The sequence below is a fragment of the Panicum virgatum genome, chromosome 6N (assembly GCF_016808335.1).
Source record: "Panicum virgatum strain AP13 chromosome 6N, P.virgatum_v5, whole genome shotgun sequence".
Lineage (NCBI taxonomy): Eukaryota > Viridiplantae > Streptophyta > Magnoliopsida > Poales > Poaceae > Panicum > Panicum virgatum.
The window spans coordinates 52,358,011-52,475,560 of record NC_053150.1 but is presented as its reverse complement, the minus strand read 5'-3'; the positions used below and the strand labels follow the sequence as shown (position 1 = coordinate 52,475,560).

General features: G+C 46.5%; 11 protein-coding genes and 2 long non-coding RNA genes across 18 annotated transcripts; 6 read left to right on the top strand and 7 right to left on the bottom strand.

Annotated features, from left to right (window-relative positions):
* Positions 1-1,481: 1,481 nt before the first annotated feature.
* On the bottom strand, positions 1,482-8,834 carry LOC120680199 (probable UDP-N-acetylglucosamine--peptide N-acetylglucosaminyltransferase SPINDLY). Of its 2 annotated transcripts, none has more exons than XM_039961812.1 (19): positions 8,424-8,834; positions 8,140-8,266; positions 7,642-8,035; positions 7,103-7,264; positions 6,828-7,003; positions 6,635-6,710; positions 6,061-6,189; positions 5,854-5,973; positions 5,715-5,783; positions 5,533-5,614; positions 5,234-5,328; positions 4,816-4,880; positions 4,508-4,706; positions 3,614-3,808; positions 3,359-3,453; positions 3,126-3,261; positions 2,838-3,055; positions 2,613-2,740; positions 1,482-2,329 (listed from the first exon to the last, which is right to left on the bottom strand). In XM_039961812.1, the coding sequence occupies exons 3-19, from the start codon at positions 8,008-8,010 to the stop codon at positions 1,908-1,910; spliced, it is 2,736 nt and encodes a 911-aa protein (XP_039817746.1). In that variant the 5' UTR covers positions 8,011-8,035; positions 8,140-8,266; positions 8,424-8,834; the 3' UTR covers positions 1,482-1,907. The 2 variants fall into 2 exon arrangements, with proteins under 2 accessions (XP_039817746.1, XP_039817745.1); XM_039961811.1 differs by having other exon boundaries at positions 1,489-2,329; positions 8,140-8,262; positions 8,424-8,811.
* Positions 8,835-10,034: 1,200 nt separating this feature from the next.
* On the bottom strand, positions 10,035-11,597 carry LOC120680200 (40S ribosomal protein S25-2-like). The gene is made up of 4 exons (XM_039961813.1): positions 11,455-11,597; positions 11,291-11,365; positions 11,043-11,177; positions 10,035-10,403 (listed from the first exon to the last, which is right to left on the bottom strand). The coding sequence occupies exons 1-4, from the start codon at positions 11,455-11,457 to the stop codon at positions 10,290-10,292; spliced, it is 327 nt and encodes a 108-aa protein (XP_039817747.1). The 5' UTR covers positions 11,458-11,597; the 3' UTR covers positions 10,035-10,289.
* Positions 11,598-26,444: 14,847 nt separating this feature from the next.
* Positions 26,445-28,669, bottom strand: LOC120679975. Its single transcript, XR_005677411.1, has 3 exons — positions 28,517-28,669; positions 28,267-28,359; positions 26,445-26,646 (listed from the first exon to the last, which is right to left on the bottom strand). It is a non-coding gene; the product is annotated as an uncharacterized LOC120679975 (long non-coding RNA).
* A 4,062-nt stretch (positions 28,670-32,731) lies between these two features.
* LOC120678442 (multiple myeloma tumor-associated protein 2 homolog) lies at positions 32,732-63,300 on the top strand. 2 transcript variants are annotated; one of them, XM_039959630.1, is made up of 5 exons: positions 32,732-32,932; positions 33,567-33,656; positions 34,409-34,670; positions 34,783-35,120; positions 63,207-63,300. In XM_039959630.1, the coding sequence occupies exons 1-4, from the start codon at positions 32,890-32,892 to the stop codon at positions 35,081-35,083; spliced, it is 696 nt and encodes a 231-aa protein (XP_039815564.1). In that variant the 5' UTR covers positions 32,732-32,889; the 3' UTR covers positions 35,084-35,120; positions 63,207-63,300. The 2 variants fall into 2 exon arrangements, with proteins under 2 accessions (XP_039815564.1, XP_039815563.1); XM_039959629.1 differs by lacking the exon at positions 63,207-63,300 and having other exon boundaries at positions 34,783-35,254.
* LOC120678445 lies at positions 50,583-51,629 on the bottom strand. Of its 2 annotated transcripts, XR_005676554.1 has the most exons (5): positions 51,497-51,629; positions 51,338-51,417; positions 51,133-51,241; positions 50,962-51,061; positions 50,583-50,834 (listed from the first exon to the last, which is right to left on the bottom strand). It is a non-coding gene; the product is annotated as an uncharacterized LOC120678445 (long non-coding RNA). The 2 variants fall into 2 exon arrangements; XR_005676553.1 differs by having other exon boundaries at positions 50,583-51,061.
* A 923-nt stretch (positions 63,301-64,223) lies between the features above and the next one.
* On the top strand, positions 64,224-68,299 carry LOC120678441 (vesicle-associated membrane protein 727-like). Its single transcript, XM_039959628.1, has 6 exons — positions 64,224-64,393; positions 64,545-64,786; positions 64,898-65,099; positions 65,192-65,312; positions 67,693-67,755; positions 67,845-68,299. The coding sequence occupies exons 2-6, from the start codon at positions 64,591-64,593 to the stop codon at positions 67,986-67,988; spliced, it is 726 nt and encodes a 241-aa protein (XP_039815562.1). The 5' UTR covers positions 64,224-64,393; positions 64,545-64,590; the 3' UTR covers positions 67,989-68,299.
* A 3,074-nt stretch (positions 68,300-71,373) lies between these two features.
* LOC120678438 (kinesin-like protein KIN-5C) lies at positions 71,374-77,967 on the top strand. Its single transcript, XM_039959624.1, has 22 exons — positions 71,374-71,536; positions 71,664-71,793; positions 72,266-72,424; positions 72,538-72,887; positions 72,968-73,106; positions 73,212-73,309; positions 73,414-73,570; positions 74,353-74,422; positions 74,501-74,577; positions 74,674-74,808; positions 74,886-74,997; positions 75,087-75,173; positions 75,255-75,430; positions 75,532-75,693; positions 75,779-75,886; positions 75,989-76,147; positions 76,222-76,305; positions 76,405-76,610; positions 76,705-76,806; positions 77,069-77,178; positions 77,274-77,425; positions 77,511-77,967. The coding sequence occupies exons 1-22, from the start codon at positions 71,478-71,480 to the stop codon at positions 77,700-77,702; spliced, it is 3,024 nt and encodes a 1,007-aa protein (XP_039815558.1). The 5' UTR covers positions 71,374-71,477; the 3' UTR covers positions 77,703-77,967.
* On the bottom strand, positions 77,921-78,766 carry LOC120678444. Its single transcript, XM_039959631.1, has one exon. It carries the CDS (start codon positions 78,727-78,729, stop codon positions 78,049-78,051), a length of 681 nt encoding a protein of 226 aa, XP_039815565.1. The 5' UTR covers positions 78,730-78,766; the 3' UTR covers positions 77,921-78,048.
* Positions 78,767-78,927: 161 nt separating this feature from the next.
* Positions 78,928-81,948, bottom strand: LOC120678439. The gene is made up of 12 exons (XM_039959625.1): positions 81,581-81,948; positions 81,440-81,504; positions 81,245-81,323; positions 81,063-81,081; positions 80,847-80,966; positions 80,430-80,499; positions 80,298-80,341; positions 79,982-80,023; positions 79,832-79,891; positions 79,653-79,720; positions 79,341-79,398; positions 78,928-79,248 (listed from the first exon to the last, which is right to left on the bottom strand). The coding sequence occupies exons 1-12, from the start codon at positions 81,880-81,882 to the stop codon at positions 79,147-79,149; spliced, it is 1,029 nt and encodes a 342-aa protein (XP_039815559.1). The 5' UTR covers positions 81,883-81,948; the 3' UTR covers positions 78,928-79,146.
* Positions 81,949-82,396: 448 nt separating this feature from the next.
* On the top strand, positions 82,397-84,844 carry LOC120678440 (calcium-binding protein CBP-like). Of its 2 annotated transcripts, XM_039959626.1 has the most exons (5): positions 82,420-82,949; positions 83,668-83,714; positions 84,132-84,307; positions 84,397-84,415; positions 84,515-84,844. In XM_039959626.1, the coding sequence occupies exons 1-5, from the start codon at positions 82,550-82,552 to the stop codon at positions 84,617-84,619; spliced, it is 747 nt and encodes a 248-aa protein (XP_039815560.1). In that variant the 5' UTR covers positions 82,420-82,549; the 3' UTR covers positions 84,620-84,844. The 2 variants fall into 2 exon arrangements, with proteins under 2 accessions (XP_039815561.1, XP_039815560.1); XM_039959627.1 differs by lacking the exon at positions 84,397-84,415 and having other exon boundaries at positions 82,397-82,949.
* A 2,150-nt stretch (positions 84,845-86,994) lies between these two features.
* LOC120678916 lies at positions 86,995-87,763 on the top strand. Its single transcript, XM_039960362.1, has one exon. It carries the CDS (start codon positions 87,293-87,295, stop codon positions 87,704-87,706), a length of 414 nt encoding a protein of 137 aa, XP_039816296.1. The 5' UTR covers positions 86,995-87,292; the 3' UTR covers positions 87,707-87,763.
* Positions 87,764-88,507: 744 nt separating this feature from the next.
* Positions 88,508-91,232, bottom strand: LOC120678915 (60S ribosomal protein L10a). The gene is made up of 6 exons (XM_039960361.1): positions 91,142-91,232; positions 90,955-90,993; positions 90,038-90,257; positions 89,594-89,759; positions 88,981-89,186; positions 88,508-88,866 (listed from the first exon to the last, which is right to left on the bottom strand). Exons 2-6 carry the CDS (start codon positions 90,957-90,959, stop codon positions 88,813-88,815), a joined length of 651 nt encoding a protein of 216 aa, XP_039816295.1. The 5' UTR covers positions 90,960-90,993; positions 91,142-91,232; the 3' UTR covers positions 88,508-88,812.
* A 3,209-nt stretch (positions 91,233-94,441) lies between these two features.
* Positions 94,442-98,495, top strand: LOC120679052 (probable uridine nucleosidase 1). 2 transcript variants are annotated; one of them, XM_039960538.1, is made up of 9 exons: positions 94,442-94,889; positions 96,164-96,279; positions 96,357-96,416; positions 96,886-97,068; positions 97,165-97,269; positions 97,345-97,441; positions 97,523-97,630; positions 97,753-97,888; positions 98,108-98,495. In XM_039960538.1, the coding sequence occupies exons 1-9, from the start codon at positions 94,826-94,828 to the stop codon at positions 98,214-98,216; spliced, it is 978 nt and encodes a 325-aa protein (XP_039816472.1). In that variant the 5' UTR covers positions 94,442-94,825; the 3' UTR covers positions 98,217-98,495. The 2 variants fall into 2 exon arrangements, with proteins under 2 accessions (XP_039816472.1, XP_039816473.1); XM_039960539.1 differs by lacking the exon at positions 97,753-97,888 and having other exon boundaries at positions 94,455-94,889.
* The last annotated feature ends 19,055 nt before the right edge of the window (positions 98,496-117,550 follow it).

The following is a 117,550-nucleotide window of genomic DNA, read 5'->3' as shown; positions in this document are numbered from 1 at the left end:
CTGGCTTCCCCATTTTCCTCGGCTACTGGACCAATGCAGCGATCTCCGTGCACCCTCTCCTCTCCTCTCCTCTCCGCCGACCGCTGCCCGTCGTCTTCCCCTCCGCCGCCTGCTGCTCCCTCCGACTTCCCACGTGCCGCTCGGACCCTGTCGCCCGAACCCGGCGACCTCTATGCTTGGCTTGCTCGCCGACTACGGCTCAAACTCCCACGGACTAGCAGGCTAACATGGTGCGGTGTGTGAGGCGGCCCGGCACAACCTGTTAACGTAACGTGTTCATGCCAGGGGCCAAGCCACGTTCATTTAACATGGTGCACAGGCACCAGGGTCCAAATCAAATTGCAGTGTTGTTTATTAAAGCTTTGCTTGAAAATTTTGAATCCAATGTAGAAATGATGAAGTCGGGCACCAGGGTCTTCTCTGATCTAGCTTCGCCCCTGGTTCATGCTGAAATAAGTCGTGCCTTAACGGTCTTGTGCTGGGCTTGGTTAGGTGGCCTGATTGGCCTATAGTTCAGGCTCATTAAGTAGAGTGAATTCATGATTTCTTCGTTTTTCCTATCGAATTGGATTGAAATTGGTTCTAGAGTGAATTAGATTTACCATCTAGAGAGAAAATTAGCTAACTGTAAATTTGGTGCTGTGATTGGTAGATAAAATCATAGACATATCCAATAACATCTAAAGATAGCTGGCCACATGTTGATTTAGGCTACAAGATCAAGAAGCCCAAGTTGTGAATGTGATTTGGTACTTTTGTTGTGTATATATGTAAGTTTTATGCACTTGAACTCAAATGCACGTTGTGACATGTTTGTACCAAAATTTTGAAAAAATTATTAAAAAAATTTGGTCATATTTAAAAGTTAAAAAAATCTACTCTCTCCGTCCCAAAATAAATACATTTCTAAGACTGGACACGGAAACCAATGTATGGTGTGAACCAAAATACCCCTTGTCTTTTGCGAGAAGAGTTCGGATATTGTCTTATCTTTTCTATAAGAAGATTCCGGATACTCTTGTCTTTTATGAAAGATTGATCAAAGTAGCAATTTTTATATGACAAATTTCAAACTCTATGTGCAATTATTTTAGGACGGAGGGAGTAGTTCGAATTTGCTTAAGAAAAATCCTTTTAAACCTTACAAAATATTGTCCTATCCTTCTATTCAAAATAGGGGTAAAATCATCTAATTCATATAATAGTAGGGGCAAATCCACAAGGATAAATTAGTCTTTTCATAGCAATTCTAACACTGTTAACTGGCTTTCACAAAATAGGGGCAAACGCTTCCTTTGTTTTCAAAAAGTAGGAATAAATTCGAACAATTCAAAAGTAGGGGTAAAATCACCATTTCATTTTGAAATAGGGAGAAAAACTATAAGATTATGTAGCCCCCACCCCACACTCACACCAAAATGAAAACTAATGGGCAAACAGCATCCCAGATGACAAAGTACAGGAGGCAAGGGGCCCAAGAATTAGAAATAAATAACATGGTGATTGCCTATTGAATTGCCTCGGTTAATCGACTCTAGAAGTTGTTTCACTGTCATATTTCTACTACATATACAACCAGTGCCTTTGTTCTTTTGCTTCTAAAATGTTGCAACTCAAGTTACCATATCATGAACCTACACAGGGAGTAAAGCTCTACAAATCAAACTCTAAGCCTTCTCCCGTTGAATTATCTTACATTTGCTACAAGTCACAGGTTACCGCAGATTCACAACCAACTGGCACATGTGTGCTCTTATGTCCATTACCAGTGTCGATAAATCAGACACGCAGCATTGGCACCCCAGCAGCGAGCTCTCTAAGCACAGATATCACTAACATCAATCGTGCATCCCAAGCTACGGTAGATCAGTATTGGCCCGCATCAGTGGAGCGCACCATCCTCTTGGTCATTGGCTGCAATGGCCATTTGCTTCACATTTCGCAGAAGCAGGTGAACCAGGTGAACTCGCACCATTTGCCATTATTGGGGGCTGCTTATCTTCCTCCACAGCCGCATTTTCTTTCTGTGCTTTCAGATCCGCGAGCTTCTCGGCCGTCTTGTCCGAGTCTTGCTTATTGACAATAGGATGTTCCTGCAACAGCTCTAAGCGCCTAAGAGATGGCACATCCCCATCACAATACCTGTGCCACATGTTCCTGTATGCAGCTTCCAGGCTGCGTGTGAATCTCTCTCCATCACAGAAAGGTGACTTCATCATCAGCTCTCGGAGGCTCATTCTCAGTTCTTGCAAGGCATTTACATCTGATGCCAAATCCAACGCTAAGCTGACATACTCATCTTCTGTTTTGGCAACCAGCCTCCCCAACCCTGCAACGAGGGGAAAAAAATAAAGCAAAATGTCAATCCATAGTTCATAAGGATAATACCCGTGTGACAGTGGAAAGAAAATGGCCTAGCATGATAGCAATAAGATTTTACTAGTAGCCTCTTTGGTTAAAACTATCTATGTTGTATGTTCAGATAAAACATGCTAGATACAGCTAAAACAAAAAGGGAGCCACGGAAAAGTGAACATTTGATGTAGGTCATGCACAATCATGCAGGGAAAGGATAAGCATAATTGATGAGCAAGTAGCGTACAGTTACTTACCAACTTTACTGAGTAGGCTAACACCAACATTATGAGCATGAACTGCACCAGCCATTGTAACACATGGAACCCCCATGTATAAGGATTCACATGTAGTGGTAGTTCCAGCGTAAGGAAATGTATCCAGGCTGTACAAGCAAAGAAAAGAAAATTCAGACACTGTTTAGAGCAACACCAATAATGCTGTTTACAAACTCAGCCTACAATCGTGAAACAACTGCTCACCTGATGTCCATCAAGGAATATGCTTGCATGTGATCATGGTTCAGATGGATGAGTGGCAACAAATCAACTCGCAATGACTCCAAACCCAATTCCTCTAGTGTTGATAAAAATTTCTGCCGTATACTGTCACAGCAGAATGGCTTGCACTTAACCACAAGCCTGGAGTTTGGGACTGCACACAATATTCGGGCCCAAACTTGCAATACCTTCGGTGTAATCTGTGAAAGGAAAAAAATTAATTGAGTGATTCAAAAGAAAGGTAAAAGCTTTCAAGTGTTAATGTGCCACCTTTGCTAGATTGTTAAAACTCCCAAAAGTTATGAAACCATTTGAAATTGCTGGCGTTGGACAAACAGGACCAGCTTCTGGGGAGGGAGTGTAACAAAGAAAGCTTTCTGGAAGCCGCACCAACTCTTCAACATGCCTGAAGACAATTGCTGCCATGAGTTTCTAAATATCTGAGAATAGAAAATTACATTCTGAAATAACTGTAGCTTCAAGAATCTAGATAAGTGTCTTACTTTTGTTTTGTACTAGGTGGATCAGCCAATGAGTCTGTGATTCGGTAGTCAATTGTTGGCAAACCTGTCGTATTAGGGTAGCCAATCCAGGTAACCTGTGAGGACATAGAGGTCAAGGTTAAAACAAATCATGCTCATCACAAAAAGAATGAATGTTGCTCCTGTGAGAACAGTTCTGAAAATAAGGGAGGAAATCCTTTCAAAAAAAAAGAAAAGAAGGGAGGAAACAGATAAGTATCATGTAGCACCAAGTACCTGAATAGGAGCAGGTCGGCATGCCAATGTTCCTAACTTATTATTTGCTGTATGACCAGTAAGCTCCACAAGTATGTCCACTTTATCCTCCCTTACCAAGCTAGCAACCTTCTTTTCATCAATACCATATATATCTCTCCACAATCCACCCTTTTTCAACACCTTATCCTTGAATCTAAGTGTCTTGGCATCTGCCTAAGTATAATCAAAGAAAGAAAAAATGAGTGAAAAGTGATTAAAAACAGAGGCACAGTGTCCTGAAAAAGGACAGGAAGAAACTAAGGAGCTTGCATGCTCCAAACAGACTAGGCAGTGCAGCCCTTAGGTACCAGGAGAACCATAAATAAATGAAACAAATTTCTCAGCAACACAAATAACACCTGAGAGCAAGTAGAATTACAGAATAAAGATCATGCAAGTAGGAAACTAAGATGCCACTAGCATATGGGCACTATACTCCACCAATCAACCTCGCATTGGATGTTATTTTTAAATTTACATAAATATAGAACTAAAAAGGGCGTACCCAGTGCCGTAGGCTTCCCGCACTGTGCGGGGTCTGGGGAAGGGTTGTTTTTAAGCCCCAAGCCTTACTCACACAAATGTGTGGAGGCTGGGGCTCGAACCCGGGACCTTCCGGTTACAGACGGTAGGCTCTACCGCTGCACCAGGCCCGCCCTTCTACATAAATATAGAACTATTGAGCTAATTTTTCTTGCAAGAAAATAAGTTCCTGAAGGTCACTAGATATCTTCTGTTTCACAAAAGGGTCATTTTCTATACTGAATTTGACATAAAGTTCAGTTCCTAATAAAGAAAGCAATCTAATAGATTGATGGCTCAGTGTATACAATCCAGAACATAGCTAAGAGGAAAAGGAATATTTGTCTATACCTTCACAACACCGGAGTAGACAACCACCTTGCAATTTGTGTAGTCATGATGTGTAAGCGGAGCTTCAATGAAGTAGGACACAGAATGAGTAAAGTAATCAGGAGACACATAGCCGATGATCAATGGACGATCAGCAATTTTAGAGTTATCCCAACTAGTATGTTGTGGATACAATTTCATAAAGCGTTTCCCCCACTCCCTGTATAAGAAATAAAATACAGTGACGAATCCTGCTGATTTATAGCTCATGGAAATAAAAGGCCTAACATTGATATATCAAGCCTAATGTAAACAGTGAATAATATGACCTGTGAGCTTCATAAAGCTTGTCATCTGAGCCCTCATCAATATAGTTCATTGCAAGCAAACGGTTCTGTAAGATGAATCAGCATGTAAGTTTATATCACATAAGGGATAAAAGTAAGCTATATGGTCAGCAACTCAGCAATTGGAAAAAATACAACCATATATTTCACTAAAGTTATAAAAAACAAGCCAGATAATTTCTAGAAAAAGCAAAGCTTAAGTAATGAAATTCATTCCAGAATGATAAAGAGGTGATATTATTTGGATGTGCGACATCTGCATATGGTTGTTTACCAAACTGGGCAAATTCATTTAAGACTTACTAGTGATAACTTCTGAAATAATTAAGTTAATTAACTATAACATTGAGCAGACCCAAAACAAATTTCAATGAGCATTATCGAGGCCAGAGAAGAGTACCTGACAAGCATTTCTTGAATCAGGATCAATCTGAAGGCATCTCTCATATGCTTGTATGGCTAAAGTAATACTTCCAGCGTCTCTGTAAAGAACACCTAGGATGACAACAATGATGAAACGTCAGTTAATAACTCAGATGAATAACTGTAGAGTTCTCTTGTATATTGGAGTTGAAAAAAAAGTACAATATCACAAAAAAGGCTACACACCCGTGTCTTACAAGGTGATTCTTGGCTGGAAATCTAAATCAAACATGACACAATTTAATGTTTCACTGGCATTGGTTGGTTGTTCATTACCTAGATTATTATACGCTTCAGCGTAAGTGGGATTTGCAATTATGGCCTTCTCAATCATACTTGCAGCAGCATCCATCTTGCCCTGTATGAATTTACCATACTTCAGTAGGCTAAAAGTGCAAATTGACCAGAAAAGCAAAATAAGAGTTATGCAAGATAAATTTGATAACAGAGGAACCGACCTGAACAGTATAAACAACTCCAAGGTTATTTAGTGACTGAGAGAAATTTGGCTTAATTGACAGTGCCATCTGAAAACATTAAAAATCATATTAGTCCACAAAATAAACTTAACAGAAGAGTAAAATTAATTTCACTTACTTGATAACATTCAACAGCTTTGTCAAGGTTATCCCTATCCTTGTATATTACTCCCAAATTGTTGCATGCTTCCGCACAGCGAGGATTGAAGTGCAGAGCAAGCTCGTAAAAGACAATAGCCTTCACACGACTCAGGAAAATTTAGTGTCAGCAAAAATGCGAATGTTAATGCTAGAACAGAATTAATGAGATTGTCTTATGACTAACCATCTCAAAATTCAACATTTCACCATATGCAACGCCAAGATTATACATGGCATCAGCATAGTGCCAATTATAGAACAGAGCTTTCTTGTAATACGTCACACCTTGAATGATGTCACCTTCAATTTTTACCTGATGATTTCCACATGATTTAAATAATAAGTGAAGATACATGAGAGGTACCAATAATCACAAAGAAATGCCGATTATCATACATAAGAACTTATAAACTAAAATAATTGCAACAATGAAATTAATGCTGCATAGGTGATGTTCCTATCAAAAGTGGTCAAGACCATTTCCACATTGCCAAAATTTAGTCTGCAGAAAATCAAAGATGAGTGGACAAGCACTTGTTAAGAGTTACGTTTGCTTTAAGAAGGAAAACGGATTTGAAAAGAAAGACTTATTTTTTCCAGAAGGCTTGAGAGTGGAGTTACAGTTCAAGTCTGTCAGGTATGATCACTACAAACTTGAGAATTGCACAAAAGAAAGGGAAAAAATGGCAAGCAACAGTACATACAAGAAACAATAAATATTCTGAGCTCGTTGAAATAATAAGGGGAAAGGTCTGCACCTTTGTTCCCAAGTCAGTTAGTGCTATTGCCATATTATTCTTTGCAATCTCAAAGTTGGGGGAAATAGTCAAGCACCTGCAACACAGTAAGATCATGACAGGAGCATTCAAGATGCTATTATCGCTGTAAACTACTTAGTAATAATACTAGAATACTTGATAAATTGATATCATACAAAAAATCAAATTTTACCTCTCGTAGCAGGCAATTGCTGCTTCTAGCTCTCCCCGATTCTTATAGATAACTCCCATGTTGCAATAGGCCTCAGCATACAATGGTCTCTCCAATGCCGCTTTCTCATAACAAGTAAGAGCCGTATCAAATTGCATCATCTCTGAATAAACCACTCCAAGGTTGTAATAAGCAGGCTGCATCATTTAGATGAAGGCATCATCACAATATAGAATTGTCCAAAGGAAAACAATAATAGCAATATAGATAGATGCAGGCTGGTGTGATCATGATACCGCATAGTGGTTGTCTACTTCCAGAGCTTCACAATATTTTTGAATTCCTTCCTCTGTATTTCCCGCTAGCTTCAAGCTAGTTCCAAGATCGGTCAACACAATAGCAAGAAATTCTGAAGCAGGTTTGTAGGAAGGATCTGCTGTCCGAGCTTTTTGATATGCCTATCCAATGAGACATTTAGCAAGTGAATACAAGAGGAAAATGGTTACAGTAACAGCAGCAAATTCAAAACTTTCAGCAACATATTAATGTTAAATAATTCAACTAGGCAAAGATGAAAGAAAAGAACAGAGTCGAGGTACAAAGAAGATAAAATGGCATTACTAGATTTAGAGAAGTGTAAAACTGAAAGTCTATAACTGGTTATTTGCCTTTAAGTCACATAGAATCAGTACGATGTTCCATTCAAAACATCTTGTGTTCAGAACAATAACATATTACAAACAAGGTGTATCTTTTCTGCCACATGTCACAATTCACAAGAACCAGAAAGCCAACAAACAGAAAAGGGAATGAGCATCATGAGCCTTGCAAATACCTCTGCGGCTTCGACCAAGTGACCCTCGTCTTTGTAGATCATCCCGCAATGTGTGAGAGCACACGCATTTTGTGGCTCGATTTTCACAGCCTCTGTGAAGCACTCAATGGCTTGTCTTGGTAGGCTCTGCGCCTGAAGGCAGATCCCTTTCCCTATAAGGGCCTCCACATTGGCGCCCTCCTTCTCAAGCACAGTGTTGTACAACTGGATCGCATCAGCAAACTTATTGCGCGAGCGGAGGATGTTGGCATACCGCAATGCCTCCTTCCCTTCCAACTGCTGCTTTGCTGGAGAAGCACCCCCATTGCGGTCAGGGGCAACGCCGTTGCTCTCCTTCCCTTGAACAGAGTCCATCCCGGGCTGCCCCATGAATTAGAGAGAGTCTCCTTATTACCTGTGAGAAATTGCGATAATCCATCATTCTCTAGGTTTGCCAAGAAACCGAACTGGACGCCACGAGTAGGGGGGAAACGAGACAAAATTGAGGCAGGGACTAACCTGACGTGGGGCATGGATGGTTCAAACTGAACCCCGAGTACTCTTGGAAAAGGAACTGCGCCAAGAAGTCTTATTGTGTGAAGCAATGTCGATCTTGCGCGCCCAAGACGAAGAAAATGAAACCTAACTGAACCATGGAGGAATGGATTGGATTAGCAGTGAAGCATTACCTCGCAGGACAGAAAGACTAGATGAACGAAGAACGAGAAATAAAGATTTGGTCTCGATTGCGGAAACCCAATCATCGAATAAGAAACCCATCCAAGAAAGCTCGGATTACTTACCAACGACCCCCGAAAGTAGGAACCGATCTTCGTCCAGACAGAAAGATTCCAACAGAGATTCCACTAGACCGGGATCAGAGCAGCGCCCTGCCGGAGTCCTTGAGCTGCCTTGCGGCGGCGGCGCCCGCCCGGCGCCCAGCTGCGCTCGGCAGGGAGCCAAGACAAGCTCAGGACCTTCAGAGCCGCCCCGCGCGCCTGGAGCCGGGAGTGGCAGGCCGCGCTTCGCCGCCCTCTCGCGGCGCCAGCATAGAGGGGAGCGGTGATCCCCGCCGCGGCGAGGATTTCGGCGGCGGCGGCGAGGGTTTCGGGGAGCGGAGGTGCCGGTGGGGGTAATGGGGGGAAGCGACGGCTACTGCTGATCCTTTTGTGTTTAGGCCCCTCTCTTTTCCGGGAAATTCTTGGTGCTTTGCCTTTACGCTTTGGCTCGTGCGCTTGCTTTGATTGATTTGGGGGGGCTTTTTGTACTGCGCCCTCACTCTGCGTCGTGCAGCTTTCTTTCCCAGCCATCTTTTCACTGCCACTCCTTCTGGTTTTCCGTTATTTGTTTTTCTTCTGATGACCATACCACTGCATGTTTGGATTATATTCTTTTCTTTTCTTTGGTCTCTCGACCTGTTATCTATCCTGAATTTTTCTATATATATGGTTATCAGATGTGTAGTTGGTTTGCTGTTTGTGGACAAAAGCCGCATTGAATTGGAGGTATTCACTACCGCTTTGAAGTTTGAACTGCTAACTTCAAATTTGTAGCACCCCCTCACCCTACCTAACATGGTCAAATGCCGCTTTGAATTTGCTAGACATACACCAACTTAACCGCTTGCCTTACATCCGCCCTGTTCGTTTGGCTTGTCAGCTAACCAGCCAGCAGTACGGCCAGCAGTACTATTCTTAGCTACCAGTAAGGTTCTCTCATAACAAATAAGCACCGGCCACAGCCAAGCAAACATAGCAATCATCTACAATTGTTTTGCTACCTTCTTTGTTATCACATCCATGCATGCAGTCAGTCATTCTTTTCTCACAAAAATGATGGCTGGCTGATAGAAACTCCAATAGCAACACAGACGTGTTTTCTGAATGAGTTTGACAAATCTCTGGAGGAGTCTGGAGCAAATCTGCCTTATTGGGTAAAATACATCCACAATTCAAAGCCAGAGACAACCACCGGCCCACCATGAGCAGTAATAGGAACCTTTTAGCAAGCAAGATCAGCTAGCAAAAACGTAATTCACAATGCAGCACCTGATCTCAGACAGAAAAGCCTACTCACTCAGTCCCAAAAAAACAAGTCATTTTGGGATTCAAAATTTATCCCAAAAAACAAATCACTTTACCCTATTTTAAAAGTGCATATAAGAATCAATTACTACCAAATATGGGTAACAAATAGGGATAAACATGGTCATTTTACCTTCTTATTGATCTGTCATAAAATTTCTAAAATGACTTGTATTTTGAGACGGAGGGAGTAGCATTTAGACCAACCAGCCAACCAAGCAGAAGGTGTAGCTTAGTAACAATGGTTTAAACGGAAACAAGGTACACATCAACAGCTACCACGTATCACAGGCATAACACAAATCTCCCAAACAGTGTAGGCATCTCAGATCTCAGTGGGAAAGCCTTGGCATTAACAGTAACAAAACACTGAAAAACATGTAGCTATTGATGCAAGGCAACTTATAATAGGTAAACCATAGTACTGAACTAATTCGCAAAATCACTGAAATGTTTCAGCCACATGGAGATACTCATCACAGGTAACATAACATTAGCAAACCCTTGACAAAGATGACAACTGTTCTAAGGCAGAGGAGCTCCTCCTACAGAGGGCAAACAGAGGCATTACAGCTTCCCGAATCCTTAGGTGTTGGTTGCCCTGGTGTAGATCTGCTGGCTTGAGTGCACTGAGACCATTCGGATGAGGCCACGAGCCATCAGGTCCTTGATGGCCCTCCGAGCCAGGGAGCCATTGATCTGCAAGTCGAGGGTAAAATAATTTAAATTATGAAATGGCAAGTTATTGTAAGACATTATCCAATTCAATTGCCTCTGCTGGGAGCGCAGAAGTTCTAGGCACTGTCATGGTCATACTAAATGATAGCAGAAGGACAATAACTACTAAATTGAGTTTATAGACTCATATCGACTGTAGGACACATAGACTATTACATGCAGTGAAAACAGATGCATAAACACTGGTAAATTCACACACAAGTTTGTGCAGCACATTTGATCAAAGTAGCATGTGGGGCACACTTGAGCAGTTGGAAATAGAATACACACTAGATAAAAGGCAGTACTTATGACATGCTCAGGACTATCAAACTAGTGGTTGACGATATGGTTTACGACATTGCAAGTTGACAGTACATCTATAAGAGACAGGGACATTACTGCTATGCAATCGGCCATGGGACGAACCAAGGCATCAACCACTATTTATACAGCAGTTAAGTTATATACACACTAGTCATCAGAGTACCATATACTAGTCAAGTAGTCATTTGGCATCATTTTTTTTTCATATAATCAAGAAATTCCAATTCAACCATGATCGCGGTTATACAAGCAGGTTTGCACACAAACCGTACAGATCTGGAACGTGGGGTTTACCCTGAGACGCTCGGAGAGGACTGAGGGGGTGATCTGCTTGTACTTGGGCACCTCCGAGAGCAGCTTGTCGTAGGTGGCCTGGTCGAGGAGCACCGCGTTGTTCACCTTCTCCTTTTGCTTTCCCTTGCTCCACTTCTGCAAAAACCAACAGACGCGTAGGATGCCATGAGAACCCCCAGAAGAGATGCAACCATCCCTCCCTCCCTGACTATATCGGAGAGAGGAGCGAGTCGGGGAGACAGCGTCACCTTCTTCTTCTGCTTGCCACCGCCGGACTTGGCCGGCTTGGAGGACGGCGGCGGGGCCTTGTCCTTCTTCGGGGCCTGCAACGGGGCACGCGAGCAGATTAGACACAAGGAGCAGACTAGAATCAGCTGCGTCCAGTGGCGCGGGGGAAAGGGAGACAACGCACCATTCTCGGCGGCGGCGGCGGCGGCGCTAGGGTTTTGTGGAGTGAGGTGGGACGGCGTTATATTATATAGCGAGCTCGGTGCCGGGTCGACCGTCCGATCTACTTCGCGGGCTAGAGAGAGGCCCAACTCGGGAGCCCACGACCTGTCCTCACCTCTCTCCGCCCGGAAAGTTTCAGCCCACACCTTACCTTGTTTGTTTGCTAGCCTAGGTCAGCGTCGGTGATGGCCGGCCGCTTCCTTCCTGTTCCCGGGTGTCCAGATCGACGACTAGCCTCCTCGGCGCTTATGCGTCCGCCGGAGTGCCTGTCACCAGCCGTGCTTGGGTATAACACCAGCTTCTGTGGTAGGCGGAAGCGACCAATTTTGCGGATCCAATTTCAACTTGATACTAGAATTGCCTTGTGTAAGCTGTTCAATATTTCTATGACAACTGTAGAAGATCAGGTCTTGGGTACAACCACCCTGCCCATTCACATGTAACTAGCCAAAGGATTCTTGATTCAATTTCTTTTTGCATATACATGGTTAAGAACTTAAGATAGTCTTTGGAACTAAATATCAATAGCAAATCTGTGTTCTAGCTTCTAGTCCTGCCCCTGCCCAACACAGGCTGCAAGGTACTGCACCACATTGCCATTGCCATTGCCATGCACCAGTGCAGCTTCTGAAACAGACAGCCTGGCATTTGTGAATCGTGTTGGAGTGAAACGAACTTTTTCATCATCCACCAACGAAACTATCTCTTCGAAACCCAAAGTGCCAACTAGCAGCGCTGAATGGGAAGCTAAATGGGCTAGTGATAAGGCAGCTATGGAAGCTGATCCTGCAGCTTGGAGTGCCAAAAAGGCCGCGTAAGTCTCTTGATTATGCTTAGATGCTTGTTTTTGTTGTGTGGTAAAACATGCTTGTTTCTTCTGTATGGATATTGTGTTCTGCTTCATGTGTTCCTTACTTCCTTATATTACATGCATTTGGGCTTGTTCTGTCATCAAAATAGCACACCACATCTTCCCATTGGTTGTTAAAATTATATACACCTGCATTGGACGATTGGCATTATTCTTGGCTGTTAAATCTTTAGACTTTTAGTAAGGGGTGCTAGCTTGATTGAATTGAACCTATATGAAAGGCATGAATGTTTGCTGAAAACAAATTTAGTGGCACCTAACAAGAAATTTTGAAATATTACCACAAGAGTGCAGTACACTTGGATTTGGATGCTCATGTTCCATGGAAACCTCTGGACATATATATGCTGCTAGCATATATTATTTTTTATCGAACACACTACTAGCATAAAGTTATTATTTGTTCATTTGCAATCACAAGAAGGAAATTCATAACCTTACATTTTAGACGGACAACCTAGTCACATCATAACATAAGTTGAATCTGGTATGTTTATTCGTTTACTCTTTTTTTTTTGCAACAAGTAAAGCCAGTCTATTATATTCTGAATTGGAAACTGAGTCAAAGAATATGCAACGTAATTTTCGCAGGCTTATTTATTTCATCATTTTTCTTCTTGCTGCTCTGCAGGGAGACTGCTGCATTTGGTAGATGGATGACATTTATTTCAAGTTCTTGGGGTTTGATTCTCGGGAGTATGTGTCTTCACATGGTGATCAAAGTAGGTACGGAGTCCAAAGCGGTTCACATTGTTGCTCAAGCTGCTGCAAGTGTCAATCCAAAAGACCGAAATCTCAAGAATGAATGAAGAAAGGATCGAGCTGCAAGATTCAATGAGTAGAGATCAGTACGAATGAGGCGGGAGGATGTGGTGGATGGAAACCTGGGAGTGGGAGGAACCTGCTACTTAATGCAGATGCAGAGTCCTCAAGCTTCATAGAATTTGCTTTATCTATCAGCTCAGTTGCCGAGTATAATAACTTTACTATATGTATCCTGTAATAGTTAGTGTTAACTCGTTCACCGTTACTATGTGGTTGCTATTCTGGAGGACTATGTGATTCTGGCTTCATCGCAACGGAACCCATGTGTGTGAAAAATGCTGACGTGGCCATGGTTTGTTTTATTCAAGAATCCTTGTGGGCTTCGCCTAATAGATGTTGTTATAATTAATCGGATAAAATATTGAGTCTGCAATTGATGCCACTCAATACCGATATTCTTTTTTCCTCTTAATTTTAATCGCTGGAAGCCTCGGCTGGGCCCATTGACTTCATTAATTAATCCCTGGCATCATTGGCCTGAGCAAAAGCATGAGCTCATATATAAGATATTCTTTTTAAATTATGGGAAAGGTTCGACCTTGTTCACAAATGCATGAAAAAAAGCTATAAAATAAAATAAAAAACTAGAAGACTAACCTTCAAGCTTCTTCTTCGTTCCTACTTCAATCTTGCATTTTATTTCCGCGTACCAATCCATCATATCACTCGCCTACGTCTGTTGCTTGTCCTTTTCACATAGATCTCCGTCTGGCGCAATGGTACGAGGATAAGTCGACATCACCTCCATGAAGGGAATGGCACCAAACGATATCACCAATGCCGACATCAGCGCTACGCCGGACTATGATTTTCCTTGAACGGTTTCCTGTATCACCCGACATTCACAAACCTGCATATAGGATAGCACATCGAGAAAGCCTCCAGCAAGAAATCCTTGCAACAAGTAGCACCAATGCACCATTGTCTGCTGGCATGACGCCAGTTGAGATTTCTCCATGTGCTCTCTGAGCCAGGTCCGCACGCCAGCACAATAAGGTCAGTCACCAATGAAGCCGACGCCCTGCTCGCCACCAACTAAACCCTGGAGCAGCCTCTCAGGGTGGCAATTTTCCCCGCGGGGGCAGATCCCCGTGGGGACCCGACCCGAACGGGGTGGGGATAGGGATCAAATTTCCCTCAGGGGACAACGGGGCGGGGCCCCAAATTCTTAACGGGGCTAAGCGAGGATGATTTTTCCCCTGCGGGTCTTCGATGGAGAAGAAGACCTCCAAGGGCCACTATTTATAGTGGAAAAGGAGCCTAAAGCTCCACTCGGAGGGGACACAATGCCTCACGAGGCAGACAGTGGCCGCCCCCGAGCCGCGCGCCGCGAGGTGACCACTCGGGGCAGGCCCCGAACAACGAGCCCTGATCGGGTCAGGCCACCAGTTGTGGACTGACCGTGCAGGCCTACCTACGGACCTGCGCCAGGGGTCTGAACGGGGAATCGATTGCTTTAGCCTCTAATCGAGTCTCTGACTCGCTCAGAGACTCGGGGGATACACCCACTGGGTGCGCTCGCGCGCACCCATTGGAGGACAACGGGGCAGCGTAATGTCCCGTCCTGGGACGGCTGGCCTTAGCCAGGCACTGCGAGCGCAAAGGCTCGGGGGTTGTACGTTCTACAGCGATTGCGTGCACCCACCCGAGGCGAAGAAAGAATGCGGTGCGTCCCGTCGAGCGCCGAAAGGCATCACCATTTATCATGACAGATTCACCCTCTGAGCGAATCTCTGATTCACTCAGGAAAATCAACGTTAATCAAGGGGTGATCCCTCGCACCAAACGACAAAGACCCCCAGCACGGCCTCACTGTGGATGTGACGGGGTCAGGGGCTACTGACGGGGGGTGAAAGTAATGGATACCCCCTAAACCATCATTAAATAAGGAAGCCTCAAGAGGATTAGGTAAAGCACAGCCTGAGACGAGCCGGCAGGTCCACCAGCAACCGCCTCCGTCTTGCCCGACCCCTGAGGGAACGTCTCCCTCAGGACGAACCCCGCGGGGAGGCTTCCACCTCGCCCGACCCCTACGGGCGGCCTCTGCCTCGACCGACCCCGCGGGAAAATATCGCCCCATCTGACCTCCGGGGAGGGAGAAAGGTAAGAAACACGTGGCAGCCCGACCGCTCCACAGTATGAAGACCATCATTAGTCAATGGGAGGCCCGTGTGGGCCAACATGACAACTCGCCCATGCCTCAGCACGAGCCCGGGAAGTCGCGACAGGACCCCGACGTGACAACACCTCACCAATGGGACGGCATACAACAACTCCCCCCTGAAGTCAGCTCTAAGGATGGGGAGACTGTCCTCGGAGACAAAGGGGAAGGACGGCCATCTCCGCTGATGTCAGCAATAAGCGAAGCGCCCGCTGACACCTGTCCCGGCGATGGGACGACAGCTACAACATGCCAATACTTCTCCCATCCGTCATGATCGCTGAGGGCGGAAAACGGGGAAGGATGACTGCCACAAAAACAGTAGAGGACTAGGGACCGTACTGTGGCAGAACCACCTGAATTATCCCGGCTCAAGTGCGCAGGCCATCACCATAAAGGCAACATCGGCCCAAACGCACTTCAAACGGAACAATTCTTGGTCTGTCGGGTAACGTCCCGATACAACCACCGGTTCTCGGATCGAACAAGCATACCCCGCACGAAGGCGAGTCCAGAGATATTACAACCACAATTTTACAACACAGGCAAAATAATGATTACAAACCAGTTCAAACCATTATTACAAAACCAACTTTAGTAAAACAGTTATACAAGCCTTGATTGTAAAACTTCAGAGTTAAAACAGCGGAAGATAAAACACGACGGCTACAACACGTCGCAAAAGTATACCAGGCTAGCCCAAGCATGGTATCACTCATTAGGGTCATTGCCGGCCGAAGACGTATCCCATTCTACGGACCAGCCAGGAGGCAAAGAGCAAGGATAGGTCAAGCTAGCGACTGGTCCTCAAAACTCATACATGAAAAAGGGTTTCAACAGCAAGGCTGAGTATTCTAATACTCAGCAAGACTTAACCGTCAACGGGTATACGTAGCCCACTTTAGCTAGACTATGCAAGGTTCTGTGAGGCTCTGGTTTTTCTTTTGCTGAAAAGCAATAAAGAGTAGGTCCTTACTTTCAAGTTTTAGCTTTCAAGATTCTAGTTGATTAATCATTCTATGTAAGCAACTACTATCCAATCATGGTAGAACTCTAAGCAAACATCAAGATTGATCATAATATTGTTGCTCTTATTACTCTGTGTGGCAAAGGGATCAAGCAGTCCCAAACTGTGAGAAGCAGACGATTCGAATCGAATTTGTTAACCTGGCCAGGCAGACCTAACACACACGTTTGGAACACCGTCGGGTCGTTCCCAAACAACCGTTTACCTTTCTTTCCGGCTTGTGGATAGGGTCACTCTCCCCGACTACAGGGCTCCAAGGTCCAACCTTGTCCCTCGAAGTCGTAGTGTTGCGCAACATAAAAATAAAACATATCCCTAAGAGAGAGTGAAAGGTATATCCACTCCCCGGTCCAATCGGCTACTAGGTTTGCCGCGTACCATATTTACGGCATGTGGCTAGTACGTTTAAAAACTTAACCACCGCTACCACACACCGCGACCTTAGCAAGTTTATCAACACAGACGGGGTCTCACACAAGGTCATGATATCGAACACAACCCCGTCCGTCGTCCTTATATTGATAACAGAAAGGTAAACAAGCAATTCCTATAGAGCTCGAGAGTGACAGGCAATCACTCGACTTTTACCGATCCTATAAGCTTAGCAATTATTCGAACTCAGGTCTAGTGTTCAGTACATAGGTTCCTAGGATCATGCATCTAGGGTTTCAATTCAAATCCTAAGAACTGTAAATGCATAAGCAAGTAATAACAGTAAATGATAATAATTTGAAATATAGGTTATGTCCGGGGCTTGCCTTCTCGGTAGTCACTAACTATTTCAGCCCTGGGCTCTTCCGAACTTTGGTCCGGGGCTTCAGTTAGTATAGTAGTGTTCGCTTGAGCTTCGAGATCACCTCCTTCGGAATCCGGGATCAGCTCGTACGTCCCGTCCGATAAAGCAGTCGTATCTATATGTAATGCAAGAACAATATTATAAACACGCTCACGATGTAGTGAAGCTAAGCAAACAAAATTAATACACACATGGGCAATCGTTTATAGAGTAGTAACTCAACATTTCTAACTACACAAGGCATCATGATCAACAGCACAAGAAAGCTATACTAACTTCCTAAACAAGTGGGAGTAGTTTCCTATAGCAATTAAATCATGGTTTGCTAATAAATAAACAACTCAGAGCAGAAACAGCAATAAATTTAGAAAAAATACACTAAACATAATATGAACAGAGTAAGCTATCCTGTAAATTTCATGCCAAAACATGTAGCCATTTATTCATAACAATTCAATCATTCAGACCACACCTAGAACAAGATTGAATTACACAGGTTAAGATAGAGCAAAACAGAATCTCAAAATTTAACAGTAGGTCGACTCAGGGATGAGTTAGCTACTGTAAATTCTTCATGATTTTATCTACAAATAATTAATTCTGAGAAAATAAACAAAACAGACATCAGAGTAACAAGATTTATTTTTAGATCCTGTTATATTCATTAAATGGGGCTCAAACTTCATTTACAAGCTAAACTATTCAAAAAGATCACTCAGAAATATTTTCATGATTTATCATCAGAATAAACTATTTATCATAGTTAAAGTCTACCAAACAAGGATTAAATCAAAGAAATAGCTACACATGAGAAATGACTACGAAATTTTTATAGCAATACTAGAGTTACATGAACAAACTACCACAAAAATTTCACTGCAAGACATGGCTTCAATCATCAGTTAAGAAAAAGATAAAACAACTAGTCTTTATTTACCTAGTGACACAAGTCAATTTGTACAGCAAAAACTTGCAACAAACACCCAGCTTATTATGATTCTACTGCATAGATCTTTACACAAGGATTCCAGATCAACTAGATTTGCTAATTTACGAATTTTCTACGAATTTCTATTGAATTTCAAAGTTCACTGCAAAAATAACAAAGAAGCCCTTGCTGCTACTATTCATCTGAGTCACGGGCTATTCAAATAACCCCCCGGGTTTTCGTTTCTTCTCAACCCGAGGTCCCTGGCCGGGTCAGAGGGGGGTGGCGGTGGTTGACCGGCCAAATCCCGGCGAGGGGGTCACCGGCGGCGAGGGGAAAGAGGAGTGGGAGCTTCACCGGGTCAGCGCGGGCGGAGCTGCTCTGGAATGGCGAGTCGACGGCGAGGGTGAGCTTGCCGGCGTTGCGGGTGGAGCGGCGGCGGCGTTCTGGGGCGTGGGAGCGAGGAGAAGGCGGAAGAGCGAGGGGAATGGGTTTCTAGGGTTCTTGTAATGCTCGTGCGCGTGCGAGGAGAAGGCGGCGGGCTCTGTCTTGGCCGGGCCACAGCGACGGCGAGGTGGCGGCCGCACGGGCGGTTCTGGCGGCGTGGCGAAGGGAGAGGGCACCAGCGCAAGGAAAGGAGGGCGGTGGGATGCTCAGGCGCGACGCGTGGAAGCTACCAGGTAGGAGGTGGCCTGGGCTGGCCCTCCACGGCGGGCGGGCGGCGCTGATGGGCGGCGCCGTGAAGCAGAGCAAGCAAGCAGGCAGGAGGAAGGGGAAAATGGGCTGTTTTGCAATTTTCAAAAATTCCAGGGACCAAACTGTAAAACAAGGATAACTTTTAATCTAGGGCTCAAATGAAAAAGTGCCCAACATGAAAGTTGTTCAACTTTTCAAGATCTACAACTTTGATGTTGTGCAAAAATTTATTTGATCAAAGATTCAAGAGCTAGTTTTGAAAACATAGGAGGGATTTTGAATTCCAAGGAATTTTGTCTTTTTCAAGGTAATTTCACTTTAAACTTAGGCTGAATTAAAAAGTTTCCTGCCATGTAATGATTACACTACATTTTGCGAAAACACCCTCCACAAAAGCTATAATTTCACAACCTATTCAAATATAACTAAAGAAAGGACCTTGCATAAAATCATAATTACACATATAACCTTTATATTTACAAAAAGATCTTTTTTCAAGCAATTCAAGCACATGATGCATACAATAGATACACAACTACTGTGCAGACACCTAGGGTGTCACACGTACCCGAGCTGACATGATAAGGGAGAGGGGGTCATATTATATCCGACCCCCTCGGCTGTCTCCTTTCTACTTTTCCACCCTTTTTGTATCCGACCCCCAGTTCTCCCTAGACTATAAAGGGGCGGGGCATACCCCATGCACGGGGGACCGATCGAACGAACACACACGCGCGCGCGCACACACCCAGAGACTTGGGAGCCCTCTCCTTCTCTCGCCCGTTTGTAACCCCTACTGCAAACTTGAGTGCAAAAGCACGAGTGCTCGAACTGGACGTAGGGACATTCTGCCCGAACCAGTATAAATTCTCGTATTGAATCCTTGCATTACCATCCGGAGTAGTGACGCGCACACAAATTTACTAGCCGGTGATATGGAACACCGACTCTTAAGTAGTCTTTGGAACTAAATACCAATAGAAAATATTTCTAACTTCTAGTCCTGCCCATGCATAGCATCAGTACCGGGCACAATTAACCACTCAATTGAAACTTGAGTCAGAAGCTGATGAAGATCCATCAGAGTAAGTGGTGAGCGGGATGTGAGTGAGTAGCAGGAAAAAAACACATTAGAAGCACTACTCCATGTAGATTGTCAAAATAAAGATGACGATAGACGACAATGTTAGGATGCAGTAAACTCAAAAGTTCTCCTCTGGCAACCTAGGTATCGATTACTTGAACCAGTCTCTTCCAACCAACTCATGTCCCAATGGATTGCTTGAACCGCATAAAGATTATTAAGGTCAGAGCAAGAAAGAAGGCAATCTATGAATGTTCTTTAGGCAAGTAGTGCAATAGTAAATTAAAAGATATGCATATGCAGTGACTGGTACCTTTCACGGTCTGGAGATGGGCAGAATATGCACTAATTTTGATCAATGTCCACGCAGCTCCTTCCAACCCTGTGCTAAAAACGCCAATTGTTGTAACCTGTGGAAAATAGCAATGCATACTTATGAGAAGCTTTTAGAAGATTAGGGAGTATTCAAGAACCATAGTTGCCATGCTTCGTAGTGATATGTTGAATGTTAAATATTTTAATAGTTAGATAGGCATGAGGAAAATTCTACAGTTAGATATATTTTGTAAAGAACTGTGTAGAAGATAGAGACATGGCAAAACCATATGAGCTATGGAGTCCTATAAATAGGGGTGCCCTTCTCCTCATTGCTATACCACGACATAAGAGATATAAAGTATGAGGTGGCATGGTAGCCATGTAGTGTAGTCATATCATGTTAGGAGGTGGTATGTTTAGTTGTAGTCACATTTCTTTCTCCTCTAGATTACCAAGAACGAAATTATACTAAAAAGGTCATTGAAAATGCAAAAGTGTAGTGGAAGTTACTAAAGGCCAACGTTAGTTTTGAATTCCTTAAAATGCAAAATTGGAACGTCGCATTGATGCAATGCAAGTTATCACCGGGACCGGAAAAGTGGATGTGGACAAGCAGAGACATGGATGAGCTGTTGGAACAATCAAAAGAATGGAAGGAATTAATTAATTCTTAGGATAGTAGTTGGAAAAATGGCCTACTGAGCTAAAAAAAAGATGCTCTTTGCTCTTTTTTATTTGCTTGTGGAGTATAGTGCTTGTGAAATATGTGTGGCAAATGGTACAGAAAAACATTATATATTTTCTATATATGTTGCATGTGTGAAATCAGTGTTATTTATTAACAAACAATTGTCATCACTTCTAACAAAATTTGAAAAGCTAATGCCAATAAATATGTAGTGCAACTGGGCCTGTTACTGCGCTCAAAGTTTGCTGCACGTGGACCTAAACTATAGCCCATTGCAGCATAAAGATGTCCTCAGCATGCATGAACAGTGGACCCTTTACCGGTTACTGGGTTGTACTATAGGTGCACAGCGGAGATTACCAGTTACCAAGCCCAGTATTGGTTTTGCGCCCGACCGCACGCACCGCTCACAGCGGTCGATGCTGTTGGATGGACCCCACAAGAACTGCCCCTTACCCGTGCCCACTATTTTCTCCTTCCACCATCTAGTTCCCTCGTTCCTTTCCTCTTTTTTGTACATTTTTTTTCTCCGGGCAGATCTACAACCTGCTAGCAAGAGCGGAGGCAGCCATGGAGCGCGGGATCAGTGCCCTGCAACTTGTAGGGAGCGGGATGTCATCTCCAGGTGTTGAGCAAGGGGAGCTCCAATCCATGAGCTTCGCCTCCCTAGGGAAAGATGCCACACTCCAATCTTTTATTTTGATTTTTTTTCTTGCAACTTTTTTGTTCTTTTTAACTTTTTTCCTTTGATTTTTTTCTTTGCTTGATTTTACGTCTTTGAACATTTTTGTTACATAATTATGTTTCATTTGAGTTAAAGACTAGATAGTTTTTTCGAAAGTTTATATTTTTCTATTTTTTCCTAAAAATATTTTTTTAAAAAAATTCATTAAGTTCAAACAAAAATCTGTAATTTTTTCGTGCATGCCGTTCTTAGATGCTATAAAAGTTTCTCTATGTACAATTTTTTAAGAAACCAAATCAGGAATTTAAAAAGATTTTATATCTACTAAAGTTTTATTTATAAAAAGTTTTAGTTTCAGTTTTTTATGAGCAGAGTTTGAAATTTACTTTTATTTTCGCTCCCATCCAAATTTTACACTCAAATCTCCCACATCCCGGAAAAAAATAGTAGGTGCCTGAAAGAAAAGAAATAAGGTGGTTGTCAGTGGGAATTTTGTGGGGGTGGCGGGGGAAAATTCAAATCGCGGCTCACACGTTTTTGGCTTCCGAAAAAAGAATGGGTGGGAATCTACAAATGGAGGCAGGTGATTTGAGCGGAATCGTAGGTTGTCTAAATCGACCGAACAGACGGAAAGTTACGGGCGACCGTAAAGTTGATTGTATGTATGGCCATGCAGCCCGAGCTTGTTAGCCCGGCCCGAGACCTGTTTTTTTGGCCCGACCCAAGCACAGCCCGGCCCGGTAACCTACGGGCTCGAGGTGGCATGGCCCGAGGGAGCAGGCCGTGCCTGGGCCGCACCCCAGGCACGTGGGCCGGCAGGAGCACGGCTCGGTCCCAACGATCGGCCCGGTAGCGGCCAACGGCTCTTCCCGACCCCCGCCGCCAGCCCAGCCCACAAAAACCCCCTCTTCCCCGTATCCCGCACCCTACCGCCGCCTCGGCCTCAGATCCAGCCGCCCGGCACGGTGGCGCCCCCTCCCTCCTCGTCCTCCCGTCGGCCGGTGCCCCCTCCCTCCTCCTCGTCCTCCCGGCGCTCGGTCCTCGTCCTCCCGCACTGCCATGAACGACGCCAGCTGACGCCTCCTCTCCGGATCCCTATCTGCGCAGCCGTGTGGGTGCGTCAGGGGATGGTGGAGGGGCGGCAGGAGTATGAGGAGGCGGAGGCGGAGGAGGTGGAGGGGCACCCGTGCGGCGAGGGGCGGGACCAGTTCGACCACCCCCGACTGCCGAGCTCCGTCGTCCGCTGGTTCACCGTGCTGCAACTCCCTCGCGCCTCTTCCCCGCGTGCGTGCGCCGGCAGTGGCTCCCTCGTGCGCGGGTGACGCGGCCGTCTCCCTCCCCACCTCCTGCTCTCCCCACCTCCCTCCCCGCCTCCTGCTTTCCCTAGGCGGATCCGCCGGCGACTTCGGGAGCTCGGCACGGCGGCACGCCGTGCTTTCGGGCCGGCCCAACGGCCCACGGGTCGTGCCTTGGACCGACGGCCAGGCACGAGCACGCCGGCGGCGCGGCACGGCCGGCACGGCGGTGGCACGATGAGCACCGGCACGACGTCGTGCCGGACCGGGCCGGGCTGGCCTGTTGGCCATCTATGGTTGAATGGCCCATTAGCAAGCGCACCATAGGTGCACGACCGATCTGTTTAGAGCAAAGGAGTGTAAAAAGGCACCGATGAATCTACCTGTCCATTGCGGGTGATTGATGGATAAATTATTTTTATATGTAACTAGTATAATTAGTAGGTATAATAAGAGTCCATTAGGCTAAACCATCCGTCCAGGTCCAACCCATGACCATGAGGCCAATGTTTCTCTTATTTTCTTAACACTCAACACTTAATTTCTCTAGTGACATAGCATCAGCCGAAAGAAGTTTATCCAAATTGAGACTGTTGAGAAATTGTTTAAGATCAACTATGTTACAAAAAAAATCGAATGCTTTGGCTATATGTAGCATTGAGAAGGATATTTTGGATGACATTAATCTTGATACAGTTCTCGAAGATTTTGCATCAAGAAATACCCGAAGACGGTTTTTACAAGAACTGAAGCATTATATTTACTAGGTGATAGTGTGATACCCCGTGCATTGCTGCGGGATTTCTTAAATAAAATTTTAACATGAAATTTGAAAGTATAAAAGTTAAGATGATTGCATAGCAACATTCACAAAAAAAAATCGATGAAAAACATAAACGGCCCTAGTGGACGTTGATGTGGCATTTTATATAATGTGTTCCTATATGATGCGGATAACTTGCATGCTAAGAGAAATAGAGTTAATGACTTTAGTGGGTGTCATCTATATATGCTATATAGATTATATGAATTTTACTTGCATGTTTTTTCAGTATTGGGTAGGAATCAATGAACTAACAGAAGTAACATCAATAGAATATTTGATCACATTATAAAAGAATAGGTGCTCAAAGAAATAGAGTATGTATATGAGTCTTTACGTTAATAGATTAAAGATTAAAAGTATTGCAAAAATAGAGTATGTCTATGACTTTACATTAATAGATTAAAGATTAAAAGTATTGCACATAGTAGAGGTCATATGAATATTTTCTTGTTTATTGAACCTCGTAAAAACCGATAAGCTAAAAGAAGAAACACCAATAGAATATTTGATCACATTATAGAAGAATAGGTGATGAAAAAATAGCGTATGTGTATGATTTTACTTTAGTTAATTAAAAATTAAAAGTATTGCATATTGTAGAGATGACATGAATATTTTTTGTAATTAATAAGGTAGTTGAAAGTTAGTGGGACACTTAGTGGATAATGAGGTGGACACCTTGCATGAAGAGAGAAATAGTTAGTGGGTGCTATCTATATAGGATATATAGATAGATTTGAGGTAATCATAATAGTTATTGTTAGTTTTTTATTACACTATTGTTATGTGTTACAAGCTATACGTATATTGCAGAATAATTTTATTATTCATACCATATACCATAATTTTGACACTAAAGATTTAGCTCAACGGGACTTTATTTTCTTACTCGCCCAGGGACCCTTAAAATTACAGAGCCGGCACTGCTCCCAACCCTATGCTGAAAACACCAATTGGGGCAGATAATAGGCTAGAGTGAATATATTTTTGTCAGGCACAGGAGAAAGGCTAAAAATCTGCAACCATGAGCAGTCATGACACGCAACAGATGCAAATGACAAACATTTGAATATCAACTGTAGACTATCACAGGTACATATCTAGTCAAAAAGGTCATCTAACCGCAGTGGACATGAATCATATCAATAGACGACTATTCTGTTCCATCTACTGATTACTCATAATTTCAATACTCCTAGAACATGTTTTCTCAATACTCCTAGAACACAAGTCGTAATTTCAAAAATCAAACTAGAATCCCTAGACTCCAAATACCTTGTATGTTGGAACTCCAAACGCCTAATCGATGTAGCATCAAGAGACTCGACAATTAAATTATACCTGGAGGGTGATCTTGGTATCCAAAAGTGCTTCCTGCCTGTTGACGAGCGTGTCAAGCTTGTCCGCACCCCTCGCATTCTTCATCTCCGATTCAAGACCTCTCGGGAGTACCCAACTGATCGAGCAACTTCACGCTTGGGAGGATTTGGGGGCAAAATGTATGCGGAGGCATCGTACCTGCAGGTATATATATATGATACGAGGGGAGTTGCCATCCGCCCGTATAGGGATGGAAACGGTAAGGAAACAGGAAAATGGATATCCGAAAATATCCGAGATATCCGAATTCGTATCCGTGCGAATCTGATCCGTTTCCATCCTAAGGGATGGAAATTGGAAGGAAACACAAATATGGTTATCCGAGATATCCGAATCCGTATCCGTGCGAATCCGATCCGTTTTCATCCTTACGCCCATAGATGCAGGAGGTGCGGATGTCGCGGGAGGTGAACTTGACCTCATCCTCGCCGCAAATAGCGCGTAGCTCGGCTTGTCGAAGGAGGAGGGGAGGTCGGAGAACGTGCCCACCTCCCTGCTGCAGGAGGATTCGGTAGCGCGTGGTGAAAGCATCGTGCGTGGCGGTCACATTTATTGGACAGATTTGGGTTGGGGTGTTGTTTCTATTTTGGCTCTTTCGGTAAACTATTTCTATGTTTGGGCCCCTGAGGAAACAACTGTTTCGTTGGGTCTAGCATGATCAGGCTGGTCCCAGATCTGAAAGAATAGCACCGATTAAATTTCGAAATATAATCAGAAAATGTGAGTACCCGTACTAAGTACTCGAACTTAGATGAGTAGGTTCCACCACAAGAAACCTTATCAGCTGAGCTACGCTCTGCTTGATGATGGACATGTTTAGTGGCTATTGTTAGTATAGTCGATCAAGGATGATGAATGACCATATGTGATGGTGGTTCCATGCGAGCGAGGATGGCATGGCACGAGTCACGACTGCTCTTGCCGATGGTCCGACGACAGCCAGATGATGTGATGCCTTTGCTCGGTGCTCTTTGTTCGATGCAACACCAACAATACATGTCTTCCTCTTCTTTTTTCTCATTACATATCCATCACATTACATCACAGGATTTGTCGGGGTTTTGCTCTTGCCACCTTTGGTGTGTTCTCTCCTTAACTCTGCTCAATTTCCTAGATACCACTAAAATCCAGAGCATATACAAATCTGGCCGTTTTCAACAGTTGGATGGTAATCATTTTCTAATTTTGTAGTTGACGATTGAATATCAGACATTTGTGATAGTTCAAGGCATCCACGTAGAACATAAGAACCTTCCACGTACTTGTCACAACAAAGTCCGCGGCAACGCATTTCATCACCAAAATTCGACTAGAAACTGGTTCTCACAAGGCCAGTTTATCACTGAACGGCAAGAAAGCACCACAAGACCAATTTACCGGAAGAAAGCAAACATATATAAAGCACAGTGACATAAGGTTCAGCATCGATACTATATGATCTGGAAACACTGATGCAGTTAACATTTTACATAATCTTATTTTCTTTCAACGATGGACATGTACAAACAAAGCCATCCATCCGAGGCACGCCTTCAAACAGCACCATGCCAATTTTAGTTAGATCCTTCTGTCTTCTGCATAAATCATACAAGCACATAAGTACACAGGCGCAAACTGATGCTATGGGGAATCCATGTTTTCAAGTCGTCCGATTAATCGCGATTAATCGCGATTAATCGCCCAGGTCGGTTCTCCAAGTCCGACCAGCACCACCGACCCGACCAGAGCGACCAGAAACCTGGTCGTCCGATTAGTCGTCCACTAATCGCGATTAGTCGGTCGACCAGGGCATTTCTCGACCAGGGCAGGACTTGCTGCATTGCTGCTGTAGCAGTAGTGCTCTGTTATGGTTTGCTAAATCTCTACTGCAGTACTCCTTGTTTAATATTTATCAAGGCAGCATGAAGGTTTCTCACTTTCTCCTAACAACTTCATTTTTTTGTTTCAGCAGCAGGGATTCAGCAAGAAGAATATGGAGTTTTGGACAAGAAGCTGGAGTTCTGGAGAGCAAATATCAAAAGTAAGTCACCAAGAATTGCTTGTTGTATACTATATTGTATATATATAATTATATATACACTATATAGTATATACTGAACATGTAGACATATGGACGATTAGGGAACGACCAGGCTCGACCAGGTCGACCTGGTCGTCGACTAATCGCGATTAATCGCCTGGTCGGTCCCTAGGCGACCAGGACCGACCAGCCGATTTGAAAACATTGTGGGGAATTAAGCTTAACATCAACAAACTGTCTTTAAATGATGTTAACAAGTCTGACAATTACAAGCAATACCAAACTACAGTTTCTGTAGTAAAACACCGAACATATTGAAGCCTCTGCCAAAGTTATTCACAATCTTGTGAGGGTGGTTCCTGCAGGGTTCTGCGGCCAAACAACCTTAAGAGCGGATGCTTCATGATATTTTCTTTTATCTAAATGCATGGAGGAAAGGAACTAATCCAGTATCTAAAAGGGTATGCGCAACATATAGTGTGGACACTGGACACCAAATAATAATTTGACACTAATACCTAGAGATATCTATGGGGAAAGCAGTGTTTCTCTTATGGGATTTATTGGCCATGGGGAAAGCAGAGGAATGACAACTTTCAAGTGCTATGGACATAGTATACACCTGGTATTCTGTCTTAACTGCAATATGACACGAGTTTGTGTTTGGAATTTATACATAATTAACCTCATGGACCATTCTTTGGCTCGAGTTGGCTCGGCAGTATTATGGTTATGGTACTCAGCAACTCATTCTCCAAATTACTTAAATCCCTGCCTTTAGTAAATCCTACAGATTTGTACCCAAATCCCCTAACCTGAACAGACACTACTGAAACATTGAGTCGAACTAGTGCATAACCCACATGTAATACAAGAGCTGAATAGGTGAACCTTGCTTGCAAAATGTACTCTACTTGTGTAAAACAAGAAGAAAAAACTCGCAAAATGTGCTTCAGAGTTCCCCATGACGGCAGTATCCACGTCCATTTTGTGCTGGATCGATTCGGCGGCTACCTGTTGGGGGAACGGATGATTTTGGCACTACAAGTTTGCACTAAATGAGCCGGAGCATGTACCATCAACTAGCAATGCAGTTTGCGCATAGAGATGAGACGAGAGAGCTCTGTCCGTGTCGCCCAATGCCATACGCATACAGAGAACGATGGTACGGTACCTTGTCGGAGTCGGCGGGCTTGGTCTCGTCGGCGCCGGCCTTCTCCTGCTCGAGCTTCTTCTTGAGCTTCTCCAGCCGCTCCTTCTCCATCTTCTGCTCCCAAGCAGCGCAGCCGTCCGCCGGCCCCAGATCAAACCCAAACATCATCAGTCCTGGTCCATCAGCGCACAGCCTTGGACGCAACGTGACGTTACCACCGAAGGGAAAAATGATCAACGGGGAGGTTGGGGGACGATGGTGACGGACGGACCTGGATGTAGACGCTCTCCTTGGCGCGCTCCTCCTCGCTGAGCACGCGGCCCTTGCCGTCGCTGAGGAGGCGCATAAATTAAGAGCTGAAAGTTAACTATTGGCGCTAAACCAAATGGTGGCCCGTTTACTTTACCGGGCCTCCACTTCTCGGCCCATAAAAGATGTCTGGAGCTTGAGAAGTTTTTTCATTTATATATTTTTTAAAAATTAAAATTTCAAAAATATATGTCTGTTTTCAAATATTTCAAAAATATACCCCGGTCGCCCTCCCATAGGGCGACAGGCCCAAAGTGTAATTTTTTTTCTTCCAATTTGCAACGAAGTCCCTGGAGAAAAAAAAAGGGGAGGGACCTGTCGCCCACCCCTCGAGCGACAGGCCCCTGTCGCCCGTTGGGGGGGCGACAGGCCCCCCTTTTTTTTCAAGGACTTTTATTTTTTCAGGGACCTATTTTGAGCTATTCGAGCGTGTATTCGTCATCATCGTCGGCAAGATCTCGGCCGCTAACTCCTACCGCACGTAACTTGTCCTTCATTAAATCACGGAAAAAAATCGCAAGAACTTCCCTTATTTCACGAGCATTATGGAACCCACAAACATAATAAATTCACATCAATAATATCTATAGAAACAAATGACAAGTAACCTACCACAATCATAAACATCGGATACAAATAAGCGGTCCACAGCTATCTCATTACAAATAAACATCATATACATCTAACCACCCCTAAGGCGTCGGACCCTCTTAGCCCTCTGCTGGGCACTGACATGTCCCTCGGAGTAGGTGAGAACATCCGGAGACCTCACCTGTCGCTCAGGATGCGCAAGGGGCTGCGGTGTCTGCTGCTGAGAGATCCCAAGTGGTGCTCCTCCTAGCTGTGAATACCCCAAGACATCGGGGTCACCTTGCGCGGCAAGCTCTTCTGAACTCAAGCTGTCGAAGTCGTCTAAGGTGAATGTCTCGTTATCTGGTCGAAAGGAGGAAGAAGAAGGTCCGGCGCCCGCATCGGGGTCGAAGTCGTGAAGTGCATTCTGAGGACACTTCTTGTAGTTGTGACTCAATGATCCACATTGGCTGCAACACTTTTGTGCCTTGCTTGCTTCCGACTCGTCCATACCATTCCGAATACGACGTGTCTGACGGCGGCCTTTGCCTTTCTTAGTGGCTGGATCAGGAATAAACATCTTATTCTCATTATCCTGAGTGAAAGGCCCCACAATTCCAATCCCGTATACCTCATGTCCCTATGTGGATACAGCTGCTTCCTTGCTGAAGTACGGTGAAACAAATAGTCCTGGCTGTAACGCAGACTCTGCACATGCCGCAATGAGATGAGAGCATGGCATATGCAATAACTTAGGCTTCATGCAGGAGCAGAATGCTTTGCCATCAACTGTAATCAAACTCTCCTATACCACTCTATCTCTACGGATACCACGACCACTTCTATCCTTACATAGAACCTCAAATCTATGCTCCATTGTACCTGTGGATATGACGCGGTGCAGTTTGGCCTTTTCAATCTTCTCTTGCATATATTGTGTCACTCTTTTGCAAAACTGAATTTGGGGATTGCTGATGTTTATGCTTGCAGCCGTGTAACGCTCTCTGAAATACTTCATGCACACATACATGATGAACTCAACAATTCCCACAAGTGGAAAGGCACGACAAGAACGCATAACCATATTGAAACACTCTGCATGGTTCGTTGTCTGAATACCATACCGTATTCCGTTGGTATCATAAAGAAATGACCATTTCTCCTTAGGTGCACCTCGAATCCAGTGTGAAAATGGCTTCTCAATCGAATCCCTAGCCTCTGCAGCCTGACTCGTGCCTGCTCCTGATGCCCTTACCTTCACTAGCTCTGCAGTCAACTGATCAAGCATCTGCCATAATGCATTGAATTTTCTCTGTTGATTTTGGGTGCACAATCTCTTAAACAGGTTCTTAAGATCCTTGTTCTTCAAGTATTCATAGAAGTTTGCACCCATATGCCTAATGCACCACCTGTTTTGGACATCAGCCCATAATGGAGGCGTTGTCGCAGTTCCACGTTGCAATTTCAGTATTGATTGCAGGATACCTACATGCCTATCACTAATAAGGCACACATCTGGACGTGCAGCAACAATATGATTCTTCACTCGTTCAAGGAACCAATACCAACTGTCTATGTTCTCATTCTCAACAAATGCAAATGCGAGCGGAACAATTTGGTTGTTGCAATCTACACCGATTGCGGTGAGTATCTGACCTTTATACCTTCCAGTCAAAAATGTGCCATCAATGCAGATCACCGGAAGACAAAACTGAAATGCTCTAACAGAAGCACCTATGCAAAAGAAGGCTCGTTGCATAATTCTTTGTCCCCTAGTCACGGCTGGTAAAAGGTATGTGTCATAAAAGCTTCCAGGATTTCTAGCAGCAACCTGGGATAACATACGAGGTAGGTTATCATATGATGTCTCGTATGTGCCGAACCGCATCTCGAACACCCTTTGTTTAGCCCGCCATGCCTTCAAATAACTGATAGTGTACTGGTAAGTCTGCTCAATGTGTCGAACAATCATTTTTGGCTCATAATTTAGGTTGTCCATAATAAACCCATACATTTGCTTTGCAACAAAGTCGCATGATATATTGCGATGCGAGGGAAGAACTTCTGACAGCAAACAAGTGTGCTCTGTGACAATGGAACATTTCTAGTTTGACTTCCATTTTCCCTTGAATGCATGTACTCGCCATGGACATCCAGCATTCACACACTTCACCTCATATTCTTTACTGCCAGACTTTACGACTCTGAATTCTCGTTTCAATGAGATTGCCCATAGTCTCACAGCATCTTTTACGGCTTCAATGTTTGGATATGTTGCACCTTGCACTACCTCATTCCCTCTGTACTCCAACTCCTGATTTCGTACATCTTCTGCGACATGACTGCCAAAACCATGCTCTTTCCACTCTTTTGACAATGAGTACTGCTCGTCATCAGATGAGTCCTCATATTCTTCCATCTCTATTGCGGTTTGGTCTTCTGCCTCCATTTCGTCCAGAATGCAATGTATCCTCTCTCTCCCTCATCAGCAAGGCCCTGTGGTCCCATGTTTTGGTTTTCTGTCTCTTCTGACTCATCTTGCTCAACATAATTGGTCTCTCTTCGAATACTCGGAGTTCCTTGATCTGCACAATGTTGGATTTCATTTTGTGTCTTCTCCCGGATTTGAACAAGAATGGCCAGAGGCCACCCACGCTCTAGAGCTGCTTGCATGTACTTCTGCCAGTCATCAGTGCTGTGTATCATCATTAATTCCCATAATTCACTTTTTACCTCCCAATTAACAAGAGACTGGACAGTGATCACATATGTCAATGGATCAACATGGAACCCACGCTGCAGCCACTTACATATGGAACCAAAACTCCTTTCCAGAGGTTTATCTATGCCGCTAGATGTGCGCTTAAAGGCAGAAAAATCTACTCTATTTGGCCTATACATAACATTGTATTCACCATAAAATACTTGAAACTGCATCTTGCTCGACATATCTGTATATCACATAATACTTATCGAGTTATACTCTTTACTTCACTACCTTATTCAATAATCCGTAAAAACTAAGTATGAAATTCAATTACAACGTATAAGTATTCATAACTACGTGATGACACTCAAATTCTATACTGCATAAATGGTTCTACTAATTTTCTAAACTAATTTACTACTACGTAACTACAAACTAAAGTATCATTGAACTCCTACTTAAATGGTTCTACTATAGCACTAATTAAATCAAATTACTCATATTAAAATACGTAGTACTTAAATATAACAATATTTAAACTAAATGTACTAACCTGCAGATCACAAGTGCTGAATCCGGCAGGGCTTCGCCCGTGGGGGGGGGGGGCGACAGGCCCCCTGCCGCGCCCGTGGGCTGGGCCCAGCGGCGGTCGCCCGTGGGCTGGGCGACAGGCCCCTGTCGCACCCCAACGGGCGAAAGGTTTTTTTATTTTCAGGGACCTTATTGCGAATTTGAAAAAAAAAATTCACTTAAGGCCTGTCGCCCTATGGGGGCGACGGGGTATTTTTAAAATATTTCAAAACGGATATATATTTTTGAAATTTTAATTTTTAAAAAATATATAAATGAAAAAACTTCGGAGCTTGACGGGCTCTGCAGGGGGCTCAAATACGGCAACCCGTGGCCTTACTGGAGGTCTCAGGGTCCGGCCCACGAGTAGCCGTAGCCTAGGCGCCTAGCCGACCTCTCCTCCTCGTCGACTCGTCGTCGCCGTCTCGCCCCGGAAGTCTCCCCCCACCAAATCCCCCCGACCCGAGCCGTCTCGTGGAAGCGCCGAGATGTACCACCCCACCAGAGGCGGCGTCCGCGGCGGCCGAGACCGTAAGCCCCCTTCCTCTACCCTCCCATGTCCCGTCCGCGTCTCGATTCGATCTCGCTCGCTGCGCGGTCAAGGAAAACCGCCGCGCGATTTGCTGCTAGGGTTTCGATGCGCGCGGCCGCTGGGAGATTGCCTTCGCCGCGGATGTTTTAGCCGATCCGTGCGGCTCTAGGCCAGCAATCGTTTAGCTAGCACGTCATGCTTCCACTCGCGTTTCCGTGGCTCCAGGGCGCTGCTTGCCTGCTTGCACGGCCCTCGGAGATGGGATTTCGTTACACTCTGCAAAAAAAAAAACGTTGTTCAGACGAGCTGTTGCTCGTGCGGATTCTGTGGCAACTGCGCGATCTCTATCTAGGCTTAATTATGTATTCATCTCATCAGTTCTGAATGCTACTTGGTTTGCTTCATTGTGCACTGCGTTTGAATTACAAGTTTGTTTTTGTTAATTGTGTAATCTTGCTTGTGCCAGAAATCCTCACATGCTATAGTTGCTTACCTTTTGATCTTTGCTAGAAACTCTTATGCATGCTGTTACCATGTGCTACTGTCTCCATTTTTTGCACTGTAGCTTCATCACTATATGCCATGGAACATAAAGAGGGGTGGTGGTGCTAAGTGTATATTTTACTCCTGCAGAATTCAAATGGGACGATGTGAAGGTTGACAAGCATCGAGAGAATTACCTTGGCCATAGTGTTAATGCCCCTGTTGGTAGATGGCAGAAAGGTAAATATTATCATGCCTTTTATCTACCCTCTCTCCCCCTTTTTACATGCTGCACTTACTTGATCTTCTGGATGCAATATTGAAAATGTTGGTTATCCTATGTTGCTGCTATGTTATAAGGTTTAAAATGTAGTATTAGGTCTCGTTCTGTATTTTCCTGCTCGACTTAGTCCTGGCATGTGGAATGCTTTAACTTGCCAACAGTGCGCTGTTGTGCATTTGTGTTATTAAAGTAAGGGGTGTATTTAATTCTGTTAGATTAGTATTTAATTCTGTTAGATTAAATAAACTATTTATGCTCTGACAGTTTGGGACTGGTACTATTTCTTTTTGGACGAATCAAATCAATCATAGATAAAGGGCATAAACTGAGCTAGCTAGCGTACTTTCCTACTAATGCCTCTAAATTGAACTAATAGATTCATGGTATAATCGGAGTTAAGCATTTACACAATTCAAACATTATATAGGACTGTAGGTCCAGCGAGTGAGGTTTCATAATGCTGTGTCTGTTTCTGTTACCTTTTGCAATGCTTGTACCATAGACTCCTGCTTTGGCTGTGACAAACTTAGTAGCAAAACCTCCGCTTTTATCTGGTAGGACTTGTCAAGTGTCTCCATGGTTGTCACTTTTGTGCTGTAGTATCCTGTAGTGGACGTGCTTATTATCGAGTTCTTAAGGCCTGTGATTTGCTAATTAAGTTGTGTGAGTTCAGCATGTTGATATGATAGATTGTGACTATCTCTTCCAGGAAAGGACCTGTTCTGGTATACTAGGGATAAGAAATCTGACACAGAAGATGCTCTGAAGGAAGAAATCAGGAGAGTGAAGGAAGAAGAGGAACAGGCTATGCGTGAAGCACTTGGCTTAGCTCCTAAGCGCAGCAATCGTCCTCAGGGAAATCGCTTGGATAAGCATGAATATGCTGAGCTGATTAAGAGAGGATCAACTGCGGAGGACTTGGGAGCAGGGCATGCTGAAGCTGCACAAGTGCAGGGTCTAGGCTTATACAAGTAAGCATCCAGTTTTGAGAGTAATCATTCCTCTTGTGAAATGCAGTATCATGTTGAAATAATTGTTGGTGAACATTTTACAAATCTAGCAAACTTGTCACCTTGACTACAGGGCTCCTCGGGACGAGGGAGAATCTAGTTCTTTTAAGCTTGATCCTCCTGAAACTGAAATGCCACCTGAGCAAGGTGACCCTCCACCAGCAGCCAAGCAGGAAGATTCGGAGGACGATAGAAAGGGAAAAAGGCGGTGGGAGCGTGAGGAGAGGAGAGGGGTGAAGGAGCGAAAACGAGAAAAGCATGATGGAAAGGAAAGAAAGCGAGACAAGCACGAGAGGAGGCACGACTCAGAGGACAGATCTAAGCGCCATCGCAAAGACAAGCAGAGGCGGCGGCATGACTCTGATTCTGAGTGATAAATTCTCTGCGCCTGTATGACTGTATCTTACTTTGGTATTTCACACCAAGGATCTGCTTTTGCTTGATGTTGTGTAAAATCAATGGATATGCCTATGCCTTTTGAATTACACTGTCCTTATTCTCTCCACAATTGATCTGTTAAGAGTTGAATGGCCTTTTATACTCCAGTCTAAGGTTTACCGTGTGCATTGCGCTTGGGCCTTCACCTGTCCACTTAACATGCTTCAGCATTCAGGATAGTGATGTTCTTTCCAGGTTAGTTCATCTCCATACCCGGTGCAATTATGAAATCTTAACCTCGTCAAAACATCTACCAACAGATCAATTTTGATCCAACATGGAAGTTCATAATTTGGATGCATGGTTGGTTGGATGGTTGAGCAGACACTGAAACCGTGCCTACTGAATTTGAGTAACGGTTTTCTTGTACTCTACTTTCCAATGGCAGTGAGATCTTTATGTATGACTAAAGATTGGGCGTGTTTTGAAGACATCTGTGTGAATCACGGTCCTTGTACAAGCAGAGGAGGCGGCATGACTCTGATTCTGAGTGATAAATGCTCTGCGCCTGTATGAGTGTATGACTATCTTACTGTGGTATTTCACACCAAGGATCTGCTTTTGCTTGATGTAGTGTAAAATCAATGGATATGCCTATGCCTTTCGAATTATATTGTCGTCGACCCCGTCGTCAGCAACATGCGGTTGACCAAGGTTCTGATGGACAAGGGGCAGCAGTCTCAACATCCTCTACATCAACACCCTCAATGCCATGGGAATCCCGCGGGCCTGCCTGCGGGCCTCCCTCTTCTCCTTCTATGGTATCTTGCCGTGCATGAAGCCTTACCTGCTCAGCAACGTCGACTTGCCGGTCATGTTCGGCAACAGGGATAACTACCACACCGAGACCCTCACCTTCGAGGTGGTGGATTTGAAGGGGGCGTACCATGCCATCTTGGGACGCCCCGCGTACGCCAAGTTCATGACGGTATCGAACTACACCTACCTCAAGCTCAAGCTGCCGGGGCCGAACGGTGTCATCACCGTGAGCGGTTCCTTCGAGCAAGCTTACTTCAGCAGCCGCGAACACTTCGACCTCGCTGCTACTGCCGCGAACTTGGCGGAGCTTGGTCGGCTTCGCGCCACCACCGTCGAGTGCCGCCCCAACCCCGGCAAGCCCAGTCAGGCTCCTACCTTCGTCCCGACCGAAGAAACCAAGCCGGTCGCCATCGACGCCGACGATCCAACCAAGACGGTCCGGGTTGGTTCTCAGCTATCGACCAAATAGGAACTCGCGCTCGTCGACTTCCTCCACGCCAACAAGGACACTTTTGCCTGCAAGGCGTCCGACATGCCGGGCATCCCAAGGGAGGTCGCCGATCACTAGCTCCGCATTTTGCCGAGATCCAAGCCCGTTCAGCAGCGACTACGCCGCTTCGACGACGAGAGGCGTAGGGCCATAGGAGAGGAAATAGCTAAGCTCTTAGCCGCGGGCTTCATAAAAGAGGTGTTCCATTCTGACTGGCTCTCAAATCCAGTCCTTGTTAAAAAAAAGAATGATCAATGGAGGATGTGTGTTGATTACACCAACCTGAACAAGGCGTGCCCCAAATACCCTTTTCTGTTGCCTAGGATAGATCAGATAATCGACTCCACCTCCGGGTACGAAATCTTATCTTTCCTAGATGCTTACTCGGGCTATCACCAGATAGCGATGAAGGAATCCGACCAGCTCGCGATATCCTTCATCACCCCGTTCGGTTCGTACCGTTACGTCACTATGCCGTTTAGGCTTAAGAACGCATGTGCAACATACCAACATTGCATGCAGGCCTGCTTCTCCAACCAGATCAATCCGCCAACCGACCCCGACTGGGCGGAACCGCCACGGGCAACGGTCGTGGTCTACATCGACGACATCGTCGTCAAAACTCCGCGCGCGAACGACCTATTCGCCACCCTAAGTGCCACATTCGCCAACCTCAGAAGGTCTAACATCAAGTTAAATCCCGAAAAGTGCACGTTCGGGGCCCCAAATGGCAAGCTCCTCGGATCCATGGTGTCCGAACGTGACATCGAGGCCAACCACGATAAGATCACGGCCATCACCAATATGGGTCCCATCCGCGGTGTTAAGGGCGTCCAGAGGCTGACCGGGTGTCTAGCAGCCCTCAGTAGGTTCATCGCCTGACTGGGCGAATGAGGACTGCCGCTGTACAAATTCCTCCAGAAATCGGACACCTTTGTCTCGACAGAGGAGGCGCAGATGGCCCTCGATCGGCTAAAGAGCCTCCTGTCCTCTGCCCCGGTGCTCATCGCGCTGGAACCACACGAACCCCTTCTGCTCTACCTGGCCGCCACTAACCACGTGGTTAGCGCCGCCTTGGTGGTAGAAAGGGAAGAGCCGGGACACGCGCTGAAAGTCCAACGCCCCGTGTATTTTGTCAGTGAGGTACTAACCGACACCAAGTCATGCTACCCGCAGACGCAGAAACTTCTCTACGCTGTTGTCATGGTGACCAAAAAGTTGTAACACTACTTCACCGAGCACGAAGTGTCAGTCGTCACTTCGTTCCCACTCGGCGAGGTAGTCCGCAATCGCGACGCCGTGGGACGGATCTCCAAGTGGGCAGTCGAACTAATGGGTTACGACATCAAATTCGTGCCACGCATGACGATAAAGTCTCAGCCCTGGCCGATTTCATTGCCGAGTGGACTGAAGTCCAAGCCTCGACCCTAGATATCGCACACGAGTACTGGACCCTTTACTTCGATGGGTCGGTCATGGGACCCGGCGCGGGAGCCGGGGTGGTCTTAATCTCCCCAGAGGGAGGAAAATTCCGGTACGCGGTTCGCATCCACTTTCCCGCGTCCAACAATGTTGTTGAGTACGAGGCGCTAGTCAGCGGGCTCCGCATAGCGGTTGACCTTGGAGCGACTCGCCTCTACGTTTACGGTGACTCGAAGCTGGTGGTCGACCAGGTCATGAAGGACTCCAATTGTGAGAGCCCCCTCATGGACGCATACTGCAAGGAAGTCCGAAAACTGGAAGGAAAGTTCCGGGGTTTATAGCTTCACCACATCCCGCAAAAGGACAACTCCGATGCAGACACTCTCACGAGAATGGCCGCCGAGCGCAAGTGCCCCCAATGGTGTTTTTGCCAACGATCTGAACACACCATCGGTGCGAGAGAAGCCGTCGACCGCGGACAAGACCCTTGTGGAGAAAACAGAACCCGCGCACTCGGGGCCTGCAATGCCTGGCCGCTGGTCAGCCCGACCCCGACCAAGCAAACAATGCGGACTGGAGAGCCGACCTGCTGGCGTCTCTCCTCCAGGAAGTCCTCCCCGAGGACCGAAACGTAGCTCACCGGATAGCTAAACGAGCCAAAATATTTGTTGTAATCGACGGCGAGCTTTACAAGCGCAGCCCTTCAGAAACCTGCATACTCATGAAGTGTGTCTCTATTGTCCATGGCAAGGAGCTTCTTCTTTATATACACACTAGGATCTACGGACACCATGCAGTGCCATGCTCCTTGGTCAGAAAGGCTTTCCGACAAGACTTTTACTAGCCCACGGCCCTACGCAACACGGAAGAAATTGTTCGCACATGCAAGGGCTGCCAGTCTACGCAAAACAAACCCACCTGCCAGCGCAGGCCCTGCAGACGATCCCCATCACGTGGTCGTTCGCTATGTGGGGCTTGGACATGGTGGGGCCGCTGTGAAAAGCGACAGGAGGGTTCACTCACCTACTTGTCGCGGTTGACAAGTTCACCAAGTGGATAGAGGCCAAGCCGATCGCTACGATTGATTCAAAGGAGGCCGTCAAGTTCTTCCTAGACATCGTTTATCGATTCGGCATGCCAAAAACCATCATCACCGACAACGAAACTAACTTCACGGTCAAATTCTTCCAGGAATTTTCAGAAGGTTACGGGATCCGGATCGATTGGGCCTCGGTCAGACACCCGCGTACGAATGAGCAGGTGGAAGGAGCAAACAACTTAATCCTCCAAGGGCTCAAACCGCAAATTTTTTGACTAGCTCAAAAAGTTTGCGAGCCGTTGGGTAGAAGAGATGCCGGCCGTGCTCTGGAGCTTGCGCACCACACCTAACCGCTCCACAAGATTAGCCCCCTTCTTTCTAACATACGGATCCGAGGCAGTGCTCCCTTCTGACCTGGACTATGGCGCGCCGAGAGTCAAGGCTTTTGACACGACGACGGCAACCACAGCCCAAAGGGATGCCATGGACCTACTAGAAGAAGCTCAGTTAACGACAATAAACCGTTCAGCCCGCTACCAACAAAATTTGTGTAGGTACCACGAGAGAAGGATACGGGAAAGGACGCTGAAAGTCGGGGATCTATTATTGTGCCGTGCTCTGTTGACAAAGGGTAAACACAAGCTCTCGCTGCCATGGGAGGGACCCTACATGGTTGCGGAAGTCGTACGCCAAGGCACCTACAGATTAAAAGACTCTGACGGTAACACTCTGACCAACACCTGGAATATCGAGCAGTTGTGTTGTTTCTTTCCGTAAAAGCACGATGGCCCACTCCAGCGCCCCGACCCAGTCACTTCTAGCTCGGAGCGCTCGGGGACCCGACACCTGTCGTTTTTCTCCCCGCACAGCACAACGGTCCGCTCCAGCGCCCCGACCCCCGATCACTTCCGGCTCGGAGCGCTCGGGGGGCCGACACCTGTCCTTTCTTTTCACAACACACACTTTTCTGGTTTCCAGCACCCCGACCAACTACCCTTGGCTCGGAGCACTCGGAGGTCAGACCACGGTCTTCGACCCATTCGCGTCTTATGATTTCCACCTCTTTAGCCCCTCGACCCGAGATCTATTGGGCCAAGGCGCTCGGGGGCCCCACAGGGATAGACCGCGTAGCACACTCGCGCCGTTCCACTTGTCACACGACACAACTTTTTTTCCTGCTGCCTCCCATCTTCTACCTCGCTCAAATGTTTCTCCCAAACTACCCGATCAATCGAATCCGTGTAACGATATACGGTGAACTAGCGACTGACGCCTCTGGGCCAGCCCCAGGCTACACGTTGCAACCTACGATCAGCACGCTGTTTCAAAAGAGAGGATGCAGAGGGCAGAAACATTCACGAGTAGTTAGAATACGCAAACGGTAGAACCCGTTTGAAAAAACAAAAATTACTTAGCCCACAGTCGCAAGTTGTTTTTCCCCTCTCCCCCATCATGCTTTAAAAGCCTGGGCCGTTAGACTCATGGGCCCCACCGGGGGGGGCGGGGCGAAGCACGAGGAACCGCGACACCACCGTAGCAGGCCGTGGCTCAACAACCGCACGGGTCGCCCAAGGCCCAAAAAGCCGAGTAGCGCGACGCGCCACCTCCGACCCCCGCCTTCACTCGGGGTCGTACACAACAAAAATCGCACTCGGCAGCCCGGGCGATTGCAAGCGCCGGCGGCAAACGGCAGTGCAAGATAAAAAATCCAAATCCAACAAAAAAAATGAAAACAAAAAATGAAATGAAAATGAAATGTCAAACAAAGATAATACTAAGCTAAGAAGGCGCCGCTCACACGGCGAGCGCCCGATTGTTCACCCAAGCCGCACGAACGGCTTGGGACCCATCACTACAACACAGAAATTAAAAGAAAACATAAAAAGGGGCCAGCGGCCAACACCGCGCTCTGCCTCCGCCCTGCCAGGCCGCTACGGACCATCCAGAGCCGAGTCCACGCCGCACTGCATGATGTCCTCGACATCCATCTCCGCCGCGATGACCCTCCCGAACCCGGCGAAGTTCAGCATGGTCGCCCGGTGGGTCGTCGCGCTGGCAGTCACCGGGAACCCGGGCTCGAGCCCTCCCAGGTGGATTCCGGAGCGAAGATGGACTGAAACCAACGCGGCGGCAGCACCGCGACGGACCCCCAGCGTCACCGCCGCACAAATGACGTTGGGGAGGGTGCGGAGTTGGTCGACCTGCAGCGGCACTACCGGCTCCACCACGCGGAAGACGACGAGCGCGCCATCCGCCAAGGCTTCACGCTGGCCCTCTACCTCGTCGAAGCACCGTCGCAGTTCTGCCACCTCATGGCGCACCGCGCCCAGTTCCTCCTCCAGCCCTGCGAACGAGAATCAGGAGTGCAACAACACAGGGGAATAGGAACATGACCAAGATCGGAGCTAACCAATGGAGCGAGCTTGAGCGTCTGCAGAGTCGGCCCTCGCGCGATCGTCTCCTCCTCGCGCGCCACTTCGACGGCCTGCAGGCTCTGCTGCAGGCTCTCGACCTCGACCGAGGCAGCCGAGTACCGACCGTGCGCCTGGTCCACTTGGCGCACCAAATCCACCATGTTCGGATTGGTCGCCGGAGGATTGGACTCCGAGGACATGGCGGACGACGGGGGAGAGACCGTGTGGCAGTACCGCCTAAATTAATCCGGCTCAAGTGCGCTAACCATCACCTTAAAGGCAATCCCGGCTAACACGCACTTCAAATGGAGTAATTCGGCAGTGCTGTCGGGTAAAGTCCCGAAGAATCCACCTGAGCGTCGATCGAACCCAAAGCTTACATGTAACCCACACGAAGGTGAGTCCAGAGAGTACAACATTTCACATATATATTACGTTACAGAGTCTTAACTTAATTATTACAAACCAAGTTCGAAATCTTCGAAAGGTACTTGAAATTCGAATTGAAAGTAGTTCAGAGTTCACTGCAGCGGAAATAAAACGAGTTCTAAACGACGATACATGATGTCATGATGAAGCCCGTACATGACATCACTCGGCACTGCCATCGCTGGCCGGAGTCGTATCCCACTCCACCGACCAACCAGGAGGTAAAACACACGGCCAAGTCAAACTAGCTATCTGATCTTCAAATGTATCACCTGAAACAAAGTGGAGCCACAAGCAAGGCTGAGTATACTAATACTCCGCAAGGCTTACCCGACTAGGATATAACTAACCCTCTAACTAGACATGCAAGGCTTTTGGCTTGAGGGGTTTGTCTTTGCCGAAAAGCAGTAAGTCCTTATTTTCCGATTTTAGCTTTCAAGTTCTATTATGATTAACCATTCTACATTAGCATCTATCCTTAAGCATACATGGTGGAAAGCAATTATTTTTCATCATTCAACCATATTTCTCATCATCATTGTTCCACTTCTTACTCTATGTGGCAAAAGGGTTAAGCAGTCTCAATATCCGTGAGAGACGGACGATTCGAATCGAATTTGTTAACCTGGCCAGGCAGACCTAAACACACGCATGAGGAATGCAATCACCCACGCGACTTTTCCCCTTTTTCCCCGGGCATGAAACAGGCCCACCGTCCTAGGGTGCCCTGCACCCGTGCGTGACCATAGACCAGACAGTGGGGAGTATGTTCCACGGCCTGTTCCATCAGGTACTTAAGCTTACCGATTACCATATTCTCGGCATGTGGTTAGTACGTTCAAACGCTTAACCACCACTACCACACACCGCGGCCTTATCCATTTTGACTAAACAGACGGGGTATCACAAGTACAACAACCCCGCCCGTAAACCTTATATTGCAGTGTGTAGTAAGCATTCAACTCCTATGAGCTCGCGAGTGACAGGAAATCACTCGACTTCTACCGAACCATTAGCATAGCCAACTAGCGACCTACACATACTAGTGTTCAAGCATAGGTACCTAGGATCATGCAACTAAGGTTCCAAACAATTCCTGCAACTTAAATGCACAATAAATAGGAATACAAATAGTTGCATAAATTAAAATAGGTAGGACATGCTCCGGGGCTTGCCTTCCTGAGCGGAGCTAGCCTTGGGCTCTTCTGAACTCGGGTCCAGGTCTTCAGTGGCTTCAGTTAGAATCACTTGAGCTTCACGCTGCTCACTCTCGGACTCTGGCACCAACTCGTACGTACCGTTAGGGAGAGTAGTCGAATCTATATGAAATGCATATGCGTGAGTTATTTTAGTGATACGATTTAATCAATTCTTCACTAAAGAGTTGTAATCCAACACAAACTCAAGATGATTTGCAAAGGATTATGTTACATCATTTTGGACAATCCTTTATAGAGTAATAATCATTATAACTGACTCCACAAAGTAACTAGGGTGGATTGTACCTTTTATCCTTATGCAGCAAAAGAAAGGATTTTTCTCATTTATTACTAGGTTACGCATGTCCTTATCACAAATAATGTTAAATAGAGATTATGGGTTTGAAATTTTTATGCAAGATACACCTCTGAGTAAAATGCCTACTGTGAAATTTTTAGCCTATTTCATGCAGCCCATTAACCATGGAAAATAAAATAACCAGCTACTGCTAGAAGCAAAAATGAATTTTACAGGTCAAACTATGCAAGTACTGGTAATGAAATTTTAACTGAGTGTTGTCTACCTAAAGATGAGCCTGCCATAAATTTTTCACAATTAAACAATCATTGTACAGGGTATGAAAAATAGTACAAATTATTGCTGCATGGATCAAAATTAACTTCCACAGACTGTTATAGCAAGTTCCAGAGCCTCATCTTTTACCAGCATGGTTATAAACTAAATTTCATCCCCTAGAAAAATTATCAGATTTTTCTATGCAAAGAAACTATTTTTCTTGATTTAGTGTAAATATCTATACTATTAATTAGTTGGACTGGTTCCACCTATCTAAAATTTCTCAAATTTTTGTACAGTATCTAAATATCAAGTTAAAGGCACTGTAAAAGTTTGAGCTCAGTAAACCAAGTTAAACAGTATGTACAAACAAACTAATTTAAACAAGGTATAAAGCAAGATTTAAATAAACCGATAGCTAGGCATGTCAAAAGTCTATGAAACTTTTACACAAGGTTATACATCTAACATGTAATCCACTGACCAAAAATGGCTAATAGCTCATGTTTGTAAATTGAGATCTAATATAAAGTACATTTTCTTTGTATTTTAAATGAAATAAAAACTATTGAGCAAATGAAAAGTGCATGTAGCAAAAGTTGTAGATCTATTTGCAAATATTCCAGAACAGTTGAGTTTGCATTTTTATGATTTTTCTACGATTTTTAAACGAATTTACTAGTTTGCTATTTTTCAAAACAAAAAGAAAAAGGAAATGTAATCTTGCATTTAGGCCCCTGGAACTTTGTTTTCTTTTAACCCGTGGTCCCTGGACGGGTCTTGGAACAGAGGAGGGCACGGCGGCGCTTTTCCCGGCGAGGAGGGTCACCGGGGGTGGGGGCCCGTAGGGGAAGAGCAAGAGGACGTCGGCGCGCACCTACTGGCGGTCTCGGGTTGGGCCTGGACGGCCTGTGGTGGCGGCGCCGCGGAAGGGGGCGGCGGTGCTGGTTCTGTGCCACGGCGGCAGCTCACCGGCGGCGTAGGGATGGGGCGTCCGGGCTTGGGGGCTTCGGTGGGGGGTGAGGAAGGGAGCTGTGGGCTCGATTTGGGTTGAGGAGGGGCGGAGGCAGAGCTCCACGTGGAGCGGGCGGCCGGCGGCGGTCTGGACCGCGGCGGCGCCGTTCCAGTGGGTTGGGGCGGTGGTGGAGGGGTCGGGGAGCACCAATGGGAGGTGGGGATCCCGTTCCCGGGCTCCGTTGGGGTGGAGGGAGGCCGGAGATGGGGGCTCCACGATGATGTGGTGCTCGGCGGCGGCAATGGCGTGGGCGGCGGTGTTCCAGGGCGCGGGGAGCGGAGGGCGGGCTCGGTTTGGGGTGGAGCGGAGAGGGGAGGAGCGGGAACGCGGGGTGGCGAGGCAAAATGGGGAGAAGAGGGCTGCAGAGGGGAGCTTGGCGGGGGAGGAGTTAAGGGCGGGCGCACTGGCGTGGGCGGCGGCTTGTCGCGTCGTCGTTGTCGCGGAGTGCTGGCGCTCGAGCATGGCACAGTGAGGGCAGGCGAGCACTCGAGCACGGCGCGGGGTCAACGACGGGGACGGGAGCGGGGTGGCGTGGCTGGGCGACGGGGCAGTAATGGCGCGGCGGCTCTGGTGGCGAGGGTGCCGTGCGGGCGGCAGCGAGCGGCGTCCGGGAGCGTGCGCACTCGAGCGGGGCGGGGGTCAGCGGCGCGGTGAGGCAGTGCGGGGCGGCAGCAGGGCAGCGAGCGCGGCAGCGGCGTAGCGAGCTGCAGCAGCGCAGCGAGGCACGCGCGGCGTGCTCGATTGCCTACGCGCGCGCAGAGCAGAGAGGGGAGGGTCAACGAGAGAGGGAGAGAGAAGAGAGAGAAGGGGAGTGGAGAGAGAAAACAAAAGTCAGCGGTTTGACTTGGTCCAAACTCAAGATTTTCAATTGAAACTTGAAAAATTTTGAACACGAAAGTTGTTCCAAATTAAATTTCCTACAACTTTCCTTTTAGGCAAAAATTCATTTGAGCGATGGTTTGAAAGTTTAAAATTTGAATTCAAGTTTAATGATCCCGCTTGTTTTTCGGGGTTAATTCAAATTTTCATGTTAGAACTTGAAAAACTTTGAACACGAAAGTTGTTTATTTTGTCAAACTCTACAACTTTCATTTTGGGCAAAAGTTCATTTGATCAAAGGTGCGAGAGTTGACTTTTTGGTGTATTTAAATGGAACTCGGCTTTTAAGTAATTAACCGACTAGAGTTAACTGTGTCATTGTATGTTAATTGCTTGTTTTATATAGTGCTAAACACCGGAGGTGTTACAGACCGGCGTGACAGCGGCAGTAGCGGGAGGTCCGACGTCGCCTTGCACCGGGGGCGCATCAGACAACGACGAGGAGCCAGGAACAGTGGCGGCAGCGGACGACCCAGCGCCACCTAGTGCCTCGTGCAGGCCCATCGATGCCACTCTACCTAAAACCCCATGCAGGAACCGTTAAGAAAGCGACGAGTACGGATGTAGGAAAGGAGAAACAAGAAGGCGATGGGAGGTACCTCCGTCGGGGAAACTCAAGACGAAGGCGTGACGGGCCGCGCGGTGGAGCGCTGGACTCCTCGTCACGCGGACGCTTGCCATCGGCCATTGGTGGGACGCTCGAACGGCGACGAAGGCGGTTGGACCCCTCTCCCTTTCCCTTCCTCCTCTTTTTGCTCCCTTGCTCTCCCTTTGCACTCTAGCAGGCAGCGACGGTGAACACAGGTAGGAGCGGCGTTTCGAGAGAGGAAAGTGGGTTCCCGGCTGAAACGATGCTTCGGGGCACGAGCCAGGACACACGGCCCACTCTGCGGTGACCGATGTGACTCTTCATTTTACGGGTGCATCTCCCACCATTTCAATTAAAACCTCTCGTCGTCCGCTCATTTTCTAAATGCATGGAAAATGGCGAACCGTCCCAATGCCTCAAACGAATCCTAACCGCACAATTTGATCCAAGGTTCAAATGCCAGTCCGCTGAGGGCTCCGCGCCACCTTGCGTAAAAGATCCAGGGAAGAAAAACCGAGATGAGCCCCAGCGGCCCAAGACTGACCTGCCCCGGCAGCATACGGTTCAACTCAACCTTTCTTGTCCGATCCGGCCTCTAGCATTCCCACATAATCCCCTCCTGGGCGGAGGCCATCGAGGCCCCCCGAGCCAGCGGATGGCTCGGACATCTGCTGGGATGCGGGCCGTAGAGCAGTAGGATGCCCCCAGCAGTCTGCGTCGAACCCGTCGTCCGCGACGGGGGCGGACTTCACTCGGATTATCCTTAATTGGGCGTACCCGTTAGCGAGCTCACTGAACCCCCCCCATTCTGGGCCAATGAGGTCAATTGGCAAGGGTTCACCTCCTCTGATACCAGTGGTCACGGATGGAGGCCACCATATCACAAAGGCACGACGACAACAACATTGTGGTAAACACACAAACACCATGAAAACGCCCCCGGGCAAAATGGTTCATTTTCTTCTCAAGACATTCGGCCGAAAGCCGTTACAACAAACAAAAACTCGCTGCCTCCACTCAAGAGAGCAGTTGGTACAATGGATAAAATCCAGTTACCCCCACAACGGGAGCAACAAAAGGGGGCTAAGGCCGCTGCTGCCACAAGTGCAGGAGGAGGACATGGCCAAAGAGTGTCGCAGGAGGAGGACGGTAGGGGAAACACGCGACATTGTCGAGGAGGGTCTTCAGTACCAACACAGGCCCGAGATCCCCACCAATGCAGCTTCCTGTTATCCTCCTCAAGGCATGGAAGACGGACTGGGACCTCTTGCCTGAGCCGTTCACCACCTAATCGCCACTAGGAAAACCGACGACAACGGCCGGAGATGCGGAGACCCGTCCTAGACGCAAGACCACTCTGCCAAACCCAGAACGAGGAGCTCCTGCCCGAACCCCACGGCACCGAAGCACAGTGCCAACCGCGCTGCCTTCCAGATGGAGCTGGAAGATGAGGCAGCGGGTTCGCAGCTCCACGCCGGCACCGCGCAATGTGTCCATCCGCAGCTGCGGGAGATCGGCACCAGCAAGTGGGACGGGCAGGGGCAACCCCCGTGATAGGTCTTGTCCACGGCCGTTGACCCACGTGACCAGGGCCAAGGGAGACGCCAATTTAGCCACTAACGAGCCATGGCACGCCCCTGCCCACTCCGCAAGGGAGCAGGCAGAACAGTGGCCTGGCCTGACTAACAGCAGCAAGCAGCCTTCGCACGCCCTGGCTCTAGCCCGCGGTTGGAGGGCGGAACACAGTGAGGCGCTCCCTCCTGAGGAGAATCTCCCGCCGCTCGCAAGCATTCCTCTAGCACCAGAGATACAAAGCAGGCCCGCCCTCATCTGGAGGACGGGCGTGGGGTGTGAGGAAGAGAACTACTAGGAAAATCTCCATGAGCGATTGTGGTGTGGAACTCAGGATCCACGATACCCCTATTTATAGGCAAACGTAGACACAGAGGGCCGCGGGACCCACAATAGACGGGTCAAACATAACACGCTGGAAGTCAGTGAGAATCCACACACCCTCCTTCAATGCCAAAGGATTGGACGGACGAGCCGAGCGCGTCGGGGATCTACCGTCGTACGACCAACCAACAGGAGACGGCTCCCGACGGGGAGGGGGGAGCCGATGCGCCTACGGCCAGGTGACGTGACGCACCGGCAGACATCAAGATTCCGCAAAACCTACCCTCTGGCCAATTATTAAAACCGGCGCGCCTCCGTCACGCCAGGCCTGTGACCCGCTGAAAGCTGAAAGCGCGGGCTGACGGATGGGACGTCCCAACCCGAGCCATCGAACCGAGTCCAATGGCTTCACGATTACAACAAATCACAAAGCCACTCGGGCGGCCTCTGATGGGGGCATGGACCCAGGGTCCCCAGCAGACCCACCTTAATGGCACCAGCCCAGCATCCCATTAGGCGCACTCCAGCAAAGCCCACAAAGGGCACGGGCGGATGCCAACCTCTAGGACCCGGCTCGGCCAGTTACCAATCGTCTGGAGATGGACACATGGAGGCCTCCCGACCACGAACCCACTGAGCCAGCGTCGTACCGCGCGACCCGAGCCGTGCGCACCAAGAACACCGCTTCGTACAATGGGCGTGCCGATCAAGCCAGCCCCCGTTCACCCGTACACACCGCACGCCACACCTGCACGATCAACAGGACCCTCTGACGCAAAAACAGTGCATGCCGTGCAGCCTACTGCCTACCCAGCCTAACGGATGGGGGACGGGAGAAGGCGTCAACGAGCTCCGTCCCGAATGCTGTGATGATGGCTCCCCCTGACGCCATGCCATTACGCCAGGGACTGTGACAAGGCAAGGCCGCCTGACTGTGTCAGGTGCCCCTCAACGGGTGTGCCATCCTCCGGTCAGAAGCCACAAGGGGAAGGACGTGCAGCACCAATGCGGACGGGAGAACCCATACGGACGGACAGGGGAGAAGACGATCGCCGAGCCCCGACTGAGCACCGAAGCCACTCCGACTGACCAAGATGGGACAATAGCTTGACAACCGTCGCCCAAGAAAACCAACCAGACACAGCCTCTCCACTCCCGACCGACCAGGCGAGACCCGCCGACTAACAAAGACAAAGGACCCCCCGGCGGACCAAGATATCACGATAGAAATATGTAAATCAGGGGCCCCACCTTGAACTATAAAAGGGAAAACCCCTCGCGTAAAAGAGAAAAGAGAGAGAGATTAGAGAGAACAGTCCACTGCTAGAAAGCTTGCAAGCTCCCCTCCAACTTTGAGCACCTGGGCTCGAGCAATAGAGCAAGAGAACGACCCCCATACTGGACGTAGGGCATTTTCCAACCTGAACCAGTCTAAATCCTCGAGTTATTGTGTGCTAGACCATTCCGATCCAATGCACGAGACACAAGCAATCGAGTAGTTTGTTTGTCGGCCATATTTCGAGCCGACAGAGTTGTGATCGAAATACTCCTTCTGAGATCCAAGTTGTTTCTCCAACTCAACCTTCAGTTTCTCAAGGTATCTCTCAATTTGAACCTCCCACTGCTAAGTAGAAAACCATTTGCTAATTAGAAAACATTATTGAGATCTTGTACACTTAACTAGTTGTTGCATCCATCGGTATCACAAGTGTGCACACTACTTATTAGCAAGGTTCTAAATAGCCGGCTATAGCCACCGCTATAGACCTGATCATGGGCCACCCGACCTGACCTGCCCAAAAAAAACCCGACCTGACCCGATCAAGTGACGGGTCTGGTACGGGCCAAAAATTTTTACCCGAAACTAAAAAAACCGATAGAGACCGAAAATTACACACAAAAATGCGGGTCAACCCGACCCGACCCGAACTCGACCCGACCCGATCATGTCATGAGTCCGGCACGGGCCAACACTTTTTGACCCGAAACCCAAAGTGACCCGACCCGAACCCGACCCGACCCGATGGATGATCAGGCCTAGCCACCGCTATAGCCTTCTATAGCCTTTTGAAGAGGAGAAAGCTAGGACATCCATCTCTTAACTCTAAAAGAATTAATCCGCTAATAGCGAGCTATATCCCGCTATAGCTGCTAAATTAAGGGTTATTTAGCCAGCTAAATCATATAATTAGTTGTTATTTATTGTTAGTTTAGTATTGAACTTTGTCATTTGCAAAATTTAGTATTTCATCAATGATATTACAAGGTAATGAAGCCAAAGACGTACTTCAGTTCATAAAATTTTCTGGATTTCATGTTTATATGCAAAATTACTCAGAGATTTATGCATGGTGTTCAAGTAGAAATGCATAATTGTGAGAAGCTCCTAGAAGATTAGAGAGTATGCATGAACCATGGTCACCATGCTTCTTGGTGAAATATGGAATACTCTAGAAATTAGATATTTGCATGGTTAGATAAGTATGAAGAAAATTCTAGAGTTAGATATTTGTAAAGAAGTGGGCAGAAGATGGACATATGGATAAACCATATGAGCCATGGTGTCCTATAAATAAGGATACTTCCCTCCCATCTTGTCATATCATGGAATAAGATGTCTCAAGTAGGAGATGACAAGGTTGTCATTTAGTGTAATGGTGTCATGATAGAGTAGCCACATAAAGAGTGCAAGAGTCATGTGTTGTACTAAGTTATGGTGAGTAAAGAGTTGAGTTTTCATATAGAGATGTTGTCTCATATTAGTGTTTAGGTGAAGATCTTCTTGGTGTAGTGTGAGCATAGGGTCCACGGAAGATTCTTGTATAATAAATTTCAAAAAAGTAAGCCAAGAATCTCATACCATATGTACTACCAGTAACACCAAACATCAATTATTACAACCAACCAGAAAGACTCGACGAATACCTGGCGGCTCAGCCTGGTCACAAACTTGTACAGTTCACAGGCCTCCTTCACTTGCTGCTAGATTGAGGATTAGGATCGTGAGGGTTAGGGTTTAGAGGAAGAGGTCAAGAACTCTCATGATTAGGATCACTAGGGTTAGGGTTTAGAGGAAGAGAGCGGAGTGTGTGTGTGGAGACGTTACCTGTGGGTAGATTAGACGAGAGGCGGTTAGTTGATTAGAGGTACCTTTTCAGGTGATCCTAAATTTCCCATGTCTCAGAAACCAAACCAGTCCTTGATATCTGATTCAAAGATTCCAGAGAGTGAATCAGGTAACTTGAATACATATTACAGAACAAGGAAAAACAGGTACCTTTCAGGTGATCCTTAATGTTTACGTATGCAATGATAACACCACTGAACCCTGCAGACACACTTTCTGTTGTTTTGAGAACACTCAGTTGCACCTCCTTCATTTTAGACTGCAACAATGCAATGAAACACACAATATAAGATACTATTTCATATATGCTCCCTCCATCCTCCTGTCGTATACATGAATTGCTTAAAAAACTTACTCGTGGTGACCTTTGAAGGAGTAGTAATTCTGAGCCACAAGCTTTGTGTTCCCCTTAACATTCTTTATTTCAAGCTTGCACTGTCAACACAAAAAAGAAGCAAACCGTTGAAATATCAACTGAAAATCAATAGCCATAGTAAAAACTTTGAAAACACACCTCAAAACTCTTTTTGTTCAATTCATCTTTCACACGAGAGAGTTGTTGATCAAAATAGTCCTTCTGAGATCCAAGTTGTTTCTCCAACTCAACCTTCTGCTTCTCAAGGTATCTCTCAATTTGAACCTCCCACTGCTAAGTAGAAAACCATTTGCTAATTAGAAAACATTATTGAGATCATATACACTTAACTAGTTGTGTATCCATCGGCATCAAAAGTATGCACACTACTTATTAGGAAATAGTTGTGACCAATGTCAAAATAGGCAGATGCTTGGACAATAAATTTAAAAAAATGTAAGCCAAGAATCCCATACCATATGTAGTACCAGTAACACCAAACATCAATTATTACAACCAACCAAAAAGACTCGACTAATACCTGGGGGCTCATCCTGTTGTCCAAGGCCTCATTCAGCCTAGTCACAAGCTTGTCCAGTTCCCGGGCCTCCTTCACTTGCTGCTAGATCGAGGATTAGGATCGTATGGGTTAGGGTATAGAGGAAGAGTTCAAGAACTCTTGTGATTAGGATCGCTAGGGTTAGGGTTTAGAGGAAGAGGGCGGAGTGTGTGTGTGTGTGTGTGTGTGTGTGTGTGTGTGTGTGTGTGTGTGTGTGTGTGTGTGTGTGTGTGTGTGTGTGTGTGTGTGTAAAAGTTACCTGTGGGGGTAACCATCCGCGCCATAGATGCAGGAAGCGCGGAGGTCGTGGGAGACCTTGTCCTCGACGGAGAAAGAACGGATCTCGTCGTTGGACGGGTACAGAAAGCGGGCGGGTGAGATGTTGAAGCGTCCCCACATAAGTAGAGACTAAATGTGATACAAATATCAGTCCCAGGAGGCTGATAACACATTTATTTATCAGATAGTCTAGCCACCGTACAACCTCTATGGAGGAAAATTCTTGATACAAATGATAGCAACTATTAAAAAGGCTACAATAATACTCCAAAGCAAGAATAGATCACGGTCCGGCTCGGGATCATAGTAATGTGCCAGCGAAAGCATCCTGAACAGGGCCAACACCACAGACAGAGTTGGGTGCGGACGCAGCCTCTACTCAACGTCTTCAACCACGAAGTCTGGATCTTCTTCTGAAGCAACAACATATATATCGGGGTGAGTACAAAAGTACTCAATAAGTTCAACCACACCCACAGAGGGGGTATAAACAGAATATATGCACAGGATAAATCAAGGATACGGCTAAGGTTTAATTTGCGGAAAGCTAATTTTTATGCATGGGTTTATTTGAAAGAAAAGGATTTTCTGAGCAATTATTTTGTACCGAGTAGCACGTAGGGTTAATCCACATAGGATCCAAGTTTATAAGTTGCTACCAAACTCCTCATCCGCCGTAGCACACGGCACAGCTGCCGGACACTTTTCCAAAACAACTCACGCCAACACATCCATTCCCAGAAGAAGTACTAGTTATGTGACCAAACCGTAACTCGCCCAGTTCCGTGGGCACGGCTATTCGAATAGGTTTTTAACTCTGCAGAGGTGTGCAACTTTACCCACAAGAACAATCACCTTACTGTCGGTGCAGATCCCAACAAAGCTATTACCCACCTTAGCTAGACCTGACTAGCCAACACGGAATCCACCAAGGGGTCATTGACCTATCACCGAGGTTTAACCGGGGCATAAGTCACCACGATCTTATTCCTTCTCCTTGATCACCAATTGCTCTTAGCTCTCCTGATGGCTATCAGACTAACTAGTGGGGTTTATGCTAAGCCGTTGTCACACACAATGGTCGAGTGGTTCTGCACGATAGTTGAGTTAGGCAAGATGACACATCAACTCGGTACTTAATTGTGACAAGATGGATATCTCTGAACCTTCTTGCTCAACCACAAAGGTATGAGCACATCTTTTTGGCAATTCACACAGAAGTGCAATCCATCTCATCTAAGCGCATCTTTCTTTTAGTTTCCAAAAATTCCACATTCTCCCTTCCCACACACTCACACATTTTCCTTTTGTAAAACAAGTTGTACCATATTTGATGTGTTGTAATTCAAGGTCCTAAGCATTCTAGCAGCGATTAACATCCAAATAGAATAAATTATATTTAGACATTAATCTAGGTGGTCGAGGAATGGTTATAACAAATCAAGGGGTGGCTATCCAACCATGTTTTCAACAGTCAAAGCATATGTAATTTTGTAAAACAGACCAATAGGTTGTGTTTATAAAACTGGATCGAAATATGCATAAAAGGATGAGATTGAACTTGCCGTCCGCAAAGCCTTCCGAGAAGTCCTGATCGTGGCACTGTCCTTCGGGTTCGGGCTTGCGGTACTGGTCGGCAAACTCGTCGGCGGGTTCTTCCTCGATCACTCCGTCGGCTACGGCGACGACAACACAGATGACAATCAAACACAACAAACAAATAAAATAAGCTCACAAGGAAGTGAGAATTGGTGGAATAGATAGTATATGATTTTATAGGAATTTAGAAAGAAGAATCATTTGAATCAGAGTTTGGATGGATGAGATATTATGGTTATAGAATTGAGTGTCTAATTAATTCCGAAAATTGATTGAATAAATGGGAGGAGTTGCACGTGGTGGTTTTGGTGGGTCTTTTTGGGCTGCTCGCCTAGCACTTGGACTGGTAGGCTTGTTTATTTGTGGGTTGGGCTGGCAAAAGGAAACTGAAGAAGGGAGGAGGTCACGGAAAAAGAACAGGGACTTCATCCCCTTCCTCAGCGCCTCCATGGCAGTGGGCGTGAACTCTCTGAGCTCTGCCGGAATGGTGCTCCCGGCCTCCGTCTTCGAAGCCGAGGGCATGGGGAGAGAGAGAGAGAGAGAGAGAGAGAGAGAGAGAGGAGGGCGAGGGCATTCCACTTTGGCGACTTCGGGTTTGGGAAACGGAGGTTGGCTCCGGCGACCGCGGCAGCCATGGCTACGGCATCCTGCAGCTCATGGGGAGCTTGCTGGTGGAAGGGAGAGGGAAAGCCATGGGCTGGGGCTGGTAGAGGAAGGTGTAGGGATGCTCACCGTCAAGCCAATCGAGTTTTGGTGGCCGGGCTATGGAGATCGATGAGTGAGCTGTGCTCTGTACAAAAACAGAGGAGGGGCAAATTGGCGTGGAAAAGAAGACGAGCGGCAGAGCTGCGGCAGAGCTGGGCGGCTCGGCGAGCTTGGGATGGCGATGGAGAGCGGGTTGGGGGCTATTTATAGGCAACGGGGGCGGGGCTGTGCCAACGCTCCCCTGCTCGCCATCAATGGCGACGCTGTGGTCGTGCGGCCACTTGCGGTCGTCGCTGAGCGGCGCGAGCGTCAAGGGCGAGCAAGGGGACACGGCCGCGCAGGGGGTGGGTGGCGCAAGCGGCCGGCGGTGGTGTTGTGCCGGACGACGGGCGGCGCGGCGAGCATCCGGGGTGCTCGTGGAGTGCGTGCCCCGTGTGCTGCGCATGGGCGAACAGGGAGCCGGGCGGAAAAAAAAGAAGGGAGGAGAAGGGAAAAAGAAAAAGGAGAGAAGGAAAGAAAAGGAGAAAAGGGAGGAAAACAAAAAGGGAGGGGGGCGCCGGCGGGATTCGCGGCGACGGTCGCGAGCCGGGCTTGGCGTCGACGAGAAGCCGAGCGCACGCCAAACGAGGAGAATAGGAAAATTAGACGATGATTGGTTTCGGTGTCGCGACGGAGATTTGATTTTTGGTGTTGGAACGGAAATTGAGTTTTGGTGCCAGGACGACGAATCGCCGTAAAAGATTTAAGCTCAGCGATGAAAAGATTTTAAAAAATATTTTTAGCGAGTAATTTATTTGGGTGAATTTTCGGGATGTTACAGACATGGAGGCCGCTGTTGGAGGAGTCGGCTGCCTCCCCTCCCCCGACCCCCCGCTCACGCAAGCTCGAGGAGCTGAAGTAGCGGGAGTCGCGAGCTAGGCCGGCACCGAGCACTTGCAGCCCCCCGCCCGTCACCGACCCGACGGCGCGGAGGTGCGTGGCGAGGCGGCAAGCCATCAGCGTCGCCGTCGCTGCCGCCGAGAGGGCGCGGAGGCGCGCGGAGAGGGAGAACAACTCGTGCTCTCTTGTGGCAAATGGAATCTGCCTCGCTAGAGAAGAGAGCGCAGGAGGAGGTGCGTGAGAAAGGGGGGAGGGGAAGGAGGCACATGGATTTTCCTTACAAATTCGAATAAAACGTTTTTTTTATATTTCACAGATGTTGCTGGTGGAGTACACCCAATACTTACAAAGACACCCTTGGAAGAAAGTAAAATTACATTCACATCCTTACAAGTTCCTCCCAGCATCTATTTGGGTTAATAGGGCCAGTGCCATTATAAATTTCACAAGTTGGAAATATACCATTGGTTTTAACAAAACCGGGCTGAGGCCATTACAAATTCTTTCGGGTTGGAAATATGCCATCTTGTACGCCTGATTGCCTCTTGGGCCCACCTGCAAGCGGGCCTACTTTTGTATTGGCAAACTGCCCCTGCCTACTCAGATTGAACTGCACCACCCGTGAGCGCTCTTCCCCGAACCCTATCCCTTCTCAGTTTCTCGCGTTTTGACCTAGGCTGGAGGAGGCGGCTGCGGCCGGACCTGGTTGAGGCGTACGAGGCGGCGACGGCCGTGCCTGCCGGAGGCGCACGAGGCAGAGGCATCGGTGGTACCTGGAGGCGTGCAAGGCAGCGAAATCGGCGCTACCTGGATGTGCTAGAGGCTACGGCGTCAGCTACTGGCTGGGCATCGGCGTCGAATACTGAGCAATATGAGATGTACTTGTGTCGATTGGAGGAGCTTCGTCGTGCAGGAGAGTGTTCCCTCAGCTCAGATGGTGAAATTGGAGACATGAAGCATAAAATTGAGCAGATGTTCAATGATGCGATGTATTGCTAGGGAGCAGATTCTTGGACTGAAGCATGAAGTACTTGAATTGAAGCATCAGCTAGCTGGAAAGAAGGGGTTCACATTATTTGATGGCTCTATAGTTGTTGTAGTAGGAGCGTGTGTATGTATAATGGTAGGCCTCTGTTTCGCCTGTTTGTGGAAGTAGCATTGTGTATGTGTATCCATATCTCTGTGTGGGAACAAAATGCTATGGTTGCTGGAATGAAATGGCAGTATGCATATCTCTTGTCCAGTGCTGTTTGATATCTTCTCTTTCAATGGAATGTACAATTGACTACAAAAATAAATTGACATTACAAACTGACATGATTTTATCTTGATGCATATATCTTGGTAATGAACTGAAATAAATTGAGTTCCTTAATACAGAAACATGATTGACATAAATCTAGAAGATAACATGAATGGAGGAAACATGTTATATATCAAATAAGCAACTTGTCCACATAGCAATATGACTTGTCCTGATACCAATATGTCATGCCTAGATAGCATGAGCATACATGTCCAGGTAGGAGCAGAATAGCATACATGTCCAGGTAGCATGTCAACATAACCATATTACATGTCCAGGTAGCATAAGTACTAGGAGCAGGTGCATGCTAACAAATTTTACATATCCAGATAACTGCATTACATATGAACTAGCATAAACATTATTCAGCTAGCCATTCAGAGAGCTTTCTAACAACTCGTTTTGGTGGAGCGCTTGCTGCAGCTTGAGCCTTCTTCTTCTGTGGAGTTTTCTTCTTCTTAGGTGTTTTCTTCTTTTTTGGAGTCTTCTTAGTTGGAGTCTTCTTCTTTGTTGGAGTCTTCTTCTTCTTGGTTGGCTGATTTTCACCCTCTGTAGTAGGAGCAACTTGTCTCTTCCTGCATGTGAATAGAAAATTCAGAAATACATCATATATACAATTGATGCATTGAGAGAAATTAAATTAAATTAAGAAGCATAGGATTACCTCTTGGTTGGAGTTTCTTGTACAGATTCTGCATCAGATTCTTCATCTTCTTCACTTGGCGGCTCTGCCTCCTTGCATGTCTTCTCAAAGTGTCCCCAGCCACCACATCTCTTGCACCTCACCCTTTTCTTCCCCCCCCCCCTCCTTCAAGAGCCCCCCTGATCCTTGTAACTTCAGGCCTCCTAGGTCCTCTCTTCTACTTGGGAGGAAACACGGTGAATCCCAGGTCCACAACTGGCCATCGGGTCCGATCTGTCAATGATGGAACTATTCCAGCATAAGCAGCCTTGAATTTGTTCACGGAGTAATAACGGTGAGCAAAATCCTCAATCTTGACACCTCTGTTGGATCTAATCCAGGCCAATGCATGCCATCATGGTTTTCCAGTTAGCTGCCACCTCCAACAAGAGCATGTGTGGTTCTTAAGATCCATAGTGTGTCTCCTTGCAATGTTGTCAGCACACATTAAGGTTACCTCTGCAAAGTCAGCATCTCCTCTAGCAACTTTGACTACTCTCAGGTTCTGGCTAGCGGCATTGAGTTCCTTCATCACATTAGGCAGTATCTCACCTTCTTTAAACTGCCTCCCAACATCTCTTCTTAGGGCCATCTTCTGCATCACCATCACCCTTAATGTATCAAGTAATTCATGGAGAAGTAGTCCCTTACTGCCCTTTATTTGGTTGTTGAGACTCTCAGAAACATTATTTGTGAGGTAGTCACACTTACTTTTTTCACCAAACCCACTTCTGTACCATAACTTTGAGTGATTCTTCTCCAGCCACTCAATTGCTTCTGGAGGTGTGTTGAAAATTTCATGCATGTGGTACCTAAACCCATTTTCAGTGTAGCTCCTAGCATCAGGATACAAATGGTCAGTGAATATGGGTCCACAGTACTTTTTCAGAAAGTTAGCATATAGATGGCGCATGCACTCTCTATGCTCAGCTTCAGGGAACACATCATCCACCGCATTCTCTAGACATTTACATGCATTTGTTGATATCACTAGTCCTTTAGGACTCCCAATTGCTCTTCTCAGCTGCTTCATGAACTACACCCAATTATCCTCATTTTCAATGTCAAAAACAGCAAAGGCAACATAGAAGAGCGAGTTGTGACCGTCAACAGATGTGGTAGAGGCAAGTTGTCCATTGTATTTACCGGTAAGACATGTTGCATCAACTCCTAAGTATGGCCTACAGCCTACCAGAAATCCTTCAGCGACACAGGGTTCCAAGACAATAAAAACTCTTTTGAAACACAATTTCTTGCCAACTTTCTTCAATTCAATCTCTTATCTCCATGAGTGATTTAGGATATTTATTCTCAATCTCCGCTGCCCAATTAAAAATTAGTTGGAATGTTTCCTCATAGTTGCCATGAATTTGGTCAAGTGCCAACCTCATCCCTGACCATGCCTTGGAATACTTCAATTTTATCTCATATTTCTGCTCCAGTTTCTCTTTGGCAGCCTTTGCACCCTTCTCTAGATTCTACTTTATCCAATCTTTAAGCCTCTCTGCAACCCATCCCTGTGTAGCCATCTTGCCTTCCATTAGCTTGGTTGTTGGGCAATTATGCTCAAATGGTAGAACCTTTATCTGCAAAAAACATGAAACAAATTTATGTCATAAATAAAACAACAAATCAAGAAAAACACAAGTACTAATGCCTATTTACCTATATTGTGCGGTTATCATGAAGTCTTGAAGCATGTATACGCCAAGGACACCTTTCATGTGCACAGTGGGCAATGTACCTAGTAGGATTTGTCTTCAAACCAGCTAACTCAAAACCCCTCTTAACAGCATAATGCCTAACAACTTTTCTAAATGCGATATATTTGGAAACATTGCATCCTTGACAATTACAGGGTTCTCTGGATCATGCAATATAGTAAAAACATCTGGATCTGCATCAATTACCTCTGTTTCAGGAGCAACACCTTTAGCAGTAGTAGCTTTTGTAGCCCCAGCAGGTGGTTGTGCATTGGCAGCCTCAGGCTGTGTAGTGCATCAAGCTGAGTTTGTGCAGTCTCAGCAGCTTTAGCAGTCCCAGCAGCATCCGCAGGTTCAAATCGAACATATAGATGCTCATCATTAACACCCAAATACTCTTCTACATGGTCAAATACATTAGGCAATTCTGCATCTGCTTCCTTGGTTTTAGGCTGTTTTGACCCTTGGCCATTAGAGACAGATGCTTCCTTACCTATCTGTGTACCAGGTTCAAGTGGTGCTGTCTGTGCAGGAGATTCAGGTAGTGTCTGTGCAGGACAGCAGGAGGTTCAACTGTTGTCTGAGCAAGAGCCTCACTAGCTGGAGGATCAGGGGGCACAACACACGCATGAGCATCCTAGTTAAACACTCCAACAATGAGAACAATATGATGTTCTTCCTTATACGTGTCAAACACTCCTACAATCTGACTATCGTCTAGAAGATGCGCATCCTCACTCAACCGTTTGTCCATGTACTACACTACCACAACTTGATCAGGCCCCCAACCAATCTCCAACTCTAAGATTTTCATCAGAAATTCCATAGAAAACCTTTCGTGATCCACCACCCATTTCCTAACCATGCCTTTTGTGTATGATTTACAACCATTCGAAGCTACTATTAAAAACCCTGAATCTTAACATCTATCGTGAACCGGACCCTAATCACAAATGACATCAAGTGCAATCCAATCACTCTCAATTCAATCCTAAAGTGTGACAATAACCTTCAATCGACCATATCTACAGAGGAAGAAGAGGGATACTTACGGTTTCGGTGACACCAACGCACCCGTAGCAGGCACCAATGGCGGCGGTTCATCGGACATGCTGCCCCTCCACCACCGCTGCCCTCTCCCCCAGAGTCCAGCGACCTTGCCTGCCCAGCAGTCTTCCCTTCCCGAGTAGGAGCAGCTAGCCATGCAACGGCGTGCCGATGCGGCAGCCTCGAGCCGGAGCAGCTAGCGCCGCCTGGGTCCACACGCGAGAAACAAAGAAGGGATAGGGTTCGGGGAAGAGCGCTCACGGGAGGTGCGGTTCAATCTGAGTAGGCAGGGGTAGTTTCGCCAATATGAAAGTATGCCCGCCTGCAGGTGGGCCCTAAGAGGCAATCAGGCGTACAAGATGGCATATTTCAAACCCGAAAGAATTTGTAATGGCCTCATCCCGATTTTGGTAATACCAGTGGTATATTTCCAACCTGTGAAATTTATAATGACATTGGCCCTATTAACCCAACAAATACCCCTAAAGCACCAAAAAAATTAAGCTACATCCACCCAGAAATGCGCCCCCCGCTGGGATACTCAGAAAATAGTGCAACAAACAATTTGTACTTAGAATCTCAACTCCATAAAAATCAATGGCTCCAAATAATACTCAACCCGATCCAACTATCCATGTTATATGGATCATCTGCTTCAACATGCAGACAGCCCATCGCTCCTCCACCTATTCACGCATCCCCTCTCCCGCACACCCTGTGACGAGCGTTCGAAGCCCAACATCTCCCGCACTCATTTTCTTCCAAAATTCATCTTCCCTGTTCTTTCTCCAGCGACCTCTGGCGTGCCTCTTGCGAACCGGTAAACCCCTGTGCCAGCACTATTCCAGCAGCCGTCACCCGCGGTCGTCTTCGTCCTCCGTGCGTTGCCGTCAACCGCGCTGGGTGCGGCCTCCGGGAGCCGCCGTGACGCGCGCCGGCTTGGGGTTGTGGCCGCCGCTCTTCTCTCTCCCCCTATCGTGTCCACCCCCTCCCCCCTCTCTCCCCCTCTCGCTCCTGCTCCTCTCCACCGCCGCGCCCCTCACCCTCCTCCGCTCCGGCAGCCTCCTTCCCTCCTCCCCCTCCAGATCCGATGAGGGAAAGGGGTGGGGGACACCATGTCCATGCTCGCGACGCCTTCCTCGAGCTCCTACCGACCCTAACCCTAGGCGCCTCCTCCGCACCAGCGTCGTGCTTGCCGGCTGGATCCACGCCGGCGCGACCTTCTCCGACCTCGGTACAGAGTGGATCTAGTCCGGCGCCACCACATCCACCTCATCTACCCCCTAAAGCAACAAACAAATTAAGCTGCATCCACCCAAAAATGCGTCCCGCGCTGATATACTCAAAATGCAGTAAACCAACCATTTTGTACCCAGGATCTCAACTCCGTAAAAATCAATGGCTCAAAATACTACTCAACCTGATCGAACGATCGATGTTATATGGATCATCTGCTTCAACGTGTGGATCAAGGTCGTGGAGGATTACATCAAGGTTGTGCTTTTCGTCGTCACCGTCTCCTAGGCCCGTTTGGTTTATTTGTGCTAGTTCCTAACGCGATGGAATTTTGCATGCATGAAGTACTAAATGAATTTTATTTGCAAAACCATTTCATAGATGGGTGCAACTTTTCAAGATGAATCTAATGAGCCAAGTTCCATCATGATTGGCTGTGACACTACAGTTACCATCCTCTAATCATGCGGTCAACGGTCTCATTAGATTCGTCTCGCGAAGTAGTGTAGGTGTTGTGAAATTAGTTTTATAAAATATATTTATTTAATACATTGAATTAATGGTAAAAAATAACTACAGTAATTTGCGCTACTAAACCAAACATAAAAAATCCCCTCCCCACATGCACCACACAAACCACACACACCAAATCCGAGATATACCCGCAAAGTCTGTTCATCGCGCGCGCGATAAATCCGTGATGCATCACAGAAGCGGCCGTCGGCGCCCCCTATTCGTCTTCTTCCTCGAGCAGGGGGTGGGGGGACGGCTGGCGGCGGGGGTTGCGAGCTAGGAAAAGGGGAGGGTTGGCCAGGGAGGGGTGGTACATGGGCGGAGCGGCCGCTGGCGAGGTCGCCACGGCCGATGTGGTGGAGGGCGGCGGCGGCCTTTAGTTTCCAGGTTGCTGGGGCTCCAATGGCCACCGGACCTAGAGGAGGGGTTCGGGGGTGGCGGCGGTCCGGCGGTGGTGACGGGTTGGCCGGCGGAGGGCGAGGCGGCGCGGGAGCGCCGCCGGCCGGCCAGGGCCGGACCCCCGGTGGGCGGTGCCGGTGGCGGGGGCGAGAAGAAGGCGGCGCGGCGGCGGCTATATGGCGTGACGGCGAGCTCGGTTAGCGTGGTGACGGTGGAGGGCGGCGGCTGAGGCACCGCGAGCGGCACCGGAGCCGAGGGAGGCGGGGGGTGGCGGGGGAGCAGAGGGTGGAGCGCAGCCTTCTGCGATGGAGTCACTGCAAATCGCAGATGCGATGTATAGACACCCCCGATGTACCGCCCCACCAGAGGCAGTGTCCGCGGCGGCCAAGATTGTAAGTTCCCTCCCCCCACCCTTCCTCGTCCCGTCCGTGTCTCGATTCGACCTTGCTCGCTGCACGGAAAAGGAAATCCGCCGCGCGATTTGCTGCTAGGGTTTCGATGTGCGCGGCCCCATTCTTCTAGGCTTATACAAGTAAGCATCCAGTTTTGAGAGTAACCATTCCTCTTGTGAAATGAAGTATCATGTTCAAATAATTATTGGTGAACATTTTACAAATCTAGCAAACTTGTCACCTTGACTACAGGGCTCCTCGCGACGAGGGAGAATCTAGTTCTTTTAAGCTTGATCCTCCTGAAACTGAAATGCCACCTGAGCAAGGTGACCCTCCACCAGCAGCCAAGCAGGAAGATTCGGAGGACGATTGAAAGGGGAAGAGGCGGCGGGAGCGTGAGGAGAGGAGAGGGGAGAAGGAGCGAAAACAAGAAAAGCATGACGGAAAGGAAAGAAAGCGAGACAAGCACGAGAGGAGGCACGACTCAGAGGACAGATCTAAGCGCCACCGCAAAGACAAGCAGAGGAGGCGGCATGACTATGATTATGAGTATGACTATATCTTACTGTGGTATTTCACACCAAGGATCTGCTTTTGCTTGATGTAGTGTAAAATCAATGGATATGCCTATGCCTTTTGAATTACATTGTCCTTATTCTCTCCACAATTGATCTGTTAAGAGTAGAATGGCCTTTTATACTCCAGTCTAAGGTTTGTCATGTGCATTGCGCTTGGGCCTTCACCTGCACACTAAACATGCTTCAGCATTCAGGATAGAGATGTTCTTTCGAGGCTAGTTCATCTCCATACCTGGGGCAAGTATGAAATCGTAACCACGTCAAAACATCTACCAACCGACCCATTTTGATCCAACATGGAAGTTCATAATTTGGATGCATGGTTGGTTGGATGGTTGAGCAGACACTGAAACCGTGCCTACTGAATTTGAGTAACGGTTTTCTTATACTGTAATAGTTCCCAAACAATTTTGCATAGTATCCGTCACATCGAATCTTCAGACACATACATGGAGCATTAAATGCAGTTGAAAAAATAACTAATTACACAGCCTAACTGATTAGTACGAGTTGAATCTTTTAAGCCTAATATCGAAATGTGCTACAGTACCAAAACTTAAATTTTTTCACCGACTAAACACACCCTAAGATCTTTATGTATGACTAAAGATTGGGGGTGTTTTGAAGACATCTGTGTGAATCACGGTCCTTGTAGTAGAAGTAGTACAACAGGGATAGAGAGATATCATAAAACTGAAATGGTTAAATTGAATTTAAATTATAAAAGAAGTGCAAATATCAGTATTTTTCTATCCTTGTCGTATTGACGTAAGTGTATATCATGCACGGTGCCTAGCGTCAAAGAAGGGAATATACATGGAAGCTGCTCTTGGATTTTGAGAACACACGAGTTGAAAATCGCATAAAAGTTAATTTTTTTAGCAAATCGCAGAAAAGTTAATTTAAGAAGTGGTTATAAGCGAGCGAGTGAAACTCGCATTCACGGTCACTGGACCCACCTGCAGTGGGTCAACCTTGTACACAGAGAGGGGCAAATACGTAAATTCGGAAAAGGAGGTTAACTCACGACGAAGGCAGTTGCAAAACTTGGATTATTAATCCCCACCACGGCCCCAACCCACCACCAGGTTTTCCACCGAATCCTTGCCTCTTCTCGGAACTCACCACCGCGGGAAGGAAGGAGGAGGGAGACGAAGCAGAAGCAGAAGCTTCTCGCAGGTTCGCCCACTTCCGCACACCCTTCCCGTCATGTCCCAGATTGACCTCGCCCACAGCCTGAGATCCGATCGAATTGCTTTCTACCTGTTTAATTTAATTCCGCACCCCCGGGTGAATCGCGTGCTGATTCGGTGCCGTCGTCGATTGCTAGGGCGTTCCCGTTCGGCGGCGTCCGTGGCGGGGCGACTCCGGGCGCCATGAGCAGCAGCAAGCAGGCGCTGATTTACAGCTTCGTGGCCAAGGGCTCCGTCGTGCTGGCGGAGCACACCGCCTTCTCCGGTAACTTCAGCACCGTCGCCGTCCAGTGCCTCCAGAAGCTGCCCCCCAACAGCACCAGATCCACCTACTCCTGCGACGGCCACACCTTCAACTTCCTCGTCGACCGCGGCTTCGGTACCGTGCTTTTTTTTTGTCCCTCCTTCAATCGCTGCGCCCTCTGCGCTGTGGTATTGAACCGCGAGTTGACTTAGCCACCATTGCCCGCATGTTGTCTGTTTGATGTAGTGTTCCTAGTGGTCGCGGATGAGGCGGCCGGGAGGAGCGTGCCCTTCGTCTTCCTAGAGAAGGTTAGGGAAGGCTTCATGCAGCGTTATGGGTCCAGCATCGACGAGGAGGGGCAGCACCCGCTCGCTGATGATGCGGACGAGGACGACTTTCTTTTCGAAGACCGCTTCAGCATTGCCTACAACCTTGACCGTGAATTCGGGTACGAAATCATCTTTCCTGCCAAGTCAGACTTTTGAACTCTGCCCCATGGAAGAGGAGTATGTAATTAGTTCTTGTGTTTCGTCGTTGTAGCCCGACGTTGAAGGATCATATGCAGTATTGTGTTAACCACCCAGAGGAAATTAACAAGCTCTCCAAGGTGAAAGCCCACCTGTCGGAGGTCAAAGGGATCATGATGGATAATATTGAGAAGGTATGTGCTTGGCTTCATATTTACAATCTGGAGAGATATCATGTCGCATGCATTTCACTGTTGACAAGCAAATTTTGCACAAATGAAGCTCTGGACTCTGCTTTCCTATACGCCCATACTTTCTTTGTTCTGTTCAGATGACATATTTGGAGATAGTACCATGGTTTGTTTAGCACAATTAACTTCCTTTGTGTTTGAGCAACCAGTCACAATTGTGTGGCGATCACATATACTGATATTACCTACACCTTTGTAGAAAACTAGAAACAATATCCTTTTCAAGTTCCCTGATTGATGAACATGTGGTAGTGTCACTGGGAACAACTTTAACAGGTGTCACTAGGTACAATTTGAACAGGCAATGGCTGAATCTTGTCTTGTCCTTCTATTCGAGACTTGGACGTACCACTATTGTTGTTGACAAATTATTAGTGGTGAGCAGTTCATTGTTCTATCTAGAAATTATTTTTAGAAGGTATGTCCTTGGCTTAATATTCACCATCCAGATGGGTATCATGGGCATGCATTTCACTGCTGAATGGCAAATATTTTGCGCAAATGAAGCTCTGAACACTGCTGTACTATACGCTTATAATTTATGGGTTCTGTTCAAAAGGCATATCAGGAGACAATATCATGTAGTTTTGAGCACAATTCATTTCATTTTGTGTTTGATCAACCAGTCGTTTTATGAAAACCTTCTGAATAGCTAGGGGATCACATATACCTGTAGCTTGGTAGAAACAATGTGTTTTTTTTGAAGTTTTTGTAGGATAGATTTCTGTGTGCTAAATCTGACCTTCCCGTACATAGTAAGTACTAAAGAAGAAGTTCATGAACATTGGGCGGATATACTTGGTACGTTTTATAAACAAGTAATGGAACATCTGGTTGTCACTAGGTACAGTTTGAACAAGTAACGGTAGGATCTTTTTAGACCAGGACATGTCATTGTCGTTGTTGTCGACAAATGATTAGTACTGACCAGTTCATTGTTCTGCAACAACAACAACATAGCCTTTTTTCCCAAGCAAGTTGGGGTAGGCTAGAGATGAAACCCGAAAGAAATAAGTTCAAGGTTCAGGCACATTGATAGCTAGTCTCCAAGTGCTCCTATCCAAAGCTATCTCTTTAGAGATATTCCAATCTTTAAGGTCTCTCTTAACCGACTCATCCCACGTCAGTTTAGGTCTACCTTTACCCCTCTTTACATTATCGACCCGCTCAAGAACCCCATTACACACCAGCGCCTCAGGAGGCCTTCGTTGGACATGTCCAAACCATCTCAGCCGATGCTGGGTAAGTTTCTCCTCAATTGGTGCCACTCCGACCCTATCCCGAATAACTTCGTTCCGGACTCTATCCCTCCATGTGTGCCCGCAAAACCACCGCAACATCCGCATCCCTGCTACACTCAGTTGCTGGACATGTCGCCTTTTTGTAGGCCAACATTCAGCACCGTATAGCATCGCCGGACGAATTGCTGTCCTATAGAATTTGCCTTTTAGCTTTTGTGGCACCCTCTTGTCACAAAGGATGCCAGAAGCTTGCCGCCATTTCAATCAGCCAGCTGAAATTCTATGCCTAACATCTTCATCAATGTCGCCATCCTTTTGTAGCACCGATCCTAAATACCGAAAAGTATCCTTCTGGACCACCACTTGTCCATCTAGACTAACGTCTCCCCCCTCATGCCTAGTCGCGCTGAAATCGCACATCATGTACTCGGTCTTGGTCCTACTAAGTCTGAACCCTTTCGACTCTAACGTGCGTCTCCACAGCTCTAACTTCCTATTAACCCCCGCCCTACTCTCGTCAACTAGCACCACATCATCAGCAAAGAGCATACACCAAGGGATCTCACCTTGTATATCCCTTGTGACCAGTTCATTGTTCTATCTAGAAATTTTTTTTGGAAGGTTTCCTACTTTTCTTTTTGCTCTGTCCTACTTTTATAAGGCGCACACGCATATCAAGATTCATTTTTTTTTTATAATGCAAACTTTATATCATTCAATTCATAACCAAATATACTTTACCATGATTATAAGTTTATAACCATAAGTGATATATATGATAAATGAATGGTCAAAGTGTTATTTGGAAGACCGTGCCATGTTATACTATGCCTTATAAAAGTGGAAGGAGGGAGTATCACATAAGCCTTCAACCTGCCAGTATGGCGAGTTTTTTGGGACATAGCTGTAGACTGTAGGGGTTGAGCAATCCATCTCTAGTGCTCATTGTAATTTGCATTCTGCATGAGATGAAGTACTGCAATTAATATTCACAGCTCCATATATTTAAACTTAACCAGAAGTTCTAACTTTAATGTTGGGCCATATACATGAGTCTCTGACTGTGCTGCACTTCTGAACAGATATTGGACCGTGGTGAGAAGATTGAGCTTTTGGTGGGCAAGACCGAGACCTTACAATCACAGGTATTTACTCAATGTTTGATGCGCGTATTTTGTGCGGAAATATGTGGGGTCGACTTTGACTGAGAACTGTTTTGTTAAACTTGCTACAGGCTGACACCTTCCACAGGCATGGCAGAGAGCTGAGGCGAAAGATGTGGTTTCAGAACCTAAGGTTTAAGCTGATGGTTGGTGGAGGCATTGCGGCTCTGATTCTCATCCTTTGGCTGATGGTCTGCAGGGGATTCAAATGTTAGATCGCTCAGAGTTGTGGCTCGCCCTCTCTTTTTTGAAGTGTTTGTTGCGTTGTTGACCGTTTCACATGCACAGAATGGTCACCGAATGGTGTTTCAGTCATGTTGTGGGTATCGGTATCGTGTAGCAGATGTTAATTCCGTGCGGTCCTTGCCGTGTTTCATATGATAATAGTAGGCAGCTGGAGTACCTGTGATAGATAACTTTGTGGGAGAAGGGGATAATGACGCTATGACCTTTATTATCTGTACATTACAAAATGCAAGCTCTTATTATTGGGAATCGGGACCTTCTTTACTGGTGCCAATAATCACTATAAATGAGTAAGCTCGAAGCTGTGTTTCCCTGCATCGATTCACTTGCGCACCTGCATGGGCTAGTAATGCCTGGACCACAGCGATTGCATGTTCGATTTTGCGAATTACGATGATATCTATTATGAGATACTTGATGAAGTTGATGTCTATAAACCTGGATCGACTGAAATTCCCAGAAGATAATTGAGCGATTGAACAGTTTTCTACCGTGTCCCAGCCCAAAATCGGAAGCTGACACAGTAAAAGAACAACCTTCAACCCTCTTTCAGAACCTTTAAAGTACACTACGAAGTGTAGACTGGAAGGAACTAGTGGACTTTTTTTTTGAAGAGCAGAAACTAGTGGACTAGTCGGACGATTTCCCCTGGAACAAAAAGGATCTCGCGGCGCGCAAGTTGGCCACTTCCAGTTCCAAGTTGGGCCAGAAGTGGGTTTGTCATTTAAATACCTTGTAAAATAACGTGAAATAAAAGCGGGTGTTTGGTATAGTGGTATGATTCTCGCTTTGGGTGCGAGAGGTCGTGAGTTTGATTCTCGCAACACCCCGTGTATTTGAATTTTTGTTCATTTTTTTGAAAGGCTTATTCAATGTTTTCTTGAGACCTACTATGCTTTTACAGAGCCTATGGGGATTGTGTGATTTAACTTTTTATCTACTTGAGCACATGATCAGGTTGGATGAATGTAATATGTAATTGAGATCACATACGCTTCGGTGCCCGTTGATCCAGACCCTTGACCCATTTCAAATCATGGAGCTAGTTGTATTTTTAAGTCATGTGATGTTTCTTTTAAAACTAGCTGCCATCGCACGCGTAACATCACGTGACAGGTGTTATTGGGCTAATTAAAAATCATCTATACAAAGCTACCGTCAGCTCCAAGGAGATCCCAAAGTACTGTTGGCCCCTCCTATTGGTAACGGAACACGCGCAGGATTTCTAAGTAAAAAAACAAAACCACATGTACAAAAGTGTTATATTTACCATGTTTAGTTAATGTCATCTTGAAGAAAATTTAGTGGGCAACCGGGCAATAGACATTTCGGTATCTGATATGTCAATTTAGGTCCTCATAGGCCTGATCATTCATCGGGTCGGGTCGGGTCGGGTTCGGGTCGGATCACTTCGGGTTTCGGGTCAAAAAATATTGGTCTGCGCCCGACCCGTGACATGGTCGGTCGGGTCGGGTTCGGGTTGGGTCGGGTTGGCCCGCATTTTTGTGTGTAATTCTTGGGTTCTATCGGGTTTTTTGAGTTTCGGGTCAAAAATTTCGGCCCGTCACCTGATCAGATTGGGTCGGGTCGGGTTTATCGGGTCGGGTGGCCCATGATCAGGTCTAGGTCCTCAAAACACTCTTGCTTCTTTGGTTCAAAGTCGACCAAAGCCCAGGGCAATAATGTGAAGCTGCAGCTACAAGTGACGAGTCACCAACAGAGAATGGAATCATTTTCTTTGTTTGTTCTCCCTCCCTCTCTGAGGACCAAGAGAGAGCAAAGGCATTTGCACCTGCCCGATAAGTATGGTAAATTGACCCATAAGTTGTGTGTAAACGAGGAGCACCATATATCATCTAACATACTACTAATTTCGACCGAAGAAAAAACGGTTTGAGGATTCAAAATGGACCAACTCAAAAATTCAAAGGCCAAATCGAGCCTTGGGCCTTGGTGACTCCTTTAGGGACGAATTTGCTCAAATTTTAGGCATTTATTTTTGCAGGACAAGGAAAAACATCGGAGTGTTTTATTTCTTCTTATTTTCTTTTAAACCAAAGCAACAAAGCACGGTCAGGGCCAGCCATTCACACCCTGCACCGTTCAAAAAAAACATTCACACACTGCCGCTAGAGCCGAGAGAGAGACGAAGCGCACGTTTTTTTTATTTTTATATTTTTCAAAATCGTTTTTACAGAAATATATTTTCGGTTTCACAATTTACAAGTTTATACCCTTGCCGCCCCCTGCCGGGCGGTAGGAGTCTATATGTAATTAAAATTTGTGTTTTATCGCATGGAGGCCCTATCGCCCGGCAGGGGGCGGCAGACTCCCCCAATATAAAAGCCGAGGTCCCCCCACCTGCATTTGCAGCAAACAACATCCATAGAGGAAAAAATGAGAGACGTGGGGTGAGAGAGGGAGTTGCAACAGCGAAGCCCTGCCGGATTCCGCACTTATGATCTGCAGGTAAGTTACGTATGAATTCATTAATATTGTAAAGCAATTTAATTTAATTAATGCTACAGTATTAAAATTTTAGTTCAGTATTAAAATATAAGTTTATTACAGACTTGTTCCTAAATGAATTATAAATTAAAATAGAATTAAGTTTTGGATAGTGAAATATAGTATTAAACTTATTTCTAAATATTGCAGCATAAGGCAATTGCTGCCTCTAATTTTGGAGGATTTTCATGGACCAAAGAAAAATCTAATATAATACTTGAGATCATGACACATCTTGTAATCAGTAAGAAGTTGGATGTATTAGCGGATGTTACGATAGAGATGGTGTTGTCAAAATTAGTTCAGTTTAAAGATTTCACATTGTTTCGAGGTATTACAATGCAAGATGTAAAGGAACACCTGCGGTTCGGATCCAAAATCCGGCAGGGCTTCGATGTTGCAACTCCCTCCCTCACCCCACGTCTCTACTTTTTCCCTCTATGGATGTTGTTTGCTGCAAATGCAGGTGGGGGACCTTGGCTTTTATATTGGGGGAGGGAGCCTGCCGCCCCCCTGCCGGGTGGTAGGCCCCCTGCCGACCCCCTGCCGGGCGGCCCGACAGGGGGCGGCAGGGCGGACGGGCCCCCTGCCGGGCGGTAGGGGTATAAACATGTAAATTATGAAACCGAGAATATATTTCTGTAAAAAACGATTTTGAAAAATATAAAAATAAAAAACGGGACGAAGCGCCACCACAAACTAGGCCTGTTGGGCCGAGCGAGCCCAGTTCACACGGACCACCTCGAGCGTCGCGACCCCGTTTGGATCCAACGGCTGTGACGGCGGGGCGCGGCCGCATAAATCCCACGCGGCTGCCGCAACGCCCCCAAAATTCGAATTCTCCGTCTCCCCCGCCCCATCCCCCGCTCCTCCCCACCTCGCCGTACAAATTTTGAAATCTCCTCTCCTCCGACTCCGAGCCACCGCCCCCCTTCGCCGCCGCGTTCGCCATGTCGTCGCGGCAGGACAAGGAGAAGGCGGTGAACGTGCAGGTCCTCCTCCGCTGCAGGTACACGCCGTTCCCCTCTCCCTCTCTCTCTCTCTCTCTCTCGGTCCCTCTCTATCGGTGCGCGGGTGAAGCGTCAGGCCGCCCTGCCTCAGATCCGCAGCACTAACCGCACGAGTTCTCGCCGCAGGCCCTTCAGCGACGACGAGCTCAGGAGCAACGCGCCGCAGGTCGTCACCTGCAACGACTACCAGCGGGAGGTCGCTGTCACGCAGACCATCGCCGGCAAGCAGTTCGACCGGGTCTTCACCTTCGACAAGGTCTGATGCTCTCTCCCCCCATTTTCCGTCCCCCATTCCCCGAGATCTGGCAGTTTCAATGGCTGGATTTGTTACCCTCACCCCTTTGTTGGCTTGCACTTGGTTTTCCGGCGGTGATCCTGTGGGTACTGTTGTTTCAGTGTGAGTGATTCAAAATTTGAGTGGCTGTTGCGCTGGTTGAGAGGTCACTAGGGGACATTTTGATATCAAGGGTAACTTAACAATCAAAGCTGTTGCTTGCATCCGAACAAGCTCAGTCTGCAGTGGAATTGCCTAGCCTGTGAATTCGAACAGTTATACTTCACTATAGACATCTGGAGCACTAATGATGTACTCTTATTTAATTCGCCTAGTCTCAGAGGTCAATGCTACAAGCTAGTGCTGGTGCAAACGGCCACAGACTTTATTTTGTTCCAGCTCTGGTTGCCAGGTGCAGCGTTCTAACATGCAGTGCCCTCACTTTGTTTTCCAGGTTTTTGGACCGGCAGCAAAGCAGCAGGACTTGTATGACCAGGCGATTATTCCTATTGTTAATGAGGTCTTGGAGGGGTTCAACTGTACCATATTTGCCTATGGCCAGACAGGCACAGGAAAGACATATACCATGGAAGGCGAGTGCAGGAGAGCAAAGGCAAGTCTACACTGCTGATGCTGTATTTCATAGCTGTATGTTTCTAGGTTGTTGGCTTCTTGTGTTTAGGAGAGCCAAGGCAATAATGACTTCTTGTGTTGGAATGCTTGCAGAGCGGGCCAAAGGGCCAGTTACCTGCTGATGCTGGAGTCATACCTAGGGCAGTGAAGCAGATCTTTGATACCCTGGAGAGGCAGAATACTGAATACAGTGTTAAAGTCACGTTCCTGGAGCTGTACAATGAAGAAATCACAGATCTTCTTGCACCGGAGGAGATATCTAAGGTTGCTCTCGAAGATAGACAGAAGAAAACCTTACCTCTTATGGAGGACGGGAAGGGTGGGGTGCTCGTTAGAGGTCTTGAGGAAGAAATTGTTACAAATGCAAGTGAAATATTTTCTCTGTTGGAAAGGGGGTCTGCAAAGCGCCGCACTGCAGAGACTCTTTTGAATAAACAATCTAGGTTAATCTCACTTGCTGTCTTCTTTTCAACTGTACTGATAAGGCAAACTTAAGTGCTCATCACCACCCCTAACATTTCAGTCGGTCACACTCCCTTTTCTCTATCACTATTCACATAAAAGAGGCAACCCCTGAAGGAGAAGAACTGATAAAATGTGGGAAGTTAAATCTTGTTGACTTGGCTGGTTCTGAGAACATCTCACGTTCTGGAGCTAGGGAGGTACTGTTACTGTATTATATGACTACCCTGAATGCTTCTGTTTCATACCGTCATTTATGAGTATCAATTAGCATTCTAAAGTGCGAAACTCCCTCTTGATTATAGGGCCGTGCAAGGGAGGCCGGTGAAATTAATAAAAGCTTGCTTACTTTGGGGCGTGTGATCACGGCGCTGGTAGAACACCTAGGGCATGTTCCTTACAGGTAAGAAGAATAAGTTAATCATGTTATTTTGTTTAAAGCAGTTGATTATTTTGTCTAAAGTAGTTGATCTTTGTTAGCTTGTCTGAAAATTCTCTTGTCTTCAGGGATAGTAAACTCACAAGATTGCTTCGTGATTCACTCGGAGGAAGAACAAAGACTTGCATTATTGCAACTGTTTCACCCTCCGTGCATTGCCTTGAAGAAACTTTGAGTACATTGGACTATGCACACCGAGCAAAGAGCATCAAGAACAGGCCTGAGGTGATTTGCTCCACTTTCTCAGATTTACTGGTGTTCACTATTTCTGTTATATTTTTGTTTACAATGTAAATCTTTTTATCCTTATATTCTGCTAGAGAAATTTTCAACATGTTCTTCTTGAAGCCATGGCTGATAAGGCAAATGGTAGACCAAACTTGTAGTTGTAGACATAATTAGATGGAAGTTTTGTGTTGTTATACATATAGAATGGACTTTACTATGTGAATTTAAGGATTAGTATTGTCCAGAATAACAGAAACACCTAACTTCAGTTGCACTATTTTATTCGCTTATCCAGCCACCCACTTAGCCCCTCTCTTAGTAGTTATATGCTGTAGCAACTATTTTCGTTTGTATACATGTTATAGGTGATCTTCTCAAGTGAAAATCGTGGCATAGGCTTGTGCTGATGAATATTTGGCATGAACTATAGCTGTTGCAGTCTTGACCAGGCAGGCAATTTGTCTGCTTGCGTAGCTTAAAGAAAATGTGCTCCTCTCTAATATTTGTTCTTGTTCAGTTGTTCCTAACCTGGATCTATCTATTTGTTTCTGCATTATTGCCATCTCATTTGATACTAGCATCGCAAACTGATTTACTGGTGGCGTGTGTTATAAAAGAATGAATTTCTCAACATGGTATCTAATGGAAGTAGTTTAGATATTTGTCAGTTATTTCTGAAGGATCCAAAGCCCGAAAACTCTCTTTTGGACAAGTTCAATGCTGCTGGTTAATACCTGTTGACACCTGGAATTTATTTCTTATATACTTCTATGTTGCAGGTCAATCAGAAAATGATGAAATCAACATTAATTAAAGATCTTTATGGTGAAATTGACCGACTTAAAGCAGGTCAGTAGTGAATGCACAATCATTTCATCTCATTAGGATGGCGAAATGATATCCTCATAAAACTTGTCTACTTCCCAGAGGTATATGCTGCTCGAGAAAAAGTTGGAGTGTACATCCCCAAAGATAGATATCAGCAGGAGGAAAATGAACGAAAGGTAGTGTTCGACTTATCATGATTTTTCAAATATATCTGAAGGCGAAACACCATCCTTGAAATGACTTGGTTCTTTCTAATTTTTTTCCTTATCAAGGCAATGGCTGATCAGATCGAACAAATGAATGTTTCTTTGGAAGCAAACCAGAAGCTAATAAGCGATTTGCAACAGAAGTACGATTCTGAGCTTCAGCATTCTGCTGATTTGAGCAAAAAGCTTGAAATGACAGAGGTGAGCTGTATTTTTCTTACTCTGGTTACTTTGGGGTTACTTAAACTTTATTGCTTATAGCTCTGTACTATGGTTAGAAATGTCTGGACCACACAAGCAACCTACTCTCTACGACAAAAGAAGATCTGAAACAGGCACAATATAATCTTAGGGAGAAGGACTTCATAATTTCAGAGCAGAAAAAAGCAGGTATCATTTTATATCTCATTATCCATTCCAGACATCCATTTAGTTTGAGTTATAGGTTTGAACAGTGATCTAACTCGTTCTTGTGACAGAAAATGCCTTAACACATCAGGCTTGTGTTCTGCGATCAGACCTGGAAAAATCTGGTCGTGATAATGCTTCACTCTATTCGAAAATCGGTAAGCGTTTAGGACCGTCTCTTTACTGTCTTTCTTAACATTTTCATTTGTACTAACATGATGTTGATTATGATGAAATAGCTAGGGAAGACAAGCTAAGTGCCACAAATAGGTCAGTTGTGAATACATTCCAAACTGACCTTGCTTCGAAGTTGGATGTTCTATCCAGTACACTTAATGCATCCATAGACCAACAAAATAAGCACCTAAAGTCTGTGGAACATTTGTGTCAATCATGTGTTGATTCCCATGACAAGGTACATATTATTGGTACATTAATTGGCATGCCTAATTCTTGGCCGAATTACCTCAATGAATCCATATTGTATATTAACTATGTTTCTTTGAACATTTGAAGGCCACTTCTGAGCTGAAAAAGAAAATTTTGGCTTCAAAATCATTATACATGTCCCATATGGAAGCCTTCCAAAATGTTGTACTGCTACATAAAGCAAGTGCAAATGCCACACTCGAGGACATATCATCACTGTCTGCTGCAAGCTGCTGCAGTCTTGACCAGGCAAGTAATTTGGTTGCTTGTTTGGTTTAAACAAAATGTACTGCCCTTGTTCTATCTATTCTCATGGCAATATCCTTGTTCACAGCTAATAGCTTGTGTGGAGGGAGAGGCACATAATATATTTAGTGACATCCAGAACTTGTTGACTACCCACCGAAGTGAGCTTACACACTTCACTCAAGAATTAAGGGAGGTCAGTTATAATCTCTGTTGGTTTCACATTTCACTGCAGATATTTGAACATTTTAACAATGACCACAAGTCTTACTTGGAGTTTGCTCCTGCTGTTTTGTAGAGTTTCCTAATTAGCTTGGATAGAACAAAAGAGATGTCTACCTTTATTATTGGGCTATTTGACAAATATGTTGAGGAAACATCAAAGTTGCATAGCCACTCAAACAACACACATGAAGCACAAATGAAAAGCATTGAAGATTTTCAGATTGCTTATGAGGTGAGACATCTATACTTGTTTTCACTCACTGCCAAAATTCGGTTGGTTTATATCTAATACCATCGTGGTTGCAGGAACAATCAAAATCAGAGGAACAGAAGCTTCTGGCGGACATAAGCAGTTTAGTGTCTAAACACATTACTAGACAAAGAGAGCTGGTGTGTGCATGCTTATGATTTTATTATTGCATTCATTTTGCTAATATCTCGCAGGTCGAGTTTTTGTTATAATAGGAACTTGGTGTTGTTTTCCTTCAGGTTGGTGTTAGGTTGAATTCTCTTGGTGATGCTGCTCGTGGAAACAAGGCATTTTTAGATGAACACACATCAGCCATGGAGTGTGTCACTAAAGACGCCAAAAGGAAGTGGGAGATATTTGCAGAGCAGGCGGAGAATGACTGCAAAACTGGGTCCAGCTCTTCTGCAGCTAAGCATTGTCGAATGGAAACCATGCTACAGGAATGGTATGTCTGAACGGTTACATGGAACTTTTTGTTCTTTCGCTTATATCTAAAAATTGGATTATCAGAACAATCATTTGTACTTTGATGTACCCAGTGCATGCACTGTTGACTCTGCTGTTCAGCAATGGAAGAAGTCACATGCAGCTGTTAACGATCTCAGCAAAAAACACGTCATTGAAGTTGAAGCTCTTGTCAGGCAAGCAGATTATTCCTCTTTACCTTCAGTTCTTAATATGACAAGCCAAGATTCATTTAGCATTTGTTGAGAATCACTACTTTCTTCACGGTTTGCATGTCAACATATAATCTTGGAACATAAGAATGACATTCTCAACAAAATAACTCGTATGGTAGCAGATAAGCAGGCAAGGGGCAGTACAGCAGTAACTGAACATCACCTCTATTTTCAAAACTATTTACTGGCCTTAAATATACTTTTGTTGTTGTTGATTTTTCAGATCGGCAGTTGAGAATAATGGGCAACATGAAGTGGAGATCGCATCGTCTCGGGCTGTGGCTGAAGAACATGCAGCTAATAGCAGCAAGGACATAACCCAGGACATTGACGGTACTATTCTTCTTATCACTCAATCTGATCATCTTACACGGATTTATAGCGTTCCCTATCTGATCTGGAAGTCTTAACACGTTGATATACTTCAGATCTACTGGAAGAGTCGCGAAAATCAAGTTCAAGAGTAATGTCAACGATAGAGGCTCACTTTGCAGAGCTGCAGCAGCTGCAAGAGAACCACTCGAGCCAGGCTGCGGGCGTCAACGAGCATGCGGACAAGGCTTTCCAAAGCAGCTACAAGGTGGGACTGAGATGGGTGGAATCACTCCTTGCAATGAGTTTCTGTTGCATTGACAATTGACATCTCTCAAATGCTGCGGTTGCAGGACTACGAGCCGACTGGTGAAACTCCGGTGAGGTCTGAGCCGAACGTACCAAGCAAAGGCACGATAGAGTCGCTGCGGGCGATGCCCATGGAGACCCTGGTGAACGAGTTCCGCGAGAATCACCCGTACGAATCGAGCAAGGAGCCCAAGCCGTCGCTCATCCCTCGCTCGCCCCTCGCGACACTCAACTGAGACGACGGAAGCCCTGTGTGCAGTGTACTCTAATTTATTGGCCATCAATTTGCCGGTTTTGATGTCCTAGTTGTGCTAGGTTAACTGTGGGGTGTGAGCTGCCTTAGCTTTTCCCCCGGTGCATTTCCTGTTTCCTCATTTCATCATCTGTAGCACTGTGTTCATGTGTTGTGTGATACTGTTGATGTTGATAACAATCAGAAATTCACCCAAATGTCTTTGAATCGCAAGGGAATCTGAATGTTCCATTGCATTGTGCAAATAATTGCTGAAGTTCTTGAGCATTGCACGAATAAGCGGTAGGGTTTTCTACAGATGATTTGGGCAGAGTCTAGGCAAGTAAAATTCAGGCGAGTTGGAGCTGCATCTCCGAGCTGTTCTCCTGCTCCACCACCTCCAGGAAGACGGGGTCGACGGTGATGTGGCTGTCGATGCGGACGGAGAAGGGCCGGGACCAGAGGAGCACGGCCGCCTCGCCGGCGATCTCGACGGTGGCCTCCAGCTCCATGTGGCGGCGCGCGACGTCGGCGATGATGGAGCCCGCGCGGTGCGCGAGCTCGACGCCGTCGAGGCGCGCCGGGAGGTGGAGCAGGCGGCAGGAGGTGGCGGGCTGCCCGCCGGCGTCGAGGCGCGCCGTGCCGAGGTGCGCGCCGCCGTAGAGGATGGACACGGTGGAGGGCCCGTAGCGCACGGGCACGACGTTGGGGTTGGTGGCGTGCACCGTGAGGGTGAGGCCGATGTCCAGCGCCGCCGGCGGACGGAAGTGGAAGGTGGACAGGCTGATGGAGATGAGCTCGAAGCGGGGGTCCCGCGGCCGGCACAGCACCAGCGCCGTGGCGGCGGCAGTCGTCGCCGCGCCGGCGAGCGCCGAGCCCCAGCTCCACCGCCGCCTCGACGGCGGGGACGACGCGCTGCCCATGGCCGCCCCTGGGAGAACTGTGGTGAGGGGTGATCTGGTTCGTAGACCGAATCGGGTTGCCGGCGTCCTGGGTTTCTTCTCCGTAGTGTGTTGGCGAGGCTTGGTCATTGGTGACGGCGACCTGATCCAGACTGGATGGTTCGATTTGCCTCTCTCCGAATCCAAGGGTTGATCAATCACTGACAAAAACAAGCATCCAAATAAAGGAACAGCTCATTTCGCCTCTAGTACATACACGACAACTCTACAAGCAGCAGCAGCAGCAGCAGCAGCACATATACATCACTGTGTTTTTCGAAAGCAACATCACTCGCTATATTTTCCTTTCTTTTATTGACAGGAAGAACATATAATTTCCAATATCACTTCAGAGTTCAAACTCTGCATACATAAAATCGCCTGTGCATCATACATAATTTGAGGCTCACTATTTCTTTCCTAATTCTTTTTCGTAAAGAATAAGATTTAGACGACCTACACAAGATTACATATATATGAGCACTTGAGATATGGCAGGTACTAGCACTATGAGCTTGGGTAAAGGGCATATGTTGCCTTCAGGTAGTTTATGATTTCAGCGCTCTCGAACATCTTGACTCCGGTGTTTGGATCTTCAATGTAAGGCGCCTGCCAAGACAGTAATACAAACATATATCACCCAATAGGCATCCAAATCAAGAATGTTCCGCGTTTGAGGGATCAACTGCAAGGACGCAAACCTGGAAAGTTCCCATTTTCTTGAAAAATTCCTGGCGCTTGGGGCTGCCACGCGCGCAGCTGCAGGAATGATTTTGAGTTACTAACACTCTTGTAGAGAACATATATCAAATGACGAACTATGTAAGGCTAGTAAGATGCAGTTTGTCACCCTTATGTTAGCACATGTGCGAATCATGTATTGAGCAGGATTAACATTTTAGTTACAATACGAGAAGCATGAAGATCCGTTATAGAAACATTTCAGCCTGTTATGATGGCAGCATAATCAACAAATTTTTTATGGACATGTGGTTTTTGAGCATTTTCAGTACCTGTGTAGCAAATGTGGCAACTCCAACTCAACGAGGGTCTCTCGTACTAATCTGCAGAAGGGTGATCCCTGAGAAAATAGATGGTCAGCCATTCAGACTCCAGAACTGGCACTATAGCTGCAATATGTAGCAACGATGACCTGAACACTATGAATAAGCAGGTGTGTTAGGATTCAGACCTCATATGCCCATATCTCTATCGGCTGGGGTGGAACTTTTGAAGCAGTATATGAATTTCCCTGTATAAGCAATAACAGGTCAGCCCTTGGTTCAAGCAAAACATTCAGGGGGCAACATGTAACGAGCCTGGTTATATATTCACAACATACCTTTCCAATACGACCAAGTGTAGCAAGCCCTGCCGTGATTGCCTACAAACAATGAGTAAAAAGCTCTAAAAACTGAACAACTGAATAGCTGATCACTGGTAGGTAATAAACCACTTGAATCGTCGGATTGGGAAAAAAACTGAAGCATATAGAGAGATAAAAAAAATAAATGTGCCATATATTCCTGGAGAATTGGACGTTCAATTAAATCATGTCATTTGTTCTTGGGTAATTGCCTAATTGGAAATATACTTGTGGATCAATGGGTGTACTGAGCTAAAACATATCATATGCTTCTGGACATTCAGTTACTTACTGTCAACAGACCAAGCGACAGCATGATTGGAATGGTTCCATCACCTGAAAAACAAGCACAAGTGAAAGGAGGCTAATGGGAACAACCCTGCAAGGCAAAGGTAAACGGAACGGAAATACGTCCAATACACACCATATGTGTCAGCCAGGTATTTTATGATGTCATCTGATTCATACATGGCGACCCCTGTGTTTGGATCCACCTGCAATATATTATATTTAACTATAAGCACTGAAATGATTTTTCACAACATAACTTTTTTTTTATTCATAGGAAAAATGTCAGAAGAACATCCTGTTTCCCTCAACTGAATGACACACTTCATAGTAGTAGCACACACACTACATCAGTCTGACAAAAACTCATCTTGCTGTTGATTCAAAAGTCTATACACAATGGTAATACTATGAACATATTTATTTATGAAATATAATTCATATACAATATTTCCGTATTTGAAAGATGCAGAAAGGGAGCATAGCAATTGAATATGACCTAAAGTGCTAACACACGACGGATATCACAAGTTATCTAGGATGGCGGGCATACCATGTAAGGAAATTGTTTCTTTCCACCCATTTCAAGGACTTTAGGACGGAATGTTGGGCCTTTTTGAGGACACGGGTAAAACAATACATCTAGGTCCAACACGGACACCATCTCCCTGACCTGGAAATTTTTTCATGGCGAATATAAGTAACAAAATTGTTCATGTACATGAAGAATGACAGGTGCAAGGCGCAGATTGAGACTGGAAATATTCACCTTTCGACAAAACGGACAACTGCAAGTTCAGAAGAATACACCAACAATTGAAGAAAAGCAACGGGTCAATACGGGCACTCAGTCAAAATAAAATGTTATAGCAAAACAATTAGACACAGAGGGGAGGTAGAAGGATATAAACATATTCCTTTGTAAACGGTCAACAGAAAGGAAGGCCGTACCCTTCGAATTCATAAATCTCAATAGGCTTTTCTGGCCGTTTGCACTGTCCTATCTTTGATTCCTCCTTCACCTTCCAAGCTACAAGAAGAAACACGTGTGTGCAGTTGCGCAGCATTTGAATGGCTTCCAAAAACGAAAGGAAAGGAATTGTGTCGTTTCCAAAAACGAAAGGAATTTGAATAAATTGAATTCACCTCCGAATTCGAGAGCGTACTGGTCTGATGGTATCTCTGACGGAGAAACAAGTGACGGCGAGTACCTGCACATTATATAGAATAATTGATGATTGTATGCTGGTTACACATTATATAGAAAAGGTATGGTATGGTGCGCACCCCAGGACGAAGACGCCGGTGCCGAGGCGGAGGGGGATGGCGAGCGAGGCGCCGAGGACGCTGCCCTGCTGCCCCTCCTTGACCGCGAACCTCTTGGGCTCGGGCGCCTCGAACCCCTGCGGCGGCTTGAACTCCGGCGGCGGGTCGGGCGCTGAGGTGGAGGCGGCGGCGGCGGTGTCCGGCTGGGCCCTGACGGCGACGAGGGGGGCGGCCCTGGCGCGCGCGGCGTAACCCGGGACGGCGGCGCGGCGCGGGAGGAGGGGCGGCGCGGGAGGAGCGGCAGCCGGAGCCATGCACTGCATTGGGGCGCGACGGCGACTGGTGGGGAGGCGTGCTGATTTTTTGGTGGCGCCAAGCGGAGCGGACAGCCGAGCAGGAAGCGATTAGTGGAGCGAGCTGCCTAGCTGGAGTGGAGTGGAGTGGAGTGGGTGGGGTCCCTTGGTCCACTCGTTCCCCTGCGACCTACACCGTGGAGATGAGATCGGACGGCATCAGGGGATGCCCGGTCGGCGAATGGCTCGCCGACATGTGGATGTGGTGGGCGGCGACGGCGATGGACGGTTGGCCGGCGGCGGCCGCGCGACCGGGAACGCAATCAGAAAGGGAAAGCCTTCTCCTCTACTTGCTCCACCATCCACAGGAAAGGAGGTGGAGGTTCCTTAGCCAGGTCGCTCACGCACCTCCTAATCCGGTAAGAGAAGAGAAGAAGCTTCTGACTTGGGCTCGTCTCCCTGACGCGTCGCGTGCGTGCATCATCTGATCAACACGCGCAAACAAACTTCCTTTAGTTCCTTTCAAAAGAAAAAAAAAACACGCGCAAACAGACCGTACGCATCTCAAATTCTCAGCAAATAAATACTCTGCTCCTGTTCCATCCCTCTTGTTCTGCATTCGCACCCATCGCCTCACCACCCACCGCTTCACCAACACAAGAAGGAAGCCGCTTCTTCTGGAGTTGCTCCTCCTCCCATGGCCGACTACAACCGCTACGGCCACAGCTACGCCGGCGGGTACAGCAGCCACGCGCCGCCGCCGACGGCGCCGCCCGCGCCCGCGCCCACCACCTCCGCGCCGCCGCCCCCCTCATACGGCTACGGCGGTTACCCGTCAGCCTACCCGCCGCCGCCCCCTCAGACGGCGGGGGGATTCGGTTTCGGCTACGGCTCCGTCCCCGTCGCCTTCCCACCGGGGACGCACCCGGACATCGAGCGTGCCTTCCGCGCCGCCGACCGGGACTGCAGCGGCGCCATCGACGAGCACGAGCTGCAGGGCGCGCTCTCCACCGCCTACCACCGCTTCAGCATCCGCACCGTCCGCCTGCTCATGTTCCTCTTTAACGACCCGGCCTCCTCCTCCCCGTCACGGATGGGTATGTCTATGCTATGACCCCATCCCTCAGTTCTTCTCCATTCCTTTCCTTCCATGCTCCTGATAGGATTAGGAATACCAAAAAAATACTTTTCAGATTGCCACCCATCGTAACAAAAGATGGTGATGTAGTCTGAAAGTGGTTCCTTTTTCTTCTGATTTTGTTAACGGGAACTTTTCATTTTCATTCCAATTAACCAGAGACAGAAGCCAAATATTTGGCTATCAAGCCCATCTTACGAATTGGAATACTTTCAGCAGTCAACCCTGCTAACTCTTTGGCCTCCTCATTACAGTTTATCCTGATTATTTGGTGTTTAGCTGTTTCTAGTGAAATCTACACTAGCTATCTATTATGCCTGGAGTTGCTTTACTCCCATTGCCATCAAGAAATGCTTCAAATTTGTTAGATTTCGATTAGTTCCTTTCGCTGGGCAACTTGAATTTGGATACAAGATTAAGCTTAGTATGCGCTTAAACCTGAAATGGTACAACACTAGCTTCCTGTATTTCTGCTTCTTCAGATGATATGAATGCTCAGGCATGCCAAGAAAAATAAAATAGCACGCCATTGTAGCTTACTTTACTGTTCATTCCTATTTTAGGGGACTTGTTCTTTCTTATTACTATCGTTATGCACCGGCTAGCAACTTAGCATTCACCTATTCTTTTGAAATCGCATATACAAGCACTGATTTCATGCTGCTTTCATCTTGCAGGGCCAGCACAATTTGTATCCCTCTGGAATTGCCTTGGGCAATGGCGGGTGAGTAATTGCAGAATTTTGAACTTCAATTTACAAACACAATGCCCAGCTGCTAGAGGTCTCATTGTGGTGTACTCCACTTTTTTATGCTTACATTGTTTTTAGATCTACATCGCTTAGAATAACAAATGGTTTATACATAAAGTAGCACATATCGTCAACTTGTCTTTCGTTATTGAGGAATCTTATGCATAATCAAACAGAGCTGGCTGGTTATTAAGAAAAGAACAGTCTGAGTGGAGACCATGTTTCTGTAACTCAAACAGCTGGTGCTCCAATCATGTGTGGTGATGAAAGAAGTCAGAAAGCAAAAAATTGTATCAGCATCATGATCTATTTCTACTGCACCATCATCTAGCTGTTTTGATCCAAACCTAGTGGATCTACTTATCATTTTTTTTTCATGCCACCATCTAGGGTATTTTTGATAGATACGATAGGGATCGGAGTGGAAAAATTGACTCCCGTGAGTTGACGGAAGCTCTTCGCAGCCTTGGATATGCCGTTCCACCTTCTGTTATAGAGCTTCTTATAGCGAACTACAACAATGGTGTGCCTCGCAATGGTGCACTAGACTTTGACAACTTTGTGGAGTAAGTAATTGTTGTGAAAAAAATCTTTCTATTACTTATCCTCGTCTGAGCATGTGTGACCTGACCCTTATATCTTTCTGCTTTTGTAGATGTGGTATGATTGTCAAGGTGTGTTAGTTTTCTTTCTTGCATGCTACAGCCTACGGAGTGAAACAAGGATCTCTACTCATAATTTCTGATACATATTTTTTTGATGCTCTCTTTCAGGGTTTAACCGAGAAATTCAAGGAGAAGGATACCCGATACACCGGCTCAGCAACTCTTACATACGATGGATTCTTGTCAATGGTCATCCCATTCATAGTCCCGTAGATTCTTTGGTTCCTTTTGATCCTTAGACCAATCACTGCTGTACATTTGTACTTCTAGTCATCATGGTTCTCCCCTAGTTTGTGCATATGGAAATTTTTGTGACTAGTGAGTGGTTGTCATGTGCCCCCTTTGCCTTGCAAATTGACTTGGTAATGTATCGTATCTTGTTGGTTTTGTACGTTAAGAGGGAGGGTTTCAGTTTCATGGAATTTACATCTTTCAAAAGGAAGATAAGTGCCTCTCTAGACCTACGAAGTGTGTGCCCTTTCAAAAAGACGCACAACGTTATAACGCAGGTTCATCCTGATCATATTCAATCCCGGATGCCAGGAATGTAAATGTTTGGTCCATTGGTAATTATAAAGGGACGGGAGCTTCGGCTCTTGAACTCCAGAAAAGAGGCCGGAATGGACTGAACAGCGTGTGTATCAATGTAAATAAGTCATCCAAAACAGACATGTTTTTTTAATAATTTAATTGGATTCTTCTAACTATAATGAAAATCCCATACGTGCTGTATGTTTGATGTGCGCTTCGGATAAAAGGTGGTTATTTTATCACCAATATCCACGAACCGCTTCTACGATGAATTGAATTCCAGTAACATATGTTACCCTTAATGGCGCCCGAACTATGTTGCTACTTAAACTTTATCTCAATGAATATTTGCAAGAAGGTACAATTCGATTGTAATTTAAATTTCCAATTTGACAGAAGGACCCATTTTCAAAATTCAAGATTTGGGGAATAATTTGCAAGAATAGATTTATTCTAAAAATTCTAATCTGGGAACACTTCTGTATTATAGGAACATTTTTTCCAAATTCTACCTACTAGGAACTTGTCGTGGTGTGCAAACCCACAGCCGGGTGGTGTAATGCACCCGCCTAAACCCAGAGGGTGAGTACTCGGGGGTTAGCTAGGATTAGCCCAATCTCGGTAGTGGAACGCGATGAACACAGCAGGTTTAGAGTGGTTCGGGCCGCCGGAGCGTAATACCCTACGTCCACTGTGTGTTGTATTGCTTGCGCTCTCGAGAGAGTCTGAGAACCTTGGCGTGACTAGTGTTGAGTCCAGCGTGAGTCCGAGCCTGTGTCTGTGTAGCAAGCGCCTCCCTTTTATATCTCAAGAGAGGCGCGTACATGGTCGTTGGGTCCCCGACAGGTGGGCCCATCGATGTAGTATAAAATAACATACAGTTCAGACATTATGGCGTTGCAGGCGAAGGAGATCTCATTCCTGGATGTCCTTGCTCTGCCCGTGGGAATCCTCTGTCCAGCATATCCATGTCCTGTCTTGTCAAAACGGCGCCATGGAGTAGCTTGCGGCATAGGCGGTATGATGAAAGGGTGTCATGCCATCGTATCCATTTAATGCGGCAGACGGGCTCTGCGCGGATGCGGCGCATGCGGCTGCACTGTGTACCTCGGTAATATGCGGTCTACAGTGAGGCCTGACAAAGGCTGCTCCACGTGCCGTGGCGGTAGAGCACGCCTCAACCACCCGCATTGAATGCAGTGGGTGGGCGAGTCTTCCAGCGGAAGACTCGTGCCCGCACCTGCGGGACACGTGGCGCCCCCGGACCCTGCCTCGGCTGTTGGCTCGGAACTTCCCCTTCTCAGGGGCACGTGGCGTCACCGGACCCGTCCCTGAGCGGGAAGCGGGTCCGGAGCCGTTGGCCTGGTGAGGTAAGGGCCTGACCCGTGGGGTCCGGCTGCTCCACCCCTTATGGCGTAATTACGGATGACTACGCGAGTCCTGACTTGCTACAGTAGGAGTGGGTATCCCTACTACAGGGTAGCGACAAAATTATTTGTAATTTTCCATGTGCTCACGAATTAAGAGAATGAGATATTTTATTCAGTACAACACTGTAGCTTGCTTCCTCTGTGTTTGACATTTTGCACGCCAGCATAAGAGTGCCATAAAGTATAATGGGGCCATTGCCCCCTTGATTCTCCTACTGAGTCTTTAACCTCTATGCCCTTACAAAAGTTGTTTTTGACCTACATAACCTTAAAAAATTTACTCGCACCTGTATGCCCTGCCACCAAATTTTTTTTACCTGTGTACCCTTCTTCTTTTTTTGCAATACCTGTGTACCCTTCCGTTCACCTCCATCCAGTTTACACCGTTAAGATGCCCTGACATGTGGGCCCAACCAGAGAAGATGACCAAAATGCCCATGTCCTCTCCCTCACTCTCTCGTCTGTGCCCATCCAGAGCTCCGCTCCCACATGGCCTGGGCCAGCCTCGCCTCCCGCTCCCGCATGTGCCCCGCCCCCGGCGCTGCGGCCGCCATCGGCCCACGCTCGCGCGCCGCAGCCGGCGATGCGCCCGACGCTCGCGGTCCCCGCGGGCGGCCAGATCGTGGCGCTCCCGCAAGATGTCCCGGTAGCGCCGCCGAGGAAGTGCAGCCCGCTCGCTAGTGACAGCGGCCCGCCTCGAGGTCCTCGACCATGGTCTCGGCCGGCTGCATGGGCGGGAGCTCCGCTATCGCACGAGCAAGCGAATTTGGTGGGAGCTCGCGGACGGGAGCTAGGCCGCAGGCGCGCGCGCGTGCGGGTGCTCCGCAGGCAAGCAAGCACGCTGCCTATCCGAGAGCTAAGAACTGGGCAAGGAAGCAAGCTAGCTGCCAAGCAAGAGAGCTCATCGCTCACGGTGAATTGAGCCATGAACGTCACGACATCTCAGCTAGCCACCTACGACCTGGCCAAGGAGGCCATCCTCGCGCGCCGGGGCACAGGCGCCGACGGCCTCGCCACGAACGTCGCCGCCAGCTTCACTGCGGGCCTCGTCGCCGCCACTGCTGCGCGCAGCTGCTTGCCTGTGTGCTGCGCGCTGCCAGCCTGCGTGCTGCCTGCTTGCTCGCTGTTTGCCTGCCGCTGCCTGCCCCCGCCGCTGTGCAGCCGCTGCCTGTCGCTGCCCCTGCAGCCCGGCGCTCGAGTGGCCGCGCCCTGCCCCTACGCCCTACGCGCGGGTGGTTCGGCGGGGCCACGCCTGCGGCCCGGCGCGCGGGTTGCCCGGATCCGGTGCACAGCGGCGTCGGCGGTGGCCAGTGTTCGGCAGCAGGGCGCGGCCACCTGAGCGGCGCTGAGAACGTGCGCGGAGCAGAGCCGGCGGACGTGGCGCCAGTGCTTGCCGTTGGGCGCGAGGCGCCAGTGCTTGCCGTTGGGCGCGAAGACCAGGTCCTGGAAGTCGTACGTGAGGATCTCGGCGGTGCGGAAGTACGGGCGCGTGGCGAAGGCGCCATCATGCTCGCGCATGAGCACCGCCGCGGCGGCCAGGGAGGAGGCGACCAGCGCGGGGACCTGGCCGAGGCGGAGATGCAAGAGGTCGGGCGCGCCGTGCGCCGCGACGAGAGCGCAGAGGGTGCGGTGCGGGAGCCCGCCCACCTGGTGTAGGTTGCTGATTAGAGGTAGGTCCCGAGGCGCTGGAGGCAGGAGCCGCGCGTTCCGGCCAGCGGCGCGGGCCTTGCTAAGGTAGAAGAAGCCAACGAGGAGGAGAGGAAGGAGGAAAAGCAAGGGAGAGAGCTCCATTAATATCTGACGAAGACTCAAGTCTCAAGTGATGAAGCTAAATAGAGTGAGGGAGAGGAGAGGGGCATTTTGGTCATCTTCGCTGATTGGGCCCACATGTCAGGGCATCTTAACGGTGTAAACTGGATGGAGGTAGACGGAAGAGTACACAGATAAAAAAAATTAGTGGCAGGGCATATAAGTGCAAGTAAACTTTTTAGGGGTATAGAGGTTAAAAGCAACTTTTGTAAGGTTATAGAGGTTAAAGACTCTCCTACTAGCTCCGTCCTTTCTCCGGGAAAACAGTTCCATCAAAATCATGATTGCAAATCTACGTGATTGTCTAAACAAAGAAACTAGAGGAATGATGAATGCAGTTCATGACAACGATCTCATTCTCATACCAGTCAGGATGACAATATCATCGAAACTGCGGAGCTGCAAGTGACAAGGAGCAGCGAAAGAACCTTAACACAAGCTGCGACTGCAAAATCCCAAAAGCAATCCTCCACAGGTCCGTTCTGTTCCATTGAAGGAAACACTACATTGAGGACCAAATACTTCAACATTCTCATTGATAGGCACAAAACTGATGGGTACAAATCTAAGTTTCAAGACCAGCCCAGCTGGTGTGGCCTAGTATTTTTATCAACTTCACAAGGATCGCGGCAAGACTTAGAACACCCTGTATGGCTTCCCCATGGTGCTCTTGATGTACAGGCATCTCACCTGGAAAATAAAAATCACATCATGTTATAACCTGGTACTTCCACTTGCGTTCTAAATTATTATCTGGAACAGGAACAGTACTATTACAGACTTAATTAGAAACTCATCACTCACATTCTGCCAGTTTTTCTTCAGAAGGGACACAAGGAAGTTGACGCTCATCTGGATGTTCTGCTGGATCTGCTTCTCCTCCATGGACAGGTTACCCACAGCAACACCCATGCAAAGAACTTTCTTCAACTGGAACTTGACTGTAGCTTTTGTCTCGTTCACTTTGGATTCAAGAGACTCCTGGTGGGTAACCAGTGTAGGGAACTTGCCTGCAGAGACATAATAAGCATGATACAATCAGCAGGTAGTCAAGGTAGACAATACATAGCAATAAAAAAAGAACAAAGCTCAGGATGCACAGCTCAGTTAACAGGGATACTGTGATTAAAGATACTTCTTAGGTCTTGTAAAGAAATACCAATGTAAAGAAGTTAATATTACCACAATGAGATGGCTAGGCTTTGCAACAAATTTGTAACAATTTGATTGATTTCATTCAGTGCAGGCAAGATAACATTTTGAAGAATGAAAAGCTTTCCATGCATATCTCGAATGAATGTTAAACAACAAAATCATGTAAATCCACATTATTTTTATTTAATATGAAACTAGCATTATATCCAACAGCATGGTTTTAGATGAAAGAAATAGTCATGTCAGAAAAGAGGTTACTTGCCTGCCTTGTTGAGACCAGGACCAAGGAGACGGGGAATCTGCTTGATGATGGCCTCTGATGCTAAGAAAGCATGGTACTTCTTGGCAAGCTTCTTGACAAGCTTCTTGTTCTTGTTCATCTTCTTGAGCGCCTCGACATCCATGTAGTCAAGTCCAATCTTCTCAGCCTGCACATGTGTAAAATGGTTAGCACGGCATATTTGCTTTAGACAGAATAATGAAACTGATAATTTATCTAAGGAAATTTTACACAGTCGCAGCAAAGCAATAAAGATTTAAATGCTACGGAATTGAAGACTGCAAGCCCGTGATGGGCTACCATCTCATAATGCATAGCCAAAGTTAAGCAATTCAAAACGCATCTGTTTTCAGCTCAATAAAACTAGTATCATATCCATGCCGAATATGAATAAGTAGATTACTAAGTAAATTAATCATATCTTACCTCCTCAACGTGCTGGGCATCACCAAGCATGCACACCTTCATCTTTGGGCGGGGGATGTGAGGGAGCTTAACAGAGCCGCTGAAACGCTTGTCCTTCTGCGGGTCATAGTTCTTCAGACCAATCTGAAGCTCAACGGTCTCGGTGAACTTCCTATTCTTCTCTTTGGCATCCCCAACAATCTGGGAGATGGCATCCTTGAGAACCTCGGATTGCAACTTACTGCAGCAGATTTGCAGTATGGTCAGTAGCAAGTACACAGAATTTATACTAGAAGAAAGCAAATTTATCCTAGCCCTGGACAGCGAATCTTCTCTAGAATGATCCAACATTCAATTACCCCTTGTAATAAGGAGACTCCAGGGACAGTTGATCATAACAAAAGCGAAGCAACTTAACCAAACGTCACATGTAATTTCATTGTTTGAATTACTACAAGCATTAGGTAATCAGGCATCCCAATTGAACCATTGTCTAGAAGCATCCCTCAAATGGAAGTAAAATTCCAAAAGGCATAAATGACGGAATAGTCAATCATAACACAAGCAAAACCAGCTGAATGCCATGTGGCATGTGGATTCATTACGTGGACGACTAGGAGCCACTGGATCCCTTACTCGCACAGATTGAAAACTAAGCAAAGCAGGTGATACAGGGGGGCTCCACAATTTTTTTTGGGCCACCTCAACCTAAGGTCGACCTCGTAATTTTCAATGAAAGCACGTAAGCAATATCTTAACAAGCTAGCGATGTCCTAAATGACCATTTCATCAGCAGGTAAAAACATCTTGTAAAGCAGCAAACCATAACATGGCAACCGACAAGACAACTAGACGATTACACTAAAGAGTGATTTTTTTATTGCAAGTAATCCATGCATAGCATGAGATGCGACGAGAGGAAAAGAAATCAGCAGTACCTCATGGCTGCAACCGGTGACTCAACTCAACTCAACTCCCTGCAGGAAGAGGAAAAAAAAAAGAGAACACATCGAACGCTGGGTCAGGTCCGGTGAAATGGAGTAGCATGAGAAGATGAGACGGCGCGAATCGAGGCCCGAGCACAGGAGAGGCGGCAGCCTCGTCGGCGGGCGGGAGGACGGGTACCTTGCTTTGCTTCGGGCGGGCGACGGAGCGAGCGAGAAAGAAAAGCGGCGGCGGCCGCGGGAGTTATATGAGCAGCGGTGGGAAGGAAAACCCTAGAGCGAGCGAGCTCCCGATGGACGCCGCGTGGCCAGGCGCCCAACCGTCGGATGCGAGAGCTCGCTATGGGCTGTTTGGGCCGCGGGCGGACGAACATGGGCCATCCTTCTTTGTGGCTTTTGCCAGAAGAAGAAGACGGCCTTCCTGCTTCTGGGCCTACGACTGACTGCAGGCCGGATCCTTGTTGTTAAGCAACAAGAGTCTGCGTCGTGTGATGATCCTTGATGATCATCAAGGACTGATGATTGTTAAGCAACAAGTTTCGGCCTGATGATCCTTGATGCAAATGCGAGATCCATGTGTTCTGACAAAGGATGACCAATCAATGGTCAAGGGTGCCTTATCCAAAAAAAAAAAGGTCAAGGGTGACTAGTTGCGAAGTATGACATGTAGGTACGACGACTAATAAGCAGGTCTGAAAGAAAAGAAACACATTTCTTTTGGTAGAAAAGTCCCAAAGAAGAGTTGGTGGACCGAGATAACGTGATGGTGCACGAGACTTGCCAAATTTGTCATCTTTTTCAAAAAAAGAAAAGAAATTTGTCTGCGTGCAGGCTGCCAATCATAGCATTCTGCTCCTTGCGTCCTAAATTATTAGTCATTTTGATGTTTTTAGTAGTTTTACTCTACATCTAAACATGACATATCTGTATTTATAGTAAAATTTATGTATCTAGAAAAATCAAAATAACTATAATTTAGGATGGACGGAGTATTTTTAATTTGTTGGGGCGGAGCACGAGCTGCAACGAATGGCAACAGTAGACCGGTGGACTTTTGTATTAGGCCGTTGACACGGCACGGAAGACGAAACTGCAACTGCTCCTCCTGCTCTAGGGAACCTTCACTGATGGTAGTTACCCCGGCAGGTCAAGGCAGGAACATGTAGGATGAGTGGTGGCACCCTTTCTTTAATTTGTAGCAGAAAATCAGATTAATTAAATTAAACAATATCCAACAACAGACGCAAAGGACCAAACAAAGAAAGCACTTAGCCTAAATAGTAATCAATAAAATGAGATTCAAATCATATATATAATCCGTCTCATCTAACCGATTCCATCATTAGTTTTTTATGACGGAAACTAAAAATAAAACAATCTACTACTAGTACTACAGTAGAGGATTAATTGACGTACATAGCCTCAAATTTTAAACCAGATAATCTAAGAATCATGCTCTTATCTTATCTAAGATTAAGTTAAAAATATATACTCCCTCCATCCTACAAAAACTAGCCACCCAGAAAGACTGTTTGTTTAGATTATAGAAAAGTCTATCTAATTAAAGCAATATCAAATACTAATAAATAATTGTATTGAGAACGGCATTTAGGCAATCAAATATTTAAGTAGATGTTACTTTTTTTCCATTTATTGAGAATATATCTGAAATTTTCGAAACAAACCGTCTTTGCGGGACCCTGGGAGTAAAAGATCAAATTAGATTATGAGGAGATCACTAAAAGGTTTCCGTACAGGGGCGCGCAGAAAACAAAGATGGCGCAGGCATGCAGGAAAGAATATGCTCTGCTCTGCTGGCTTTGCTCTTCTTTGGATGCACCATCAGATCAGGCTGGCATCCCGCATCCCATCCTCCGATCCGGTCCGGAGACACATGCATGGAGCTAGCTGGAGCTGCAGCGGCAGCATCATCTTGGAAATGCAGATCTGAATATTTTTAGCAGAAATATAATCATATTTCCTGTGAATGGAGCAGTCACATGTGGCAATCACGATACCAATTACTACCTACTCCTTCTGTTTTTATTTACATTTCGTATTAGGTTTGTTCTAAATCAAATTTGAGTAACTTTGATCAAATTTATAAAAATATGACATCCTTGTTAATACGAGCTTCAGTGGTGGATGACGACGCTGACCAAGCAAGCAGTTGTGCCCTCCTCCTCCTCCTAGACGCGCTGATAATAATAATTGAGAACTACTAATTAATATTTATAGTAACAATAGACAGATGAAACAATACGTTTCACAAAGGTTTTGAGTGAAACAGAAACCAAAGCAAGCAAAAGGAGGACTAGTATGCATTGCATGCATCCTGGTTGTGGTTGTAGAACATGGTCGGTGAGGCAGACTGCCGGCGCTCGCTCGCTGTCAGTCAACTGTCATGCATGTGTTCCACGAGCTAGCAAGCATCCCAAGCTTCCTTCCTAATTGTTTTATCCTTGATTGCTGGATCATCACCACACACGCAAGCATCATCGATATCTCATCTGCTTGTTGGCGAATGGCGATGGACCGCAGATCAGATCAGATGAGTTTTCCATCCATCCATGTAACCTTAAGCAGCTTGCTGTCGGCTTGCATCTAGTATGTGATCTGAACTGCGCGCATGGGGGTATATTGCTGGTGATTTCCAGGCAGGGGGAAGAAGAGCCCAAGGCCGGGCGGCTGGCCTCGAATTGCTCGAGACAAGCAACTCACGGCAAAGATATCCAACGGTTGATGCCCACGTATTCGCTGGAGATGAGTTGAGTCTGGCGAGGGTGGATGTCCCAATCCAACGGGACGACATTGAATTCAATTGAGTAGTTCGATAGCGTTGTGTGGCGTGTGCTGATGATGCTATAATCTAGTTGGCCTGTGTTGCTCTGTAGTTTTTTCTATTTGTTGTGTGCCAGCTTCATCTGCTTTTTAGTATAATTGACAGCTCTCCTACTTGATTTGTTTCAAAAGAAAAGAATATCCAACTACCAATGAATGAAAATATTAGATTTAATACTAGTTTATCTAAACAGGTTTGTCAAGATATTAAAATTAGAGCAAAAGTGTGAATGCTAATGGATGCTAAAGTTTAGCACTCGATTTTAGCCTAGGATCGGATGGATATCCTTGTCGTGCATACTAATCGAATATCTGCTGATCCGTTTGTTCCCATTAACTGGCAACAAAATCTCGTTAGAAGCGATGCATGATCTTCCATTATCCCAAATAAGTTTTCGATGCTTCTGCTAGAGATCGAGGACGCCAATGCAAGAAAAAAAAAGTTTCTTAATTCGATTCCAAGGCTGGGTCTACTAGATACCACAATGCTGCATGATACTTATGTGGAGGCTCGCCCATCACCTTTTCCCCCAACCTCTTCTTTGTTTGCTATGGATATGGAGTAGTAGTAATAATTATAAGTAATAAATTATCCGACTCTAATGATCGTCATCATCATCTCCACGTCCTGACTGACGACACCGCCTACTTCTCGTCACCCCCCACTGGCACTGCAACTCCGACTCGTCTTCCTCCTTGTCTCGTCTTCGGCTTCGTCTCATCTTAGACTATAAAGCAAGCCAAGCCTCCTGTCCGGACAAGAACAAGAGGAAGGCCAAAAGGGAGCCAAAAAGGCCAGGCCAAAAGGCAGAATCCACGAGACGAGACCACGAGAGAGAAGCAGGAGGGAGGAGAGGAGAGTTTGCGTCCCTCCACTTGCCATCTCCCCTACTCTCCCGCTTCGCGCTCTTCGTCATCTTCCTCTTCCTGCGCTTGGGGGCTCTCCATTCCAGGTCCAGGGTTCAGATTCAGATTGGGGCGCCGCCGCAGTCCTACCGTGCTGCTCTCCCTCACGACGACGAGGATGGGGCAGGACGGCCACCAGATCCGCCGCCACAAGCTCATCATCGACACGGATCCCGGCATCGGTGCGTCCCCGCTTCCAATTCAACTCAGCCTTTAAGTTGCGTCCGCTTAAAGCTTCGATTTTTCCTCTTCTCGATCCACATCTGTTTCGATTTTTGTTTTCTTCTTCTAATGAATTCGTAGCCAACTCCCAACAACAATGGAGTTGTTGTGGAGACAGACACAGGGAACATACAACAAACAGACTGTAGGATAGGGTGCCAGCACCAGCAATTTCGTTTCTTGTTCCAATCCCATGTCAGTATACTGCCATCTAGAATCTTTTTTAACTCTACTCGCACGTGACGAGGAGATGATGATGGGTAATTTTGGACCTTTGGGATCCTTCCTAATCCTACCCGTCGATGAAAACGATGCTGTCATGACACCCACCAACTCGATCACCACGTGTCATCTTCTCTACCGAGTAATCAATCACTCTAGAGTAGTGTGGTAATAAAGCTGCAATCTTGGTTCGCTAATCTGCTATTTTACAGTGCTGGCCTGTCCCTGTCCTAGTAAATTTTGCAGCCTTGGTCATGCTGCCATGATTTCCGGTAGACACACCTGCTAGTTGCTACAGCCTCACAGCAAAGTAACTCATGGATGCTATATGAGGGAACCCATACTGTGACATGTGACAGTTGTAATTGTGCCTAATGGCAATGATCCTGTCGTCGAAAAGTGTCATCACACACAACCTGTCTGTTTGCTCCTAGCCCAATCATATTGCTGAACATGTTGCCGTATGGGAGTGACACACTGTCAAGTCAGTATATGAACTGATACACTAGTACATAGTATATCAGAATCAGACATGGTGAACTGTCACAAGCAATTTCGGCTTGTTGACTGCATAATCGATATGCCTATTTGATATAGTAGTAATACTATCCCTGAGTGGTTACGTGAGCTTAACATTGCCAAGTAAGCTTCTTTCATTCAGGTTCTGAATAATCTATCCAAATTAATAGCGAAGTTTCAAGGATGACTAAATAATCTTACGTCTTTGGTCTTCCTGGCAATCCAAACTTAACCTATTAAGACTAAACAGTCAATGACATGACTAACAGATTTAGAGCTCGAATACTAGTATGCATTATTTGCAAATGCTACACTGACTTCAAATTTTGAGAGACGAGAACTGAAAGGTTGTCTTGTCGTATCCCATATTCATTTGTAGTAATATCTGAATTCTTTACTGTAAATCTTGTTCCCAGAATGCATTCGAGTTGTGACTTGTGAGGAATTGATATACCACTCTCACTGTCTGTTCTCTCCACATTCCTATTTCTAGATGATAGCATGGCAATCCTAATGGCGTTCAGAGAACCAAGCGTGGAAATCATTGGGTTGACGACCATATTTGGCAACGTCAGCACGGAGGGTGCAACACGTAATGCGCTGTTGCTGGTGAGAATTTGAGATGATTGAATTTTGTTTCATTACTTTCTTGGATTTGCTAACTGTGTTGAATTTTACATCGACAGTGTGAGAGAGCAGGGCATTCTGAAGTTCCAGTAGCAGAGGGAAGCCCTGAGCCCCTAAAGGTGCGATAGTTCATGATATTCCAGTGTATCATTTTCATGACAACTGCAAGAAACTTGCTACTCTTTCCAAACAAATCTGAACTTCACTACTTGACCTTGGTTTACATTTCATATTATCAATTTAAAATGTCTGAAACCTCTGATGCAATCTGCATCCATCAAAAGAGATTAGATAAGGTTAAAGTTTAACACTACAACAAAGTTTTCTTTTTAATTTTTTGGAGGGAAGCACCTGATACAATACATTTTATTTTATGCTGGTGTGTGTTAGGGCCTAATGTAGCCATCTATTTTCTTTAATAATACAACACACATCTTTCGCTTTTTGGTACTTGTTACATGTAGCATGAGCCTCACATTTTACCTGTAACAATACTATGGTACTTGCTAAGTTATTATAGTATAGTTCCAATCCACATAGCACTGCATTTATTTGGATGAACTGAATGATCGATACTTTATGTTTTAGGGAGGAAAACCCCGTATTGCTGATTTTGTTCATGGGTCAGATGGCATTGGGGATCTGTTTCTTCCTGAACCCACTACTAAGAAGGTTGAGGAAAGTGCTGCTGAGTTCTTGGTCAATAAGGTCTCTGAGTTTCCTGGAGAGGTCTCTGTACTCGCTTTGGGGCCCCTGACAAATGTAGCATTGGTATGCTTACAAGCTACAGTCATAGGATTAAACCTATTTATTGTGCAGTCTATGCTCTGCTATATGTTATAGCTCAGTGTCTCTGTTCTTGCTTAGGCTGTCAAAAGAGACCCTTCCTTTGCAAGCAAGGTGAAGAAAATAGTTGTACTGGGTGGAGCTTTCTTTGCGGCAGGAAATGTCAACCCTGCAGCCGAAGCAAATGTATGTTAACCTACTGCATTGTACTTGAGCAGGAAACTACCTTAAGTATTAAACCTTGATTGCATAACTATGCAGATCCATGGAGATCCAGAAGCAGCTGATATAGTTTTTACCTCAGGAGCAGATATTGTTGTGGTTGGCATTAACATAACGACTCAAGTCTGCTTTACAGGTTTGGTCATTGATACTCTGATCTGTTTATATCAAGTTCAGGGGTTAACTATATTCACCATGTGAGGTTCTGTTGTTTTAGATGAGGATCTCTTGGAGCTAAGAAACTCGAAAGCGAAGCATGCACAGTTCTTGTCCGATATGTGCAAGTTCTACAGGGATTGGCATGCCAAGTCTGATGGTTTCCACGGTACATGAAAATAATCTGTTTTTGTTATGCTTTTGCCAAGTACCACTGGATCTGAACCTCACCCCCCCCCACCCCCACCCCGACCCCCACACACTTGTGACCTAATTTTGTGATCTGTATAGGAATTTTCCTTCATGATCCTGTGAGCTTTATGGCTCTAGTTCATCCTGAGTACTTCACGTTCAAGAAGGGTGTGGTGAGAGTGGAGACCCAGGGCATTTGCACTGGTCACACTTTGATGGATCAGGGATTGAAAAAGTATGCCACTCTACTATTTCTGCATATCTCAAATGATTGACCTATCTAAAGATTTTGAGTTTCAACATCCTTGCATATGCATCAATATGATTTAAATTTCACCAAGTTACTTTAGAAGTCTTGGAATTAGCAAACCTTAGTAAAAGTTATCCCAGAGGGTCAATATGTTTCAGCATATTTGACAGTTGTTTCTTACTGCTTGTTCCCATTATGGCGCAGGTGGAATTCAGAGAATCCATGGTCAGGCTATAAACCGATTTCAGTCGCATGGACTGTGGATGTGCCGAAGGTTATCAGCTTTATAAAGAAGCTGCTCATGGCACCATGAGAAATTGCAACCATTTAAAAATGCCCTCGCTTTCTAATGTCCAAGAAAATTTGACAAATACAGACAGAGCCCTCTATCCCAGCTGCCTTGTAATTAGTTGCTGGACAGCAGGAAGCTTTCTTCAGTGTTCTGAGAAACATGGGAAGCTTCCTTGTGAAAGGTTATTGAAAGTAAATTCTGCATAGGACAGCATTGTTCCATTGTTTCACGTATTTGTACCATTAATACATTCTGAGTATGAAATGAAGTTTCCCGCATGCACCGCATACTTTTCTCAAAGCTCTCTGTCCTAGAGGCAAAGAAAATGAGTAGTTTGGCTTGACTCAGCACTATTTTAAATTTGAGCTGCCAATCGGAGTCATTCTTAGGAGTAAATCATGTGAAGCAAAGCGCCAACAAGGCATATGGCAAGCTGTGCAGAACATCATTGAGCACCACACTACTTTCTAATGATTGGTATGCCTATCAATTTCATTGTCACTGCAGAGTGCAGACAGAGGTTACAGATGCTTTTCATTGTAATTGACAGACAGAGACTACATGTTAAGGCTGCCGGATCCTACCTAGAGCAGCCAGTAAGTTTCATCATCGTTGAGCACGTAGCGTTGGGAATGGCGCTCAACCATGGTGACCGACTTTCCTCCATCGCTGCTGGGTACGACCTGCACGCCGGCCATGACAGCAAATTGCTCCGGCTCCGTGTCCTCAAAAAGGCTTATTCGCATGGGCGTGGCGAAGATCCTGGCAAGACAGAACTTACCGGACCCCACGTAGATAGCACGTGCTGTTACGAGGTCAAACCCATCCGGCGCTCTGGCTGCTGTGTCCTCCAAGGCCAAGGCTGAGTGCAGCGCAGGCGGCTGGGTCTTGGAGGCGCCAGAGAGGTCCGAGGCAGCCATGCTCCCTGGACGAGATGCCGAACCACAGCTTGTTGAGCTCGGGAACGTACTGGGCGCAGCCGAGGAACGGCAGCACCCAATCCGCACGCTCCTCCTTGCTCCACGCCAGTTTCTCCGCGTCGAACAGGTGGAGTGCACCCCTTGACGTCGCCGCTGCCCGTGGCGGAAACCCAGATCTTGGAGCCCTCATCATCTGCTGCCACGAAGGAGGCGATTCCGGTGGGATCGTCGGCGGCGTCCTCCACGCCGGGGGGCGGCGGCGGCGGCAGCGGCGGGAGGGTTCGCCAGTGCCACGTTCCGTGCAGGGACGGCGTGTGCACGAGCGCTTCGAAGGCCCGGGTGCCCGTGCCGTTTGTGAGCCTGTCCATGACGTAGAGGGTGTTGCCGACGGTGTGGGAGAGGACGTTGTTCTTGAGCCAGTAGTCGTGGCTGGGCAGGGGGCGGACGGCCTGCTTGTCGGGGTCGTAGAGGACGGCGCCGCCGGTGGGGTCCGTGGCGACCACCTTGTTGTCCAAGCGGTGGAACGCCATGTCACCGCTGTCGGTGCCGAGGTGCGAAGAGCACAAGTTGACGGCAGGCTCGGGCAGGCAGCAGTCAGCCTGAAACCTCCCACCATTGATGGTGATGGTGGGGGAGGGGCGGGGGGGAGGAAGAGGCCCGACATGTCGATGCGGCGCAGGGTGTAGATGCTCTTCAAGGAATCGCTGGACACGAGGTTCCCAAACCTCCGGAAACTAGCCATCTTTCTACTTATGCTTCTGCTTCCCGTAATAAATAAAAACAAAATAATTGGAAAAAAATCATTTAATCAGTCCATTGGGTCATGAATAAACAAACTGGTTGGTTAGATCGATCGATCGATCGATCGATCTATCCGGAGAAGAACTGGATGGAGGATAAAGAAAAATAAGTACTAGATGCATGGCGTCTCCCGGCGGCAGGGGCGGAGCGTAGTGGAGGTCAAACTAGGCTCCGGCCCCTCCCCTTGCTCGGTGAAATTTTACATGTCTGTCTCCTCCTGAACTCTTGCTGCATATATGCATGACCGCATGCAGCATAGCAACAGCTGCACGCCACTCCTGATTAATATTGATTTTCTCTGGCTGGATGCTAGTTGCACTTATTTATACTGTCAAAAATTTTCTACATGAACTTTTGTATAGATGTCTGTGTTGGCGCTATGAATTGGCTCCCCCTAGTTTTTTTTTTCACACTCTGCCATTGCCTGGCGGGACGGATGTTGAGACGAGTGGATCGATCCACTCCAACAGGCGGCAGCAGAGAAGAGGGTCGACGACGCGACCTTGCCCTTCATTACATGGCAACATATGCTATGCAAACCACCTTCGTATGCAAACTATTGAAACTCCAATCTGGACCATCGGATTAACATCCAAGGGGAGGGGCGCAGAGGGGTGGGAGGGGAGATTTGCAAAAGTGTGATTACCCAATCCAAGGGCGGGTCCAGATTCACTACTACAGAAACGCTGATTTGTCCCGATTGAGAAACCCCTGTTGTCCCGGTTTCCCAACCGGGAACGCCAGGCCTGACAACCGGGATAAAAAGCACCCTTTTGTTCCGGTTGGTAATACCAACCGGGACAAAAGAGGCTGCCAGTGCCACGTGCCTGTCGCACCCTTTTGTCCCAGTTGGTGTTACTAACCGGGACAAAATGTCTATTTTTTTTCGTTTCTCTTTTCCCAATTCTTTTTCTATTTCAATTATACTTTTATATTTTAATTAAACTTATGTATTGAAATTCAATGGGTAAGATTTCCACTAATATATACATATATATAGTTACTTATATAATATTTGTCCTAGATAGTTTCCATATATATATATACACATATATATATTATTGGAGGGTTTAAATATATAATACATACATACTCATAAATAAAAATATAATACATACACACACATATATATTTATATAGGTATATTCGTTCTTAATTATATATATATACACATATATTATCATATTTGTTGCGATTATTAATGTGAGATTGTCCATCATAGTAGAATTCGCCTTTTGGATCGAGAACTTGCTCAACAATAAATTCGGACAATTGTTCTTGAATCGCCATAATCTTTTCCTCCGGTATGAGTTTATCGCGCATCTCCTCGACCTATGGAAAAGGGGGATAACTAATTTCGATTAATTAAAATACGAGTTCAAACATTAACAAGTTTTTTACTTACTTCCTCCTCCCAATCTGCCAAAGCCTTTGGAGGACCTACCAGACCGTGGATGTTCTCGCATACATAATATGCGCATAAATTAGTGCCTTGTTTCTGCCTCATATACTTTAAGAGAGAAGAAATTATCAGGTATTTACATAAATATATAATAAAACTAATAAAACGTGCAACGAATCATCCAAGTGCGTACCGCAAAATCTGTCTTGATCTTCAATTTCTTGTCCAATTTGCCTGGATGATTTTTAGCGGCTTGTTTCCAAACCCTGTGCATGATTAGAATAATTATAGTCAAGTAACAAAGTGATTCAAATTATCGGTCATCGACGGAGTAGTGGTAGAATTACTTTTTCATCATGTTAAGAAGATCTTCGTATTGTTCTGGATTTCTCCTCAATGAGTCCATAACCACGAGTAGGCTCTTCTCGGGAATTATGACAATTAGGACCCAGTGTTCACTGCAAGATTATACGGAGGTAGTTCTTGGTAGTTAAGGTTTAAACAATTCGATTACAGAATAGAAAGAGTTAGACGGAATGAATCACTCACGCAAAGTTGTAAGAAAACAATATCATTTGCTTGTTGTGATGAACGCTTATGTACTTGAACAAGTTTTGGAATATCTCATCGGAATTGTCACGTAGAAGCCTCCAATTACAAGTAATTGGGTCGATGAAGCCGAGGTGAGAGTATCCCTTTCTTCTGCAAGTATGTATCTCCATTCTACATGATACCGAATAAATCAAGAGATCAGTATGTTGAGATCATGCAAAATAATACGTAAGGAGAGTAAAATACTTACAGAACCCACAAGCCGACCATAGAGATGTCGAGGGCCTCTTGATGGAATAGTTGGTAAATTTCTTCCCAGTTTATCCATATAATGGCCTCCCCCCGTAAGAAATCATCATCTTTAATCTTTGCGCCCTGCATGAAGATGCAATCGGCCATCGCACGCATGTAGTGCTGGTGCAGCTTATACATTTGCGTTGGAAGCACATACACTACTTCGGGGGGTACAAGAGTTTTGCCGATCTCAAACGTCCATTTGACGACCACATCGGCCTTTGGAATATCTTCCCCCCTGCAATCTGAGCCGCCGTCAGGTTTGATTCTTTCAAAAATGTAACAAAGTCTTGTTCTTGCGTCGTCTGTCCCACTACGAGAGGCTCTATTGATTGTTTCTTTTGGGCTCCGAGCTGTGGAACGTCGGACGACGACGACTTTGATTGTCTCTTCTTTTTCTCAGTAGTTTTGATAATTGTGCGTTCGTAGTCTGAAGGGGGGTCTCTCGGAATGAATTTTCTCTTATTTGCTTCGCACATTCCCTTAAAAAATTTCAAATCTATCGGATTTATGACTTTCTCGGGCTCCGGCTTCGGCTTCGGCTTGAAGTGCTCTTTAACTTTTTTCTTGAGTTATCCGATCGCATTCTTCGAGGCTCATGTCCCAGGGTTTAATAGGAGCCTCCTTGGTTTTCTTCTCCTTTTCCTTCTTCTTTGGAGGCTCCTTAGCCGGTGCAGCTACCTTCTTTGCCGGCGGCCGTTTCTGCTTCTTTGCCGGCGGCGGAGGGGGTGACCATGGAGGCGACGGTGCTGCTTGAGTGTACATCGGCGCATGAGATGATGGTGATGGAGAATGTGCCGGTGAACCTTGCCGAGACAGTGCTGCCCTCGGGGAGTTTTGTGGAGATGCCGGTCTTGGAGAGGCATGCTGAGATGCCGGTCTTGGTGTTTGATCATCCGACTTTAGTACAATGTAGCGCTTATCCCATAGGATGTAGCCATGAATGGCTTCTGCTAGTGTCCTCTCCGCATCGCCTCCAGGAACATCAAGCTCGAGCGTCTCCCAACCCTGGCACACCTGCTCCACGCCAACTCTTGTGTATCTAGGCAGAATTTGCTGCCCGTGGTACACGTCGCCTGGTTGGATTGGCATGGCGGTACCGTACACAACAGTGGACATTAAGTTCTTAACGGCAGTTTGCAGGTCACAAGGTGTCCGCTGGGTGATCTCATCCACTGGAAATCGCTGCGGGGCCGACGCTTCAACTGTGGCCTGGATCCCCGTTGGCTCGGCGACGGCGACGTCTGTGGAAGCGCAGCTGCTTTTCCGCTGAGACAGGTGATCGGCTGCGACATTAGGCTCTGGAGGCACCGTTTGCGCTTGCTGTTGCTGGCTCATTGCCATGGCCACTTGGCGTTGAACCTCTTCCTCCAGTCTTTGATCGTGTGACATGAGCCGTTCCTCTAGCCTTCGCAAGTGTTCCCGCTCATCATTCTTTCTTCTTTGCCGGCTTCTATATGATTCAATGTAATCCCTGAACCCATACTTCCACGGAACCACGCCTTTGCCTCTTGTGCGGCCCGGATGCTCTGGATTCCCAAGGGCGTAAGTCAGCTCATCCCTCTCTCTATCCGACTGGAATGTTCCCTCGGCCGCTGCTTGTATGGCCTCCTGTAGTCTCTGGGCTGCTCGCTGGATGTTTGGCCCATAGATGCAGTCACCAGTCAATGGGTCCAAGCTTCCCCCGTGACCATAAAACCAGGTCCTTGACCTTTCAGGCCAGTTCATGGTCGCAGGTTGGATGCCTCTGTCAAGCAGATCCTGCTCCATCTTCTCCCATTTGGGTACTGCAAGCTTGTAGCCTCCTTGGCCTAGAGTGTGATGGTACACTTTCTTCGAGGCGTTGTCTTTGGCCTTCTGCACCTTCTCAAGCCCAAGCTCTGAAGACTTGTATTCCACAAATGCATCCCAATGACCCCTGAGCTTTTCGAGCTCGCCGGTAAATACGGGCGTGGTCCCGGTCTTGATATATTTCTTCGTCAAAATTTTCTTGAATGATTGCAGCTGTTCGGCCATCTTGCTTCGGGTCCAGCGCTTGCATATCTCTTCTGATTCAGCTGGAATCGCGAAGTTCTTCTTAAGCTCCCGCCAGCACCATTCTTTTTCTCTTTCGGGTACCGCATCCCGTTCCTCGCTTGGATTGTAAGCTTTCCAGAGTCTGAAGCTGATCGGGATGTGGTCCCTGACAATACATCCGGATTGTCTTATGAATTTTTTGGCGGCAGCTTCTGGAGCGATCGGTTCGCCATCTGGACCAACTTCCGTTATTATGTACCGCCCTTCAAGTTTTTTTGTCGGGCCTTGCTTCGTCTTTTTCTACTGCGACGATGATCCAGACGGATATACAAAAACATTCATATACTTATATAGTATTCATATAGATTCAGATGAAAATATGATGTTCAATACAAGTAAATATAGTTGTGATATGTACATTAGCACTTTGTTCACCAGCAGCATCATCTTGCTCTGTAGCAGCATCATCCTGAATGGATGGTGCCTCAATTCCGTCACCGGACATATTCAAATATATGTCGGTATTGCTGCCATCATCAGCTTGTTCGGGGGCATCTCCTTGTGCACCACCACCTTCGGCAATCATACTCAACAGAAACTGTTCGTCTTCCACGTCTGTTTGTTGTCGCGGGTCCATCGTAACTAAAAAATGAATACAAATAAAACCCTTAAGAAAATTCTCTAAAAAATTCACATATTTGTGTTAGCGCGAGTTTGCGAGCTCTAGAAGTAATATAAATGACACATTTGAATTAAGAATGAAGAATACATGTAATTAAAGTCTTTGAATGACATAATTATATAATAAATACATGATCAATTAAAGTCTTTGAATAGATATAGTCACATAATAGATATAAATCAATTCTACTTTACAGAATAGATATAGTCACAAGGATTCCAAAAAGTCCTTATTTGCCCCGGTCGAGTAGAAGACTATGTTTGGATCGGACTTCGTTTAGCTGGACGTTTCTTTGGATCGACGTACGATTAGATGGACGAGGATTGGATCGGACGACTACGTTTACATGGAAGAGAATTGGATCGGCGTACAAGTAGATGGACGGGGATCGGCGTACGAGTAGATGGACGAGGATCGGACGACTACGTTTACATGGAATAGGATCGAATCGGCGTACGTTTAGCTGGACGAGGATTGGATCGGCGTACGTACAGACATACACATATACGTACACACATATACATACAAATTAATATATTTACAAATTAAATATAATTTCACTATAAATTAACTCATAAAAAAATTAACACGTAATTTACATCAAATTAAATACCATAATTTACAATTTATGAAATTAACACCGAGCGTAAGTTTGTGTGTTAGCGCGAGTTTGCGAGCTCGAGAAGTAATATAAATGACATAATTAAATAATAAATATATGATACATTAAAGTCTTTGAATGACATAATTAAATAATAAATACATGATAAATTAAAGTCTTTGAATGACATAAAAAAATAATAAATATTTAAAAAATTAAAGTCTTTGAATGACATAATTAAATAATGAATACATGATAAATTAAAGTCTTTGAATGACATAATTAAATAATAAATACATAATAAATTAAAGTCTTTGAATGACATAATTAAATAATGAATACATCATAATAGAAATTCTCTCTAATTCTCTATTTCCTTCTCTATTTCTCTCTAAATTCTCTCTAATAATATATCCATAATTGAATTCTAATAATATATCTATAAATCAATTCTACTTATTAATATATAATAAATAAAAATTTCCAACTATTTTTCATGATTCTAAATTTTTCCAACTATTTTCTACAAACTCCTATCTATTTCCAACTATTTTCTAACATAATAAAAAAAGCTGACATCAGCACATAGTAGTGCTGACGTCAGCAAAGGGCTTACGTCCTTGGGCGCCGGCGGTGGTGTATCGGGTCGGCGACGCGGCGGCCGAGGGGTGCAGCGCGCCGACGGTCGAGGTCGCGGCGGCACGGCGGGTGTCGAGGTCGGGGCCGGCGAGCTTGGGCCGGCGGCGGTGGAGGTCGCTCGAGGGCGGGGGGCCACGGGGGCAGGCGAGGTCGGGGCCGGCGAGCTCGGGCGGCGGGTGGAGGTTGAGGGCAGGGTCCGGGCGAGGTCGGGGCAGGCGAGCTCGGGCGGCGCATGGGTGGAGGACGTCGGCACTTGGGGCAGCGCTCGGCGCGGCGCTCGGGGACGACGGCATGATGGGGCGGCGCGTCCTCGGGCGGCGGTGGTCGGCGGCGCTCGGGGACGACGACGGTGGCGAGCAGGAGGCGGTTCGGATCGAGCACCGGGATGACGGCGCGCCGGCGGAGATCATGAGAAAATCACGAAGTGTTGGGGGAACAGGGGTGAGGAAGGAGGAGAGTTATATGGGGGGCGCCTTTTGTCCCGGGTGGAGCCACGACCCGGGACAAAAGGCTCTTTTGTCCTGGGTGGTGGTTTCACCCGGGACAGGGGGGGCTTTTGTCCCGGGTGAAGCCTCCACCCGGGACAAAAAGTGTTTTTGGGCGGGCCGGGAAAATTTCCAGCCCGCGGCCCACCTTTAGTTCCGGGTGGATCTACCACCTGGGACACCCGGGACAAAAGGGGCTCGTTTTCCCTCATTCCCGCCAAGTCTTATATTTGTTTTTGTTTCTTTTTACTTCTCTTTTAAAATAGGCTTTCATTTGTTAATTCAGTTTTAAAAATTATGGTTCCAAAAATTATGGAACAAAATTTCTTATCTCTATAGACACTTGATACACGCAACAAAAATGTTTAATTTTTATTCAAGTGATTGAGTCAACGAAATATCTAACTTTTTTGAAATCATATTTTTTATTTTGACCATGCAAAAATATATTAGGTGAACAAATTTTTTCAAACTTTTGCTTTTCAACAAAGTGGGTTCTATCACGATATTAACGTTTAAAAAGTGAATTTTACATAAAATTAAGCAATTTCATGATATTAATGAGTAGTGTGTGAGTTTGTGAGATAGTGTGTGTTACTGAGATTATGTGTGTTAGTGAGAGAGTATAGTGTGTTAATGTGAATGTAATTTTATGAAATAAATAAAATTAGTTGAGTAATCCATATTATTGTATGAAAATTATACTTGAGTCTGATAATTAAGTGAAAATTATAAAAATGATATATATATATATATATATATATATATATGTAACACATAAAGGATAATTGTACAGTACATATATAATAAAAGTATTCGAATTGTCATTACTTTTGTATATAATAATAGAAAATGATTCAACTACATGAAAGATTAGCGGTAACAGACTTTCTCTTGACAAATGTCCCTTGATTATGATCACGGCGTAAGTATGGAGCATCATCATTGGCTAGCAGGATGCATGGATCAGCATTTACTTTGAAAGGTGGAATGCAAACAAAGTTATTATATTCTTCTAACAAGTCTATCTTGTCCTCCACTCCAACGATATTTCTCTTCCCTGATAGAACTATGTGTCGTTTAGGCTCATCCTTTTGCTTGTTTATCCCCTTCTTTGGCTTGCTAGACATGTCTTTAATGTAGAAAACCTGAGCGACATCCTGGGCTAGGACAAACGGCTCATTTCTATACCCAAGATTGTTGAGATCAACTATTGTCATCTCATACTCATCTTTTGTTACCCCTCCTCTAGATATCTTAACCCATTGGCAACGAAATAGAGGTTCCTTTTTTCCATTATTGTCTGTGGCATCCATACGGACACCTCTGTTTTGATTGGTACTCTTTTTATCTTGGGCTATCGTATAAAATGTATTACCATTTATCTCGTACCCTTAGTATGTTAAGATATTCCAAGATGGTCCCCTAGCCAATAAGAATAGTTGTTCACTTATATCCAAGTTATGCATTAGATGCTTCCACAACCAGCTGCCGAAAGTGTTCATGTGCTCACGTGTAATCCATGCCTCAGACTTTTCTAGGAATTCGGAGAGCAGAATCTTCTTGTGTTCCTCGATATACGGGTCAACCAAGGATGATTGTTGAAGAACCGCATAATGCGCTTTCTTGAATGAGAAATCATCTGTGCAGACATAAGATTTCTTTCCTAATGTACCCTTTCCATTTAGTCTCCCCTCATATCGCGATTCAGGGACCCGAATCGGTTTAAGGTCATCAATAAAGTCAACACAAAAGTCAATGACCTCCTCAGTTCCGTAGGCACTAGCGATGCTTCCTTCTGACGAGCTCGATTACGAACACATTTCTTGAGTACCCCCATGAACCTTTCGAATGGGAACATGTTGTGTAGAAATACTAGTCCGAGGATTTCAATCTCTTTCACAAGGTGTAGGATCAAGAATACCGACTAGAGGGGGGTGAATAGGCGGTTTAAAATCTAAAACCAACAACACTAGAGAAATTTAATTAGTAACAAAGGAAAGCCCTATGTCATGCTACTACTATCTCTAGATGGGTTTGCAACCTAGGGTGACAAGATACAAATCAAGCTCTAGTAAAGTAAATTGCTCAAAGTAAAAACAAGAATTAAAGTGAGCAAGAGAGGTAATCAAGCTTGACACACGAATTTATCCCGTGGTGTCGATGACTTGCCGATCACCCCTAATCCACGTTGAGGTGGATTCCAAGAATCAACCGCTCCTCTATCAAGAACCTCTTGATCTTGAGCCGGCTTGAATCAAGGAACCGCTCCACACCTCGATTCCACTAGAGTTGCTCTTCACCACTCCGGTGAGGTGAGCACAAGACCTCTCACAACCGAAATCGGGGCTCCTCAACAATCTCCTTGGAGGAGCTCCACGAAATCCTCTTCTACAAGCCGTCTAGGGAGCGGCAACTCCCAAAAGTAACAAGTCGATGACGCTTGCTTGAAGTTTCCCTAGTGCCACAAAGCTCAAACTCTTGATGCAATGCACTAGGAAGCCCTCACACTCTCAAGAATGCAATCTATAAGCAAATGTGTGTGAGAGAGGGATGCCTTAGCTCTATAGTGTCAAGCATGCAGTCCAAATGGCCAAGTGAGAGACCCAATGGCCGGGCATTGGGTATATATAGACATCCCCTAAAAAACTAGCCGTTACACTCTTTTCTGCGAAGTCGCGGACCGTCCGCTGTTCAAAAACCGGACCATCCGCCGTTATAAGCCAGTGAGTCAGAGTGCATTTAATGCGTGTCAGAACTAGCCGTTACAGCCCTGGCGGACCGGCCGCGCCCCAGGGGCGGACCGTCCGCAGTTAAGTGTTCCACACCACCATAGACGAACATCGTCTCTGGTACAACTTTGAAATTAGCCTGCGGATCGTCCGCGCCCCAGGAGCGGACCGTCCGCAGTTCATCCTTGAAATCCACCAGAGACAATAATGTCTCTGGTACAAAATGTCAAATAGTCGGCGGACCGTCCGCAGCACAGATCATTAGCCCAACCAGATAAAACACCCTCTCTGGTACATGTGCGGACCGTCCGCGCTCCAGGGAGCGGACTGTCCGTGGTTGTGCAGTAAGCTCTCAAACTTGTTCTTTTTCAAATCTTGTCAAAGCATCGTTAGCCCTCATGCATGCACCTAGACATTTTGAGCAAAATGGCACTAAAGACCCGTCAAGCACGAGTACACAACCCCTCTTGATAGTACGGCTATCTATCCAACAAATCCAGTCACTTTTCATCCACTAAACGCCTTGTGACCGGTAAAATACAAAAGCCCTATTTTATACCTTTGCCTTGAGCCCGAGCTTTGCATATCATCTCCAAACTTCACACATTCATAACCAAATCTCTTTCATCCGTGGATCAACCTATGCTCATTATCTCGAATGAAATTGTTAATCCACAAAATGTTGTCATTAATTACCAAAACTCGAATTAGGGGCCTAGATTCTTTCACAAGGTGCACTAGAAGATGTGTCATGATGTTGAAGAAAGATGGTGGAAATATCAGCTCAAAGCCAACAAGGCATTGCACCACATCATTTTGCAGCTTTATCAAATTGTCCGGGTCAATGACCTTCTGAGAAACTGCGTTGAGGAAGGCACATAGCTTCACAATGGTTAACCGGACGTTATCGGGCAGAATCCCCCGCAGCACAACCGGAAGAAATTCGGTCATAAGCACGTGGCAGTCATGGGACTTGAGATTTGTAAATTTCTTCTCTGCCAAATTTAGGATTACTTTTATATTGGATGAGTATCCAGATGGAACTTTTATACTGCTCAAGCAGTCAAATATGCTTTCCTTCTCTTCCTTGCTAAGAGTATAGCTGGCAGGACTTAAGTATTCTCATCCATTATCTCGCTGTTGTGGATGTGAGGCATCTCGTTCTTCCATACGTTGCAATTTTCGACGTGCTTCTAGTGTATCTTTTGTCTTTCCGTAAACTCCTCAGAATGCTATCAGGTTGACGCAAAGATTCTTTGTGAGGTGCATCACATCAATTGCATGACGAACATCTTAGACTTCCCAATACGGTAGCTCCCAAGATATAGATTTCTTCTTCCACATGGGCGCCATTCCGTTTTCGTTCGAAATAGGTTGGCTACCAGGACCCTTTCCAAAAATAACTTCTAGATCTTTTACCATGTCAAAGACGTCTTTACCATTACGGTGCATCGATTTTGTTCGGTGGTCCGCTTGGCCTTTGAAATGCTTGCCCTTCTTTTGTACTGGATGCTTAATGGGAAGAAACCGACGATGACCCATCTATACAACCTTCTTATAGTGAGTCAACCGTATATTATCGGTATCATCTAAACAGTGTGTGCATACTTTATATCCCTTTAAACAGTGTGTGCATGCTTTATATCCATTGTTCGAATGTCCTGACAAGTTACTAAAAGCAGGCCAGTCATTGATCGTTACGAACAGCAATGCTCGTAGGTTGAAGTTTTCATGTTTGTATTCATCCCACATCTGAAACGAACAGGGTTCCCGAAAGGGCAACCCGACTCCCTGTATCGTCGTGATAGTTCCTAGATCAGTCGCTATCACATACAGAACTTATTTCAGGCAGAAATCACAGTCATACCAGCGATTACAGAACATTCATGGGTTTAACTTATTACAGCATTCGGGATAATAGTAATAATCTCCGAGTACAAGCCCGATGGGCTAAAAGAGGTGCAAACAGAAAGCATAACGATAACTAAGACTTCATGCTGGTCCTCCTCAGAGAATCTTCTTCTCCACATGCATCCTTGAGTGTAGCACGCCTTCAATCGTACCACCCGTCGTCGTTGTTATCGTACTCCGAGTCATACCCTGCATCTATCCAATCTATCCCCAAGGATGGGATAGGTCCACGTCACCATCCGTATGAAGCAATATGTGGATGCATTAAGGTAAAAACAATGCCAAGGAAAAGACTATGGTTTCCTATGCAAGCATTTATAACAAGTCATCCATTCTCCTTCAGACGCGGGCAGCTCCGGCACCCGGACTCCCGGTCAACTAACTTCCGCTACAACAACTACCCAAGTTCGGTGCGGGAACTCCCTCTCCCCGCACCTCAGCTGCTGTCCGAGCAGGAAAGTGGACTAGAGGGAGGTAGAAAAGTATACGTGGATCTAACTACATTCGTGGGGCCAGATCGAGAGTTGTACATGACCGAGTACGCGACTATACGTATAGTTTTCACCCTACAGGGGTTGTACACCTGTACCCACTCGCCCCGAATCCAGCCGGCAAGCAACTCCGACTACCTCCGAGGCACCAGTCAATGAAACTAACGGCTACGGCACCATCCTACTCCCGGTCTGGGGCGCGTCCTCCCGCAGTAGGTCGCCCGGGGCTGTGAAGCTATCTAGAATGGAATCTCCATGGATCCTGCGACCGGGGGCGATAGGGTCCTGCCCCCTCCCCCTGACACTGAAACACTATCCTCCTGCAGTAATGGTGCCGCGCATAGCTAGCTCGGGCTGGGTTCCCCCTCATAAAGGATAAGTGGTGTGCACATTTGACATAGTTTCGTCACTAGGGCTACAAAGTCAAGTCCTTAATCCCGCAAAGACGAGCGTCTTCGTCCACAGTTTGCGTTCCGTAAACACGGTTCGCGATCGGCACCCATTACAGGTATCGCCACCTCAACTCCTCAACTCATGTTCCCACAGGAACAGCCTTGCACCCGCCACAGGTGCTCGTCACCCATCACAGGTGCTCACAGGGTCGTGCCCAACACACAACCCCCAGCTCCCGACCCTAAGGTCGGAGAAAGGGTCCGCTCGCCCCGCTGTAACCTATCCCCAACTCCTATATATGTGGAGGCATCTTCCAGCATGCAAGGACTATACCATACCCCAATCTCACACACATAGTAGCAATAGCATACATCAACAAATGATAAATATGGGAAACAAGGAATACGGTAGTAAATGGTTATGCAAGCTCATCTCAACACTCAATTTGGGGGCGTAGCGTGTCTAGCAAGCAATGCCTAATAGGTATTCAAAACATGGATGGGCGTGAACCTGGGGCCTCCTCGTAGTGCTCCTGGAAGTCGGGGTAGTCGTAGCCTCCGGTCTGTTCCTCGGCGTCAAGTCCTATTCGTAATTACGGAAGAGTATAAGGGTCCAAGTGCAAAGATGCACAAAAATCCTCAAAAGAAGATCCAAATCACAGCAACTCCTACTCTAATGTGTAGGTCTTGATTTTAGAAGAATTATGAAACTGGTTTCATAATTTTCGGAGCTACGGTTGATTTGTTATCAATTTTCTAAGCCTAAAAGCATTTCTGGAATTAAATAAAGATTATCGGAAAACAGAAAAGAAAATCAGTGAAACGTGGCAGCCTCTGGGCTTGCCACATGGCATGCTGACGTTAGCATGACGTCATCCGGGGGGGCCGGCTGTGCTGACGTCAGCATGGTCAATGCTGACGTCAGCATTGACCAGGTCAACGCTGACCCGGTCAACGGTCGCTGGGGGCCCACTTGTCAGCCGGCGGGTCTCACCGACAGGTGGGACCCGCGTGTCAGTGCCGTGAAAAAAATGAAAAAGAAAACGCGCGTCGTTGGGCCGAAAGTCCTCCTGGGCCCTTCTCGTTCTTGGGCTTGCTGGGCCAGTCCCGGCCCGTTTTTCCTTCTCTTCCTTTTTCTTCTTTTTTTTTGTTCTCTTCCCGCTGCGGCTGACACCTTGGTCCCACTTGTCGGCGTTTCCGGGATCCCGTGTGGCTCCTCTCAGATCTGGTGCGTCGCAGGTCCCTGTGTGCGTGCGTGTGTGTCTGTGCGGGTGGTCAAACTTGCCACGCCGCGAACGCCACATCGCGGCGTGGGCGTGGCGACGGCGGTGCGATGGCTGCGGCGCCACGCGGCAGTGGTTCGATGCACGGGTGAGCAAAGCTCTGCCTTGGCTCGGGCGTGAACGCACGCAGGTCAGGAGGGGCCAAGGGCAGTCTGGGCCGGTCTCGAGTGCACGCACGCCGGCGAGGCAGCGACGCGACCATGGCAGTCCGGTGAGGCAGCGGCGGCTGCCCGTTCTCGGCCACCAGGCATTCGAAGGCCCAGCCTTGGGCCAAGAACGCGCACGCGAGCAGCTCCAGCGTGGCAAGGCCATGGTGGAACTCCGCGATGAAAAGGGCGGCGACGAACGGCACCCGCGGCGGCACCAAGGCTCGCCGTGGTGCAGATCAGCGAGGGTCCAACCAAGGCGAGTAAAGGCGTCGCCTTGGCGGCCTGGCTGTGGCTGCGCGCACACGCGCGGGCATCGAGTTCACCCGAGTCGCGGCGTGGCCGCGCGCTAGGTACGGCGGCGCTAGGACAGGGGAGCGGCGGTTTGCGGGTTACGGCGGCACGGCGCTAGGACAAACAAGGAGAACGGGGTTCCTAGGGCTCGCTACCGGCGGCTCAACGGCGGCCGAGGCACATCGGAGCAAGGATTTGGGCAAAGGGCGGACGGCGCTCACCTGGCGGGCTCGTGGAAGAAGGGCTCGGAGCAGTGGCGATTTGGTGCAGGCGGGCCGAGGCAGTGCCGTGCAGCGCGGCTACGGCTATGCCGAGGTACGGGTCACCGGCGTGGGGAAGCTCCGGTCGCGACGGCGTCACCTCCTCCTCCCTTCTTCCCTCCTCTCCCCCTTGCCTCTTCTGTTTTCCTCCCTCTTGGCGGCGGCGGCGGCGAAGGGGAAACCCCTGGGTGCTAGGGTTTAGGCGTCGGGGCCGTGGGGGTTTTATAGGCGAGGTGCTTGGGTTTTGGGGCCCGGACGCCGAAAAAGTATGGCGGCGATGTGATGGTCGCCAAGCGGGGGTACGTGGCGGCATCAAGGGCTCCGCGGCTAGTGTTTTCCCGGGCGCGGGCGGGTCGCGCGCGCGCGGCGGGAATCGTGGCCGACCGCGGGGGCAGACGCGGGCGTCATCAGGGCAGGTGGCCGGCGGGAGACGCGCTCCGCGCGTTGTCGCGGAGTGCCGCGGCGAAAACAGAGGCGAGGCGCGGCTACGGGAGGTGAAAGGTAAAGCTGACAGGCGGGGCCAGCCTGTCAGTGTCTCATGGCGGCGAACTGGTGAGGGGAAAGGGTTACAGGCCGGCGCGGGGGTTTGGCTGGGCCGTTGCTGGGCGGCTTGCTGGCGTCCGCGCGCGCCCACGCGCGCGACCGGACCGCAGCGGCCGGTTTTGGGCTGGACGGGGTGGAAAGGTTGGTCGGGCCGACTGGGTTAGGTGGGTCTCGGCCCGGTTTAGTTAGTAGGCTTAAGTTAGCTTTTGTTTTTAATTTGAATGGCTGATTCAAATTAAAAACCACCCAATTCAATCAAAATTCATTCAAAACGAATTTGAAACAAGTAGAGGCAAATAAACTCCAAATCCAAATGTGGCATACTAACATTTAGGTCCTTGTGTTAGAGTTATAGTTTAAATTCTAAGAATTTGGGACAGAATAGCATTATCCCATAAGTGTTCCTAGCTACTAACACTTCCACGCATTTTTTTTTAAATTTCGTATTTTTAAAGATCATAACATTCCGTAAAATTTACGGGATGTTACCACATCTGTACACCTTCATCGCCCCAGAGCAATAACAGTTCTTCGACCAATGGTCTTAGGTACATATCAATGTCATTTCCTGGCTGCTTTGGGTCTGGGATAAGCACTGGCATCATGATGAACTTCCATTTCATGCAGAGCCATGGTGGAAGATTGTACATACAAAGAGTCACAGACCAAGTGCTATGACCACTGCTCATCTCACCATAAGGATTCATGCCATTCGTACTCAAACCGAACCTTATGTTTCTCGCATCCAATTCAAATTCAGGGTACGTTCTATCTATTTTTTTCCACTGTGACCCATCAGCGGGGTGTCTCAACATCGAGTCTTGCTTGCGTTCCTCTTTGTGCCATCGCATCAACTTAGCATTATCTTTATTTCTAAACAGACGCTTCAAATGTGGTATTATAGACGAATATCACATGACCTTCGCAGGAACTCTCTTCCGGGGACGCTCCCCCTCGACATCGCCAAGATCATCTTTTCTGATCTTGTAACGCAATGCACTGCATACGGGACATTCATCCAAATTCTTGTACTCGCCTCGGTAGAGGATGCAGTTGTTGGGGCATGCATGTATCTTTTGTACTTTCAATCCTAGAGGGCAAACAAGTTGTTTGGCTTCATATGTTGTGGGAGGCAATTCGTTGTTTTTAGGAAGCATTTTTTTAACAAGTTTCAGTAATTCATCAAATCCCTTGTCGGATACACTATTTGTCACCTTCCATTAAAGCAACTCCAAGGTGGTGCCAAGCTTCTTCAATCCATTTTCACAATCTGGGTACAACAACTTACGGTGGTCCTCCAACATCTTCTGGAACTTCAACCTCTCCGTTTCACTCTCACAGTCTGCCCGCACATTGTGCAGTGCCTGCCCCAGATCGTCGCTGGGATCATCTTCTGCTACATCTACTTCAGGCTCTTCCATGGGAATATCGTCATCGAATGCACCGAATCCAGCATTCCCGGGAAAGTGGTCATCATCAAAATTTTCTTCTTCATTGTCTTCCATGGTAACCCCCTATTCTCCGTGCTTCGTCCAACAAACATACTTTTCCATGAAACCATTTGCGAAAATGTGACTGTGTAGGTTTCTTGAAGAGGAGTAATCCTTGTTATTGTTGCAATGAACACACAGGCAGCACATAAAATCATTTTGCTTGTTTGCCTCAGCCACAGACAAAAAATAATGCAGGCCTTCAATGAATTCGTTCGAACGTCGGTCACCATTGTACATCCATTGCCGGTCCATCTGCATTTTAAATAAATCGATTTGAATTCTTTACACGTATCGAATAAATAAAATATATCAAACCTAAATTAAACTAAATGTAACATAACATGAATAATTAAAAGATCTGCAATATCCATCATACATCATGATTAATTAAAAGGAGTACTTAATCTATTACATAATTTAACAAAGGAGTACTCAACATGCAACTTAAAAATTCGCACAACAACACATAGGTTTTCAACCGTCCTTGCGTGGGAAAGCAGAATGCTCTAACAGATTTCTTGCTGGCACAGAAGAAGATGTCGGAGCTGAAACCTCCGAGTTTGGTGGTGACGAACCGTAACACCGCAACAAATCCTCAAAATCAAACGACGACCTATTGCCACACATTCTTTATATTCTTTTTCCAAATAATAGAGCGCTGCCCTATGAAAAGCGCTAGGTTTCTTGCACCGACGACCTATTGGAGTTGTGCCCTTCTCTCCAGAAGGACAACGATCACCCCCACCGCCGCCACTCCATCCAGCTGCTGATGCCATATTTTACTGGAAAACACTTTTATTTTTCACAAAATTATAAATTCTTACAATTACAATGCAAATATTATTTACTATTACAATTACAATGATCAGATTAATTACTCTTGCAAATAACAATGAAAACATATAAAAAAGACGAAATCTCTAATTAATTGTAAGAAATCTCTATAACTCCTAATTATTTTGACACCCTTCAGTTCCAGGAGAACACTCTTTTCAATATCCAGAAACCCTCTAGAAGAAAAAAAACTTTATTTCAGAAAATGTATATGTCGGTAATCTCGACCCTGCGGTGATGACACTGCCTTTCGGGGGGACACGGTGCTGTACAAGTACGTCACCAATAGGCCAGTCGCAACATCAACATTTACGGTTGATAGGAACACAACACTTGACACAGACAGCATGCTCGTTGTGCAACAACGGCCACGCTGACTGTGCCAAATGCTGTGTTCGTATTAACCGCAAGTGCTGGTGTTGCGACCAGCCCATTGGTGACGTCTTTATAATGCATCGTGTATCCCCGAAATGTAGTGCCACCACCGTTGAATGGAGATTAACGACGTATACTTGTTTCGAAATAAAGATTTTTTAAGCTTCTAGATGGTTTCAGTGTGAGCATGAACAAATACATCACTAGAG

Excerpts from the sequence above, each read along its gene's own strand:
- LOC120680199 (XM_039961812.1), bottom strand. The coding sequence starts at position 8,010 with ATGGGGCAGCCCGGGATGGACTCTGTTCAAGGGAAGGAGAGCAACGGC. Across the intron at positions 6,711-6,827 it reads GCAATTGCCTGCTACGAGAG|GTGCTTGACTATTTCCCCCA; the intron begins GTAAAATTTGAT and ends ACTGTGTTGCAG. Across the intron at positions 4,707-4,815 it reads AAGCTTTATGAAGCTCACAG|GGAGTGGGGGAAACGCTTTA; the intron begins GTCATATTATTC and ends TTTCTTATACAG.
- LOC120680200 (XM_039961813.1), bottom strand. Across the intron at positions 11,178-11,290 it reads GTGGCAAGCAGAAGAAGAAG|AAGTGGAGCAAGGGAAAGCA; the intron begins GTGACGCTGTCT and ends TGGTTTTTGCAG. Across the intron at positions 10,404-11,042 it reads TCCTCTCCGAGCGTCTCAGG|ATCAATGGCTCCCTGGCTCG; the intron begins GTAAACCCCACG and ends CTCGACTTGCAG.
- LOC120678442 (XM_039959630.1), top strand. The coding sequence starts at position 32,890 with ATGTACCACCCCACCAGAGGCGGCGTCCGCGGCGGCCGAGACC. Across the intron at positions 32,933-33,566 it reads CGTCCGCGGCGGCCGAGACC|AATTCAAATGGGACGATGTG; the intron begins GTAAGCCCCCTT and ends TTACTCCTGCAG. Across the intron at positions 33,657-34,408 it reads TGTTGGTAGATGGCAGAAAG|GAAAGGACCTGTTCTGGTAT; the intron begins GTAAATATTATC and ends TATCTCTTCCAG.
- LOC120678441 (XM_039959628.1), top strand. The coding sequence starts at position 64,591 with ATGAGCAGCAGCAAGCAGGCGCTGATTTACAGCTTCGTGGCCAAGGGC. Across the intron at positions 65,100-65,191 it reads AACCTTGACCGTGAATTCGG|CCCGACGTTGAAGGATCATA; the intron begins GTACGAAATCAT and ends TCGTCGTTGTAG. Across the intron at positions 67,756-67,844 it reads CCGAGACCTTACAATCACAG|GCTGACACCTTCCACAGGCA; the intron begins GTATTTACTCAA and ends AACTTGCTACAG.
- LOC120678438 (XM_039959624.1), top strand. The coding sequence starts at position 71,478 with ATGTCGTCGCGGCAGGACAAGGAGAAGGCGGTGAACGTGCAGGTCCTC. Across the intron at positions 76,306-76,404 it reads TTACTAGACAAAGAGAGCTG|GTTGGTGTTAGGTTGAATTC; the intron begins GTGTGTGCATGC and ends GTTTTCCTTCAG. Across the intron at positions 77,179-77,273 it reads CATAACCCAGGACATTGACG|ATCTACTGGAAGAGTCGCGA; the intron begins GTACTATTCTTC and ends GATATACTTCAG.
- LOC120678444 (XM_039959631.1), bottom strand. The coding sequence starts at position 78,729 with ATGACCAAGCCTCGCCAACACACTACGGAGAAGAAACCCAGGACGCCG.
- LOC120678439 (XM_039959625.1), bottom strand. The coding sequence starts at position 81,882 with ATGCAGTGCATGGCTCCGGCTGCCGCTCCTCCCGCGCCGCCCCTCCTC. Across the intron at positions 79,892-79,981 it reads CACTTGGTCGTATTGGAAAG|GGAAATTCATATACTGCTTC; the intron begins GTATGTTGTGAA and ends TTGCTTATACAG. Across the intron at positions 79,249-79,340 it reads AGAAAATGGGAACTTTCCAG|GCGCCTTACATTGAAGATCC; the intron begins GTTTGCGTCCTT and ends CTGTCTTGGCAG.
- LOC120678440 (XM_039959626.1), top strand. The coding sequence starts at position 82,550 with ATGGCCGACTACAACCGCTACGGCCACAGCTACGCCGGCGGGTACAGC. Across the intron at positions 82,950-83,667 it reads CTCCTCCCCGTCACGGATGG|GGCCAGCACAATTTGTATCC; the intron begins GTATGTCTATGC and ends TTCATCTTGCAG. Across the intron at positions 83,715-84,131 it reads ATTGCCTTGGGCAATGGCGG|GGTATTTTTGATAGATACGA; the intron begins GTGAGTAATTGC and ends GCCACCATCTAG.
- LOC120678916 (XM_039960362.1), top strand. The coding sequence starts at position 87,293 with ATGAACGTCACGACATCTCAGCTAGCCACCTACGACCTGGCCAAGGAG.
- LOC120678915 (XM_039960361.1), bottom strand. Across the intron at positions 89,760-90,037 it reads ATGCCCAGCACGTTGAGGAG|GCTGAGAAGATTGGACTTGA; the intron begins GTAAGATATGAT and ends ACACATGTGCAG. Across the intron at positions 89,187-89,593 it reads TCCTGGTCTCAACAAGGCAG|GCAAGTTCCCTACACTGGTT; the intron begins GCAAGTAACCTC and ends ATGTCTCTGCAG.
- LOC120679052 (XM_039960538.1), top strand. The coding sequence starts at position 94,826 with ATGGGGCAGGACGGCCACCAGATCCGCCGCCACAAGCTCATCATCGAC. Across the intron at positions 97,069-97,164 it reads CCCTGACAAATGTAGCATTG|GCTGTCAAAAGAGACCCTTC; the intron begins GTATGCTTACAA and ends GTTCTTGCTTAG. Across the intron at positions 97,442-97,522 it reads GACTCAAGTCTGCTTTACAG|ATGAGGATCTCTTGGAGCTA; the intron begins GTTTGGTCATTG and ends CTGTTGTTTTAG.